Source organism: Emydura macquarii, unplaced genomic scaffold (genome assembly GCF_026122565.2).
Source record: "Emydura macquarii macquarii isolate MOO-44397 ecotype Brisbane River unplaced genomic scaffold, CSIRO-AGI_Emac_v2 contig_3122, whole genome shotgun sequence".
NCBI lineage: Eukaryota > Metazoa > Chordata > Testudines > Chelidae > Emydura > Emydura macquarii.
This window is the reverse complement of record NW_027133259.1, coordinates 675,505-819,683: the sequence shown is the minus strand read 5'-3', so window position 1 is coordinate 819,683 and position 144,179 is coordinate 675,505. Positions and strand designations below refer to the sequence as shown.

Genomic DNA, 144,179 nt, shown 5'->3' with positions numbered 1-144,179 from the left:
AGGTGCAGCAATATTTACATACATGCAGATGGACAAGTTGGGTGAGGTACTCTCTCTGATTGGACCAACTTGTCTCTCTAATATCCTGGGACCAACACAGCTACATCAACACTGCATTCATATATGCAGTTACACATGCATCATGTTGCAGTTATGGTTGATAAGCCCCTGTTAAGGCTTTCCATAGTTTTCTCCAAAATGGCTCTTTGGGCTGAAGTTACTTATCGCCAAGTTGTGGGGTTTTTTGTTTGAAGTTTGGCAAACCTTCTTTTAGCTTGGCACTTCTTGCCTTGGGTGATAATTCCCCCTCTTTGCCCATTAAAAAAAAATTAATGCAAAACACTTGTTAGCTCAACAGTGTGGTTGAAATTATCAACGTTCCAACATAAGGAAACTGAAAGTTATGGCTCCAAAAATAACAGTAACAGACACACTGCAAATATTTATTAAGACACGGAAATCAACATCGTACAGAAACAAGACAAGACACAAAGATGACGGGTTACAGTTGTTATGGGAAAACTAACTTTGAATTTCCTGACGTTTGTATATTTAAAATCTCAAACCATGTGCCCCAGGAGTTAGGGTTTTGCACTACATAGGCACAAACATGAACAACACAGCTTCTCAAGTAAAATACCTCCAAATATTTTACTCTGATTTTCTTTTGGTCTTTGTATCATACTTCAATATTGCTCTGTTTAGAGAGCCCTAAGTGACCCTTCAGCTTAAATACAGTCAGCCAAACTTTTATCCCAGACACTTAAGATGGAAAATGCAGTAATGTCACGCAAACGTGATCCAGTGACTTAATTAGATCCAAGTTAGCAAAGACAGAGGCAGTAAATCGTTTGAGCTTCCTTTATTGTGCTGCGGGATGAAACTTTGTTAACTTGCATCAGAGTCAGCAATCCATGTGTGGTAACTCATAAGTCTTTCAAAGAAAGAACGCTGTGGATCAGCTGGTTTTTTTAAGGGAAAGGTTAAAGAAAAGTGTAAAAATCTTCCAGTGCAGGAACCCAAAGAGTTAACCTTCAGCTACATAGGTAAGCAATTCAGTAACCAGCCTGTGAAGGAGCCTAGCGCCCTCTCGTGGTGAAGAGCCTACAGTGGAAATTTCCTTTAGAAACTAGCTTTGTTTAAAAGTACACACACCTATTAGAAGGACTGTCTATGTATCATTACCATGAGAATTAATTTTGCAGAACAAATCCGGGTTCACCACCCTTTGCTTAAGCTTGTCGGGTATACTACACATATGTATAATTCTGTCGGGTGATCAGTGCACCAGCTGGAAAAGGTAGAGTTATGGATAGGTGGGGACTTTTAAAATTGTTTCTGTGATTTTTAAACTCCTGTCGTCAATTTCAGGTCATCTAATTCATAGGGAAATACGATCTGGGGAAATATACAGTCTCAAAAACTTGGCAATAAAAGAAAACATTGGAGACTGCTAGAAATATCACCCACACAATGTGACACAAAGCTCTTAAATGCGTGTGTGTCCATTTTCTGCGTCTGTAGAAAGTACCAGCTAAGAGATTAAGGCAGAAAATATTTTCTCTAAATTGTTTAAATATTAAAGTGACATTGTAAAAACACTGAGGTAGAAAGTATTAAATCTCAAACCCTTTCTCTCCGTTACAATTTAAGAATTCCATATAACAATTTTAGGTTAACAGTCCTTATTTTAAAAAAACAACAAGAGTCCTGTAGCACCTTAAAGACTAACAAATTTCTGCGGGCATAAATTTTCATGGGCTGCAACCCACTTCGTCAGTCCTTTTTTAAATTTCCTTAGCACTGGAAAGTTCGATCTGTTCAGAAAGGGAAAAAACCTCATGTTTTTAAAGTTTTAAAATGGAAAGAGCACTGGTTAAAAATTGACAGTTATTTTTTAGCAATCATTTTATAAATGTAAGTAACTACAATGAACGGGGGAGAGAAAATTGGATAGCAAAACATAGGACCACTCACTTAGTTAATCTATCCAGGAAATCCTTAGTGTCGACTTAATAAAATTAAAAAAAAAAAATCAGAATAAAATTGCAGGAATGCACTTTCTCAGCTCGTAACCTGTTTACAGGTCACTTCTAGTGCTGAATAAGGCGGCCAAATTTCCAGTCAATACATCCTGCGAACCCAAGCTTATTTATGAGACCTTTTAATGGAATTACATAAAATCGCTTTACACTGTGTGATAATGGACAGACGTGGAAATCCACATTGTGCACGCATCTTTCTGTGCACCTGTATTCGGAGTAAATACATGAGAAAATGCTTTTCATAGAGAATCCATCTAGTGCATATTTTTAGGACGGAAAAATTCTTCATTAACACATTTTTAGTAAGCAAGGTGCTAATAAGAGTTTTAGCCCTCATTTATGGACATGTCTGTTTCTCTCATTCTCCTATTCACAGATGTCAGGTGATTAGCTTTCTTTTCCATTTAAAATCCTTTTAAGGCAATTTGTTTTCAATATACGCTTTTTCCTCTCCTCCCAATAATATATTAGAAAGTTTGGGAAAATAAACATTAAATCCCTTATGACTTTTCTGCTTCTGGACACTCACCAAAACACTGTGAGATTTCTTCAAGCAATGCATTTCCAGCATAAATACGATGTCTATTAAAAAACCAATAGCTCTCTGCTTTCCAATCGTGGAACACACTACATATGTAATTATGTTAACATACACATGCGGCCCTTCATCAGAAATACGAATCTAACCATTTTAGAAGGGAATTTTGTTTCCATTAAAGGTCCCAATCCACAGCTAGTAATAAATCAGTGCTAACTGTCACCGACTATACAGATAAAAATGGTCCTGCACAAGCAGATTTGGTTTATTAATAGAAGGCAAGAAGAAAAACGAGATGAGACCATCCAAGAGCCCTGAAGACAACATGGGATGTTACTTAGGGAGTGAATTAACGAGGAACATTTGAAATGCAGTAAGCTAGAAAGTTCTTTAGGATGCACGCAAGTAAGTTTTGTGCTATTTCTCACAAAGCAAAAATTTAGAATCATCATCTTGTGTTAGCTTGCTGTGCATTGTTTTACTAATGATTCCATTTTATTAAATAAAATAAACAAAGAAGTCAATCCAAAGGGTAGCTGTATACTCAGGGCTAATCAACATTGATCGTAAACTTTCAGATGCTGCGTGATTCTTTGCAGCAATTAGTTTGAAATTGCAAGAGCACACAGGATCTAATTAAAGAACAACTTTTTTTTTTAATTTAAATGAAGATTATAAAGTATTAAGAAATGGCTCCAAAACTTAAAAGAAAACCCTCCAAAACCAATGCCTTTTAGTGAGCCCTATTAATGCCCTAAGGATTACCAATCCCTCATGGATTAGAAAGAAAAAGGCAAATGTCGAAAGTTCTGACTTCCTACTTTGGAATTACACATGCCATATATTACTTTAAAAAAAAGTGACCATATTATACTTGTTATTTTTACTGAAATGATAAAATGGGAACGCAAAAGGAAGACATTCAAGATTCACTAGGAGTACATTACTATAGATGTAAATGGTGTCTAGCAATGTAAAATTCATAATAAAGGAATATAATGTTTTATATTTTTATACTTAAACCAAGCTAATTTCTCACTGTCCTTAGAAAGAAGAATTGGTTTATTTTTAAATTTATTCCAATAGTTTATGCAGATAGGTCAATATTTCTACACAAGACCTTTAACTCAACACAACCATTCTGTATTTTTGCTTTATCGGTTTAAAAAAAAAAAAAAACCCAAAAACTTAGGCTTCTCCTTGGTTTTTATTTATTTCCAGTATATTTGTATTCCTATTTTTTCTGAAAGGAAAGTTTATACAGCGTTCAGAGGATGCACTGAGGGCCTGATCCTATTCTTTTACTAAGTCAATGGCAATTGCCCCCCCCCCACTTGATTTCAATAGGAGCAGGATAAGGCCCTGAGAGAATTGTTACTGGAGTTCCCTTATTAACCTGCCCCCCTCCCAGCTTTTATCAGGTTCCCTTTCCTCAGTTCAGTCTTTAGATCAGTGGTTCTCAACCTGTGGCCTGTGGGGGCTTTCAAAGTGGCCCGCCACTCCTCTCCCACTGGATGCAGAAGAGAGCCGCTGCCTAAGGATGCAGACGGACTGCGTTGCTGCAGGGCTAAAAGATTGGGGCAGGCTCCTTGCTGCAGCCAAGCGGACAGGAGATCAGCGCTTTCCTCCCCCTGGCTGTAGCAGGAAGCACGGCAAAGCGCTCCACCTGGGTCCCTAGGCACTGGGGTCCCCATTGGAGCCAGAGGGAGGGGAGGACTGATTTCCCATCCCCCTGGCTACAGAAGGGAGCCACTGCCTAGGGATCCAGGTGGAGCACGGTTTCCCTGCTGCAGCCAAGGAGACAGGAGATCAGTGAAGAGGGAGGCAGCCTCCTCGCTGAACTCCTTCTGTGCGGCTGCAGGGGGGGGGACGCAGGGAGGGCTGCCGGCAGAGACTGGTGGCCCTTCAGGATTGTAACAATGATATCTGTGGCCCTCAAGCCAAAAAGGTTGGGAACCACTGCTTTAGATAACAGGCGAGTAACAATCCAAATACACACTAATTATCATGGTTTTGTTTGGGTTTTTTTAGGATTGACCCATCATACCTTCCTAGGCAAAATTTCTCTTTAACTGGAAATGAGTTTAACTGAGGAACTGCTCAATGTATTGCAGAAGAATGATCTTCATAACCTTTTTCTGCCGTCTCTGCAAACATGTATGGCTTGTACAGCGCTGAGAGCATTCCAGGAAAACTTCAGTCAGCAGAGAAAGGAGGTATACATTGCAGTTGCATCCTGTAAGGGTTTGTCATCTCGGTTTGCCTGGGGCAAAGTTCAGCCCTTCAAATCAAGTCTGACTGAGATCTGTATTAGCATATGCAGGCTCACACTTGGAATGCACACTATTGTTTTTAAGCAAGACGTTCACATAGATAACCAAATCAATGCACATGGTTTTTTTATTTTTACCAGCTCAGAAAAAAACAAAATTTGCAACTTTAAGCAGATACTCTAAGTAGACTACATGTGTTATTCACCCAGGTTTTAAATGAATTATTACCATAAGGACCTACACTATTAACTCCCCTCTAACCCACTGAAGGGATTATTTACCTAAACACATTTTGCCAGCTTCATTCATTTCCAACCTTAATGGGGTTTTGTCCGAATAAGGAGTGCAGGATGGTGCTGTGTTAGAACAGGCAAACATTTTAAAATGTAAATACTGAAAGTTAGGCTCCTAAATCCATATTTAGGCACCCAAATAAAGTTATTTTCATAACTGCCGAGCACCCACCTGGCCTGTTGAGTTCAGTGGGAGTTGCTAGATACGCAGGAACTTTGAAAAAGTCAGGCCTCTTATTTAAAGGCCTAGCTATGGATTTTAAAAGCCTAACTTTCAAGACCTACTTTGAAAATTTTGGCCAGAAGATTTTCATTACAATTCTGAATTCAAGCTCAAGAGACGAGACAAACTAATACTGGGCTACAGAAGCTGTGTGCAAAAGCTACAGCATGGGACACTGGTAGGATGTAACATATCAGCGATTTCAGTGGGAGTTTGCCTTATATGATTTGCGCTCTATGATCCTAATCCTGCAAATTTACATATGCTGAACTTTATGCATGGTGAGGGTTCCTACTGTAGATAATGGAACTACTCACAATGTATAAAATTATATATATGTTGAAGACTGCAGGATAAGGATTTACAACAGTATTACAGTATTACAACAGTTTACCTCAGCACCAGGGCCTAAGGAACCACGGATCTAGATCAGAATTTTACAAACAGTGCCGATGTTTCTATAAAAGGCGAAACCAAAAGCTATGTGATCCCAATACCCCTGAATCTGAGATGTCTGAAACCAAATTCTGGGTCTGAAAAATTCTGAAAAATTAAGATCCATCTCCAGTAAAATCAGTTCCCTTAAAATCCTCATGTGAGAAGTGATGAAGCCACAGACCTCATACAATTCCAGGGAAAGGATCATTTTTAAACAATCAGACCATTGGGCTCACCCTGCTTCCACTAAAGCCAGCTGGAGTTTGGGTGTGCAAAGGAGGCAGGATCAGGCCCATGCGAGCTTTTCTTTGTTTGCAAACCTAATGCAACTAATAGATAAATGAATGAAACTATAAACAAAGCGAAAATACAATATTGTCCATATATTCTTAGTAAAGAAAAGATTAAGGACTCAGTTCAGTAAAACACTTCAGTACATGGTTAAGTACTCTGCTGAATCTTTGTTTATTTTGTTCCCATGGCCTCCATCTTAGAGTGAATCGTGTTTTTCATAATTTCTCTTATTTCCTACTCCAGGAACACCTACATATAAGTGTGTTAGGCTTCTTAGAAATTTCTTAAATAGACAACTTCATGTTTAAATAAGAGTTTGATCTAGGATTTAGAGCTGTACAGGAAATAGATATTTTTATGTTGTCATTTCTCTAATTAATCAAATATTAAATACAATGGTACAAATTCACCACAGACATTATTCAAAGCTAATGAAGTTACTGTAATGCTTAGAGTGCAAGCTCTTCAGGGAAGAAGCTGTTTGTTACATGTATGTATAGTGCCTAGCAATATAGGTTAGCACATTGATCCTTGGTTGGGACCTCTAGGAACCAATGCAATATAAATTAGCATCTTCTCATTCTGAAAATGTCCTCATTATAGTACATTTCTGATACAGCCCTTTGCCTAACTAACGATTGTCACGTCAAACTGCTACATCACTGTGAGGCTGTGATGGAGAAAGAACCTTATTCAGTCTTACTTCTTCAAAAATAGTCCAAGGAATGCATGAAACACAATCCTGTTTATTTCTTTATGTATCAGTGTTCTGACCTAATTTTGGCTATGAAATATTTTTCAAGTGCCTCAAAATACTGTGTTTCATTACCCAGATGATAAAGGATGAAGAGGAAGCCTCTGAATTTTCACACATTGATTACTGAAGTTAGAATTTAATAAATTGTGCAAGTTATAAAGAAAAATAGAGAAAGACCCACATCAGCAATGTAAGGAGGTCTTTGCAGTTTGGGAGTAGGACCTATGTAGGCCCTGATTCTACATTTCTTGCACACCCAAAGAATAACGTAGGATAGGATAGTCTCACCAGAAGGCATTTGCAGGAAAAGATATGGTTTTGCTTTTTTTTTTTTTTTAATTGTGACATTGTAGTAGTTTTGTGGCTTCTTCAGAGTCACTGTGATTAAAAAAAAAATTAAGGAGAAGCCCAAAGACACAAAATTCAGATCTAGATCTGGCTTTTAAACACTTTACAAATTGAGGGTATTTGCATCTCAAATTTAGATTCAGTGCTCTGTAGAGGTGGGGATGTTCATTAAACTTGGTTTGAGCTCTGGATTCAGAAACTGACTGCACCTTTCTGGGCAAAGGTGTTCACATCTCGGGTTTGTAACTTGCAGGACTGTGCTGATACCCACAATTACAGCTTATGATTTATGAATTATTTTCATTTCTGCATAGCATATTTTCCTACACATATATCCTCCCAAATATTCTTACATTCAAAGGCTATTACTTGCACTTATTTAAACATAGCTAGTGCTTTTGAAAGCTGACGATAAAAATTACAAGAGTTTAAGGGTCTAAAAGAGGGGGAAAGAAGAACCCTCTTTCACACAACAGAGGCTCTGCAAAATCTGAACCTGCTGCTGCCCGAGTCCCACACTATGGGTACATATATTCAGCATAAATGCCCAAGTTTCAAAGAAGATCCTAAAAGATTTCAAGTCAGGAGGAAATCAGACCATTCAGATATTTATTTCCATATAGGAGCCTTCAAGGGGAATGTCATGCTGTATAACGAGGATGGTTTGAAGGCCGGAGAGACTAGAAATAAAGTTGACTGCTCTGCCCCTGGACTGTCCCCTCCAAGTCCTTCTCCTCCCCTCCAGTGGGAAACCATGTCCCTGTCTCTGTACTGAGCTCTCTGTCCCCTGCCGTAACTTCCCGCCCAGCGCTGCCAACTCCCCTGGTTTTGTGAGGAGTCTCAGGACAACGATCGCTTCCCCTAAAGCCCCAGCTCCCGGAGTCCAGTGGGCACGGGATGATTTCAGCCTTCCTGCCTAAGACAGAAGGTGAGTTTCCAGCCCCGCTGGCTGCTGAGGAAGGTCAAGATGTGACCGGGGCACCGGGCAAACGAAGAGCAGCGGGTCCGCGGTTGGACATCGTCGCCAGGCGCAGGGCTTTCGGGGGCCCGGGCACGCTGGGGGCTGGCACCGCCGCCTTTCCCGCCCAGCCGCGGGGAGTCGCCGCGCCTGGCGCTAGGCTGGAGCCGCGTCTACCGGCCCGTCAATGCCGCCCCAGGCCCAAGCCCAGGCCCAGGCCCACTCCGGCGGCGGCCGGCTGAGGGCGCGTGGCCGACGAGAGAAGGGGCCGGGCCGGGCCGGGCCGGGCCGGGCCGGGCCGGGGGTGCAAAGCCAGACCCGCCCCCTCAGCACAGGCGAGGGGCGGCTGCGGAGATGGGGGGGCATCGTCCCTCGCTTCCCCGCTGGCCGCCGAGCGCGGGGCCGCCGCCATGCCGCAGGGCCAGGGGCGGGGCCGACGGCAGCTGCGGCCGGCGCGGAGGCCCGAGGGTGGCGGCAGAGGAGAGCGGGGGCGGGATGGCGGGAAGTCACGAGGCGGGGCAGGCGCGGCAACAAAGCGGAGCGGAACCATCCCCGCCTGCGCCGGGCGGGGGCTGCCCAGAACCCGCCTGCCCTGCCCCGCCCCGCCCCGCCCGGCCCGGCCCGCCGCGGGCTCGGGGCTGCCTTAGCCGTGTCAGCGCCGCGGGCCCCTCAGGGCGGAGCGGGCCGGGCCGGGCCCTCGGTGTCGGGCCCCCCCGTCAGCGGTGCGTGTGCGGTAGACTGACGGCCTGTCTCCTCCGTGCAGCCGCCGCCCAGTGGCCTTCGCACGGCCCCTCCCTGGGGCAGCCACCCGCGCCGCGTTGCAGGGCAGCTGCAGCGGCTGGGCCGAGCAGTCACACAGCACCGTGCAGAACAGTCCGTCGGCCCGGCCCGGCCCGGCCCCTGCGTCTAACCCGTGTCAAACCACGGGCTCCCTCCGCTGCCGACCTGCAGCCGCAGGCCGGGGCTCGCACGGCACTGACCAGGGCGGGCCCGGGGCAGCGGCGCCTGCTGCGCTCCGCGCTGTGGGTGCACGGAGGCCGGGCCCGCTGTTACAGGACAGGCCTGCTGCGTGGGGCCGTTCCTTACAGAGGTGCAGATCATCATCCCTCTGCCCCACTGCCACTCCCACTCCCAGCCCGGTGCTCTCCCCCCCTGCTGTCTGCTCCCCCTAGCCAGACCGGCGCCATGGGGCAGTCCCTGTAGGGGCCTGGGCTGCCGCTGGGTGCTGGGCGGGCAGCCAGGAGCAGGGAAGGCGGGAATCCCTCGCACAAGCAGTTTTTCTGTCCAGGTTTTCCCCACACTATCAGATTGTGTACACATCAGGGATGGAGGCCTTCCTGAGTCAGTACCTGCCGTGGAATCAGTTAAAGGTCAAGGGCAGACTGCTGGCACTGGGTAGTAGACATGTCGTGCAGGCATCAGGCCTCTTTCAGAAAGTGGCACCAGGACAGGGAGCAGAGGAAAGAGGTTACTGTCAAAAGTGACATAATGGAGGTTGGTGTCCTGGGGGAGGGAAGGAATTTCTTTAAAAATGGATGCAATTATGACTACTGCCTGTCAGTTTCCTTTTTGCATTTGCACTATGCTTTCTGTAGAATTTATCTCAGCAGATGGAAACTGATTTGCATTACCCTGTTTTCTTTTAGAATCTGACTAGTTTACAGACAGGAAAAGTGAATGGAGTAAAACCAGAGTGAGTTTATCACTTCTATGCTAATGCTCCACAAATCAGGAGAAGGGAAAACAATCAGCATGGAAGTGTTTTAATTATTTTTAAAAAATATTTTGTGGGAAATCCTCTTAGTACTTCATGGTTCGGTGAAGTTCAGTGGAAGAATCTCATTACAACCATCCACTCTGCAATTTAAAGTGCTCCTGATGTCCCACAATGATAGATTTTAGGATATTTTCTGTGAATCAAGGAATACTAAGAGGGATTTTCAAGAGGAAAACATATCGTCACCACTTGCCTAGCGTCACAGGACTTGAAAAGGATTGTTGTGCTTAGTTACTTGGCAACACTGAAAACCTGCACATGAGTGGACTACAGTGAGAAAGGCCTCTTGCCCCTGGTAGATTTAACCATGCCAAATTGGTCTGTGGGGGAGGAGCCAGACAAAAACAGACACTCTGGTCCTCCAGGTTGGGGGGTAGGCACAGGGTTAATAACCCCATCCTAAATAGCATGGGCAGGTAGGGCTCTGAGCCATGGATTGGCAACCTATCTAGGAAAAGGGCACTCAGAAATAAAACCTGCATCCATCCACACTGCTAAGCTCCTGGCAGTTCTTTTACCAGTTAGGATATGGTGTCCCTGGATGAGAGTGGGATTGGGACTGAAAAAACCTTTCTCACTATAATGTGAAAGTAACTTTAATTAAATCCCCTTCCTCTGCAACCACCTGTGCAGATACATCTATCTTGCAAAATGCCCTGAGTTCAAGAGACAAGGACTGTTTTCACCAGGGAGAGTTGGTTCATGATACTGAGGAGAGTGGTTTTAATTCCAAAAGTGTTTTAAACCAGTCTGGTTCCTATCCAGGATGCCAGTGAGATCTGGGGACACCTGAATACCAATCTCCTTCAAAAAGGGAATGCATTGGTTAGCCACTGGGTGACAAACAGCAGCAACTCCAGCATAAGGTGTGTGTGCACATGCACATCTCCCCCGCCCCAGTGCATAAGTGAAGAATTGACAATGCTTGTCAGTAATACCACCATGGTCACAGCACTGACTTTAAAGGCTTACTTACACTAGAAAGTTTGTCAGCTTTAACTATTCTGGTATATTTAAAGTGGCAACCCCCTTCCCTAGAACAGACACACTTATGCTTGTATAAAAGTGCTATAGCTTGTTCCAGTTTAGGAAACAAAATAAGTGGCACCAGTATAACTGTATCCACATTAAGGCTTATGATGGTATAACTATATCATTTAAAAAAAATCACACCCCTGACATACTTATACCAGTGTAAACCTGACCTTTCAGGAACCAGAATCAATAAGGGTTGGAATGTGAGTAGCCATGGGCCTCAGGGAAGATAGAAAACCAAAAACAGCTTCTATAACACATTCTGTAAGTTTCGAAATCTTTGTTTCAGATAAACTGCAGTGCCATCTTGTGCTGAGCATGGGAAAAAGCTACTACACTTACCATTCTTGAACTGACTAATGCTGTCAATCACTAGTGTTTTTGGCTGAAGATATGTTATCAGACCAGATACACTAAATTAACATACTGTGAATACGGCTTAATCATCAGTTCCTTTAATGAGTTAAGGAAATAAACCTCAAATTAGACTCTGTAAGCACTACTGTCTGCAGCAGGAAAAGAGAATTGCTTGATTCCACTGTCAGCAGGACTGAACCTGAAGAGCAAGGAGTGGTGTTACTTTAACAAGTGATCTGAGGGGAAGAAGTTTAAGTGCTGAAGGCAAATTTTAAAATAATAAGACAAAGTGCTAGAGGTCTGTGAAATGTGGTAGTTTGGATTCCTAGGCAGTTTAGTGAATTCTTCATTTTGATTCATGCCTCTGAGTCCAACAGTCAAAGACACCCTCAAGGCAATAGGGAGTGGTCCAAGCCATTAAAGAACTATTTTATTTCATTTCAGACTAGCAAAAATGCACCATAACACGTCTCTCAGTGCACAAATAACAGCTAACCACAACTTTTAGCCCTCTCTTACCAGATTTTTTTTTAAAAGGCCACTCCTTAAAAATGAAAAATAATCCACATCCACCCCTGCAAATGCCTGAGAAGAGATGGGCCGCACACCCTAAAGGCCAACACTCTTTACACTCTGACAGTAGAAGAAGCAAAAGAAAGCATGAGCGAAATTGGTGCATCAAGAAAACCCCAAAATATTTTATGCACATATGATTAACTGAATTTGCCTAAGCAGTAAATGATATAAAAACTTGCCATAGCAAACTTTTCCTTGTTTGGGTCCAGGGCAGCCATTATCCTCGAAGGAGAGAAAAGAAATAGTAATATTAGCTTCTGGTTATTACTTTTCAGAAGATTGAGCTGATTTTTCCCTGGGAAAACATCCCCATTACAAAGATACCCCACCGTCAACAGGGGGTATAAGGCCAAACATCCTTGGTTCTAAATGTGACTTTTACAATTTAGCAACAAGCAGCTCAGATAATGAATGTGATTAAGAGAAGCCATCTCTGGAGAACCCGCACACTCACATCTCATCGTGACCATCATTCAAAACAATAGGAGGGAAGAGGGAAAACATCACATCTCCCTTTCCTGACCCCTTCTTCCCCCAGATCCTGATCAGACAATTATCCTGTGATGACATGATTTTAAAAAAGCAAAACATCAAAAATTCCAATCAAATCTCTGTAATGGCACTTCTACCAATACTGATGATGTGGTATATTAAATCCACTTCAATAAGACAGTGAGATAAAGAAATGAAGACAATAGAATATAAAATAGCTTAGAGAATGTAAACAAGGGCCGAGTTTGCCAACTGGGGTTATTTGCACCAGTGTAGCTACATTGACAGATCTCCAGCAATGCAAATCCCTAGCATAGATGCATTGAACTAGTATATAGCATGAATTGCATTGGTGTGGCTTATTCTAGTCAAGCTCCAGTGACGGAAGAAGGGAATAAAGGGGTCTTCTCCCACCCATCTCCTCTCCCCTTGCCTGCACAGCTCCTGGAAGTGTTGCTTCTCCTGTCCCAGAGCCAAGCCTTGTGTAGGCTGGAAGAGGATAGACCAAAGGGCTGCTCTTGGACTGGGTGGAGGGAGCAGCAACAACAGCAGGAGGGGAAGTAGGGACCTAGGGATTTCGCAGCTCTCAGCTGGTAGGGGTGCCACCCACCAGCACCTCCTTGTGACCTCTATTTGGGCTGTGCCTGAGTGGTTGAAAACTGATGGCTTAGGATAAAATGGAGTAAGGGGAAACAATAAAAGAGGAGTGAAAAAAAATCCATGCAAAAGATAATGGCACAAGTAGTTGAAGTTGTAAACTAAAGGGCTAAATTTTGCTCTCATTTTCACTGGTGCAACTCCACTGAAAAATGGCCTTAAAAGTACAGAAAGGATTGGATATAAGGATTTGGAACTGTATAGAAGGAAAAATGAGAGGCAGAAAAACATGACGTTTAGTCTTGTGGTTTGGTGGGGATCCAAGTAAAGGATATGTTTGGTTTGTATGGTCAGTAGCATCTTGTAAACCCAGAGGAAGAAATCCAGAGAGAGAGTGGTAAAAGCAGTAACAGTTGTTGAAAGAGAAGTGGAAAGCAATAGGGCTAACAAAAAAGATACAACTGAGACCCATTAAATAAGGTTTGCATAGAGGCAAAAAAGTATTCTGTTAAAGTCATTAAAATTCTGTGCATGGAAGGTTGTTTGCCATTGCTTTCATAATGCCTAATATGGCTCAAGAAGCAGAGAAATGAAGGTCGAGTTTGAGCCAATGACTGCTTTGACATTCTGTGAGCACCTTCATCCTATTTCCTCTCAATAGATGGTAGAGCAGTGGCTTGGAGATGGACCTCAGTAACAGAACAGGAAGAGTTCCTCATATATCTTATGCTATGAAGAGCTTTACAACACACGTAGGATTTGGATGGATGGTATTTCTTGCCAGAGCACAGTGGTTTTTGACTGAGGTGTGACATTTATTTCTATGTTAATTGAAGATACTCTCATCACCTGAGCCATTTCCCTCCATATGTTTTTATTTACCTGTCAGCATCATTATTTTAACTGGGTTGAAGTTCACTTCTCAACCTTTCTAAGTCATTGGGGAAGCAGAGAATCTTTTGTATCAGCAGTTTACACATTAAAGAGGAAGGGTGACAAAATGGTACCCAACAGAACTCCACCTGTGTGCCTTCAGGCAGGATGAGTAAGTTCCCATTATCACCCTTCGGTAGGGTGACCATGCATCCCATTTTTAATGGGACAGTCCTGTATTTAAGCCCTCCTGCAGGTGTCCTGACTTTTTCTTAAAAATTGGCAAATAGTCCCATATTTTCTGCCTCTTGACCAGTATGAGGTTTTGGCACCATGGTAAACATGGGGCCCACACTCAGAAGGGTTCCCATAAGGGGATGTCCACGGCGCTATGGCAGGTCCTTGCTGGCCGGATCCCTGCCAACCAGCAGTGGTGGGGGATGTGTCCAGGGGCCAATGTGGGTGGGTGTGCAAGGCTGGTGGCACAGCCTCACCCATCCACCATGTGCTGGCTCCAGGTCCTGCCACCAGTCCTCTCTCCAGCTGGTGCTGGCTGCACGCTGTGAGCTACGGTGGCCGGTGAGTGTGGGCAGGCGGCAGCCCCAGACCAAGTAGGGAGGCTGGGAAGACATGGTTCCAGGAGAATCAGGCCTCGCCCCAGGGCCCAGCCAGACATGGAGGGTCAGTCACTCCATCTGTAACCCCCCCATATGTGTGGGGAATAAGGAAGTGTGTGTCTCCCCTGCCATGTGCATGTCTCCCAGCCAGTTCTGCATGCTCCACATACACAGAGCCCATGGACAGCTCTGCGCACACACCACCACCACCCCCCACCCCCCCGACACATACACACGAGTAATTTTACCAGGTGTCCCATATTCAGAATAGGAAATTATGGTCAGTCTATCCTTCAGTATTTGAGGACAAAAAATTGACCCAGTGAAAACCCTTCTTTTCCATACCCACAAGGGTCCCTGAATAAGTCATCAACGCTTTACAGCCAATGGTATCAAAAGCTACTGATATAGCTAACCAGGTTAGCAAGAACACATTAACAGTTGCTGACATCCTCCTTCTGGAGGTAGACACAGGTAAACTTTTCACCGATATTGTACCCATATCCATAATAAGACTGATAAGGGCCAAAGACACGTATCACTTTAATATGTAACAACAGCACAATCATTTCTCCTAAAAAAGGTAGGGTAGGATCTGGCAAAAATTGGCGAAGGTATTCATTTCAAGAGATGGATTTTTGAGGAGTGGTCTTGTTACCGTAAAACAGAATTAAAAAGGGGTCTCTATACTGAAGGACTTTATCCTGCCGGATCTATCACCGGTGGAGCTGATTATAAAGGACTACAACGCTCAGGGTTTTGCAAAACACGGGGTGACAATTAATTAAGTGAGTACAAATCAAAACCACTAACGTCAAGAAGGATAAACAGATGGGGGTGAACCCCAGGTCCCAACAACCAATAAGTCTCTTATGGCTCACTATTGTTCTTCACTCAGACCGCTGAGTGTTGCTTACGGTCTGGTCACCGTCTGCTTCAGTCCCAGGTCCTGCTGTCGGCGGCTTCTCTTCCTGGTCCGCAGGCTGTCATCTGTCTCTCCACACGCCAGTCCTCAACTCTCAGGGCAGCCTCCCCACACTGCCACTCAGTTGGGCAGCAGGCCTCTAAGAGCTGAGTGTCCTTTGATTTCTGGCGGTTCCTTCAGTCCTGAACCAATGAGAGCCTGGGGATTTTCCCGCCTCACTGTTGTGCACACAGCACTAATCTTGTGCACCCGGCACCAAACCTTTTGCACACCACCCTCTCAGGTGGTGCACCCGGCACCAAGGTTACGGGCCTTCCCGCCTTTTCCGGCTGTTGCTGGGCAAACCTGCCCTGTTGGCACCTCACCAATCATCTTTGGTGTCTGTGTCTTTGTTAGATCCCATCTTAACCAAGATGGAGTTGGGCCTAGTCTTGCCAGCGGGGGGACTATGTGAACTATTTACATAGATAAAAGCACATCACAACATTCCCCAACAGTCTCAGCACTATTTATTCAAGGGTGGCTGCTGATCTGCCTTTATCAAGGAAAGCATCAACAATTCTTGTCCATAAGGGGCTCAAAACATCCACACTGGTCTTCACCAGCCAAGAAGAGCAAAGGTTTTGCTCATGGGAAGATGGCCATAGCTTCAGCACATCACATTTAGCAAAACTGGAAGAAGAAACAATCTTAAGAAGATGGTGCATTTATAACATCTTGCTCTGACATTGCTACCCTGGTATCGGCGAAGCCTTCTGGACTCATAACTTTTAGCACAGTGAGGAACTCACCCAGGATGTGGGAGACCCAGTTCACTCCTTCCCTTTGCCTGATGAGGAGATGGAATTTGAGCAGGGGTTTCCCGCCTCTCAAGTGAGTGCCCTAGACACTGGACATTCTCACACTCACTCTCTGACCCAATGCATATTTAATTATTTATACAAAGTGGAACAGCTTCAACAGGAGAGACAGAGACTCACACCACAAAATCCCATATCTTAGATGCCTCCAGTATTAGGCAGCAGCTGGGCAGGGATTTTGAGGATCTCAGTGGCACCCAAATTTTGTATTTAGGTTCCTAAAGTGGGAGTTAAACACCTTTGTGGAGCTGGGCCTTGGTCTCTACAGAAATCTTGTAGTGTGGTGAATCAGAAATTGAAGCATATAGTTTTTAAATGTTTCATAAATTGCTTATAACTGCACAAAATACCACTGGGTATGTACTAGCAGCCCCACATGTAACTGAGTTGAAGCCAGATAAAAATATCCTGCATCTTTTGCTGATAATTCTGATAAAAGAGAGGATATTATCATACAAAGAAGATGTAGGGATGATTTCTTACATAAGTGATCATTATAGTTCAGTGATTCTAAATTGGATGCATGTGAGGGGACAAATCACTATTTGCTGAATTGTTTAAAGTGATTTAAAAGAGCAGGGGTAGTAAATTTTTCTGGAGAGTATTTTCAAACTGAGGGCAATTATTGGATGTGATATGGTCATATAATAGAACTCTGCCAAAACTACAACAAAAATGGAATAGTCAGATTAGAAGCCAATGTGATGAGGCATACAGAATAATATTGAAGGAAACTAAAGTTTTATAAAATAGTCACAAGGGACAGTACTAATAGAAAAAAGACAAGAAAAAGGGAGCAGTGTCAGACAATTAGTTTTGCACACAGCTTCATAAGGGAGTAATCATTGGGCATTTTTTTTTCACCCAGAAGCCTATTTTTTGGGTTGTTTTAGATAAACCATACTTTAAAAGTTTAAGTACTTTTTAGAGTAGAAGCTCAGGGTGTGTGTATTTGTTTTATAAATTACTTTAACTTTCAACAAAACTTGCCATTTTCTAGTTGATAGTAAGAAATAGCTTTGGGATGATGGCTGGATAGAGTAGATAGGTTGCTGGGCAGACCATGTCCCAGTGTTTAATGTTATGGCAGCATCAATATTGCCAAAGCAAGTATTCAAAAATAATAATTCAAAAATTGGGCCTCACAGAATCATGAGATTGGTTTAAAAATCATGACTTTTAAAAGCCAACATCTTCTGGGTTCTTATTTGCCTTATGGTGTCATTGTGTTTTGGGTGGTGAGAGGGATCCCATACATTTTCAAGCATTTCACTACAACTATGAGGACTAAAAACTTGCTTTACAAGGGGGAAAAAAAAAGTAGAGATTCTCACCTAGCCATGTGACTACAGCAGCTGGGGCTTTAAGAAAAGGAGCCAACATCACAAGATTTGGCTATACGGCAGTATCTGGAGTAAATAAACGCACAGCAGGGGAGCATTTGTTTAAAAAAAATCAACTTAAGCAAAGTTGAAATACCATATATTTTTAAAATAGGAAGGTACTAAAACAAGCAGTTTGAATTAAAACCAGTTTAATTATAATAGTGCAAATGTGTGCATAAACAAGCCTTAAAAAGGCTTTTATTTTTATGGAATGCTGATTAAAGCATTATTTAAGAAGTTATTTCTAGAAGTAAATGTTTAAAATTCCAGTTACAAAATACATACTATTCCCTAAACCATGTAATCATTATTAAAAGGTACCTTTATTGTGTTGCTGATGTTGATTAAATATGCAATTGTTGTGGAGCAGCTGTTCCCCTATTCTTTACTTTGAACATCCTTTTTATAACAGGCACTTTCTCTGATAGAGAGCAGGCTGGAGTTTTTATATAGGAAAAGCGGGGAGGGGGGGGGCGGGAAGGGTGAACTTTTACCTTAGATCTGTGCTCTTCTGGGAAATTTCGCTTAGGAGACAGGTGACCAATTTTGTTTCTGGTATGTCTGTCTGTAATGAGTTAAATTAAGGATTTTTGTGTACTGAAATGAGGTGATGAGGTACCTGGTCAATTTGCATTCCTGGGGAGTATTTTTTTCTAGATGAGAAAAAAGCTTTTAACTCTTTCAAGTGTGAGAGTGGGGTAAGATCTTTCTATACAACGAACTGAACTGTGCTGAGCATGTGGGGAATTAAGCTCTTGTACTGATGGAGGGAATAGGTGAGAACCTAGATGTGACCTTTGAGCTACAAGACCCAGACCCTCAAAGGTATTTAGGATCTGAGCCCAAATGTTTATGTTTGTGATGCAGTTGTGGAGACCTCCTTACACTGGGTTATGGTTGTATTTTATTAACTATTATTTTGCTAAATTTCTCCTCTCGCCCCCTTTTTTAAAAGTGATGTTCTTACCCATAGCTTTGCTGATCCTCAGTGAGATAGCTCAGACTCTCAAAGTGAAAATTCCCCACCTCCTCCCATCGGGTGTTATCTTGAAAAGAGGCGTGTGGAGGGCCTGTAGCAGTGCCAGCACCTAAAACTCATGACCTAGCAGGTGACAGTAAGGGTAAAGCTGCCCTGCTTGAGTTCTGGGGCAACTGAAGTGACAAGAAGTATTTGACTGCTGGCTGATTGCCATTTCTCAAAAGCTATGCAAGGTAGGGAAGACACTTTATGCCTTGAGTGGCCTTGGTACTTCTGCCAAGAGCTGGCAGTGGTAGAAACCTGATGTACTCTCTCTTCTATCCCATCTCATGGCTCTGGGAAGTAGTGCTGACTTGGCCACCAAGGCCTTGTCTACACTGCGCACCTGCCTCAGTTACAATCATTGGTGCCCATCCTTTGGTGTAGCTGCACCAATACAAACCTCTAGTGTAGACAGATAAGGCTGCTATTTGCACTGGTGGAGCTGAGTCCGTTTGCTCCAATCGTGTAAAACAGCAACTTTCCTTATCAACACTAGGAGTTTACAATGGTGCAGCTACGGTGGGGGGAAAGAGGGGGGAAGGGAGAACAGGGCAAATCACAAGTGACTTGCCTCAGTCTTCACAGGCACTTACATGTGTTAAACTCACAGCAAAGTCAATAGGAGTTTTACATGAGGTTAAGTAAGGCTACACAACAGAGAGAAAGCACTGGGGAAACAGATGTTTTTATTTAGATTGCTGAATTATTTATAGATCCCCTTCTATCTATTAAAAAGAGTTCCAGCAAAACATACTCAGGAGAAATGGTACTGAACAAATAATTTTAGTCATCATATAACTACACTTTCAGGGACTGAGGACAGTGTAATTTAAAGATAATACAGCTTGTTTGTGCCCAGGATCTAAAGGCATACGTAGCTGAAACAGCCCCTCATCCACTGGAAACAAAGACACCGGAAAGTCTCCAAGATACGAATTAGAATCAAATAAATTGAATGCTTCATTCTTATCAGAATAAACGTTTTAATTTTTAATTTGTTGGTAAAAATGTTGCTTCAGTGTCATTGTTGATTCTGAGAACCATAGTATTTCCTAAAAAAATAAAAAAGAGGATAGACTTTAAATAAAGTGAAAACCATTAGTACAAAATTATGCCTATCCCATCTTAAAATATTGGACACATTTTATTTTATCTTTATTCTGGTGTAAACTCCATTAAACTCAGTATAATGCACTGAATTCAGCAGTTACCCCACTGTATCAGACAGCAGAATTTGGCCCAGTATATTTATCTCATTGTAATATATTTATTGAATTTGGAATGAAAGTTATCCATGCAGTATCACAAAACTAGGTGACCCCTCTGGGCTGTCTTTGGATCTCTGATTAACTAGAAGTTGTATAAAAGCTCCTGTTACAAGATGACTCCAAATTTCTTCTAAGTTAGGAGGGACAGGAGTGTCAGCTATTACAGTAGTAACAACACCTTGGTCTTATATAGTGCTTATCAGTAGATCTCAAAGTGCTTCACAATTATTGATGTATTTAATACCTCTGTGAGATGAGGAAAGATCATTATCCCCATTTTATAGATGGGAAATGGAGGCACAGAGAGGCTAAGATCCAAAGCCACAAAGATACTTAGGCGCTTAATTGATTTCAATAGTGATCAGGAGCCTAAATACCTTTGTGGATCTGGACCTCAGTGACTTGCTCAAGGTCACACAGGAAATTTGTGGCAGAGTGGGAACTTGAACAGAGGTCTCTAAGTTTAAGGCTGGTGCCCTAATCACTAGATCATCCTTCTTCTCAGTAGGGAGTAATTCACTTCAAGAAATTAACTCCAGAGACATCTGTTTCAAATGTACCATGTGAAACCCAAGTAACTTGTGGAGAGGCTAAATTCTCCTGTTAGTCAAGCTCCATCCCATTTTGGAACTCCTTCGCCAAGAAGACATACTTTTGTATCCTGCCATGCTTTATGAAGAAAAGAAGAATACTACCAGGACCACAGCTGAGAGCAGACTCATCTGTTAGCCCCTCAAATATATACATGTTATATATATATATAGCTTTAAAGAATCAAGCATCATTCAATGCACTTTACCACATGTGCGGGACCATCAGCTATTGGATAATATGTGGAGTGAAGGAAGGTGCAGGGATGGCATACGCATTCAGACACAGAGAAAAACATGGCCTGCTTATTGTCTTTATTAGACACGCAATGCCAAGCAAAACTAGAGAAGAGAGGACATAGAAGTAAGTCAAGGCTCCAATCCATGTAAGCATGCATTTAACCTGAAGGACAGGAAGAGTTGTCTTAACTCCAGTGGGACTTTTCAAGCACATGACCCCTCACCCATGTACATTTATGTGGCCTGAATGACACAGCTTTTATTTATTTATTTTTAAATACGTTTTTAGCACTTACGTTTGTGAAGAAAACCTTCCAAATGGGAACCAAGGGTAAACCAATTCAGTGCTGCCTTTCTGAGTCTACAGAGAACCTGAAGTAAAAACTAGGAGAGTCGTGAACTCCTCTGTTAATCTCATTGGCCTCTCAGCTAAAATGATGACACTTTTATGTCAACATTGACTATTTCACTGCTGATTATTTTAGCTGATGGAATGGGGATGGGGTAAGGAAGGGGGAAGATGGGAACAGAATGCATAGGGAAGAAAGCAGAAGAGTTGTAAAGGAAAAAGGAATAGAGAAAGAAATAGAAAGGAAGGTAGGGAAGGAAGAGAAACAGAGAGCAGATACAGAGGTGGCCAAAGAGGGGACATATTTTCCTATTGAGTGATACTGAGTGTGACGATAAAATACATAGTGACTAAAGGTTTAGGTACTATATAAAAACCAGATTCCACCCTTGATCTCTGTGCAAGCCTTCCATTGACATCAGTGGGCATCCTGCTGTGTACTGTGGGGAGAGTATCATCCTAAATTTTTACCTCAGCCTGTGGCCCATTTTTGTCAGTTTCCTTCTTTTAACCCATAGCTGCTGTCTTTTTTTCTTAAATTTTCATCTATAGATTTTTCTTCAAGAAACATTTTTGTGTGTTTTTGTTTTCTTAGAGCTAAATAATAATTTGTCATCTAATATTGCATGGAACAGCAGTGCCAGGCAGTGGCTAGATAGGATAAATGCAGATGGGTATTCCTGTGGCTATCCCAGGCCTGTGACAAGGTGTAAGGATGCTCCAGGATATAAACGGTTACCATGTTCCTGCTTCTTGTATGGCTAAATCTGAGCAGAATTATAAAAGGAAAGAGGAAGCTGATGCAAACAAAGTTCCCATAGGAGAGGGGTGTGTTCTCTCATCTCCTAGCCAGCTGAAGCTTGGATTGTTATTATACAGTAGCTTGAATTTGTTTGGATTGTGTGTCTTATTCTTGGAAATAAAGTAAGCCCTGAGAAAAGGGATGTGAAGTGATCTCTAGCTGGCATTGTAAAATTTCTTTCCTCATCTAGTGAATCTACACATCGGCTTATGGAACCACATGCGTCTCCCCCTTCCACAAGCGGAAATCCATAGGTGTGCACTAGGGAAAGTGCCAGCAGTGCCAGTCAGTCCTTTCCAAAACCTGTGGACTCCAGATCCATGGAGCAGGCCAGCAATATTCTATTATATTCTCCCTTAATCAAATTCTCAGGGCACTTCAGAGCCACTTCCAGACTGAGTCTGTGGTAACTGGTGAAGGTTCCTTCTCCTGGTTGTGGGGAAAACCCCTCTGATCCAGAGTGTGTGTGTGTGTGTGTGTGGTGACTCTGGGCTCTAGTGTTTGGGGAACTCTTTGCACTATGATTCCCACAGTAGCCACGCTGTCAAAAGGCCAGAGGGGCCAGGCAGCAGTGTAACATGAATGGCTCATCCCTCTGTGGGATGAATTTCAGACCTCTTCCACAGAGGTACAACTCCTCTATCCTGCCCAGGATGGGGAAATGAGTAGCAAACTGCTAATTGAAGTTCACCTAATGGGAGTAACCTCCATTTTGGGAGGGGATCAGGCCATCATTCTGTGTAAATGCAGTAAACTAAATGGAGTCTAAGTATTATAACAAAGCCTTTACCACCAATGTTCAGTGTCTCTTTATCAGCTCTGCTGAATTTACATGCTGTACCACACACAGGAATTTTTCCATTGTTAATAAGCTGGCTTTTGTTTGAAATAGTTCCCACAAGCTTTCAGTGTTTTTTTTCTTAAACAGTTGAAATCAGTATATGAACTTGTGAGTTTCTTAGGCTTAAGCCTCAAGAATGTACCTAAACTAGTTTAGATATAAACAGAAAACTTCTATTTTGGAAGTAAAAATGATTTTAGCCTCAGTCGCCCATCATCTCCAGTAAATGAATTTGAAGAACATTCTGCATGAAGGTGATTACATATGAGATGGGGTGGGAATGGGCAATAGATTGTAGCTGACCACTTTATTGTCCAAGCTAAGATATGAATATGTAAACAAACACCATAAACCTTAACACCTGTCTTATAAGAGCTTTCTATTGCCTTTTCAGCTTGAAAATAAGACAACTATTTTATGCCACTTGACAACTCACAACTGAAGAACGGAGAGACAAGGTGGGTGAGGGAATATCTTTTATTAGGCCAACTTCTGTTGGTGAGAGAGAGAAGCTTTCCAGCCACACAGACCTTCTTCAGGTCTGGGACAGATACTCCAAGCCATATGCACACTGCTTAACCATTCTAGAAGTGCACTTTTAGCTAAATAAGCCCAGTCTATTCATCACAAACACTAAACAGTCTGAAGACTAATAACCTCTGCAAGCAGAGAAGCGCTGATCAATAAGAATTTGCACGTTCATGGCATTTTTATCGCTAGCTATCAAATCACTCTACAAAGATGGGTGTCAGGGTTGAGCAGACTGAGGCACACAGAGCTCAGTCTGCGGGTCAGTGGCAAAGCACCGCTCCCAGTCCTGTCCCAGTCCTGTTCCCCGGGACTATTCACAGATCTACCCTACCATATCGCAGAAGTTATCAGCCAGGCTCCCACCCAAGAATATTGAAAAACCCACCTTTAAAAGTATGTGCTATGCAGTGAATTTGTCTACCCAAGGTTAGTGGTGCAAGAGTGGGGGTGCAAAGTGATCAGCTGGAATGGAGGGAGAGGAACAGCTGTTCCCATCATGTAGATCTGGTTGTTTAAACTGCATAATTAGCCCTCTTGCTCCATGCAGAGCTTCAGCAGAAATCCCAGACAGAAGGGGTCAAGAGTGTCCGTGGGGCTAAGCAGGAGAGAAAGTTAGAAGCTTAATCCTCCAGCCTCCCTCTTGTCCCTGCTCTTCCTGCCCGTCTCTCAAGGCAGGCCCTGCCAGACAGAGCGTGTCAGCGCCCGGCCGTTCCGCGGCCTTCCTTCCCCTAGGTGGCAGTGTTATCCCACGGCTCGCACGCGCTGCCCTGGCAAAGCGGAACCGTTGCCGTGTTTCCAGCAGGGGGCGACGTACATCCAGCCCGGCTTCTGCCCCGAGGATGCTAAAGGCATTTCCACGGGTTAGGAAACCAAATTCTTGCGCCGCTCTCTGCTTTCACCATCTCTGCTCCGGCCACAGCCCGCTAAACAGCTGTGACCCTTTTAATTCACCCGGGTTGTTCCAGAAAACCTGTTCCCCTCTGCTGTCCAGGCCAGAAAGGACAGGACTGTTGTGTCTCCTGTGTGGACCACGCATCTGGGAGCCCCACCTACTACAACCACGTTAAAAACATGTCCCGCAGGAAGGCGAGGTATAAAACGAGGGGGAGGTGGAGGGGGAAGAGGGCCCTAGCTACAATTCTGTTCTGAAAAGGTCTGAGGATTGCAAAAACGGGGGAATGCAGATTGCAGGAAGCTTTCCTAGCAATTCTTGGTGGGAGATTTCAGAATATGGGAGAGAAGCAATGTTGATCAGAACAGGAAAATGTTTTGACCCTCTGTATTTTCAAAGAGGGGCGAGGGTCTCGTTGGTGAGAACAGGAATGTAAAACACTTATAGCGAACATGTCAGAAAATCAATAAGGAAAAGATTGTCCAAGTTATTAACCAACAGCATTATAAAGAGCGGGGTGACTGCTGATCGTGTACAAGGAAATACATACAAGAAGTGCTCTGTGGGAGGAGGGCTGGTTGCCTGTAACGCTGATTATTAAAGAATACAACCTGAGGAATGCATGGGGGAAAGACAGAGTGAAACTGATCAGCAGCGACAGATAATTGAGCTTAATCCTGGAAAAAAATTAGCAGGCTCACCCACTGTCTGTCACACGATGGAGTTCTGGTTCCTCCCTCACTCAACAGGCATTACAGAGATACAGAAAATCAATACCGCTGCCTGGTTTTCCTTTTCGTGTTTCACTTTGCTTCCTTTCTCTGATCACTTTTGTAGCACCTTGCTGTGTTCATCCCTCCTCCAAAACAGATGTTCTTTTCAGTAGCCCTCCGATGGTTTTAACGAGCGGGTGTGCGAATGGGGTTACCATTGATTGTCCTCAAGGTGCGAAAATCCAGACATTACCTGGTCAGTGTTTTGGGTCCTCTCGAAAACGACATACAGGTTTGCAGCACATAAAAGCACCGCAGGTTGATGCGTTTAAAAATGTTGTTTTCTCAGTCAAAGGAAAATGGTTTGCAGTCGGTTTTGTGTTCACCATCTGCTTTTGTTTGTCATGCCTGCTGTTGTTTACATTTGTATTGGTGTTTTATTCCTCTGTTTCTCCTGTAAGATGCATATAGATTTTTATGCTTCTTGTTACTAAAATTATATGCGTATTTGTGTATATGTGTAGGTGTGTATATATGTGTGTGTGTGTGAATGTATAACTTACACCAACACACAGATGAGTATGTATGTGAATTATTTAGATAGGCATATGCGTACAGATATGAGCATAGACACAAATACACGTATAACTCCAGTACATCAGAACAGACATTCCCACAGCTCGTTGGAGTAAATGGAATAGATCTAAAACCAGTGCGATTTAAAAACGGACATCTAAACAATGACTGAACATAAATTGAGGAGTATTAACCTCTATGCACCCTGAGGCAAACCGAACTGGATAACTTAAACCTCGCTACGAAACTGGGTATTTCTTAAAGTAGGAAGAATGCTTTCTTGTTCTGCAAGACTGTACCTCGCCATTCAGTGATAGGCGTGTCTACAGGTATACATGCATTCGGGTGTCTAGCCAGAGACAGCGATAGATACAATATTATATAACATATAGCGACATAGACACAGATATGGCAGAGCTGGCTTTCTTCGTTTTTTGTTTTTTGTTTTTAAATACGTTTTAAGCATCTATTTTGCAAAATAAACAAGCCAGCTCCACGACAGACAAATGCTTTCTTTAGTGACTGCTTTGTTGCATTACATCTATATGTGTAAAGAGATGAGATGTGTTTGATTCCGACACACACAGGAAAGGGTGGGGGAGGAGAGAGAGAGAGAGAGTGAAAGTGTGAGAGTGAGAGAGATCCTCCTACCTGGAGCCACAGATTGCAAGATACGTGGTGTCACCTGGGGAAGTCTGAACAAGTAAAAACACATTGAACGTCAGGGCTCAAGGAGGTAGTTGATCAAGATCAGGGCTTGCTCATTTTCTCTCTCAGACTGTCTGTCTTGGGTTTTTTGTTTTGCTTTTTGAGAAACTCTTTCTGTTGCAACCCCTCGCCCCCTCCCCCACCGCACCCTAATATCAGAGTCTGTTTTGGTCACCATGGAAAACTTCTTGTCTGAACGTGGTTGAGTTTTTTTACAGTTCGACCGGCTTTGCTTTTGGGTAGCCTCAGCAATGCTCTTGACTGGGATTTAATCGGCAGAGATCACTTCTACTTCTTGTGCATTTTTTATGGCTCAGTCCATTCTCTAGATCATGCACAGAAACTTTCGAAAGTGGATTTTCTACGTGTTTCTATGCTTTGGAGTCATCTATGTCAAATTAGGGTAAGTGATTGTCCACAATAATATTCTGTGTTTGGGATCAAACCTGTGAACAAATATATTGCCAAAAATGTGGTTCCCCCCTCCCCCCATGTATTTGAAGAAGTGTTTCAGCTTCACAGTCATCAGCAAAAGAACAGGGGAAAAGTGTGTTTCTTTTAACTGTCTTATTGTGAATCTGATCAGAATGCCATTGCTTTAAACTGCACCGGAGAATAGAAGTTACAGTAACTCTCAGTCTGCAGGGACCAGCTTGGTCGTGATGAGAGATTCTTTTATTGTGTACTATTTCATCGAATCTAAACATTATCTTTGGCATACAGTACCTCAAAAACTGACGGCGTTAGCTCAGCTACTACTGATGAAACAATAGAGCAGAGTTGAAGTAGTCAAAGAAAAGGGGGAGGGTGAATCCCTGGTCTCAACCTGCTCTCAGGGATTTTTTTTTTATGCAGGCCTAGACACAATTTGCGTTTCTATCCATCACACAGACGTGTTGAAATTAACTTGACAACTGGTCCGTCTACCTCTGATAAAACAACCGTGAACCACACCAGGAATCGAGGGCTGTCGCTGCAGTGTTCTGCTGAAACGCTCTGCAATCATTCAAGACCAAATTTCAGCAGGGCTATTGGGAAATCAAATGTTTGCTTGTTGTTTGACCACAATGATCTAGATCACGGTGTTAGTTTAGTTGCCAAGTTTGTTTCTCTCTCACACACACTCACCTGTACGTCCTTATTAATATTGCTTCTCGCAGTAGGCTGACTTGAGTTGTATTTCCACATTCCTGAGCCCCAGCCGAGTTCTTACCTGTCGAGCTGCAAACTCTTAAAAGATCTTGCCTTAGCATAGCTGGTGGATTTTTTTTAAATGATCAAGAATGCATAAAGTGAGCTGTAATCTGAAAATTCTTGCTTCCCAGTTTGAAATCCATGCAGGTGGACGGGGAGCGGGGGCAGCTGCGATAACATTAAAACGAGGATAATTACACGGAGTACAATCAGAAAGACCTAGTCACAAAGTTACTGCACCACACTCCAGCATAATGTATGGGCTCTCCTGGTAAAAGAGCAAGGTTGAGCTCTTCTCCCTCGTCCACCTCCCTCCAGTCCATACTGTGATATACAACCTACATCAACTGTCCCCTGCACTCCTGTCCCTTCGATATTGCCTTACACGCCTGCCTTTGTAAATAGTGCACCACCACCTACCATGATCTGTTGTATGGCTCCCTGCAAGGGGAGAAGCTGCAGAAAGTAGTGCAGTGCGCTGCAGTGCAATGCAGGGGGGGGGGATATGATAGACTGGGGCGTATGGCAGAGGAAAGAATCTGTAACCAGGTGAACAGAAGAGCAGAGGATTAAGATTATACAAGGAAAAAATCAACTCAAAAGGCCAGTTTGCTGATGGGGAAACAATGACAGTTCTAAAGCGCAGTTACGCTGTGCCATCACCCGCTATCCACCCCTGCTCGAAGGAAGCAGACGGCTGTAGGGAACTGACATGAGGACGATGCCCTTATTTACAGTGAAGCCCAGAGATGTGACCAGTGGACTGGCTTTCCGGAGTGTTTCGGGCAGGCTGCTCAGTGGGCAGAAGCTAGTTTTCGCCAAGGTGCCCATTATAACCAGCTCTGCTATCGGCGGGTGTCCATTTAGCAGATGCACACGGTTTGTTGTCTACTAACATGCATACGGGTCCAGCACTCCAGTAACTCTGTATGGCCGGACCCAGAAAACCCAGCTGTGCGTGCCTGTTGGTGGTAGTGCAGCAGGGTGACCAAGGGGTGGGGTAACGTCTTGCATTGGCCCCACTGCTGTCGGTGAAAGGTGCAAGCTGTGGCGCTGCACTGTGCTCTTCTTCGGCTCTGGGGCAGGAAGCAGGCGTGCGTTCCAGGAGTAAGAGAAGCATCACCTGCCATGAGAAAACGTTTACAATCATAATAACGAGACGTGTAAAGAGTTACAAATAACCACGCAGACGCCGCAGGAACCGGGCCAGATAGACCGAATTTGTGGGAGTGGCTCTCTTTCGTGTACGTGTTGCTAAGGGTCTTGTCTGGGCAGAACGGCTCCTTTTCTTTAACAGAACTTTTCTGCACTGGCCGATGTGTATATACTCTAGGGGGAAAGTGAGTCGGCACTAATATTTCCCAGCGGTAGCTACTGGATGTATATTAGATTTTCCCTGAAAGCCTACTTTGTTTACTGTCTTTGTTGCTTTTTATTATAGCGAACCAAATTTTGTCATCATATAATACAGTGCTAACGTCTGTCATCTTTTAAAGTTTAGATTTACACCATTGTAAATGAGGAACCAGTTTGGCCCATCTGTGCATTCAGATATTCGATACCACAACCATGAGAACACTATGCATGCCTAGATAGCTAAAGAAAGAGATCTCTGTCAGCGAAACAGACAAGACAAAATAGTTTGCAGTGCTGAGCAAGGACTTTGTTATTCTAGGTTCACTTGCATAGTAGCTTTATATTTAAAGTGAACCGAAGATTTGGAACACGGTAAAGTCTAGAGAAGGGCGGGTCTCTTTGTTGTTAGAAATTAAACATGCAACTTTAAAAAGAGAATTCAGAACCAAAACAAAAGAACATTGATGAATTGTCCCTATAACTAAAAACCAGTGTGTAGGAAGAACTGTAAAAGCTCGTATAGAAACTCCATCAGATCTTTCACCATTCCTTTAAGGGGATGATGATACTTCACTTTCCCTGAACAATAGCAGAGAAATGTGCTCCGAGATCCTGGGCTGCTTGGAGGCTAGACATGTGGGATGCAATTATTTCCTCTTTCATCAAGCACTGGAACTACCATTTTGTTGAAACTGTATCCTTTGGCTGTAATTATACCTTTTTGGAATCAGGTTTTTGCATAGAAAGGACGGGATGATATGATAGAGTAGCAGGCTGCCTTCCAGTGCTTTTGGTTTAATTTGCAGTATGAATAAGAGTGCTGTTTTATCAGCATAGCACAGAGGTTATAGTTGGCAGTTATTTTATTTGCTATGGAAAAAACACTAAAACCTTAATAAAGTGTTGCAAAAGCTCACTTAAACAAGGATAGGACACTGGCAAACTTCAGTCCCAGAAAGGAAGCATTAAATACACATTTGCCAACCCCCGGATAAATGTGGAAATCGGGTGTCAGCTAACCAGGGTAGCGATTTTAATTTAACGAAGAAAGTGGCATTTGTAATTAGAAGAGGATGTGATCGTTCGATCAGGCAGTTTTCACTCAGGCAACATCCCCCTGGACTGCATTTCCATTCTGGGACGTGACTGTGAGTTTGCCGGAGTGGAGGCACGAGGTAAAACCTTTCTTAATATGAAGAGCCAATAATGAGTCCCGTCCTTAACTATTTCTCGTATTATTTAACACAGGAGATCAGAGGAGTGAGCGCAGGGAGATTTCTGGAGTTTTCACATTTTAAACAACATTGCATTGCTCTGGTAAACACTTCACATGCAACCCTGGAGATAAGAACCGGGAAGAACCAACTTTTTGTCTTCGTTTGAGATGCTAGTAAATACAAAATATCCCCTTTAGCCCTGGCAGGTTAAAATGTCTCACTACAAACGTATTTCTATGTAAGCACGTATTCGCCTTAGTTTCCAACCAGGATTACAATATTAATGCCAGCTATAGCAAATACCTATTGCCTGCAAACGTTGCACAAGGACAGACACTGCTAGAAAAATTCAATGCAGAGCTACACAACTGATTCGAATAAAGCCGGATGGTCTGAGAATAAGTGATACCAACTCTGTAAAGGCGGGGTCCACTGATGGATCTCCGCGCTAAATTGAAACCGGCACTTTCCATGTGATGTGTCCTTTCGTTTATTCTCGCACACAGAAAAGTAAGGATATTTACGTATCCGGATGTGTGCGGATGTAAGCAGCAGCATTGGCACAAAGCAGAACGGGGTGTGGAGCAGTAACGTTCAGACTAGCACGGGGAGCGGGGCGTCAGGGCGAGAAAGGAGCTCGAAGTCCCGTTAACGACTTGATCGCCGTGAGCTGTTTCATCCATGCTGGTGAATTGCGGGAAGACCATTCCCACTGCCGCAGTGGCTGTCCTGGTCCCCAGGACATCGCCTGACACTCTGGTGTGCGGTGTGTGCATGCACCCTCCCACCGCCATGTAGACACACCGCCCGGCGTGTCCTGGTGAGAATCCAGCGTTGCACCCTTGTCTTCTCAGCGTCCGCCAGGCTAGTCATCTCCGACAGTGTGTGAAGAGGCTGGAGGAGATGGTTTTTTCTCCTCCTCGGAGCGAGTGATCGCTAGGGTGGAAAAGGACTCGATGAGCGGAAATCGAATCGCGGTGATGTCCCGACCTGTGTTGTGCGACCGTGGCAGTAGACAGAAAATGACAACGAAATCGCGCCTTCTTTGTAGCTGCTCGTCTCCCTTTCATTACTCCTGGACACACACAGACGCGGTGGGCCAGGTCCTGCAGTCAGTGGGCGCTTTGTGTGAGAAAGCGGCCCCGGATCAGGAGACACGAACGTGCTGAGGGAGCTTTCCCTGGCTGCATTAATCCACAGGACATCAACTCTTGGACCCAGTGCACCCTAGCTGTACACGGGAATGAAGTGCCGCTCTGCTCGGGAAATGCTGTGACAGGGTGGATGGGAACCGGGTTCCGCCAGCGCGCAGGACGCTGTTGATGTTTCATGTGTTGTTAAAGAGAAAACAAGATCACGACGTTTATTTTAAAGTGTACAGGGAACACTCGGATTAAAACCATTAAGATAGAGGGCGTTTAAATAATCTCTGGGCTAGGCGAAACAACAATCCAAGAGGGGGCCAAATACCGAATAGATCCTAAACTTTAGCCATATTTTAACTACTCTAGTCAGAGGCTGGAAATTTCAAAACAGCCGAAGGGATTTAGACACGTAAATCAATGGGTTTAAATCCCATGGACTCTTGAAATTGTCACTCCGAATCATTACAGAGGCTGAATGAAACGTTGCCGTCTTACTCCGCTGCCAGTCCTGGCCATCAGGGAAAAACTGCTTTTTCTTGACACCCGTGACGGTCTCTGCCTTCTCCGGTGTCTTGCCGACCAGATACCTGCTAATTCCAGGCAACTCATTTGATCTGCACCGTCCTCTAATTTCTGCCAGCCCTAAGAAATGGACAATATTTCCGGGAAGAAATCAACTCCTTGCGTTACAGACATGCTTTGAAAGGTCCTGGGGTGGATTTATTCCTGACATTGTGCGCTCAATTTTGTCAGAAGACAGAAACGAGCTCAGAGCAAACCAATAGACGAGAGGGGATAGTTTATTCACCGCCTGCTCTGTATTAGGCTTTCATCCTCTGCCTGCCTTCTACATGGTGGTGTTAGTCAGCAGGTCATTGCTGGTCCGGTTTTACGCGTAGAACACACACGTGTGTGGGAGAACAACTGGTGCATATTCAAAATGTCCTAGTCGGGGTTATTGATCATACAACCGTACAAACTGCAACACCGTTTGATTACAGGGAGGGTGTTCGCTTTGCAAACAGTGAGAGCAAATGCATCACACACACACACACACACCACTCTGACGTTTATGGAATCGAATCCCACGTATTTATCCGTTGTTACCATTTCACAGTAAAACCTCACTCCAAAAGAACACAGTGCGGGACTTCGGTTTGTTTACTGGAGCGTCGATCTATTCGTGTACCGCAGGTTAAAGCTCCCGGTTATACCCGTCCTAATTCTTCAGTCCTAGATGGGCAAAGCACGCTCGTTTCAGCTATGCTAGGTGAACTATTACCAGCTCACGCAGAGGTTTTACACCGCCAAATGGGGAAGGGTTTACCGTTTAAACATGGATCTGACACTTCTTCCTAGGCACAAAAGAGGAAACATTTAAACCGTATCTGTAAAAGAACACTAGAAATGAACAAACGTTTGTTATGAAGTCTGCTGATTACATTTATTAGCGCTACACGTATTGAAACGAGTAATCGCACACCTCTGATATGCACAGGAGAGGCTGAGGAGCGGAGTACATCTGTATGCGCTGCAGAGAAATATCACAGTTCAGAGGAACCGATTTAAACGTTAAAGAACTTACAGCGTTCCCGGGGATAGTTCCCAAGATAACGTTAATTATACTGACGGATGATCCTGACCTTGTAGAGGAGAGATTTAAATAGAACAAAAAATAACCAGGATTCTGATAATATAGGTTAGAGGAAATGTAAACGTTTTAGGCTCATTCCCTAACGAACTTCAATTTGGAGGATTCCCTTATTGTATAGCCAACACCTCAGTATATTTAGCTACATTTTAAGAGATGCTGGAACACCCAACATTGTATAGCCAACACCTCAGTATATTTAGCTACATTTTAAGAGATGCTGGAACACCCAACTTGAAATCGCATGCAATTATTCGGGAATTGACATGGGGAAACACACACTTCACATACGTCTAAGAGTCAGCGAGCTGGTGTATTTCAGCTGCACTTATGCTACATTATCTGGTGTCCATATTTCTCTCTCGGGCTCCTTTTCAAATTCCAACTCGTGGAAGCTAAAGTGTCTTTCTTCCCAGCCATTCTCCTCCTGAACAAGTGGAGCCCCGTGATTCTTCCACATAAGAGACTCACCCGACAGTGAGAGTGAATGCGCATCACGAACTCCCACCGACACATCGCTCACCGGCGGACTCCGAAATACTTTAAGACACCCCTGAATGTGCATGGTGCCGGGTTATAAGGTAACCCTGTGAGAACAGAGCACGGGGCTGAACTGCGGGAACACGGAGACGGTACACAGCTGCCTCCCAGCGCGCCCGGGAAGAGGCACTGACCTGACCTGCAGGTGACACTGCTTCCAACTTGCACCTCTGGCCAGGACGTGACAGGTGTGCGTGTGTGAAGATGTGTCCTGGCCGATGCAGCCTACCGTGCATTTTGGCAAAGGACTGTACCCCCCAAACACGCTCCTTCGTTTCCCCCGGCGCCTCCCCCCCCAACTCCAACCCAGTGAGGAGCTAGGGTGCAAAGGACGGTCTGTTTCTTGGTTTTGACTCAGGCGAGTGCAGAAACGTTTGCCTGGTCGGAAGGACCCTTTGAGATATGTTTAATGTTCAGCTCGCGGGGCTGTAACGACAGACCCTTGTCAGACCTGGAGGGACCCCCGCTTCCCTCGCAGCCGCCCCATAGAGCAGTGTACTCGGACTGCGCCTGGGGTGTGTGGCTGCCCCTGCGGGAGCCTCCACAGAGGCGCGGAGCCGGTGCCGTCTACACCGACCGGTCGCTAGCAGCCCCCGGGCGGCGGACGCCTTTAGAACTGCGCGTCGAGCCGCCCAGGGTTGTTTTCCAAGCGGACGCACATGCAGGGCTCCGGCTGGCTGGACCGTGTCATGCCATTGTCATCCTCCCCTTTAACAAAAAGGGGGAGGCGGATTGCAGGGACTGGCCGCCCAATGGCAGCTGGGAGCCTCAGGGGACTTGGAGAGAGCGAGGCACTTTCTGCAGCCACCCCGGTTCCGAGGAGAGAAGCGGCGCCCAGCAGCTCCCGCCCCGGGACGGGACAGGACGGGACGGGACAGGACGGGACAGGCAGGATGCCGCAGCCGCCAGCAGCAGCCACCGCCGCGAGTGAGCTGCCCGGGGAGCAGCGGCGTTAGCGCAGGGAAGGAAGGCACCACACCGCAACAACACACACACACACACACACACACACAGGCAGGCAGGCCCCCGCCCCGGGGAGCGGGCTGCAGCTCCGAGCCACCGTGACACCAACACGGGTGGGGAGTGGCGCTCGGCGCGGGCCGGCACGGACTGAGCCAGGACGCCAAGCGCAGGGCGCACGCGGGACTCAGCCATGCTCCTGCTCCCGTCGCGCAGGGTCTTACTCTCCGTGTACTACCCGCAGATCTTCCTCATCCTGACCAGCGGCAGTTACCTGTGAGTGACAATCCGGATTGTTTCTGTGTCATGCCGTTTACACGGACCCCGCCGGCAGCCCGGGCAGGCGGGGTGCGGGCGTGGGGGCGATTCTGTGCAGTGTGTGATGCTGGGGTGTGTGTGTGTGTGTGTGTGTGTGTGGGTGGGTGACTCGGCCGGGGCGGGGGGCTGCGGCCAGGCGCCGGGAAGCGGGGTCCATTGCTGACCTCTGCTCCCGGGCTCCGTTTACACGAGCCCCAGCGCAGTGCAGCCCCGGCGCCGCCGGCGCGCTGTCCGCTCGGGCCGAGGGGCGCACACCTGGACGGACAGGAGGGGCGGACGCAGCGTCCCGCCTGTCCCCTGCAGGGTGCAATCTCTGCACTGAGCGCCCGGCCGGCGAACAGCACGAGGTTGTGTGCCCGGGGCAGCTGTGCAGACCCTGCAGCCGGCATCGTCCCGGCCGGGCGCGGCGCGGCGCGGCGCAGCGCAGCGCAGCGCAGCACCGCGGGTCTGGGCGCAGGGACCCAGCGCGGGCAGCGACCCGGATCCCGTCCCGGCGGACTGGTCCCCGACCCGCCCCGGAGAAGTGGGAGGAAGGGCGGAGAGGGGGAAGCTGCCTGCGGCTGACCACAGGTTCGGCCTTGAGATAAAAGCACCTGTAACCAGGTACGTGCCTTCCTCGCTGCCTGCTCCCGCTGCGGGGGGAGCCTGCGCTGGTCTGCCGAGAGCGCTCCCTCGCTTGTCTGGCTGTCTGGCTGTCTGTCTGTCTGGCCCTGCATTTAGACCGTCAGGTGTTTCTGAGGGAAAATCCAACCGCAGGACCTGGTTGGCTTCCCTGTCCGCAGGTGCTCACCCAGGGCCGGCCGGCCAATGCGGCGCGGATGGGTGCGGAACACGTCAAGGGCCTGGGATCGCCCGTCCCCGCCTTAGCGCCGGCCACGCCGAGTGTGAGAGCAGGGCAGGGAGCACGTTGTAGGGCCCGATCCTGCCCACAGTCCTCGAGCACCCCGCACTCCTCCGCCTCAGTGACTGAAACCTCCAGAACAGAGTGTGGGACCGGGCCCGGCGCGGGGCACGTCTCGGTAGGCAGCTGCCGGGTTACCTGTGTCTGTGATTCGGGGGGGGGCAGGGTTACCTGTGTCTGTGATTCGGGGGGGGCAGGGTTACCTGTGTCTGTGATTCAGGGAGGGGCCAGGGTTACCTGTGTCTGTGATTCAGGGGGGGGGCAGGGTTACCTGTGTCTGTGATTCTGTGTCTGTGATTCAGGGGGGAGCAGGGTTACCTGTGTCTGTGATTCAGGGAGGGAGGGGGGTCCAGGGTTACCTGTGTCTGTGATTCAGGGAGGGGCCAGGGTTACCTGTGTCTGTGATTCAGGGGGGAGCAGGGTTACCTGTGTCTGTGATTCAGGGGGGGGCCAGGGGTACCTGTGTCTGTGATTCGGGGGGGCCAGGGGTACCTGTGTCTGTGATTCAGGGGGGGCCAGGGGTACCTGTGTCTGTGATTCAGGGAGGGGGGCCAGGTTACCTGTGTCTGTGATTCAGGGGGGGCAGGGTTACCTGTGTCTGTGATTCAGGGGGGGCAGGGTTACCTGTGTCTGTGATTCAGGGAGGGGGGGCCAGGTTACCTGTGTCTGTGATTCAGGGGGGGGGCAGGGTTACCTGTGTCTGTGATTCAGGGGGGGGCAGGGTTACCTGTGTCTGTGATTCAGGGAGGGGGGGGCCAGGACTGCCAAAGACGTTACAAGTCGGTTCAAGAGATCTTCAACCTGCACCTTCAGCCTGATAAGGAAACCCTGTTTCAGGATAACTGCTTCACCTCCGCCGCATATTTACAATGTCCTTCCCAATGCCTACTTGTTTACGATGCTGCGGGAATAGATTTTAATTGTTGCCCTCTGATTTTGTGTGCATGGCTAATTTTAACAGATTTGCCCACTTTCTGTACAGACCCTCCCCCTCCCCCACCCACACAGTATATCTCTGCCTTCTTGTAGCCTATGGAAAAAAACATAACCCTCCCCTGTGCAAGAAAAGAAAGAATAAACACACCCATCAAAAGAAACGAACCAAACATGTCTATTTCTGCATTCTTAATTCTTAATGAAATGCACATGCCTTGGTTACTGATTCTTAAAGAAGCTTGATTTATGGAACATGTTAGGTTTAATTTAGTTGGATGCTATTGATTAAACCAAATAACTAAAGCTCTCTGTTTTTCACATGCGGGTCATGTCTACGCGTAAGTAACCATTTGCTTATAAAATACAACATTGGCTTCTTTTCTAGAAGGTCAAAAGTTATAATGAATAAAAGAGCCCTTTTAATATAAACGTAGCCATATTTTCTCAAAACCGTAGGAAATTACTATCCTACAAAGTTTTCCTTCTATAAATAGTTCAAATCTTGAAACAAAAGTTTTCAACCACACACCAGATGCTGAGATGCTGGCGGTTTCCCTTGCTGTGTGACATAATTATAAGGTCCGAATGCAAAAGCTATAGAAGTATAATAATAATACTAAGGCAACTGCGGAGGGGGGATACAAGGAAAGCAATGCATGCTTTATTTAGAGCTAACTCCTTGGAGCTCTGAGCGCTGGGCTGTCACCAGGCGAATTTGCTGCGGATAAATAATGCCCTTTCCCTTTCCCGGTGCCATCCCCCGTTCATCCTGCCAGTCAGGTCACTTGTTCCGCTGCCTGAAATGGACTTGAGGCGTTAGAGGAGACCTGAGCTTTGCTTCCCATTGCAATGAAGTAGAGCAGAAAGGAAAGGGATCAGGAGGTGAAACATCACAAAGCGAAGCCGAACTCAACAAGCGCGCCACTTGATTAATAAATCCGTAGGAACCCAGCCTGGTCTCCCGGAGAAGAAAGGTGCTCAGCCGGCATAGGAATGTCATTGCAGTTCACACGTCCGTGTGAGAGCAAGACTTCGCTCCTTTCCTCCACCCCAGCAGGAATGTTATTTGAACGCCTGAACTCCATCTCTTTCCATCACACGCATGCCAGTAACGTTAGCCCGACCCTTTGCACAGGGGCCGGCTCAAATGGGTTTCGTACAGCCAACCTTCCCTTCCGAAAAGGGGGGGACAGGACGGACAGCCCGCCGCCTTGGGGTCTCTGGCCTTCGTCCCTTCGACAAATAAAACAGAGGGACGGTAGCTGAGTGCCTGCTGCACTGGTGTCTGTTTAGCTGGTGGGGAATGTGTTTGTCTCTGTCTTACGAATGGTAGCCTTTGCAGATGGAGGCATGGCAGAGCCTGTTTGTGTGTCAGCTTTTCAGGGCTCTTTCCACTTGCATTTGTGTAGCGAGGCTGCGTCTCACGTTGCCAGTGAGTGAACTCTAACGGGCTGTCAGTGGTTATCTTCCTGTCCTCAGGATCTGTCTTGTCTAGTCTGCTATGCACGGTGTAACTGCTGGTGTTTATATTGACAAAGACTAAATGAGAGCTGTAGGCTTTGTATTGAAGGATGCAAAACTGGCTTCAAGAAGACCTGGGGGTATGCCTGTTTCTACGGGGGCATCAACTTTCTGTTTCCAAGGCATAAAAGAAAAACCACATCGGAATCAATAGTGTTTTCAACACCTTTCTGAGTATTTGCCTGCCCTGCAGGCTCAGTGATATGCTTTCATGAGTTGGTTGAGCAGAAAGTCGGTTACAATTAATTATACCCACAACTGGTTAGAAAAGGGACAGTCTGTGTATTGTGAATATACTATCTGGCAAAGTTATCATCATCATTACTTTGGTGTGCATGCATGGTAATAATTGGGATGTCTGCACTACTGTAAACATTTGTGAGCAGGAACGATTCATTTGTGATTTTTAAAAAAGGAAACACGACTAAAATAAAAATGAGATGATAATAGGTCGATTGATGCATTTTCATGCTGTAGACAGATTTTGGAAATCCCATGATAAATTAAAAATGTAAAATAAAATAAATTCTTAATAATATCAATCCAATTAATGTAAATGTTCAAGAGACAAGATCAGGCATAATACAAGGCGGCACCTTTTTCCTACAAGGGGGATATACATAGTTTCTTGGTAGCGTCTTCTAAAATCAAGTGGCTGTACTCTAACATTTGGAGATTATATCTGTAATTTTTTTTCACTAATCACCTTCTGTATGGTAAGATGAATACATTGGCTTTACAGCTTCTGGAACCTCTGGCTATGTACTGGTATATGAGGATGGTTTGTCCAGTCAGATTCATTTGACGGGAATGGGAATTACCCTTTTGAACATACCGAGTAACAGCACAAGTCTTCATGCTCATTGTACATGATAAACAGCAGAAGAGAGAACTGTCTACATTAGCGAGCAGCAAACGGTGCTGGCTGGTTTCATAATGCAGGGAGAGAAAACTGCCTCTTTATGAGCTTGTTAATGTTCCTGATGGTGCCACTTCTGATCCCTAAAAGCAGTTACTTCCACATCCTCTGCTACTGGGGCTACCACATACTCTCGGGGGATGGGTTAAAAAGGATTTCTTCGTTTTTCATGTACGGAGAGGAGAAGAATAATTCTGAATCCTCAAAGATTAGGGCTATTGGTCACTAAAGATATTCATTTGCTCTATGTAGCTTCCTAGGGAGATGCAGAACCAGCATTGTACATTAGCTAGGGTGCTGCACTGGGACTCTAGTCTTGGCTCAGTCACTGAGATGCAGAACCAGCATTGTACATTAGCTAGGGTGCTGGATTGGGACTCTATTCTTGGCTCAGTCACTGAGATGCTGTGTGATCTTGAGCAAGTTACTTCATCTCTTTGTTGTCCCTTCTCATACTTTGTCTAGTTAGATTATAAGCGCTTTGAGGCAGGGACGGTCTTTTACTAGGTGTTTGCACGGTGCCTAGCACAGTCAGGTTCTGATCTCTGTCGAGACCTCGAGGCACTACTATAACACAAATGATACATGACAATAAGATTCCACACTGCATGGCTGTTGTGAGAAGTCTTGTCTTAGACATAGGGAAACTCACACATCAGAGGAGCCTTGCCTGTTCCTAGCACAAGCTATATATAATAAATACTTTCTTCTGAGAGAGAGAGCTGAAGAAGAATTGCATATCCCTCAGGGTATTAAAGTCAATGTGAGGTTGGTTTATTTGTTTGAATGGACTATCTCCATAAATTAAAGCTGTCACATAAAGGACAGTAAACCTAATGTCAGAAAAGCTGAGTATCCAACAGCTCCAGCTGAAACCAGTGGAAGTTGTAAATTCTCTGTCCTTCTGAAAATGATGCCTATTTCTTTTGGAGATAGAACCAAACTAAAACCCTATATCTAAACATCTTGTCGCTGTGATGAGGTTTGGATCCAGACTGTAAATCTGTGACTGGCCCCTCTCTTTTTCCTAATCCAGGCCAAAAGCCCTGATTCTGAACTTCAGGGAAATTCAGGTATAGAACCAGACTTTTGACTTTTAATATACACCTACCAAAACACAAACAGTAGATAATTGACAGAGTCAAGTGTTAAATAATTAAGAAAAGGGACTGGCTATGTTCATTGTTCATAATCTAGGATGGCACCCTGAAATTATTACACAGATTGCTTTGGTGACATATTAAAATAAATAGAATATTTTAATTATTCAGATGAACAGGGGAAATGGTCTAATGCAAAGATGCTATATAATAAAGAAGGAAAATCCTCCAAAAGAAAATACTTTGGAGGAAAAGTCAGGAAGCCAAACAAAGAAGGGTTAGGTTTACATCTAGACTGAACAAATAGAGGTTTTTATATGGTAAAAACAAAAACCATTATATTTGTTCAGTAGTATGGTATTCCAAAGATAGCATGTCACAGATTATTTTCTCTTCTTGAGCACACATGGCTGGATAATTTGGATTAACCTACTGTCAGAACAGATTCCTGACTCCAGAAATATAACAACGCTTTAGTTCTCCCAAGTCATTGTAAAGGAACATTGGGAACAGCTGTTAGATCAAAGGGTTGCCACACTGAAGCTGTTCTGGAACCTGTCTGTACAGAGCTGGTTATCTTGGCTAATTTTGAAGTCCCATTTCTTCACCATCCTACCCTTTTGTATGTAGCTATGTCCTCAGTGGATGGCCAACACTCAGAGGAAGCCCCTCCCCACAGGCTGGCAGGTACACCTGCACCTGCTACCTCCTTGCCAGATGGCTTGGTCCATCTGTCTGCTTGATTCTCCTGGCTGCTTGGCTGCCTCTGCTCCCTTCCCTGCCTATATAGCTCCACTCCACACTACCTCTAAATCCATATTTCAGCACATACATTTTATAACCTTGGCTATAGCATCCAACCGGGGAGAGCTATTCAAATAAACAAAGATTGCCCAGTATAACCTTAGAATAAGATTTAGAGTAAGCCTAGACCCCTACCATCGGAACCGTGGATTCCAAGATTTCCTTGTTCTTGCAAAAATTTCCATGTTCTTTCAGCTATTTGGATTTTGCCATATTAGCGAATAGCTGGCATGAATGAATATACCAGCAAACAGTCAAACAACCTTGTAATTGAAAGCTGCAGAGTTAAGCCCTGTGCTGCATGGGAGGCTAATAGAGATCAGGAGCTCAGGCAAAACAATGCAATGAAACAAAAGACAAGACCAGTGAATTCTCAGTGAGTGTTTTAATTCCCCCAGGGGTCATGCAGTTCTCTCTCCCCCTCCCCACTCCTTTCTTCCCCAAAGGTAAAATAATAGATTTTTCACCTCCAAATGTGGAGGGGCAGGTTGTGTTTGCAAAGGGCATGGTTTATATTAAGCAATATTCACTCTTGACAAAGAACATGCACTATAATTTTTATTTCTGCTAATGGAAACATAGGGAAAAGCCCTACATCCTGGATATAAAACAATGCCGCAGATGTAATTAAAAAAATTTCCATGTCTTCTGTCCTTGTTATTATGTCCATCCCCTGCCTAAAAATTGGTAGGATAAAACCAAAGTCCTCGATATAAAGCACTGAATAATCTTTTTCACATTTCCCTCTCAGGTTATGCCTCCACTGCCCCAAAAGGTTGTTTTCTTTACAGCCTGATAGCTATTTTGCTGTAAAATCTTAATGAAGATTTGTTTGGCACGGTTTGTTTTTACCATGATGCAGTTAGGCAAGGTCAACATTATAGCCCACCATTGGTTGCCTCACTTAGCTACTTCATGTGTAAGAACTCCAGAGCGTTGTCTACACTAAGATTTACAATGAATTAGCTAAAATGAATGTGTTATCTCACTGTAAAGACACACCTAGTTTTGGCAGTGAAGACATGGCCTAAATTGGAGAGCTAATGTATCTTATCCAGGGAACAGTCTTAACTAGTAGAGCAAACAATTTGTATCCAGCTATCAACTGCACTTTTGATATTCATTTTCTTTTCAAACAATGACCGTAGAACAGATTTAATTGGTAGCTGGGGCCTCACAAAGGGTAAAATTTACAAATTTACGAAGGTCCAGCAGAAAGCCTACACAGCAAATAAATCCCACTTAAGCATTATGGCTGATGCTTAGGTCTCGTACTGGCCCTTTGCACAGGCGTGAACAGAAGTTCCTAAGAACTAGAGCTTCAAAGGAGTTGGGCACCTAACTCCCATTTACAGCAATGAGAGTTGGGTGCTTAAATACCTTTGAGGATCTGAGCCTTAGTAACCCGAAAAAGGACATCATATGGGATTTCAAGTGTCGCTGAGGGCAGAAGTTAGCCTCATAAATTCTAAATGTGGCATAAGAACTGACCCTGGTGAAGGGGCAACATGTCCAGTGATGACTGCTACTGTGCCTCTAAAATTTTCAAACTGTTGCAAGAGATGTTTAGCCACACAGCTGCCATTAAAGTCAATGGGGGAATACTTCATTTTCAGAGAGTTGTGTGGAATTCAGCCACAAAATTGCCAGTGTCTTTAATGGGAGTTCTGTGGTTTAATCCCATGCAAAAGGTCTGGGAAATGCTGGCACCTAATTCCCTCCTGCTGATCAATTCCTGGACTGAATAACAAAACTATTCTGGAAACATCTGGTTCTTGGGAGGTCATTTATCACATCATAATAGACTTGTGCAGAACTATGGAATATACTTACGTTGTGTCCTCTTAACATCAAGGGCCTAATCCTGATCCCACCTACAGCCTGATCCAAATCCCAGTGAAATGAATCAAGAATAAATGTTAAAACAACGGGAGTCCTGTAGCACCTTAAAGACTAACAAATCTGTTAGCTTTCGTGGGCTGCAACCCACTTTGTCAGATGCAAGTCCTGATTTCTGATGCTGTCTCAGCCACTGAATAACCTTGGCCGGGGACAAGTCATTTAACTTATTTCACTCTTAGTTTCACTCATCGTTAACATGCAGATAACACTAGGGTGTGTTTAGAATTAATGTTTGCATAGTGCTTTGACAATGTAAAGTGCAATATAAGTGCTAAGTCATTACTTTTACTAAAATATCCAAGGAATCATTAATGACCGTAAGTGATTGGGCCTGTACTTCCATCTCTCATCTGAAGCATGGCAAGTCTATGCTGGTGCATATACTAACACAGGGAGAAGCATGGCCACATGCTGAAATCAGCACCCTTATATCCTATTGCACATAGATGTCCTATGGAAATCTCCCATCCAAGTATTGACATAGTCAGGTCATGCTTAGCTCACAGGAGATGGCAGAATCACAGTGCCAGATGGATAGCATAAAACTGGATAACAGACATGATATGGTTAAGAGAATTTTGAGAGAAATGGCTCGATCTCCCATGACTCCACTGGCAGGATGCCAATGAGCCATGTGACTATTTGGTTAAAAGAATCCTCTCAACCATGAGATCATTTTTTGTTGCATCTCTTTCTTGTCTAAACTTAAAGAAAAGAAAACAAAGTTACCACAAAAGTTTCTGCACTAAAGTTACATTGAAGTTGGATGACATAGGGAGAGAAATTCAGGGGGCTTCAGAGAAGGGGAACAGTGTTCTTAAACAAACCTGCTGGGAAGGGAGTCCCACAGCAGCATATGACTTGATGTACTGTATGATGATCAGTACTACTGTACAACAAAGCAAGCTAAGGATGAGTTTGTGCTGCAGTTGCCTTAAACCAGACCTGTTGTGAGGTGTAATTTTAATATAATAAACCTTAACATCAAAGTAATGGCTACATATGTGCATCACTAGAATGGGCTAGATCTGGCCTATGCTAAATCTCCTTCATTCCTAAAGGGGATATTATTAGCTTTAGAGTTTTGGTTTGTTTTCTTTTATTGGTGCCCATCACCAAAATTATCTGAATACCTCCCATGTTAAGTAGATTGACAAAGCAAAGTCCCTAGCAGATTACAGAGAGTCTTTTGCTCTTCTCTGTTCTCTGATTATGGGAAGCTCTGCTTGGGGAGGGTGGGGTCAGGTTATTGTCTTTAATGTCATCCTAGTTATGTTGGAAAAGATTTATCAAAGGGGAAGTTCTTGCACTATGACCTAAAGGTCACCAGACTCTGGATTAGCCTAATCTCCTCTGGAAATTTGTTCTGCAGCTAGATCCTCTCACTCAAGAATTCCTTACCTCTGGCTCTTACCAGAATCTTGTCTTGTGCTTTACAATCTGCATTGTTCTGAGCTTGGCGTAGAAGTGCTATGGTCTCTAATGCAGCTGTGACCTGATCCATTAATTGCTTTAAAGATTAGGACTTCCACCATGAACTTGCAGTGGAAGTGGACTGGGAAACCATAGAGGAACTGGAGTGTGGAGGTGATATGCGTATAGTAACCTAACTAACGGAAGAGGGCAGGCAGCTGCATTCTGCACGAATTGGAGCCTTTTTCATATGCCGCTTCAGCTGCAATGAGTTACAGCGTTCCTGTCTGCCAGTGATAAATACAAGCAGCACGGTGGAAAAATTCTCATCTGTGAGGAAGGGTCAAAGTTTCTAAATGGCCAACAGAGGATTTCCCCAGGTGTTCAGGGTTTGTTAGGGGCTGTGCCAAGGGTGGTGGGAGCCATGGTTGGAGTGTGCTGAGCTCAGGCAATCAATGCCTGGAGTAATGACCCCTAGGAAGTGATTGAAATCCTTTGTAGTATAGCGACGTTCTGAGATTGCTCTAAACCACCAGGACACGTCTGGGGTAGACCTAGCCTTACATTGGGGAATCACACATGGCTATTTTGCAGTTCCCCCAAACCGCTGCACTTACTGACCACAACTGAGGATTCAGCTCAGTGTCTACACCCCAGTATTAAAGAACATGCTTCCAGTGACCTGTGCGTGTGTGCGCATGTAAACGCGCGCACACACACATACACACACGATTTCACTGAGGCCAGACTACTCAGATGAATAATTAAGCAACAAGACTTGGCAGGTGACATCTGACGAGATAATCACACCCCTGGGGCATTGGAGGCAGGAGGTGCAGCCAGGTGCCTCTAATCTTTCCATGGGTATGATTTTCTTATGGTAACCACAACCTCAAGTATTGTTTTATTGCTATTATGAAATTCATTCAGCCTAGGACCGAAGTGACGGTACTCGTCACATCTTTCCTTTGTTGGTATTGCAGCAGGACCTGGGCAGTGACCCACTGGGTAGGCACGGTACACAGAGATAGTGAAAAGGACATCTTCTTCTCACTATTTTTCTTTTTTACTTTGTTCAACCAACAGCAAGGTGAAGCAAGGGCCTGCAATAAACACTGGACCTTCCTCCCACTTACACCGCTTCGAACACTGGTTCAGGTATAAACCAAGGAGTCAAATAAAATCAGTGTGACCTGCCACTTCATTTAAGAAATGTCACTGACTTGGAACATTTTAAGCATCTGCCACCTTGTGAGTTCTGCTCTTTTCATTGTACAGTGGGTGCCATTAACAAACATGAAAACGTTGCACTGCACTATTTTGACTCTCAATCTCACTCACCTATATGCTCGCACAGAAGCTGTGTGTGCAACAGCAGATATAGGACAGCTATTACACGGGGAAAAATTCATAGAAATCCCACCTCTGCAGTTCTTATGAAGGGCCCTATGCTGTACAGTGCAGAGGAGTTCCTGCAAGATAATGAGCCCCTTTCAACTCTTGCTGAAGTGAACAGGAATCAGGGCCCTCCATAGCTTGCAGAATTGAACCCCACGTCCTTCTCGGTAAAACTGTCACTAACTTCAGTGGGAGTTTTAAGTGTATAAGGACAGAGTCAGGGCCCCCACATGGGAGGAAAAAGGATACGCTACTTTACTGGGGCCCAGAGGCCCTGGGGTGCCCGGCCCAGGCTGCAACCCCCATTACCGTGAGGAAAAAGTTTTTCATGACTCATGAGATTGTATGTATGGGATGAGGGATTGTGGTGTGTGTGTGTGTGGGAGGGGGCCCGTGTTACACGTTTGTACTGGCCCCAAAAAATTATGCTTGGGCCCGGGACAAAATAGTGAAGAGACAGCATGGTTTAGTGGACGGGCTAAGTTCTATTTCCAGTTCTGCCACGGGCCTACTCTGTGACCAATCACTTCATCTTCTCTGCACCAGTTTGTTTTCTCTGTGTAGACTGTAAGCTTTTTGGAGCAGGGTAGATCTCTTATTATGCCTGTGTTGGTGTTACCGCAACACAAATAATAAGCGTAAGCTGTTATCCCATGGAAGTTTTGGCTAAGTAACTTCTCAGGATTTGTCCCACAGAGTTTTGTTCTTCATTAAGACACTAAATGTAAATAAATACCAATGTGTAAAATCACTGAGGAAAATGTCGTATGTGGGTAATGATGAATCATGCTCCTGGGTTAGATACTGTTCAATATATTTTACCTTTGTGGAAATAAAAATTCTTTTAGGGATACCTTAAATCAGGGGTTCTCAAACTGGGGGTTGGGACCCCTCAAAGTGTCACGAGGTTATTGGGGGGGGGTGGCGAGCTGTCAGCACTCACATATGCTGTGACTGCAGCTGTCCGCCCCGGGCATGGCTGAGAGCCAGAGCTCTTCAGAGCTGGGTGGCCAGAGAGCAGCGGCTGCTGGCTGGTGCTCTGAAGGAAGTGCCGCACCTAGCAACAGCACAGCAGTAAGGGTGGCATGGCATGGGGGGGAGGGGGTGTCATCACAGCCTGAAATATTTTCAAAGGGGGTCCCAGCAAAAAAAGTTTGAGAACCCCTGGCTTAAATCCTTATTTTGCCTTTCTGAGTATCACATAAATATGCATTATCTTTGCCTACATGATAGCCCTGACAGGAGCTGGCACAGGTTATGTCCACTGTAAGACATCTCAGGAGATATTTTAAAGTGATGATGGACAAAACTTAATGCAGTGAAAAGAACTTCTCTCACTGTGTAGCCACTACTAAAGGTTGCTTGTGGACATTTTGTCAAATCCATCCCTAGTGTAACTTTTTGGACTTCAGTAAATTGCACCTGGAATGATATTGGCCCCTTATTTTTAAGTAACGACCCTGAACATTTTTTTTTTAAGATTAATTTCTGTGTATGTATGTAAGTGAATGTAATGCTCATGCAGGGTACCAGATTCATAGCCTTGGTCTGAGCTCCTCTCCTTACCCACAAAACCAGCACAGCACAGGCAGAGGGTGTGTGAGCTCCCCCACTCCACCTCATCCTTGTGTCTCATCCAGGACCTAGAGGGGCAACCTCTAGGCATGAGGGGTAGCTCAGGCTCTGTGCTTATTTAATCCCTGGCCAACCTGCGAAGACTGACAATAAGGGTGCCAATTGTGGTGGTGGTTTCTGTGATGTGGATAGCTGTCCACTGGGAACTGGATTAAGCCCATCAACTCATTTCAAATCCTCTAGGCCACAAAACATCTGCCAAATGGTAACAATTCTTTTGGTCACTACTTACTTGGCGCATGTTTGCATCAGTGATGAAAGGCTCCATATCCCAACACCAGTCCCCTGAGCCATGCATTTTCCTGGAATCATTTAAAAAACAACATTATATTGTCTAAATTTTCTGTGATGTGCTGTTTTTAAGTGCATGAATTGGTCATCTAGGTGTACAGCTCTCATTATGTAAATATTTAGGATTCAAGCACAGGAATAGATTTTAGAAGATGGTAGATGACACACAGAGACCATTGGTCCAAACTGAGCACTGACGTATGAGGGACAGTCTCCCTTGGACATCAGTAGGAGTTGTGCCTGCTTGTACCTGGGTGTAAATTTTATCTCATATAGATGAGTTCACAGCTGGACCCTCAGCAGGGAAATTATCATTAAATCAAAGAAGATTCCATTTCGGTACTTGTTTGATCTTGTTTTTCTCTCAGATAGCTAGATACCAATACCTTTGACTGCAAATGTATGAACTGCTGATTTACAACATATATACTGTACCTACAGCCCCCATTTCCACAGTATCTGAGCACAAGCTTTACTGTATTTATCCTCATAACACCCCTGTGAAGTAGGGAAGTACTAATAGCTTCCTTTTACAGACAGAGAACTGAATAACAGGAAAGACTTGCCAGACCTCCAGCTAAAACCCCAATCCCTGGACCATCCTTCCCTTATGCATAGCTGAAAGGAGATCTGGCGCCTGGTAGAGTTATAAGTTTAATAGAAAGTGAGCTTTACACGTCTTCTGGCCATGTAGTGATGTTAAACAACAGACTTGGGCTCCGAAAATACCTTGGGACCTTTGGGTTAGGATGCGGAGAGAAGCACATAGACAGCATTGCAGCTGAAGTAGGTTCATGCTGACCTTTCCTGGCTAATATGATGTGGTACAGTGCTGTAGCCAGCTCCTTCGAGCTGAAAGAGACCATAAGAGGTGATTGGGGTTTTTTCCCAGTGGGTAATTTCAGTTTGTTTATGCTGGCACTAAAACATTACTTTGTCTGTGGAAGTTACTCTGGGCAAAGAGTTTTCTGCGTGGTTCTTCCTTATTAGATGTGAAAGAGAGGCATGCTGTGACACCAAGGGGGCATTTATTAAGGTAGAGTCTCCTGGGTAGGATCCATCATAGGTATGTATGGTCAATTACCAAAGTTTAGGAAAGTAGCAATGAGCCACAAAAGGGTGTGCATGAGTTGCTTACATGCTCTGAGTGTGCTTTGCGGCTTAGTGCTTTCTACCACCCAAGAAGCGTACCAGTCGGCTAAAAACGCATACCCCAGTGTGGCTTATTATTCATTCATTTTACATTTCTTTTTATTTTCTTCTTTTTTAGAAAAAAATTAAACAATTATAGGGGGTTTATGCAATGTATCCTTCTACTATGAAAACTAGTTCCTGTTAAAAGGAGAAAGGGAAAGCGCTAGTAGGGGAAAGCCTTTCTTTTACTTCTTTGAATATATTCATCGTTTTTAAAATTAACCCGTTCCCTCTCTCCCTTGTCAAGGTTATCTGGCCTATTTGGCATCCATGTCTCCTCACCTCCTATTCGCAGACGCTCAAATGCCCTTTCAGCAGCTGTTCGCAGCCTCGCAGCCAGTGTCACCTCTCTTCCTTCTGTAAGCACTAAGGCACCGATTCAGGAGGGCATGTAGTAGCGTATTTGTTCAGGACAGCATTCAAGCAATCCTTAAAGCTAAGCACCCACTTAAATGGTGCCCTGAATAAAGGTGGACATAAGCACATGATTAACTGCTGTCCAAACTGGGGCTAAATTTGGGCGACAGCTCCCAATGTAGCTTTTACCCTAGAAGGTGAGTTAGAAGAGGGCTGAAAGGGCTGTATTGCTACTGACAAGTTGGCAGCCTGGCCCCTGCAGGGAACAGGGACGTTAGCACACATCAGTTTTGATCCTTCAGCCTCTTACTCTTTACTCCCGATAACTGTCTCTTTCTGCCATCGTCCCCTCGCCCTTTGTTATTTATCAAATACCACAAAATGTGTTTGAATTTGTTCGTAAAACAAACGGCCTTACCCAAAGAGCTTATAATCCAAACCACTTTAAGGCAGCGGCAGTAGTGAAGGTGGCGCACGGGTGGTGCTGTGTGGTGCAGGTAGGAAGACAGCAGTCGATGGGAGTGGGAAGACGGCCTGGCCATTCAGCACAGGGAGGGCGGGGTGGATGGAAGATAACAAGAATGGGAAGAGAGGCAGCATTCAAGAGGGAGGGGATGGAAGTGGGATGGGACACGAAAGGGGAAGGGAGCAGGAGGAAGGGAGGCCAAAGGGAAGGGGCCGTGAGATCCAGAAAGAAAGGAACTGTACAGTGAAAGAGGCTTCCAAATGGCAGCAGGGGACGTGTGGGCAGCTCTTGGCATGTTCAGCTTCCAGGCTGCTCATTGTTTTGCTTGAAAAAGAAAGGATGTCTTTTTGGTCAGAAGTCTTGCTGTCTGAGATGCTCCTTCCTGTGACTCGGATGGCCAACTCAATTGGGTACAGGACCATATCCACGGAAGGCAGCAAGAACTTCCCTCTGTGTGTGTGTGTGTGTGTGTGTGTGTGTGTGTGTGGGGGGGAGGGGGTGGAAGGGAGGAATGCAGGGAGCACAAAAATCACAGATGAATGAATCAAAATTGGCAAAATTTGCACCAAACCCAGCATTCTGCCTTTGGGCAGAGGATTTTTGCACAGCTGCCTTAGAAAACAAATTCTGGGTCTGACTGTGCAGCTGCGGGATTTACAGGGCTCTGATTAAAAAGAGAAGAAAAGGATAGACTCTGCATGAAGAGGTAATAGAAATGTTAGGATTCTCTAATATAAGCTTTTTAGGACACATACTTTCTTGTACTATATGTCTGAAGAGCTTCTAACACAATAGACCTCTGGATAGGTGCCCCTTTTTATTATTGTAGAAATCCAAACACAAATTGAGTTAAATACATCATCATCCTCATCATCATCAGGAATGCCGTAAGGCCCTGTTTGAAAGAATAATTGCTGAGGGTTGGGTCACTAGAGATAAGCCATGATTTTTTGCCTGGGTAAAAGTGAATACATACCATTATAAGAGTAATGGCAAGACGTCTGTGGTAACAGTGTTGTAAAATGGGGTGGTGCTTCTGCTATATAGTAAGTCTTTCAGGAAGTGTGAAGTTTCCACACTTCCTGTACACTGTTTATGCAATCTTTGGTTTCATGTACACACTTCCGGCTGAAGACAGAAACAAAGAAGCCCAGGACAGGCCAGTCACACATTACAGCTATGTAGAGCAGTAGAAAGTTTGTTACCTCATTTATGTACATAGCTCTGTTCAGAATAAAGGGTTTATCTTGACACTGGTCGGCTTGTCAGTAAGATGCTACATGGTAGCAGGAGTGGAAGGCACAGCGTGCTTGAAGAGCCAGTGACATTGAAATATCTCCTATGGAGCCTGTGCAACTGTATGTAACTCCTCCCACCAGCCCTGACAATCAGGGGAAATGCCGAGTATGCCTGGAAACTGTACAGACAACGTTTCAACTGTGTATGAAAGCCACTAAGGCAAATAAACCGTATGATCAGCAAAAGATCGCTCTGTTCTTAACAGCAGTCGGCACAGGAGTCCTAGACGTCTACGATGCATTCTGTACAGGTGTTGGGTGAGGAGGGAAGAGAAAGAGGAAAGCTTTGCTGAGATAATGAAAATGTTTGAGGATTGTTGTATCCCTAGAAAAAAATGTTACTTATGAGAGAGAGAGACGTTCAATATGAGAACACAGAACGAAGGGGGAAACAATAGAGGAGTCTGTCAGTTCTGTGAATATGGAATATTAAAAGAGTTTCTCATTTAAGACCAGATTGTCCTGGGGTGAAACCATGAAAAGGAAGATGGATGTGCCACTAGAAAGAGCAATATGTATATGCCAAAGTAGCAGAAAAAACAGAAACACAAATAAAAAGCCTGGAGAAAGGCACAAAGCATATGACTGTGGGTACGATAGCTAAACAAACATAGGAAAAGTTCACAGAAATTAAATTGGCCAAGGAGAGAAACACAGAAAGCAAGAAACAATGACAGTGATGTGGCAACAAGCATGAGTGTGAGAAATGCCCAGCATTTGGATAAATTCTTAGAAACTGTAATAAACCCATCCATTAAGCTAAAATGTGCAAAGAAAGCAGGAAGGCGCATGTATTAAGTGCAGAAAGGTATTCCTCACTTGAAGAGGAAGAGCTGTTCTTAAGCACAGTAATGGAGGTCCCTGAAAACTCAAAACGACCAGTTAAAATGTGCGCAAATAGTACATGCATGACATACAAGATAGATACTGGGGCATATGTAAATGTGATGATAGGAACTGACATAGAGAGGGGTAAGGAGAACACAAAAGTGGAAAAATCAAAAGCATCTGTGAAAGACCATCAAGGAGGAACAATTCTGATGGGAGTGTGAAAACAATAAAAAAAGTTTGTGGTGGTACGCAGAGGCAAGAGAGACAAAAAGATTACACAGAACCAGATATGAAAGAATTTACAGCATCATGTGAAGATGTATTCACAGTAAATGGGTGCCTCCCATTCACATACATGAGATGGTTAAGAGAAGATGCAAATCTGTGGAATGTTTTGTGTAGCATGTACCACAAGCCTTAAGAAAGAGGTTAGAAGAGCTGTAAAACATGACAGCAAATGGTATCATTCAGAGAACAGGAAAAAAAACAACAGATTTGGTTCACGCCGTAGTAATTGTAGAGAAAAAAGAAGAGGGACTACAGCTGAATATTGGTCCTAAGCAACTGAATAGAAACATAAAAAGAGAGCACTTCCACATGCCCACAAGAAGTGAACTATTTGTCTGAGATGGTAGGAGCCAAATTCTTCAGCAAAGAAGATGCATCAGCACGATTTGGGCAGATCCCTTTGGACACTGAGAGCTCCAAAATCTGTGCTTTCAACACATGTTTTGGCATATACTGCTTCCTAATACTGGCTTTCAGAATATATCCAGTTCCAGAAGTATTTCACTGTACAATAAGCCAGATGAGAGAGGAACTAGCAGGCATGTAAGTACACACTGATGACATAATAATTTGGGAGAGCACTGCCATTGGACATCAGGAAAGACTGAGGAGAGTCCTGGAAATTGTGAGAGCTAATAATCTTAAACTGAATAAGATCAAACAACAGAAATATCAAACTTGGAAGAGAGACTGACCTCTACAGAAATCTTGCCTGATGAATCAAGGATTCAAGCAACACCGAACATGCCGAGACCTGAAGATAAAAAGGGAATTCAAAGGCTGCTAGGCATGTTGAATTATGTCAGCAAGTTAATTCCTAACTATACAGCTTCCACAACTCACCAAAGACATCTCCTCCAGAAGGTCATTGAATAGGCTCAAGCAAACAATACGCTCTTTAACAGGGCTACATATAAATATATTCATCTAGGAACAAAGAACGCAGGCCATACTTACAGGATGCGGGACTCTATCCTGGGAAGCAGTGACTCTGAAAAAGATGTGGGAGTCCTGGTGGATAATCGGCTGAACGTGAGCTCCTAATGGGATGCTGTGGCCAGAAAAGCTAATGCAACCCTTGGATGCATAAACAGAGGAGTCTCAAGAAAGAAGAGAGAGGTTATTTTTACCTCAGCATTTGACACTGATGTGCTGCTGGAATCCTATGTCCAGTTCTGATGCCCACAATTTAAGAAAGATGTTGATGAATTGGAGAGGATTCAGAGAAAAACCATTAGAATGATAAAAGGATTAGAAAACATGCCTTATAGTGATTGACTAAAAGAGCTCAATCTGTTTATTTTAACAAAGAGAAGGTTTGTAGTAATTTGTTGGTTTGATTACAATGTATAAGTATCTACAAGGGGAATAAATATTTAATAATAGGCTCTTCAATCTAGTGGTATAATATGATCCAATGGCGGGAAGTTGAAGCTAGACAAATTCAGACTGGAAATAAAGCATTCATTTTTGAGAATGAGGATTATTAACCACTGGAACAATTTACCAAGGGTCATGATGGATCCTCCATCACTGACAATTTTTAAATCAGGACGGGATATCTTTCTCTAAGATCTGCTCTGGGAATTAATTTGGGGAAGTTCTATGACCTGCGTAATACACGAGGTCGGACTAGAATCACTAGATGATCACAACGGTTCCTTTTGGACTTGGAATCTATGAATCTCTGCAAGGTCACCAAATGGGCATGGATGCCAAAGCAGGAGAGAGAGTACAAGGATTTAAAGTACATTCTGACATCAGCTCCAGTGCGGCAATCTTTTGACCCACTGAACGACATTCAACTCTCCATACATAGGGGTGTCTCGACAGGAGGGCTGGGAGCAGTACTAATCCAGTGTCATGGAACTGACTGGTTGCCAGTCTCGTATGTATCTAGGGCTACAACAGCTGCAGAGAAGATGTAGGCACAATTTGAAAAAGAAAACACTAGGTCTGGCATATGGATGGACAAAATTTCGTGACTTTCTCTATGTCGTAGCTTCAAAGCAGAAACTGATCACAAGCCACTGACTGCAGTACCCAAAGAGAGGCTTGGAAAAGCACTGCAAGGATATAGTGACTACTTTGGAAAACACAGGAGCATGATGATTCCAAGCTGGGTGCCGCTTAGTAATGGCAGGCAGACTCTCAAGAGTATATGCCCCCTCTGTCAGTACACAGCCTGATTGTTCAGAATAAGTAGGAGCCATGCATATGATCATGATAAAAATGTCACAGGTTGCAGCATATGGGATGAACTGGAGACAGAAACAGCCAAAGCTGAGATGCTGTAAGCAAAGATACAAGCAATAAGTAAAGGAGTGAAGCATCACCACTTCCCAGCTATTTATTTCCACTCTAAAGATGAGCTTCCAGTGATCTCAGGAGTGCTCTTGCAGGGGGACAAACTGAGATTCTCACGAAGATGAGAAGGAAAATACAGGAACGAGTAAAGAAAGGGCAACTGGGAATGATTTATCAAAGAGGAGAGCTAGGGAAGTTTGCATCCTCGCCACAGTTGAATAGTGACACCATAGAAATGACGAGCAAGTGTGGAACATGCCAGATGTATAGAGATTCCCAGCAGAAAGAAATGAAGGTGACTTACCTGTGTTGGGAGCTCTTTGGGAGGGCCCTGCATAGTCACACTTATGGGTACTGTGCCACCTGGTGGTGCCTTGAGCAGAACTCGCTTTTGGCAGTGTCAGCTAAAGCCCTCTCATGCCCCAGCCCCGCAGCATCCTGATGTACTGAGGGCAAGCCTATAGAGGGGTGCATCACCCTTGCTGCCTCAGTTCTTTCCACTGCAAAGCCAGAGACACAACAGGAGGAGTCAGAGAGAGGGGAAGGCAGTGGGAAGTGTAAATACACAGAGCCATCTCAAAGAACTCCAGTTACAGGTACATAACCTTCATTTCTTCTTCGAGTGGCTCTACATATGCACTGCTGAGACTAACAGAGTCCTAGTTGGATAAAGACTGAAGCACCGCCTTGCCAAACCCAGCGTCCCTCTAGAAGCCAAATCCAGAGCATAGTGCTTGGTGAAGGTGTGTACCGAAGGCCAGGTTGCGGCTTTACAGATCACAGCAGCTGGCACCTGCCTCAGAAAAGCAAAGGAAGTCACCACAACTCTAATGGAATGTAGCCACTTTGAAGCAAGTACAGGAACTTTTGCTAGTGTGTAACACTCAGCAATAAATTGCCTAATCCACCAGGAAATAGTCTGAGAAGAATCCGTATGCCCTGTCTTGTTCTTGGCATGCAAAACAAACAGTCTAGACGTTTTACAAAAGCTTTTAGTTCTGTGCAAATAATAGGCAAGAGTCCTTCTGGCATCCAGTTTATGGAGAACAGATTCTCCTTTATTAGAATGTGGCTTACGGGGAAAAATGATAAATTAATAGACTGATTAATGTGGAAGTCAGACACCACTTTTGGAAAGAACCAATGATCTGGTTTAAGGACTACCTTGTCCTTGTGAAAAGAAGTAAAAGGTGGATCAGCCTTGAGAGCATTCAGCTCGCTCACTCTCCCACCTGATGTAACGGCAATAACTGAAGGCCATTTTCATAGATAAATGATTAAACAAACACTCAGAGACTGGTTCACATGGAGATTTCACCAACGTGGTCAATACTAGATTGAGGTCCCAGGTAGGTACAGGGTCTCTAACAGGAGGATACACATCTGATAAACCTTTCATAGACTTTGTAAATGAAGCATGAACAAACAGCTATTTACCATCAACTGAAGTATGGTGTGTGGAGATGGGTGCCATCCTTTACCAGTGAATTAGATAAGCCTTGATTTTCTTAAATACATCAAGTATTCTAGAGCAGAACGAATGGAAGCTGATAATGGAGGATCAGGTTTGCTCTGCATCCAGGCCTGAAATCTGGCTCACGTGTGTCAGTGACAGTTTCTAGTGGACTGTTGTCTAGAGTTAGCTAGCGTACCTTGCACAGGTGAAGAATATGACAGCTCAGGTGCAGACAGTCAAAGTCTGGTCATCCAAACTATCAGATGAAGGGACTGATCAAAGGCGTCAAAGATCCTGCCCCCATTCTGGGACAAAAGATCTGGAGACAGAGGCAGGTGCATACGAACTCCTCTGGGCAGCTGAAGGAGATCTGTGAACCACTACTGATGTGGCCAAGCTGGGGCAATGAGTATAATCCTTGCTCTGTACTGATGTATCGGCCTTGTTACCTTTTGTATCAAGGGAAAAGGAGGAAAGGTGTACATCAGACCCTTCCCTAGCACAGCTGGAAAGCATGCGACAGATAGGCATGCTGCCTGCCCTGGAACAGAAACAGTGATACTTTCTGTTAAACCTCATCATGGACAGATCCATGATTGGTCAACCCCATCTGGAAAAAATGGGCTGAATCAAATGATCCTTCAGAGACTAGTTGTGCACTTGGGAGCTTTCCCTGCGAGGCAATCTGCAAATACATTGTTTTCCCCTGCCAGATGTATTACTACAGGATACATGTTGTGGCAGACATACCAGTCTCACAGATTTATTGCCTCTGCATACAAGGGGGTGGAGTGGGCACTCTCCTGCTTGTTGATATAATACATGGTAGATGAATTGTCTGTTACCAGCTACATCGCCTTCCCCTGGAGATGTGGGAGGACAGATCTCAGTTCCAGCACGCCGATGTGAAATGTTTTTTCCCCAAGAAAACCAGTGCTCCATACTGTTGAGTGACTCCGATGTCCCCTCCACCCCCACCATTGTTTGACAGAGCCAAAGTCACTGTCCAGGACACAGAGAATTGAACTGCGCATCCTTAAGCACATTCATCCTGCTTGAGCACCAGTCTGGAGAGGCGATGATATTCTGCAGCATGGTGATCTGTTGCCTCTGACCTGAGGAGCTGAAGACTGCCCTGACTTGGACTGTAAACGTGGGACATCCAGTGTTGCGTAGGTCTCATTCTCAAATGGGCAAATGGAGTCATGTGTGGCAGCAACAAACCCCATGACATCCAGGAAAAACCTTACCCTCTGTGTGGGGCCTCTTTAAATCTTTACTAGGCATTGCTTCATTCTGAGAAACCTGTCTTTTGGCAGAAAAAAAGCTCTCCCTACTTCTGAGGCCAATATGGCACCTATAAAAGGGATTTTTTGTTGAGGACAGGAAATTGACTTTGAAAGGTGAGGAAAAACCTTGAGTCTGAAAAAAAGATTGATTATGGTAACTGTGTGGCTCAACAGGTCCTCGCACTTAGTGGCCTCGGGGAGCCAATCATCCACGTAAGGGTAAACAAGAATACCCTGCTTCCTCAGTTATGCTGCTACTCTGGAGAGGTACTCATAAACCTTGGGTGCCGTGGAAAGGCCAAATGGGAGCACCGTATACTGGAAATGATGCCCAGCCACCATGAGTCAAAGGCACTAACCGTTATATGACTAATTGCTATATAGAAATAAGCATCCTTTAGGTCCAGAGTTGCAAACCAGTCCAGAACTGACAGTGAAGGGATTCTGGAGGCCAGGGTCAGCATTCGAAACCAAAACTTCCACATGTATTTGTTTAATTCTCTCAATCTAATATCAGGCAAAACCCCACATCTTTCTTTTGCACTAGAAAATATCAGGAGTAAAAAATTTCCCCCTTGGGAAAGTGGGAACCTCCTTGACTGTTCCTATCAGAAGCAACTTCTCCATTTCTGCCAGAAGAATTGCCTCATGAGAGGGGTCCCTAAAGAGGAACAAGTAGGGGGAACTGAGAGGAGGCAATCTTTTGAATTTTATGGCATAGCCCTTTTCCACAATCTCTAAGACCCATTGATGTAAACTGCCCCCATGTGTTGATGAAGTAGGCTAGCATGTTTCCAAAGGAAGGGGTAGAAAGGTGCTGGTTGTCTGGATCCAGACTCACGATTGTCTTGTCAAAACTGGGGCTTAGTGTTTCAGAACAAGGGCAAGCAGACGGTTTGACTTTGGAAATCTCTTTGAAGGGCCTCCTTCTGTAATGACTCTGAGGTAGCAGGTTGTTGATATTGTTGATGTCTTTGATTGGAAGAGAAACGGGACACTGAAGGCTGGAAGTAGTGCTTCTTCCGACACGTGGAAGAGGGAGTGGAGTGCCTCCTTCGAGTAAAAGGGATCAACCCCAGAGATGGGGCTGTTGATCTCATGTTCTTGAGTTTTTCTAATAACTCATCAGTTTTTTAACTAAAAAGATCCCCCCCTTCAAAGGGGAGAACTTCCAGCTTGCTCCTAGTGTCCACAGCTACTGAGGAGAATTGCAGCCATGCACGCCTCCTGATGGTCACCAGTGTTGTGGCAGCCTGGTCTGAAGCATCTGAAGGAGGCCCTGAAGAAATGTTTAGGCACATTCTGACCCTCCAGTAGACGATGTTTGCCAGCTTTCTCCTGTCAGCAGGCAAATCTTGGTGAAAGGACAACATTTTCTCCTATAGATGGAATTGATAATAGGCCATAACTGCCCAATAATTTGCTACCATGATAGTGGGGGATGAGGAGGAGAACACCTTTCTCCCAAAGAAGTCCAAATTTTCCCCTTCTTTATCACCTGGGATGAAGTGTGATTGTCTGGATCTTGCCCTGTTGCTGGCAGCAGACAGCACCAGCGAGTTGGGCACGGGTGGGGTGGGGGTCGGATACGGCAGTAGGAGAACCTTTCAGAAGATATCTGATATAGTTTGTTTGCTTTCTCAGAGATGGGTTGACAAGAGGCAGGGCTGGACCATACCTCTTTGGCAGGATGGGGAGTGATAGCCTATTCTTGGCAGCAGCACCTAATATATCAGATAACAGGAGGGAAGACTTTTCCACTGATGTTGCAGGGAAATTCAAGGAGGATATCATTGCTCCACCAGATCCTGGAACTCCATTGTGTCTTTGGAAGAGGAGGAGGCTGATGCCCCCTCACATGTTTGTCTGGTGACAGGGTCAGGCTCGAGGTCAGTTTCTAAGTGCCCCTGCTCAGAAAGAGGGGCTATCTCATCATCTTCTTCCTCGGACAGTGCTATAATGTATATAATTAACCAGCCAATGGGGAGAGGCAGACAGTTAAACAAGGAAATGTATGGCTGTTCCAGGCTTGTGTGGTGAGTCGTTGGCAACTGTGGAAAGTGAGGATCTGGAACTATTGCCAAGTTATATGCACGTTCCCTGAATAAAAAGATTATTAATACTCTAAGACGTTGGAGTACGTCTGGTTTACGCTACAACGTAAGGTGACAAGGTGCAGCTGAACTCACAAGAAATAAAAAGAGAAAAAATAGGTCTGGGAAGTCATCTGTAAGTCAGACCTACAAACCTTTACAAACAGGGGAAAGGGCTGCAATATTTGGGACTATATCACCATTTAATCCACAACAGCAAAATTGGGAAGAATATTTTTTTCACTGCTAATGATATTATTGATGAAGGTTGGCAGAAAGCTAACACACACAGCAATGAGGGCCAATACTTACAGTTTAATGAGAAACCTGTTAACCCCTGAAAAATCTGGAGATAAGTCTTTTAATGAGATAGTAAATCTGTTTAAAAAAAAAACCCAACATGTCAACCCAACACCCAGTGAAATAGAATGATTTAGGTTTAACTCTCAGTCAAGGAAATCTGGGGAGACAGTAGGAGGATTTGTGGCAGAAATGAGGAAGTTCTCTCAAGATCGTAATTATGGTGTGACTCTGACACAAATGCTAAGAGACAGATTAATTTGTGGCACTAGCAATGACAAAATGCAAAGGAAATTACTATCTGAACCACAGTTAACATTCGAAACAGCTCTGAAATTGGCCCAGGCTATGGTATCTGCAAAGAAAAATGTGCATGATTTACAAACAGATGCCCTAGGAGCCTGGGGAGATGGAAATAGCATGCAGGAAACACAAGGTACCATGCACAAAATTGCAAGGCAACCTGGGAAACAGATCCAATCAACTAGCAGAGAGTGTTATTGCTGTGGGTGCAATTACACCCCAATGGTCTGCAAATTTAAAAATGAAAAATGTCACTTTTTCAGATTGCCTGGGCACATTTGAAGAGTGTGTCAAAACAAAATCAAGAAAGCAGACACATAAAACCATGATGCAAAGCAGACCCATAGCCATGTTACTTTACATGTACTTGAGGAGGACAAGAGTGAAAAAAGAAGAGGAGGATGTAGCTTATGCTATCTATAGTACAGCTGAAACAAATATTCCTAAAGTAGACCCTATTCATATTGGATTGACTGTAAATGAAAAAATGTACAATTTGAGCTCAACATAGGGTACAGCATGACTATTATGAGCCATGAAGCATACAAGACCTTGTAGAAAGATAGTAAACCACTTCCATTGCAGAAAGGTAAGATTAACATTAAAAATGTACACCAGAGAACCTGTAAAGATACTGGGAGCTCTTAATGGGAAGGTTTGGCACCAGAGCCAAGGAAGGCATCTACCACTGCTCATGGTTGCAGGCACTTACTCGGTAGAGGGTGGTTGGCTGACCTGTCACTGGTTTGGGAAGGAAACGTGCATCACCGGAAACTGGAAGGTGATCTAGTTCTGGAAACTATTTTAAATACAGACAAAAAAAGTAAGAAAAGATGAACTGGGCACCTTAAAAGGCTTTATTGCGGAAATCTACATAAACCCCAATGTCATGCCTAGTTATTTCAAACTCAGATCTGTACTCTTTGCCATGAAACAAAAAGTTGAAATTAAATTTAAAAATTTACAGCAATTGGTATTATTGAACCTGTAAAATTTTCTGAATGGGACACACCAGTAAAGCCGGACAGCTTCATACACATATGTGGTGAATATAAGTTGACTGTAAATAGGGTCTCACAGTTAGAAGAGAACCCAATTCCAAAAACTGAGGCTCTGTTTGCAGTTTTTCACAAAGTTAGAGAGTTTGTACTAAGGGGATGGCCCCAGACCAAAGTTGATCAGGAGCTCATATCTGATTATCCGCAACACAATGAATTTAGTGTGAAAGATGGGTGTGTATTATGGGGAGCATGGATCATCATTCCAAAAGAAGGATGTGAAGTAATAATAGATGAACTCCATCAGACACACCCAGGTACTACTAAAATGAAGGGATTAGCCTGGAGTTACATGTGGTGGCCAAATATGGATATTAATATCGAGAATAATGTACAATTCTGTTCTGTCTGTCAAGAGAGTCACAAAAGTGCTACTGTGACTCCTGTTCCTCCTTGGGAGTGGCCAGATAAGCTTTGGAGAGTACAGACTGATTTTCCTGGACCATTCCTGGGAAAAATGTGTTTAGTATTATTGGAGACACTTTCCAAATGGGTAGACATCTATCCAATGAATATATTCAGTAGTGAAGCCACTATAGAAAAATTAAGTACCAGTTTCCATGGTCTACCTAAAAATCTTGGATCAGATAATAAAAGTTCTTTTACTAGCATGGAGTACAAAGATTTATGAAGTATAACAGCTTCAACATGTTACATTGGCACTTTATCATGGAAGTAGAAATTACTACATCAGAGGTGGAAGTCAAACTCAAGCAGCTTAATGGAACTAAATCGGAGGGCCAAGATAATCTCCATCCAAGAGTACTAAAGGAACTGGCACATGAAATAACAAGGATTCTTAATGAATCTGTAAACTCAGGGGTCATACCCTATGACTGGAGAATTGCTAATATAGTTTCAATTTTTAAGGAAAGGGAAAAAAAGTGACCTGGGAAACTACAGGCTTGTTAGTTTGACCCCAGTTAATTGCAAGTTCTTGGAACAAATTTTGAAAGAATATGTAATTAAGGACATAGCAATACATGGAAATTGGGATAACACAATGTGGTTTTACAAAAGGTAGATTGTGACAGACCAACCAGATCACCTTCTTAGAAAAGACAACTGATTTTTTTAGACAAAGGAAATGCAATAGATCTAATCTATATGTATTTCAGTAAGGCATTTGATACAGTTCCACATGAAGAATTATTTTGGAAAAGATGGGGATTGATATGGAAATTGAAAGGTGGATAAGGAACTGGTTAAAGGGGAGATTACCACAGATCATACTGAAAGGTGAACTGTCAGGCTAGAGAGAGATTATAGTGGAGTTCCTCAGGGAGCGGTCTTGGGACCAAACTTATTTAACCTTTTTTTTTTAAATGACCTTGGCACAAATAGTGGGACTGTGCTAATAAAATTTGTGGATGACACAAAGTTGGGAGCTATTGCCCATACGGAGGACTGGAATATTATACAAGAAGATCTGGATGACCTTGAAAACTAGAGTAATAGAAATGGGACAAAATTTAATAGCGCACACTTAGGGACTAACAACAAGAATTTTTGCTGTAAGCTGGGGACTTAATCAGTTGGAAGTGACAGAGGAGGAGAAAGACCTGGGTATACTAGTTGATCACAGGATGACTGTGAGCTGCCGATGTGATGCAGCCGTGTAAAAGGCTAATGCAGACCTAGGATGCATCAGGCAAGGTATTTCCAGTAGTGATACAGAAGTGTTAGTACCATTGTACAAAGCACTGGTGAGACCTCATATGGAATACTGTGTGCAATTCTGGTCTCCCATGTTTAAGATTAATTCAAACTGGAACAGGTGCAGAGACGGGCTAGTAGGATGATCTGAGAAATGAAAAACCTACTTTATGACAGAAGACTCAAAGAGCTTGGCTTGTTTAGCCTAACCAAAAGAAGGCTAAGGGGAGATATGATTGCTCTTTATAAATACATCAGAGGATTAAATAATAGGCAGGGAGAGGAGTTATTGAAGTTAAGTGCCAATGTGGACAAAGAACAAATGGATGTAAACTGGCCATTAACAAGTTTTGGCTTGAAATCAGATGAAAGTTTCTAACCATCAGAGGAGTGAAGTTCTGGAACAGCCTTCCAAGGGGAGCAGTGAGAGGCAAAAAACCTAACTGGCTTCAAGACTGAGCTTGATAAATGTGTGGAGGGGATGGTCTGATGGGCCTGCCTACAAAGGCATGTAGCCAACCTGCAACTGCTAGCAGCAAATATCTCCAATGGCTGGTGATGGGACACTAGATGGGAAGGTCTCTGAGTTACTACAGAGAATTCTTTCCCAGGTTTCTCGCTGGTGGATCTTGCCCACATGCTCAGGGTCTAACTGATTGTCATAGTTGGGGTTGGGAAGGAATTTTCCTCTGGGTCAGATAGGCAGAGACCCTGGGGTTTTTCACTTTCCTCTGCAGCCTGGAGCATGGATCACTTGCCGGTTAAAAGTAGTGTAAATGGTAGATTATCTGTGATTAGAAGTCTTTAAATCATGATTTGAGGACTTCAGTAACTCCACCAGAGTTTATGGGTTTATTACAGGAGTGGGTGGGTGAAGTTCTGTGGCCTGTAATGTGCAGAAAGTCACACTAGATGATCATGATGGTACCTTCTGGCCTTAAAGAGTATGTCTATCATCAAATGTGTTAGCTAAATGACTAATTCCGTCATTTAAAGAGAGTATTAAAAGAATACCTGGAGGTACTACAGATATGAACGTGTCTTTTTACCTGTTTAATTGTCAGATAACACCACAATCATCCCTGGTCCTGTCCCCAGAAAAGATGTTAATGGGAAGGAAACTAAGATAAAGGTTATACCTTATGCATCCATACTTAATGGCAAAAATACAGGGGGGGGGGGGAACAGGCGCAAAAGAATCAACATGACAAACATGCTAAATAATGTAGTTTTATTGTTGAAGAAAATGTTTACACTAAAAATTTGGGTCTGGTCCCAATTGGATGCCAGCGACCACTCAAGATATTACAGAACCAGTCTCCCACACAGAAATTCTGAAGGATGGCACGGTTGTGCTCTGCCATGTGAATAAGCTGAGAAAAAAGGATTGTGTTTAACTCTGGAAACATTAGTATGGCAGCAATGGACTTGTCCCCTAAGAATGCCTAATTAGGTTCATCATCAATTTCTGGAAGTCTGGAGAGGCAGGCGCCAGACACAATATCAATTGTTACAGACAGACCTCATGGACAGAATGTTCAAGTTACTACCTTGCAGCATAACAAATTTGAACCAAAAGTTGATCCTGAAAATGCAACATTGATGGCAGAAGTCCTTGTTTCAGACATTGAATTGAGGCATTCTATATGGGAGAAATGCCCACCGACCTATTTAAAAGATTATACAGTGTATCAGTGACAGATGCCTATTTATTTATTATTATTATTTGCAATTTGAAATGAATTGTTGTTGGTTTTGGTAAGTTGTGTGTTAAATATATAAAAGAGGGAAATGTTATAATGTGTATAATAAGCCAGCCACTAAGAGGAAAGGCAGATAGTTAAACAAGGAAATGTGTGGCTGTTCCAGGGTGGTGTGGTGGATTATTGGCAACTGTGGAAAGTGGCAATCTGGGGTGCTATAGCCAAGTTATATGCTTGTTGCCTGAATAAGAAGACCATTAATACTCTAAGAAGTTGGAGTATGTCTTGTTTACACTACAAAAGACAGAATATCTGGTGCCGCTGTCAGTAGTGTCACTGGATCCAAAGGGATTGGATCAAAGTATCTTTGGGCTCTTGTATTCTTTGCAGATGAAATAATACCTCTCCAACCATATGCGGTTTACCTGAAGAAGTCCTAAGATGGCTCCAAAAGTGCCACGGGACGCAGGCTGCCAATCTTCCCAGCAAACAGGAATTAGGAAGGTACCAGAACGGGGAGGCCCAAAGGGTGGACCGAACCTTGCTCCATGTCTTTGCATTCTTCCTCTATCCTCCTCCTGAAAAAGATCCAGATCTGAAGAAAGAGCATATCAGAGATAGCAACAAATCTGGAGGTGGGAATGGGAATCCCACTTTTTTGTGGAGACCCTGACGGAGTCCTAGGAGAAGGCAGCAGGAAGTCTTCTGGGAAAGAGCCAGAAATGGGATCTGGTCTCTTCTTCCTAGCAGGAGACAATGAAGGAGACCCTGGAACTGAAGACACCTGCCTCCTTTTATGTGCCATGTGCTTCATTCCTGGATCTGAGAGATGCCCCAGAGCCAAAATCTGGGCTTGGGTTGCCATAATGATGGAACTCTCTGGAATCAAAATAGAGGTTGGATCAATAAAAGATAGCAGGTCCAAAGGTTTGAACATCATTGGATCTGAAGATACACATGGATGTGTCTCCTTCATTACTGAAACTGTAGATGGAACAGGTCTCGGCTTAGGAGCAGTAAAGGTCCTATCTGAATTGGATGGGACAAAACTAAAAGATGACTAAGAAGTCTGTGATAGTGAGGAAAAGACTGGGAAAAGAAAATCAGATGAAATATTGCAATAAACGTGCAAGATCTTTCCACAGATAAAAAACAAAGACTTGGTGAGAATTTGGCAAGGTGTGCACTGGCTGCTCGAGGCTTTAGTGATCAAAGAAGAGTCACCTCAGTCATGGTCAGCGATCACAGATGAAGGCAAAATCTTACATAGGAACTCGTAAGCATCTACTGAGGATCCCTGACAACTTGGCCAAGATAAGTGAAGTAGGAGCAGACATAAGAGCTGAAAACAATTCACAAACTGACCTTGGTTTTGATTGTAAGACTGAATAGTCTCTTACAAAGAAGGACGTGCCCAAGGAGGGTTTGCGGTATAGCTGATTGGAAAGACCGCTGACACGTCCTAAGAGACTGGTCAAGACATGTTAGGGTTGTGTCATAGCAACTGACGGGCTTTTCAGTCAGTTATTGTATTTGTTATCGTTCATTCCTGTTTTAGTTCAGTAAGGAAATTTAGAGAGCAATCTAATGAAAGGGAAGATATGCTATAGAGTAAGTCCTCCAGAGATGCCACACTTCCTGTACATGCTATGCAGTCTTTGATTTCCTATGGCGCACTTCTTGCTGGGGGCAGAAACAAAGAACCCCAGGACAGGGCAGTCACAAGCTACAGATGCACAGAGTTACAAAGTTTGTTACTTCATTTCTGTACATAGTTTCTATTCATCTTAACACTGGTCTGCTCACTGAGGGATCTCTCGGCTTTCCCCCCTCTCCACAAGACTTGAGTTCATATACAAAACTAATACCGCAGTATAGCATAGCATTATCGGTGTATAGCTACAGTATTAGGGATTTTCTCTTTGAAGTTAAACTGAGATTCTTTCTGCCCATCTCTAAAACTCTCTTGGTGGAAGTCAGACATCCTGTTGTACTGTATTAAAAGCATAGCGAATAATCTCCTATGTTTTGACTAACATTCCCTCGCTCAGTTAACTAGGTTCCAGTTGCTAAACATGTATCTGAGCTGTTGCTCACCCCTGTGTTTTCGTACAGCATCCAAGCACCGTCAGTATCTAACAGACTGCTTTGTAAAGTACTTTGAGATCCATCTTGAGTATGACAGGCACTGTATAAACCCAAGTCCAGTACTATGCACGCTCATTTTCCTCATTAATACACTTACATAGGGAATTCAGAGACTAAAGAAAGATTCATGAAATTTTCCCATGTGACTAAGTGAATTTTGTACTCCACTTTTTTAGTCTGGTTTCAGACTTTGTTGCAAAAGTATCATACGGCTCTGTTAGAAATGCAGGCTTTGTACATAGCTGTATGTGTTTACAACATACACATGATGGGCCTGATTTACAAAAGTGCTCTGTACTCCGTCTCTCCCATTGAGAACAAATATATATATAGATAGATATGCACAAACAAATGTTTTGATACCTTAGCTACAAGATACTTTGTAGCTATCCTAGATACAAGAAGCATCCTGTACTTCTAAAGAGTTTGCATGAAACTCCTTAAAATATATGCAGCCAGATTCTCAGCTGATGTGAGTGGAATTATGCCAGTTTACCCAAGCTGAGGCTCTGAGCGAGTACAGTGTCCAATTTTTTTTCTCTCTCTCTCTCTTCCAATAAATGAAAACCGAGAGAGTAATAACTCATTTCCCCCCAGATTAGTCAAACGAGGGTCAGAAACTACCTTCCCATCCCTGTCAGAGGGTTCTCTCCTCTGACTAAACCTGCTGCTTTTCACTTTCACTGAGATGTGATGTGATATATGCACAGACAAGCAGGCGAACAGATTTCACATAAGCGTGGCAACAGGCATATTGTAGATACCTAGATAGACACAGTCACATGCCCAGCAACACATGCTTGCACACACGTGCTCTCAGCCAGGCAGAAGAGTAGATGCTAATTACAGTGCTTCCAAGTTGAGAACACATAACTGGGCATATGGAGGGAGTAGAGGTTGTTATAAGTCTGGACAGAAACCACAAAGGCATTCAAAGAATCACCACCACAACATTTTACAGAATATTATTACAACTGTCACCAGCAACTCTGTCAGAAATCTGAAAATTGCAAAGGACAAAATTTAACTACTGGGAGGCAAGGGAATGTTCAAATTGCATGACAGCTAGCAGACAAATCTCATAGCAACTAGCAGAAAAACCAACCTTTGCCCAACACCTTACAGAATACAAGGGAAAAAGCAAATATTGGAATGTTATTAGTACATAGCTCTCTCTTTATTAGTTCCACATCTACAGTCATTATGCTTTTGGTATCTATTCTCTGTCTCCCGACACATATACCACCATATATCCTGTATATGGACCCTCTGAAACTCAGGTCCTACCTTTGCATCCAAGGAGTAACCCTAATATTGGTCTGAACCAAAACCCTCGATCCAAACAGTCCTATTACTCTGGGAAAGTCTGAATCAACTCTGAGCCTTGTGGCTCAGGCCCATCTCTACTATTAGGAAGGGAAGAAATATATGAATGTGTGGTATGAAGATGTATTTGGAATGAGCTTGTTACCAATGAACAAGATCCCAGGTGCAGTTAAACTATGTGGGAGGGGGCCTGGATATATGTGGCAGGGACCCCTATCCCTCTCACTGTCCCTGCCCCGTCCAGTCCAATTAATAGATTATTCCAAGTGTTTATTTTGATATTAAATTCAATATCTATTGTGCTGCTCTAAATTTTCAATGTGACATAGTGAAAACAAGCCCTCATATTGCAGAAGTTTTCTGGGGACTGGTGGGTAAGGTACAATTGTGGCTTTTGATACCAGGGAAAATGTGGATGGTGTTTTGGGTATCCAGGGGAGGAAGATGGAACTTTTGGTACTGGGAATGGGATGCATCTCCTTTTTCCTTCACCATTCTGCACAGGAAGCAGAGATGGCTTTACATTTGAGGGGGCAGGGCTTGAATTCCTTGTTTCCCATCTCTGCAGCTATTGACAGCAGCTATTGGCCCCTCTCCATTTGCCTCACTATCTGCCAATTCATCCAGCAATGATAAAGGAGCACATGGCCTGGAGATTTCTGCTAAAATTAACATCACTGACAATTTCATCACATTTCAGAATGAGCAGCTGACTGATCTAAATAGGGCAGCCCACACTTTGCCCAGGAGTATTAGTTCAGGCTGCCTGCAGGTTCAGGCACATGTCACCATATCTGGTATGTTGTGCTGATATTTTGAAAGGCTAGAGGCTTAATTTAAAAAAACTCAAAAAACTTAGATTCTAGCGCACAATTATGCAGCAATTTACAAATAATTGGCAATGATGTGGCCACATAACCATATTATACATGGGTCCTGTTCACGAGTGGCAAAGCCACAGGAGACTTATGCAGACTGGTGCCAATAAAACTACCATATCACCATGTTCTCTGCACCTGGGGCACCATTTATAGAAAGAGTAAGCCAGAAATGCTGGAGTTAGTTTTTAAAAGTTTGATTCTTACTATTGCGCATACTCTTCTCCCTGTAAAACCAGGGGGTTTTAGTACCACGAGTTCAGGGGCTGGTCTTGTGTGTGAGTGTGATTGTTAGCAATTGAATTAGCTGTCACCATGCTGATGGCTTAGCAATCAGTGCAGACCAGGAAAATCTAGTTCAGTGTCATGCTAGCTAACCTGGGTCCCAGCTACATAATGCTGAATGGGAGTTATCCTGGACTACAATTACCTAACTCATTTGTTTACCATCATGTTCAAACACAATTACATTTTTTTAAAAGGTAAACCAGCCCCAGCTGTACAGGCCACAGAGGGAGGGAAAATATGCAACTCTAATAAGAACTTCTAAAATGATCTAAAGCAGCCTGCCTGTAATTGATAATGCCACAGTTTTAAAGTGCAAAATTTCACGGTTTACCAAGGCTAGAAATAAAGGGTGTATCTCTTTGAAATGGGTGGGAGGCAGTTCCCAGCAATCCAACCTTATAAAGCAGCCATTTCCAGCCACGATGGTTTATGAGATATGAGACCTTAAACCTGTTACTGGTCCAGAATATTACCCCTTGACCTGGGAAATTCCACATTTTAGGGAAGCATGTTTGTTTGTTCGTGTGTTGGTGGTTCTAGAAGAGGTGCTCGAGGGTCTGGATTGTTAGAAGTTGTCCATGCAGACATGGATAAATGGAAGGTGCATGGTAACTACAGCTGAAGTCAGCATGACTGCTCAGGAGTTTAAAGTTAAAAACTTGCTTATGTGCTTTATTGGATTTGGGTCATACTGCTCAGCACCCTGTAGAATCGAACCTACACCTAGGGTGCTTTATGTGTCAAGAAGCAGAAAGTTGAGGGTCGTCAACAACCATCTGCACCATTATAATTGCACTTCCGGGAGTGTGTTATTGCCTCTACAGATTATTTCTGTTACACTTTTCTGACCGAATCCTGACTCGTGCAGTTACATTAGAACCCTACACTCTCTCAGAACCTTAGACAATTAGGGCCAAATATTCAAGAGGTTAGCACTTTGGGTTCTGAGCCCTTTAGGAAATCTGGTCCATAGACTCCTTCTTTCACAGTCTGTCTCAGCTGACCATCCATGCGACTAACAGAAGCCTAGTAGAAGTAATCAGCTTCAGTGGAAGCCTTGAGGGTATCTCACACACATGCATGAACCTATTTAATTAAATGGAATAACACCCATTCCCACTGGCTCTGATTACAGAGGGGATATCCTTTTCCTCCCCATCCCAGCTGGCTCTGCTCACAAGAGATATATACCCCAACACCCACACTGGTTGTGCCTACAGATGGCATGGCCCATCATTCTCCACCCACAATTAGCTCTGCTCATGGGAGGAACTCCTGTCAAGCAATTTTGCTAATGGGAGGAAGGGGAACATCCTTCCTCTAACAGTTCTGATTAGCGGGTGCTGTTCCTTTTTAAAAAAAATTTCTACAAATAGGGTCTGCACTTTCTACTTGCCAATAGAAAGTAACCTCTTGTGGTGTCACCTCCAGCACCAAAGGCGTTTGCTATCTCGGTCCCATGAACTAACCTAATAGGGAGAGGAAAGGGAAGGCTCAGGCTGCAAGAGAACATATGCAGGCTGCCCCCTGAGTGGGACAGGAGCGCTATCCCTAACCACCATGTACCAGCACCGAGAGCTTGTATCACCACTGGTTTCTTAGACACGTGAATAAGTAACATGTTACTATCCTGGAGTGCTACTATCACATGCTACCGTGAGCCCAGTTGTTTCCTATGGAGGTGATCCAAAGCCCAGAAGACTCTCATTGACATCAACAGGCTTTGGATCAGTGCCTATCTGTTTTATGGGATTGTTTTAGTGAGGGAACTATGTTCTTCCAGATCCTTCACTATTTGAGACCTGTCTGATTGACTGGGGGTCGGGGGGGGGGAGAAAGTTTCCTCTGAAAGAAAATAAATGCTGCCACTTTTGCAAACTGCATAAAAGTCAAAAAGCTAAGCCATAAAAGTCAGTACATCTCTAAGATTAAACTTCAACCTGTTATTAAAATGCAGAATGCTGTCTGAGGCAGATAGAGAGGAGTTTAGCTATAGAAAAAGGCCCTTATCTTCACTGCTCATGTGTTATGGCAAGCCACCCTCTGCCTAACAAATGAAAATTAGTGCACAAAAAGCAGCCTTAAAACTAGTGATTCAAAACTTGAATAGTGGACCAAAGTGCTCTGGACCTTATAGTAGCTGGGATTCACACAAGAATCCAATCTGAAATCCTTGGCTCAGGCCCATCTCTTAATGGAAACTGTGCAATCTGGTTTTTGATCCAACAGTGACGATATGCAAAATACTTTACTGATATGGGTCCTGGTCCTAAGACCATTGCATTCAATGGAAGGACTCCCTGATGTCAATAGACTTTGGATCAGGCACATAAGCGGCTGATCATGCATCCAGAACATCAAAATACACTCTTGAAGGGGAAGATACGGCACCTCATACTCATGCCGAGTAGTCCCTTACTCCACCAGAAGACTGAGTGATTTCAGTGAGGCTCCTCACAGAGTAAGGGACAACTCACAGTGTGAGTAAAGGTGGCAGAACCTGGGCTGTATAATGTGTGGATTCTGTGTTGTTTTAGAAATGAATTGCACACACGTTTGTATGTGGCTTTTTCCTTTAAAACGTTTAAAAATAATCAATTATATGAATTATTTCACTCTAAAGGGACAAAGCGGAGCAGAGCAACTGTGTAGTGCAGTCCATTTGAATGTTTATTTATAGCAGCTCCCAGTGTCTACAGAGGACAGGCCTGATGCTGCAGGCTGCTTAGCACTTTTGCAGGGAGCTGAGTTCCCTCAGCTCCTATTGAAACCGATGAGAGGTAAACTGAGCACTTAGCAGGTTCAAGCCCAGAGATTGAGAGGGGCTTGAAGTTGTAAGATGAAGATACAGACCCAGATCCACAAAGGTATCTAAGCTTGCAAGATGGGACAACATGGGACCATTTACATCAGCCCATCACTGCTCCTGTACCAAGGGAAGTTCTCCTTGGCCTCTTTTGTCTCATTAACAGCTCCTGGAGTGGATGGAGCGGGGTGCAGAATAAGCCACAATGTTATGTGAGATTTATATGGGTGATTGATTCAACGGTTTTGTGGGGAGTGGGGATAGAATTCCTCATGGTTGTAGCAGCCCAACTGTGCTGGTGAGATCCTTCCTGTGGATGTGAGTCACAGGGAGGGGAGAGAAACAGAGAGCCAAAACTGGAGAGATAGAGAGAGTGGGTGTGTAGGAGCTGAGTATCATGGAGTAGCAAAATGTTACTGTATGAGCCATCCGGGTTGTACAGATACTTACATTTACTACAAATGCCAAAAAGGTTTTAGAAACCACAAGCTGCTGTAGAGTTGTAAGTCAAAGCATTTCTCATGGGCGGTAGAAGAAGCAGTGAGAGAGCAAAGGGTAACAGGAGTGTACACAAGTGAAAGGTTGTAGTAGGGGGTGACATAGTGGAATATGGATTAGTAGCATCCTTGGAAGGGGCAATAAAATCAAGTGTCTAGTTCCTCCAGCAGCATTGTGTGATGGAATTGTTCTGTAGCCCCTTCAGAAAAGAAAATCCACCCATCACTGGATCTTACAATAAAAGAATAACATTGCTCTGTTTACTCTGGTGGTTGGTCTTTCATAAGTCACTCAGCTTTGCACATAATGTAGCTTCATAGGATACTTTTTTTTTGGTACATGCTGCTGAATTTGTTTTTTTAACATTATGTTGCTTTCTTTGGTTTCTACAGGGCTCATTTTAAGAGGTTTACATTTTATGGTGATAAGTTCTAACACTTTATGTATCATTCTGGAAACTCTGGCAATGTGAAAGTCAGTTTTTACTGTTTTCTACTTCCCTGAAATCTATCCCCCTTCACAAAGGACTGCTGCTTATACTATGCTCTAGATGGTTGTTGTAGGAATTTATTTCTGATTTTTCCTGCACAAATATACTATGGTGATGTAGAAAAGAGTGAACATAATAACACATTTCATAAATACCCCCTCCGATCTAAGCTTTCTGAATGCTACGCACACATTAAAATAGATAATCATAATAAAGTCATCAATATGAAAAAAATTAATAATAGAAATAAATATTTGAAAGCAAGAAAGAGTAATACAATGTAGAGCATAACACAAGGGGCTTCCCTTCACAGGGCTTAAGGGAGGCTTCAGTGGTACATAGGCCTAGGGTAGGTCCTTCACACAGGGGGTGAATTTCACTCAGACCCCGTCCCCACCAGTCAAGGCTCTCTGAACGCTACCCTGTACTGCAATGAAGTTGAAAGTATAACAATAGAGGGCCAGGTTCTGATAATCCTACTCAAACAGTTCTACATAGATAAAATGGATTATGACTCAATAGGGGTAGGGGTATTAGAATCTGGCCCATAATAGTTATCTGTGTGTATTGTATATATTCACATATACAGAGATAGATACATTCTTAATATAGGCAGAATTGGTAGCACCACCTGTTGTTAAGGTTGCCTGATACTTCCCATCCTAAGACCCTGTGTTCACTTGCTTATAACTTAGCCAGACTTGAAGTGTTTGGCCTCAAAGTTTCCTTGCTAAGTGCTTTGATTTTATTTTTTAAATTTCAGCCATTTCTGAGAATGAGGCTTGGGAAAATATGTCTGCCAGTGTTAAAAATTCTGGTGACATTTATTTGAAAAGATCTAGGACTAGTTTCACAAAATGACTTAGGTGCCTAACCATCACTTTAGTACCTAAATCACAGAATCAGGCCTCACTGTGATTCACAGAATTCCCTCTCAGCTTCCCCCAAGCTCTGCGCGTTCCCTTACTGCTTGGCACCTACATTTTGCAGTCAATGTTCCCTAGGCACCTATGTTTCCACCAACAAGGACGCACACTGCGGCCTCACACTAGGCATCCAGATGCCTAAACTCCAGAGTGATGCATGAAGCAGGGAAAGATAGGAGTGCCTCCACCTAACTCGCCTGAGGGGCCTGATCCAAAAAGTGCGCTCAGAGCACGTCTAACGGATCGGCCACTATAAGCAAGCTTACACAAAAGAATAAGGAAGAGGCCCTCCTTCATAACGTTTAGCTCTGTGGTTAGGGTACTCACCCGGGTTATGGAAGACCCCCAGTTCAAGTCTCCCCTCCATGTGAAGGGGAGAAGGGTTCTGAACTGGGATCTACCACATCTCAGGTAAGTGTCCTGACAACTGGACTAGAAGTTATAAAGGAGGTCCAAACTGAAGGCACCTAACTCCAGGAGGGGGTTTGCAGATAAGAATCCCAAGCTGAAGGAGTTGCTCCCTGCAACCCAGATCCTATCCCTGAGAGTGGGGTGGGGCTTATCACATACCCCTTGGCTTGGCATCTGGTGACTGGAACTGGGATGAGAAACCTGAGGAATGGCAAGTGGGACTGGCAGATGGGGAGACTGGGACTGGGATGGAGAGCTAGAGGTGAGAAACAGAGAGGAGTGAGACAGGGACAGGATGGAGGATCCAGGGCAAAAGGGAACAGACAGAAGGGTCTGTGACCACTAGACACACTCCCTTACAGAGCTTGGTATGAAAACCGAGATTCCTGAGTCTCACTGTCAGCATCTGCTGTCAGCAAATATCTGTGGAACCCAATGGCAAAGTGTCCCATACCCCTCTAGTGCTGGGCCACATACAGGACAACCAATGACTGCTATCAGTCACTCAGGTAGCAGATGTCTGTGTGGTGGATATAAAGGTTTCAACCCTGTGGATGAACCATGCCATATGACGGAATTTCTGTTTGCTTTTTTAAAACTCTAGGAAACTAAACACACACAAAAAGTGAAAAGAATATACTGTGAAAAAATAGCATGTGATCCTGCAGCTAAAAAATGAATCATCATGCATAGGCACAGGTGGAATGAATTAACGTTTCAACAGCAACTTTAATTCTGGCATTTTCTAGCTTTTGAGTGCTTAAATTTGCAACCTTAAAAATGTTCCTTTAACAAAGTTTTCTGTGTGTAAATGATAAATATATTAACTGTTAATTTAATATTAACACATTAATTTATTCCTATGAAAGCCAAATAATTAAGAGCCCCTGATCTAGAGTATTGGCCAAACTTCCCTGATATTACTCTAATGACTTCATACATTGGTTTATTTTATCTCATTTGCCTTTTGAAGCTTAATCCTGTTAGCCTTACTCACATGAAGAGATACATAGGTTTGGCCTGTCACATTGGACTCCTTCATATCAATAATCCTGTAAATGAAGTGGCACCTTTGGATGCCTATGCAGGGTGAAAAAAGAACTATGTTGTATTTCATTGTGGAAATGGAAGTTTTCACTGGACAAATTAGAGCTTTTCCACATAGCTGATGGAAAACCACTAACTGATGATTTCACACTGCAGTTTAGTGAAGACCGCATCCTGCTTATAAATTCTCAGTTAGCCCTTAAAACCATAAACCCTTATTATAAGAAGATATATTTTAGATAGCTGTTAGAGCATGTTTTAATTTCTATAGTCAGTTATGCCACCAAGAAAGAGTAGGCCAAAGCCTGCCCTTCAGTGGAAGGACTACAGGTGTAACTAAAGAGAGAGTTTGTTTAAATGGTTCTTCGGGGAGGGAGAGAGTACAATAACAATTTCTGGCTATAAAATTTCTGGCTATAAAATATGCAGCCTGTAAGACAGCTTGAATGAATTAGGCTAGGGGGAAATGAAAAGAGTGATAGCAGATACAGAATATTTAGGAATACACTGCCAATGAGACTGATGAGACTAGCTGGGCCAGAGATGAGGATATAGAAGCTTCCCCCTTAAGGCCATCCATTGGAGTTCAGCCCAGGTCATTATCTGGTGGCCTGGCTGCCGATACTGGGCAGGTATCTACATCATAGAACCACCCCCACAACTGGCATTAATTGACACCCTCGTTCGCAGCTTCAGCACAAGGGCCAAGGAATAGGTCACTCTAGGGGACTGAATAATCACCTAGGGATGACAGAGGTTGTAGCTGAGGCCGGTAGGGTTGGCAGTGTAGTGGAAACGTACATCGTTATGACCAGTGCAGTACTTGTCTTGTAGACAGAGGATATCAGTCTCCAGGGCTGCCACTCCTTCACAAATATGCAGAGAAGGTGGGTCACAGGGTGCTGGGCACCATCTAATCCCTGCTGCATGAAGTGGCCTGGCAAAGCTACTCTGAGGAAAGGCAGTAAGACGGGCGGCTGGCGAGAGAGCGGGGAGAATGCAGTAGGACCCCACACCCAGGGGCATAGAGCTGGGCTGAACCTCACGCTGGGAGGTTTTGGTTTGCTTTCTGATCCCGTTAACTGCGCTTACTTTCTTGTTACAAACAGGAATGACTGAAGACAAGACCTTGCTCCGTGCGTTTTTTTTCTCCTGCTGGGTCATTCCACCAGTTTATAATGTTTGCTTATTCTGAACTGAGGCTGTAAGATGGGGAGGCAGGAGGTATCACTAACGAGTGAACTCTAATAATTACTAAACTTCCATTATATTGATAGGGCAGGTTGTAGAATAAGAACCTCTCAGATATTAGTTGCTGTAAGTCTGCTGTCGTTAGTAGTGGAGCCAGGCTAATGTCCAAGTCAAACAGATTCTTGTACTGGGATGTGGGCTAAGAGTTATCTTAGCATTGACTTTAATCTGAATGTAGTCCTCAAAATCTGGCCACTTGGAGATCTTTAAACTTCTGGTACCCAGGCCGGTTCATCCGAATTACCTTAACGAAGTCTGTCACTGGGAACCCTGACATGACATCAGCGAGGCTGAAGAAGGTAGTTTGCGTCAGACTTCTCTTATGAGTGAGTAGCGAGTTTAGGATCTGATCTTTGAGCTCAGCCAAGGGAAAGCACAAGCACAGTTAGCAAAAACAAAACAGACAGACAGACAGACCCAAGACCTTTTTTCTTGAAAAAGGAAAAGAAAAAAAAAAAAAGCACCTGAATTTTTACAATCGTAATTAATGCAATCTAAGGTAAAAGTAGCGATATCTACCTCATTCTTTAGTACTGCCTGACTATTGATTGTCGGTGATATACATCTGCTGACAGCTTGGTATTAGCCTCCTAATTATTATTTGAACTACAGCAGGGTCTAGAAACTCCAGCCGAGATTGAGGCCCCATTGTGACAGGCAACACAGGAACACATTGCGAGAGAGAGTTGCTATCCTGAAGAGAGACAGACAAAATAGAGATTGGGAGAGGAAACAAAGGCCCAGAGAAGGGATGTGGCACCACGTCAGCTGCAAAGTCAGAAACTGAACCCAGCTGTCCAGATTCCCCATTCAGCATCCTATCCACTAGACCACATTGCCTCCCTAATGACGATTATATAATGTATATAATGTATATAATGCTCTTGCTGTTTGGCAATGTCCTGCCTACATGTTAACTGCCTGGCCACTCCTCTTTCACTTCTTTTTGGTATTTCCTTCTGGGCTGGCTGTTTAAAGTGTATGTTCATGATGAAGCAAACAGTTTCCTTTTCCACAGTTGTTTTAAAAAAAAAATTCCCAAGGGAAATTCCTCTGGGTGTCCATTAAAAATGTTGGATGGTCTGGCCTATTGTCTGCCAGATTTGACAGTCTGGTGATATGACATCTCATTCAGAAAGATAAGACAAGTGTAAATGTGGTGTAGTACATGCATCTCCCTTCCATGCTGTGTCTATGATCAGATAAATCTTCCAGCCCTGTTTAGAAATGGGATGTATTTAAGGAAATTTAGAGATGGTTTGAGCTGAGCGTATAGGATCCAAATAATTTAGTCTAAATGTGTAGTATCTGCTCATTTGTTTGCTTGTGCCCACAGCTGTGCATCAGTTGATGTCACACCGTGGTGCAGGGAGAGTGACCTAGTGGTCAGAGCACAATCAGCAGGCAGAACAGGAGACAAGGCAAGGTCTGGAGCCATGAATCAGGACCTGATCAAAAAGTAGCACTGGAGTAATGGTCAGGAGATAAGGCAGTGCTCAGATTTCAGAGTTCAGAAGCAGGCAAGGAGTGGATAGAAAGCAGGTCTGCCATAGCTACAGACATAGAACACATGGAGCAACCACCAGGCTGCTGTTGCTACAGGTCTTAAATGGTGATCTGGTGGCTCTTCTGGGGAGCACAGACAGTCACGTAGCTGGGCTTATTGGGCCCACCTGAGCTCACTGGGTTGCCAGGCAACCTGCCCTGATGCAGCTGACTTCTTGCCAGTTGGCAATTGCAGCTAACACTTTTCATCTTTACCATTAAGTTTCACTGTAAGATTCAGGTTCATTCAGCCTAAAGCAGACAGGGCAAAACTCAGCACTGGACCAGTTTCACTAAGCACAATGCCTCTCAAATGGGACTGGGTAAGTCTTTGTTTGACAGAGGCATGGTGTGTGACCACATTTCACTAAGTTAAAAAACTACCAAGCTGTGTTTAAAATATTTTCTACTTCTCCAGAGACAGAAACGGTTTTGTATTAAGATTCAGGGGAAGCTTTAAGAAGTCAAAAAAAGTTTTGCATGAATCACAATATCTGAATCCCAAACTAGCTGGTTTTTACATGGTTCTGTGTTTGATCCCGAAACATTTGCAAGCTTCTAGCCATGCCACCTTTTCAGCTTGTGTTTTCTGCTGGGGAGGAGTTGTTTTTTTAATTTGGGATTTTAAAATCGAGACACCCCTTCATTACACCTGGCTGGCCTGTGTTTTGTTTTATACAGATAAGGGGATGAACGAGGATGTATGCATGGATCCCACTGATTCAGTCATGCTGGTTTAGTGTAGTTTAGTAGAAATTAGTGTAAAACAAATGGGATTGTTTCCAGCAGCGGTGTGTTTACTGTTGGTGATACCGGCTTGGTGGGGGGTGGGTTCTTTGGTAAAGCCTCTGTCTACATATCATGAGGTTCTAAGTTTGGATCTTGGCTGAGACAGCCTGCAAGACATGTACAAAGGGTTTAATTTTTCACTACTTTCTGTAGTCACTTCTACTATTGTAAAGTTCTTATATGGCAGCCCATCATATACTCTTCCTACTCACTTTGCACAGGTACAAGATATAAGACAGTAGAGAATCAAGCCAAATGATTTCAGCCATTGAGAAGGCAATCCTGACCACAGGACAAAAATAAACTAAAGTCTGGCGCACTAATTTGTAGACAGTTATTATTAAAAATCTGGATGTTTAATTCAGGCCACAACAACTTGCAAGAAGAAATGGATTGAAAATATTAGCTTAATACTACAGCTGGCCAAAAATAAAAGCTATGCAGTGCAGCTAACTCGGGTGGAACCTGTTCTTTTACCGAACAACACTAAGACCATAAAAAGATACGACCAGGAATCACTGAACTAGAAACAGGCTGAGATAAATGGGGATGGCAGGACAAACACACACGCATCCCTTGGAAGTATCCAGGGAGAGACTCTTACTTAACTGGGACGACTCATCAGGTAACAGCTTATAAGGTACTTGTGGAATGGGCACCTTTTTGGCATAGGAAGAGACTGCTGGAAACCAGCACTTAAACTGAATTCAGTTTTCAGATCTTGGGAATATTTTTTCTTACACTGACTAGAATAAGATTTTATTTTGGTCTCAGATCACAAGTGAAAATGATAGGCTTGTACAGTGCCATGTTTCGGCTCTGTAGGACATCACTTTAATATCTGATATCCTTCCACAGGTAGCTATATCCTATTCTTGCTGGGGTTTGGGCTTGATGTAGAAGGTATCTTCCATCTCTCTGGGAGTCTTCTACAGTCTCTCTCTCTCTCTCTCTCTCTCAAGGATGCTATTAGCATTTCTAATCAGGGATGTGGCAGACATCACTCAGTAGAAGCAGTGGCTGCAGTGGCCTGAGCTATGTTAGGCTCCTGTAACATTAACATCCCATGTAGATATAGTTTTCATTCGAAGAGACCCTCCCTCAGAGTTTATTTCAAGGGAAGTATTTATTCTTACTGTTATTTTCCAGTGTGATCATTTATACTGTAGTAGTGTGTAGAAGCCTCAATTTCGATTGAGGATTGATTGTGCTGAGCCCTCTACAAAATAGAGGATGGCCTCTGCACTAAACAGCTTGCAATCTGTATTTATTATTTCCACTTAAATGGAGGAAGGATGCTTATGTGGCTAAAGAACAGGACTGACAATCATGATATTTGTGGTAAAAATGGGATTATAACCACTGACTTCCTGTTGCAACTTGGAGGAAATCACCCACTTGGTGCGCCTCAGTATCCACGGTCAATAAAATGGGTATAATTATACCAATCTCCAAGGGGTATTGGTGTTGTGTGGATTCATTCATTAACATTTGTCAAGAGCTTTGGGATCCTCAGAAGGAGAGTGCAGTGTAACTGCAAAGTATCATTGTTATTTTTTTTAACTCTACCCACGTTTATGTTTATGAAACTATTGATTAAGGACATGTTAAATATTTGTTTGTTTCCCATTATAACAACTTGCAAAGACCAAAGACAGAGAGGAAAAGGAGATATTTCTTTCTTCTACAGACATAGGTTTGCTTTTTGCAGAAGGTTTTAGTTCCAACCACTCCCCAGATCAGGGTTGAGAGGTTACAGTGTGGTTGAGCACAGTTTGACTGAGGTTTTCTGGGATGCAGAGGATGGGACTTCATTCCATATATTTTGGGTTTATTCTCTCCTGCGTTTAAGCCCCAAGAGACATCGGAGAGTTGGTTATGGAGCCATGATTCTGTGTTGGCATTGATGTGTGTTACAGCAACCACCAGAAGATGATTGGCCTGGCACAGCTCTGCCACCCCTGATCCCTACTCCCAAAACTCCCCTATGCTGGCATGTAGAGCAGATGGCTCAGGAGCCAGCTCCACTAGCTTTATGCCACTGACAAATTCCCTTCCACCAGGGGAATTGTCTGATGGTGAGTTATGGCCAGAATCCAGCCATTTGTCATTTTACTTCAACAATCAGACATTTAAAAATATATATATATATATATTCAAATTTTACTTTCGGGGTGGTTTATATATGTATAATGTATCTTGTATAGGATATACCCTGTAACAACTTACGTTTTATGCAATATGGTGTCTTTCATTCCAAAGCCCTTTACAAACATAGGTCATGGTTCTGCAAAGACTTATACTTAACAGCAAAGACTGCGTTTAACTTTACATACTGTGAGTGTTCACCACGCAGCCATAAAGTTATATACAAAACTGTATGCAGGGCTCATACCAATTCCCAGCTCAAAGCATCCAGTTCTGGAGCAATGAATGTCAGCTGGTTAGCAGGGCGCAGCAATAACACACCACCGTTCAGTAGGAAATGAAGAATACAATATACAGTTAAAGCCTAAGGGAGATTTGTGGATACAAAAGTCATGACTTGATTTTGCAACAGCACTATTATAAAAAGTGCCAGGACAACTTGAACACCACGAGAGACCAGGGCCTCTGTTTCTCTTCTCGTCCAAACAGCAACATCTTCAAAAATTACTATTTGTAAAATCATCCATCACCTATATTCTAGCATGAAGTATGTCATAAAGACATTCCATACCTCCAGAAAACCTGAATTTTGGTTTAGGGTGCGATGGTATTGTGCTGTTCTACAACAAAGACATTGATTCCTGTCTGGAGTTTGGGAGTTAGTTTGTGATGGTTGGACTGTATTATCAGGGTAATGCATCGTATGGATTAGTTATCAGATCCTGCCAGAGGCTGTAGTTTTCCAAACACCCAACAATAAAACAAAACAAAGTGGTTTTCTTACCTTAGCACTTATGTAATACAGAAAGAATGCTGTGGAATTTTTTTCCTAGGGTGGGGGTAGTTTTGAAGCATGAAAAACACAAGAGGCCTGTTTAAGAGAGATCTAAAGTATACCTTAAGACATGGCATTAAGGTATTATTTTATAATAGCTTTTAGAGAAAGCATTCAGAACATTCACTTTTATTTGCTAAAGTTACTTACTGAACAAATAAACATGATGTACACCCACTGCATCTATTTTTTCCTTTATAACACAGATCATTAAAACATTCTTTAAATATTTTTCTTTAGGATGCCTGAGAAGTAAGAATAAAAGCTTCTTGAGTGGTGTGAATCAACTTGGAAACATTAGCTACTACAGGAGGAGGCTGGGGGAGGATATATTTTGAATGGTGATTTTGCAGTTTATGGGTGCTTATGGGGTGGGCCTCTGCCCACTGACAGCTTCAGTCTCACGGTCAAATTTCCAAAAAAAAGTGGGAGTTCTGTTGACCCTCTGAATGGGTGGCCAGCTCATCACAAAGATTTGTCTGTCAGCTCAGTAGATTTGTGACAGGGGTGAATGGGCCAGGTTAGGGACTGAACCCATGACCTCCTAATCCTGTCGCATGGGTGGTGCCTCCTAGCCTGTTCAATGGTTATTTGACCTCAGTGAACAATTTGAAGGAAAATTTGACCCAGTCTAGGGATTAAGGGCTCAAGGAAATCAAAACCCAGTGTTCAAACTTACATTTAACTTCAGCTCTTAGGAAGCACCATATCTCAGTGCGACACTTTCCAATGTACCATTTGTATTCTGCCATTACAGTCCTCTCAAGCCTAGATGCCATAGGCTAAGCTTGTAAAACTACAGCATACATCTTAAGCCTTTCATGTTTGGGCTGGTGAAACCTGACTTTAATGGTGCACTTCACTCCTATGGAATAATGTAAGACATTAGTATCCACACAGTTTAGTCAGTTTAATCATCCGTGGCAATAAAATGCATTGATATTGACTAGAAAAATGTAAACATTGGTTTAAATTGATAAGTATTTATTTAAATGGTGTTGGATAACAAGGGGCAGAGCATGTTGAATAGATATCCTGGAACAACATCCTGCCCCCTACCACGGCAGGGTTAGAACCAGTGATGAAGAATCTCACAAGTGCTAATAATTTAGATGTTTAATCCAAACTATCTGAATGTCTTGAGTCTAAAACAACTAGAAATCTCACAGGAGATGCTCTCTTGTGAGATCGCTGACACTTTTGGTCATGGTCAGAGCTGAAAACTGAAATAAACTCTCTCATCCAAACAGGTCAGGATTCTAGAAAAGGTTCTTTTTCACTTTGTTTTGAGAGCCAAAAGAAGGTTCAATGAGGCTGGAGGTAAAAGGTTCTTAATTTCTCAGAATCATTCACATATATCCCTTGTTAGCGAAGCCTCTTCATCACTACTTTGATTGATCTGAAATATTATGAGATCAAAACACCTACAAACTGATTCTGCTGTAGCTCAATGGCAAACATTTTATTTTAAGTAATTCTTGTGACTCAATACCCCACCAACATTTGGGCTAGATTTGCCCAGACACTGTTTACTGTTAGACACTAAGTATGTAATCATTAAAAGATTCTTCAGATAGATTTGTTAAACATAATATTTAAATTACAAAACTCTTAAGTAACGATCTCTTGTCCACCTGCCAGGTTTTACCCTGTAGCAGACATCAGAAGCTTTTATGTGGATTTCAGGCATAACTATGCAATCCACATTTCCATGCACTTTGTCTCTCTCTCTCTCTCTCTCTCTCTCCTTCCTCCCTAACCCTGCATATCAGATCAGATGCTGCAGTCCCAGAGTAGCTGCAAATAATTACACAATTATTGCAAAACTGGAACAATTCACCCGCTACTTAGTGGAACATTAAAGTTCAAAAGAGTTGGGGTGGAGCAAAGGACTCTGCCCCAGAGAGCGGAAATACATCAGCAGGGCCCATTTCACACAGCTATTGGTAGCATTAACACTGGTGTGGAAAAGGCTCATCACAATATAACGAACAAATAGTAACTCTTCTTCTGCCCTCTCTTCTGTTTCTTTTTCTTTCCTCTCATCTATTTTCAGTTTCAACCCTTTCTTTTTCCTATTACGTCTATAGAGAAGATATAGCAGTGCTGGGACAGTGGTGGTCATGAGTTACAGTAGATATACATGTTTTCATTATCGAAGTCAGATTAATGATGTTTAAAGATCAGCTAAACCCACTCGGGTCCATCTTTCATCTATAGTGCAGTGGTTAACTCAATACAAGCAGCAATTGGCTACATTCCTCTTCACTGGGCTGGATTGTCTGCTCCTTAAAGCTGCCAGAGATAGCACAGTAGGTAATTCCCTCAGTGTAGACAAACTCTTCACTAGCAGAAACCTGGTGGCAGCAGCTCTGCTGCCTCCCACCCCTTGTGCAAGGGGAATCAAGGGGAAGCAAAGCCCTGTTAGGTGTGTTCTGGAGTGTGGCATGAATGGGACAAGGAGGGAAGGGGTATGGTAGCTGAGAGCTAAACCGCACTCAATACTCCTCTGGTGTAAGGTCCCAGGCAGAAGATACGGCTGCGAAGAGGCAGCTCTGACTTACACTGGGGCCAAGCAGCCCCGAATCAGTGACCTCCAACCAGCTCCCTGCTGTGGCTCCTCCCCATTAGGTCTGAGCACACTTGGACGGAGTGGAAAATAAGAGTCGATTGTTCCATTCCTGTCAGTCTCAGTTTTAGAACTGGTATCTGTGTCTGCAGCCAGAGTAATGAACTACGTTTCCGGGCTGCAATCACAGGATGCTAAACAGGTATCTCCGCATGTTCAGTTGCAGTAAATCAGGACGTTGCCCTAGTATTATCATCCTGGGTATTTGGGGATATGTGTTTCAGACAACCCTTGGGTTGATTTTCTTCCATTGCGCTATTTAATGTGAGACAATCCCAGAAGGTTTGGGGCCAGATCCTCAGCACTGTCTAAGCAGCAGGGAGCTGCACAGGTGTCATACAGAGACCTTTGCCCTATCCTACCCTCTGGGCGTGTGCTGAACATAACTCAGCTGTACCAGAGGATCCAGCCTATGAAGAAGATTCCCTATACTATGGCATCCCCTCTGGCATTTTGCTGTGAATTTTGTGTTTGTTTGGTTTTGAAAGACTGTGTGCAAACAGCCAACAGCTTCCACTGCTGTCCTCTCCCTGAGTGGTGATTTGTACCGCTCAGAATGGCTGGCATTATATCCTTCCCACCCTTTACAGCAGGGGTTCTCAAACTGAGCGTTGGGACCCCTCAAGGGATCGCCAGGTTATTGCAGGGGGGTGGCGAGCTGTCAGCCCCTGCACGTGCCAGGACTGCGGCTGTCAGCCCCTTGCATGGCTGACAGACAGAGCCCTTCAGAGCTGAAGGCGGCTAGAGAGCAGTGGCTGCTGGCCGGGTGCTCTGAAATCAGTGCCTCCCCCAGCAGCAGCACAGAAGTAAGGGTGGCATGGCATGGGGGCGGGGTCATCACAGCCTTAAATATTTTCAAAGGGGGTCACGGAAGAAAAAGTTTGAGCCCCTCTGCTTTAAGTCTCTTATTGTCAATAATGCCTAGTAGTTTGGTGAGAAAAGGAAACACGATGTACTTTCTCCCTAAAAGATCTGATTACCATGTAATATTTTTACATAGCTCTTTCTTTTTGGGAGAGGTCTACTTTAAACTGTCTACAGCTTTTATCATATCTTAACTGGGTCCATGTTTTTCCCTCCAAGGGCGATTTAATTTTAAAAAATGTGTTTCTGTCTAAGGGATGGATGCTGTTATTTGTTTAGCACCAAACATAAAGACAGACGTACTTTGAAGCGTTTGCACAGAGAAAGACAGACACGAGTCTCAATCCTGAAAGGTGCTGAGCACTTTTGCACTTGACCAGCCAAGCACTGAAGCGCGTATTTCATTTTCAGACCCACTGATTTCAGTGATACTACTCTTAGGCGTAAAGTTAAGCGCATGCTCTGCTGTGCTAAGGGTGTGCACAGGAATTTAAATTCCAGTGCTTTTGGAGGGGCATATCCTCAGGGACCACAGGGCTGGAGGAGCTCTGTGTCCCCCTCCCTGATGGGGTCCTGGGGGCAGGAGGAGCTTTGAGCCCTCGCCAACCCCCCCCCCCACCCACCCGCTGGGATATTGGGGCCAGGAGGAGCTCTGTGCCCTCCTGCTGATTATTTGGGGGGGGCAGTGCCCCCTGCTTGCCCCCCTTTTCACATGCCCCTGTAGGGTTGAAATGCTCAACACCTTGCCGAGAGGCAGTGACTTGCCCAAGATTGCAGATCAGCGTCAGAGCTGGGAACAGAATCCAGGTCTCCTGACTTCCATTCCAACATCCTTTTCTAGTAGACCGTGCTTCCTCCTAGGAACCTTTATCACATTCACTGGGGAATATTTGAGATTTTTTTTACTGGAAAAATCCTACAGAGTTTAATAGGAATGAAACCAACAGGATTCTATAGAAATCCACTACTGTCCTACACAATGTAATAGGAGATTATATCCTTTCTATAGGTTTTCCCCCCTATAGGATGGTTAAAAACAATCCAGATAGAAAGGTTATAAGTCTATGGGACTTTTCTTTTCGGTGAAGTAGTAAAAGTAATGAGCTCTGAATAAAGGTCTTGGGGCTGGAGGTGAGAAAGGGCACAGAATATGTGTTTCATTGAAAAGAATTTAAGACAAACAGAGCATCAGTAGGTGAATACCTGGGCTAGTTCCAGTTCTACCCTTACTGTGATCACAGCCTTTCCAGTTCTCCTCCAGCATCCATTCAGAATGACTGACTCTGACCTGCACGGTTACGGTCAGATGCCACACGTCACATCATCTGAGTACATACTGAGAGGTGAGGTGGGCAGCTCACATATGCCACACAGCCACTTTCATTAGTGCAGGCCAACGTTTTCCCTGGCTGAGCTGTGAATTCCAGACTGAAATAATCACCACTATTCCTCTGTCAATAACACTCACCCTAATACTAGGACTACAAAGGGAATAAAGCAAAAAAGACATGCAGATGCCATCCTTAAAAGAAGCAGACTACATAGAAGAGTACACAGTAAAAGAGCATCCCCATTAGAAAAACACAAATAAAATGGCTGGAATCCAGATTCACCATAGCAAACAAATGCATATAACTATAGTGGTGGGGAATCTCAAAAGGATTGATGGACCTCAACCTCCTGTTGCTTCAGTGAGCATCATAGAGCTATTCCCTGAGGCTTTGACCAGCTCACAGTGATTTGCAAAAGACTCAGACCCCAGAGACACCCAACTCAGACACAGCCACCTCAGGAAGAATAACAGAGAAGCAAAATGTTTATGCATGGGCCAGAGGGCACATACAAAATCTGCTCTGGAAAAACAAGCCAAAATGGCTTCTGCTAACCCTCCTGAGCACCTGGGGTAAACTCAACCAATGAGGAATGAGAAGAAATATTGTGTCATTTTTACCATGGGTCTTACAGCACTTCAATCTTAAAATAATTTTACTGGCACTAAAGTACTAAACGCTGCTTCTTTGCAGAAAATCCATGAACTCAAACAAAAAAAGGAACATTCAGAGTATTTTGAATTTTGTATAGGATATTTTGCACTGCTCCATTTGCTACCCTGAATGCTCTTTCAGCTGGTAGCAATGTCACAACAGTGCTCAGTGTCTGAGCTCAGGTAACAAATCTGAAGTTTTGGGGAATGCGTGTTGGTATACGGAGTAACAATTAAAACACGGTCGATAAATGTAATCCTCCACTGCATTATTCATGCCAGCAAAGTTAAGTGGATCCTTAAATTGTTGCAGGATCAGGACCCCATTCTGAATGATTATCAAATGATTTCAGTGGAGTTTTACTGAATGCAGAGATTGCAGACATAGGGCATAAAAGTAGTGAGCAGTTCTACTTACAACAGGTTCTGATGTTGCAGGTTTAGAAGCTGCAGTCTCCAAGGTTACTGAGCAGATCCTGAAAACAAAGAGACAGATGAGTGATTCGCAAATAGCTAAAAAATTGGTTTAAAAAAAATTATAGTGTGGATACATACTTTCTCATAAAAAAAAACTGTGTAGCAATAACAACAAATCCATGTTACTGTTAGCCAGTTGGATAAATAGTTATTGGAACTGTAAAAAGCATGACAGAGTGTGTCTCCAATCTGTTGGATGTTACCTGCTGTGGCGCAGGGCCCCAGCTCATTAGATCTGTGCACTGGATTTGATGGTTATTATTATTTGTTTATATAGCGCCAGATTCTGACACCCTTACTTAGGGTGCGTAGCAGTTTACTTCACCAGTTGTTGCACTAAAGTAAATGGGACTGTTCATGGAGTAAGGTACTACTCAGTTTTAGTAAGGGTGGCCAGATCTGGCTCGTTAGCTATAGCGATAGAACACCCGCGTTGCTATAATAATAATAATAATAATAATAATAATAATAATTAATAATTAGTTATCATTTGTATTATCGTAGTGCGTAGGAGCCCCAGCCATGGAGCAAACCTCATTGTGCAAGATATGGTACAAATACAGAATAAAAAGACACTCCACAGAGCTCACTATCGTAGTCACTATGAAAAGAGTTTTGGTTCCATAACAGTAATTACGGGAGGCCTTGATTATAAGAAAAAGGGGGCAGATCACTCTTCGCTCTGTGCTTGCTCAGCTCTGCTGGCTGGTACATTGGAAAGGGGGAGGAGGGAAGGTGCAAATCCTTGGCTCCATCATTCCTCACCATATCCCATCTACTCCTGATCCACCCATGTGGGTGGAGTGGCAGCAACCCTGTGAAGGCTGCTATCCCCGTTAGACTCTACTGTGGGTATCCTGCACAAGGGATTAAAGGTGTGCCTTCTACCTCCTCACTTCCCTGCCCAGCCGTTTAGGGCAGGAGACGATCTTATTGTCGGCATTAACAGAGACACTTTTACAAATCCATCGTGTAGGATTTGATTGCAAATTGTGTTCTATCAGATGGTCCAAAAAGGCCTTTTTTATTAGACGTATGCCTCAGGCGAGAGTATTTGTGCTGTGAGAGGGTTGCTGTGCTGGCTGGGTGAGTGGGTGTTCCTTGACCACTGGAGCATTTCTGAGAGGCCGTGCAGGAGAGCGGGTGTGTGTGTGTGCAGTCTGCAAAGGGGGAAGACTGAAACCGTTTGCATCTGCATGTGATGGGGTGGCACCCCCTGGTCACGTGTGTGCATGCCTGCGGTTTTTTCTCTGCTTCCCATCAGCCTCTGTGCTTGTCACGTGGGTCTTCAGAGACGCAGCCTTGCAGCCAGGTCCAGGAGCACCTCTGGCTCCCCCAGTCCCTGCCAGCAGCCTGAACTCACTCTGCCCCTGCAGCTCCTTTTATACGAGCCTGCGGGGCCCAGGTTAGCTAAATCCCGTGTCTCCTCTCTAGGCAGCTTGGAGGAGCCATCCCACTGCCCTTTTCTGGGGCAGGGCATGGCAGGACTGTAAGGCCTCCAGCATGGGGCCTCAGGGCCTAGTCCACCCATTCCACCACTCACACTGCATCACCAGCAGCAGGAGGGAAGCTGTCTCTGCACCCAGTGAACAGATGTGAGTCTGTTGTTTAAATGAGCTCATGCCTGTGTCATCATTCCAGAGACTGCCTGGCTATGCTAACCTGCCAGCAAGTAGAGCGTAATGTTGTGTAATGGTATTAGCTGTGTAATGTTGTCTTTCTACGTGTTACTAAAACCTTGGAAAGGCTAGAAGAACAAGCCAGCCAGCACTGCGTTTGAACCAAATGCTAGCGTGTTTAGAAGGGAGCCGATCTGAGGCCTAGATTGTGATCTGACAGTTTGCCCTGCGGAAGGATAGTGCATAGCTGTGCTGACTCTGGAAGAGACCGAAGAGGCGACGTCTGACTCTGGGAGTCAAAGTTCATTTCTTGATTCCTCCTTGCTCCAAGAAATAATCTATGCCTGCAGACCTAACCTGGTCTGGTCTATATTTGTGTAGTAATGGCTACGGTATTTTGGAGAGTGGAATCAAGGCTCCCTCCACTTCTTCCCCCTGCTTACCCACTCCCATGGGAGAGGGCTCAGTGGAGGCTGCTTTTCTCCCAATGTGACGTAAGCTGCTCAGGGAAACGAGGGGAGGACTTTACACCCCCTGCTCCTGCGCGTCGGCACATAAGGCAAGCAACAACCTTGCTTGGAATGTGAACCTACAGCAGAGGATACTGAGCACAACAGACAGTGCTTCTGTTTGGAACATTACAGCCACTACTGCATTAGGAATGTGCCGATAAGCAAAGACAAACAGCATTAATGGTTTTTGGTTCATGTTGCTATTTTGAGATCTAATGTCTCCCACAAAACTTCCCCACAACCAACAAATGAAAAATTGAATAAATCTAGGCATTGTCTTCCTGGGCAAGTCACAGAATCAAGAAGCTAGTGGCACTGACAAACTGAATGTAATTTTTTCTCTTTTTTTACTATACATTCAAACCATCTGTCTCGAAGAGTCTTCATGCTGTCAAGCAATCAGCACAGAAACAGCAACCTCCAGCAGTCATTTAGTCCAAATTACATATTGCATGTGAGGTTCACAAGACCTCTTCACATTTCTTGCTTAAAAGAAGCCGTCAGAATATAGCTGGGATGGTAACTGAAATTTCTCAGCTGTAGTTTAAAGTCGCATTCAAACTGTCATCTTAACATTGTACTAAGCACTGAAGATGTATCCTTAAATGTATCATAGAAATGTTAAGATTTCCAAATTAATGGCTCAGATCCTTAGCTGGTGTAAATCAACTTAGCTTCATTTACTTCAAATTCACAGACTTTCACCCACAGCTGGGGATCTCGCCTAACAAGTAAAGAGCATTTACCTGACTCATCAGATAGGAAAGGAAAGAGTATTTCAGTTTTGAAAGCAGAAATCTTCTCTCACGGCTGATCCAGACTCATACATCCAGCTCTATTCACATGCCTAAAACTCCCATGAGTGTTAATGTCAGTTCTGTGCACACAAGAAGAGCAAATATAAGCATTAAGATATGTTGTGTGCAAGTGAGAGAAGAATTTAGGCCTAATATTTATGTATTAAAAGTAATATTGCAAAAGAAATGGATCTTTGCTGTAAAATAGCCTCCACCCAGAGTCCACCTTGAATGCTTCAAGAGAACACATGGTCCTGCTTTTGAAAGAGTAAAACTAAATAATGTTTCACAGTGAATTATCTAAAACGAGACTTATTTTTATCCACATCTGTCCTTCAGTTCCCTGTTATAACACCTCAGAATGTGGTCTCATTCGTTCTCACAACTTCGGGGGGGGGTAATGTCTGGCCAATTCTTGGATGGCAAGATTTCCTCCCCTTTATCGTCCTCTTGCAGCTTTTTCTGCAGGAGGGAGCAATCTGGTCCAGACGAAGGACAAACGCTCAAGGATGCCCTCCCATTAAGTTGAATGAGGATTTTGGGGTTGATATCAAGATATATGAAGTATATTTTCTGGCACGTTGAACTGTCTTCTGTCTAGCTGCATAAGAAGCATGGCTCTTCTCTTCAATGCTGCCACATTGCACTAAGCCTCAGTTATTTCCCAGCAAGATAATTTGCTTTCTTCCTTTCTAATGTCTTCCACTGCAGAAAAACACTATCCAACAAAGAGCTGTCCAGTACACTTGGTGTAACTTCCTTTTGAAATAAGAGTGATCGTCTTTACAGATGAGGGAAAGCACAAATGAGGTAGAAAGCAAATAATAGCAGGAGCCTTCAATGCCAACTGCAAGTGGGGAGTTGGTGCACTGGTATTCAGGAACTAGCACTGACACTACTGAGAGCTGAGGTTGCTCAGAACTTTGCAGGCATGGCCCCTGGACCTATTACATGTAATTTGGACCTATGGGCTTTTCTAATAGTTTAAATGGTGGATTCTGTAAAAAGTTATTATATGAAATATGCATAAGAATAAATTATATGAAACGAAGAGATTCAAATTTGATTTTCTTTTGATTCCTAGCATCAGGTACTGTCGTTGGTTTTAAAAGAGGGCTAAATAATTTTATCTCCAATTATGTATTGTGTGTATGACCCATGTATTTTTAATTACACTTGCTAAGAGAAGTGCTATTAAAGCTCATGCTTCAGCACCTTGATCACTGAAAAGGTCAGGAGGTAACTTTTTACCCATTCATAATACATTGCATAATTGTCCCAGTGCATTATGCAGAAGTTACTGCTTTCTCTACAGCATCAGGGATAGACCACCTATGACAGATACCAAAGGGCAGGATACAAGACTTGATAGACCATTGGCTGACTCTGGTATGACAAATAAAATGTTCTTATGAACCCAAAATTGCTTAGTAATCAGAGTTTCCAGACTATGATTATTTTTAATGTAGTATTAGAATTTTATGGATTTTGATGTGTGAATATTTTCAGTCAAATAATTGGAATGTCAGTTAAAAAAAAGTGAATATAATAAAAAAAAATGTAGTTGTATGGGGGAGAAGAGTCTGGGATTCCTGCTGTGAGAGAACATTTTAGGGTCTGATCCTGAAGTCTGTGAAAAACACCATTGACTTCCATGAACCTACCCAGAGGTGCAAATGTTTGCTCACACAGATCAACGTGGAGGATTAGGTCCTAAATTAGCAAATGATAACTAAGATTTACTGAGTTATTATCATGTCATATCTCTTCTTGAGAAATGAACTCTGTCTCCCAAAGCGAGAGTCCTGATTTTGGATTAGCTTTTAGCTTGCTCTGTTCTGGACAAAACTGAAAATGAGAAGGAAACCCACTGCTTTAGATTCTGGAGAAAACAATAAACATTTCCTATTTGAAATTCAGTGCGTCAGACCTCTGGATCGCTTCGAAAATTGACCCAGTTGCTAGGCGCCTTGAAAAACGATCCTAAATTGGAGCAGAACATACTCCACTCTTTCATTTTTAACATGGAACTGAAGGACAACTGGATCCATCCTCTTAACAGTGCAGAATTATTTTGTATGGTATCCAGTGCTTTGTCCAGCCCCAGGGTATAAATACCTCAGGGCTAGATTCTGAAACTCTTTCTTACTTGAGTGCTGTCTTACTGCATGAATAATGCAATTGATTGCAATAGGCTAGGATATAACTTTAGGCACAGACCCAAGCACCACCCAAGGTGACACTGTGACTCAGACGCCTCTCAGTCACAGCTCCTCCCCACTTCTGCCTTGCTCTACTGGGATCAATTTATGGCTGGTTTAGATCAGGAACAAATTGCAAAGTCCCTGTGCCAGATCAAATGTGGTTAAGAGGGGGGAGCCCAGTCTCTTCCCACTCCCTGCACAGCTTCTAGGGGTGGTAATTGGGAGTGGAATACCACCTTACTCTTATGCACCCACATCTGAGTTCTGGGTAGTTTGCACAAAGTTGCAAAAGCAGTTATTTCTCCTCCTTGCTTCCTTGCATAGACATATAGTCCAACCATGACCTAGCCCAATGAGACTATTTATGGAATAAAATACACCACTTAACATGAGCAATGGTGGCAGAATCTGGTCTCTAGTGATAGTACTTTGACATCTCTTCTTAGTCTAATAAAACTCAGCCTTTGGAATGTTTCTCCTGATATTCAAAATATGGGGGTTTTTGCAATGCATTTGCTAGTGCATTCAAACATGGAGTTTATATTCTGCAAGGTGTAATCATCCAGAAGTCTGTGCAGCAAGGGACCTGAATCCACCTCTTGTTTGAACTACTGCTAATTGTGAGAGCATAGATTGTGATTTGAGGTGCAGCCTCAGCAAGCGGGAATGCATACATTGCTCCGCCACAGGCATTGTCCTGGGAGGCATTGTGACTCAGAGGTACGCCTCTGAGACACAATTTCTCCTCTATTTCCTCCTGGCTCCTGGAGAGTAATAATTTACTGCTGGTCTAATTGCAACAGCTCCTGCCAACTGAGTTTTGCTGGCTGATGTGTAAGGGGAGTGAATCCAATGTTCTGCCTGCCCTTTGCCCCTCTCAACCAACCTGCTGCAGGTAACCTAGGCAGGACTGTAAGGAGAGTTTTCACTCCCACTTTCCCCTTGCACAGGCATGTCGTCCACATCTGCCCCCTATGTGACTCATCCCTCAAGTCTACCTACCCTACTAGTTCCATTTTGGACTGGCAGGTGAATCATATGAGATGGTATTTATGTGGCCCGTATCACTTGCACGCATTTAAAAATCTCTCCTTCATGTGTATTGTAAGCAATAATATTGTGATGGCATGAATTTCGAGAATCAGGCTGGAGCTCCAGCAGGGATCAGTGCACCACAGGGCAGAACTGAGCAGGCTTATTTGATTTTCATTTCAATATCACATGCACTGAACAATGATTTCTTGAAGCCTGCTGTGGAAAACAAAATTGAAAGCATAAACATATGCAGATGGAATTCAGAGCTGGGAAAGCGTCTGCCAATTTCTGCAACTTATGCATGCTCAAAATATTTACTTAGGAATTCTTAATTAAATAAACCATTCAGTAGGGGTGTACTATTTCAGATGTGTCACAATGTCACCACAAAATATGTCAGTGGTTCTTTTTAACAAAGATTCCATTATAGAGTTTTTTATCAGACACTGTGGGGTAAGTTTTCAGTACAATGCACAGGGATTTAAGCCATGCAGCTCCTCTTCTAATGGGATCGGTGTGGCTAAATCTCTTCATTCCATGCTGAAAATGAATCACTACCCAACAGCAACTTAAGGTTAATATTCAGCAGCGCAGTTTGGGGTGACGTCACAGACACCAGAAGCACATCTAATCAAAGAACATACAGGCAGGCTGGCCTAGTGGGAAGTCTTGAGCACTGTACTGCTAGGCAGCAAGGAATCTAAGTTAGCTTGTGGCTTTAGATGCACTTGGAGTTGAATTCAATTGCCCCAGGACCATCACAAAGGAAGCTACTGTGCCCTGGTATCACCCCTTGATTGAGACTTGGGGTCAAATGCCCTTTGTTCCAGTGGCATATAGTCTCCGAACGAGAGTGGTAAAAAGTAAGAATTTTTGTAAACACAAGTGTATCGGGTAAGCCTGGACTAGGCAAGCAGATGTAGTATATCTGTGTTAAATGCTTGGAGGGTTTACGACCTGTGTTCCACATCTACTTCGGTTAGATCAGTGGTTCCCAACCTTTTTGGCTCCAGGGCCACAGATATAATTTTTATAATCCTGAAGGGCCACCAGACTCTGCCAGCAGGCCCCACCCCGACTGCAGCCAGATGGAAGGAGTTCAGCATGGAGGCTGCCTCCCTCCTCGCTGATCTCCCGTCTCCCTGGCTCCAGCAGGGAAACTGCATGTGTCCTGTAGCCCTGTGTGCCCACCCGGGTCCCTAGGCAGTGGCTCCCTTCTGCAACCAGGGGGGTGGAAGATCAGTGCTTCGCTCCGGCTTCAGCAGGGACCCCGGTGTCTGTGCATCTAGGTGGAGCGCTTTGCCATACTCCCTGCTACAGCCAGGGTGAGAGGAGCGCTGATCTCTCATCCCCTTGGCCGCAGCAAGGAGCCTGCCCCAGTCTTTTAGCCCCATGGAAACGTGCTCTGCCTGGGTCTTCAGGCAGCGGCTGCTTTCTGCAGCCAACAGGAGGGGAGCCGCAAGCCACTCTGAAAGCCCCCAAGGGGGCACATTTGGCCCCCGGGCCACAGGTTGGGAACCACTGGGTTAGATATTTGTCAGAGCCAACCTCCCCAGGACTTTGGGGAAATTCACTGTGGATCTAGGCTTGGGAACACTTCTAAGGTTTGCATATTTTTATTTGTATTTTATCATACAGTAAAAATTCAGGTTCTACTAACAACAGTAAAGACATTTTCTCTCTGACAAGGTGTGTGTTTATATTGTTTTCATTCTCTTTGCTGTGAGGATGGATGGATGGATAGGATTTCTACATTTGTCAGAATAGTTCTGACTAATGCCCTGATCCAGCAAACACTCATTCATGTGATTAACTCTATGTATATCAGCTGTCCCACTGAAGTCAATCAGACTGCTCACGGATATAAGTGTTTGCTGGTTTGGGGACTGAGAAAGCAACCTACAAAACAGCAGTAAATCTTTCTTATGGTAGGTAGCAAATGCTTAAAGTAGAGAGAGAGAAATTTGTTCAGAAACATTTGCACAATTTTTCATGAAATTTTACAGCTTTCCATTTGACATCCTTTTTCAGCTCTCAAATTTTCATTTTCTATGAAATTTCAAGGGGCCCTCCTTTTTTGTATGACTGACTTGTAAAATTCACTTACTCAAGATGTTATGATTTTGCAGTTTTGTATAAAACTTTGTGAGAAATTACTATGAAAGCAGTGTGGTGGAGCGATAGGTAGGTAACAACTGTTTTGGCATTATTAGTAATATTGCTTTACATGCTTGAAAAACAGGCAATTTAAAACAAACCAACCTTCCTTTTAAGAATATTTTGCTTATATTTAGCCGAGGGGGCACAGTTATGACTGCAGCTTGATTAAAAAAACATGAGTGCTGAACTTGAGGTTTCCAAATCATAATGTGAATCCAAACCTTCCCAAATGTCAGGGTAGTCACATGCACATGGCCTGTTGTAGGTCTGAACTTTAAACTCATCGCCAAACCCAGATTCAGATCCTTGGTTTTGGTTCAGACCTCTCTCTACTTATAACAATAAAAACCTCACTGCAAGCTATTCTCTCTGGATTAATGACTATGGTGAAGGTTCTTCACCTCCTCTCAGACAACTGTTATTATTCATCTCTAAGACATGCCACATGGTTCCATGGATATTGCTTAAATGGGTATTTCACACTGATTAACAAAAGTAGAACATGCAACTGTGCACACACAATCACAGTATGTTCTGGTTACACCAGAAACCTTAACATAACACTGCACTCGGGATTTACTTGTGGTAAGAATACTGCTCCTTGGAGAAAGATTAGATGGCAGAAGATGGCTAAATGCGGCATGTGGATTTTGTTTTTTTAACATTTGTTATAATGCAAAATATTCTCACTCCAGTTCAAGATGTCGCATTCAACCTGTCAGAGCCCAAATGCGCAACACGGCCCTTTAGAACGTCTGACAAGACACCAGCTGAGGGATACAGCAAGAAATAGCAGGAGGGGAAGCTTGAAATGCTGTTGGTGCATTTCTTCAATATAAATAAAGTTTTCCAAAATCTTGGTTTCTGTTGGCAATCAAATAAAGTAATAATGTAACGGATGTGAACAACAGATCTGAGCTATCTGCTGGTAAATGTAGGTCAAAGAGAGGGAAGTCCCTTGAATACTACCAATAAAAACCCCAGTAATTATAGTTTGCATTTATATAGTGCCTTTCATCAACAGCCTCTCACATCACGTTACAAACATTCATTAATTAAGCCTTACAACGGCGTTGTGCGGCAGACAGCATTCCACTTGCTTTACAGCTGGGGAAGCTGACAGCCGTGAAAAAACACGTTTTTACTACTAGCCTTGCAGAAACAACACAGCTGATCTAGATTCTTTTTAGACTCTCCTATCATCAGCAGAACTGTTGACTAAATTACACAGGTGGCTCACAACTGGATCTCGATTGTCTTCATATTATGCCTGCATTTACAGCCGGGTAATTTGCCTAAATGCAATAGGGTTGCACCTATATAATTTAAAGGTAATGAGGTTGCAAAGATGTAACTGAAAGCAGAACGTGACCTGTGGGATTTTTATTTCAGGTGATGATGCACAAGCTTAGCTTGACTTTAAGATCCCAGGGCTTGTAGTCCTGTTTCATACAGGACTGCATTAATGTGCGCTAGGTACCTTTTAGAGAACACCTGCAGGTTTACATGGGACAGTTAGCGCACAACATGTTAGAATGCTTCACAATTCATACTCTACGAGTTCATACTCTGATGCTGTGTAGACAAGCCCCCAGACTGAGTTTGCAGGGCTGGCAGTTAAATACTTGTAAACTAAGCAAATTTGTTCTGGAGCCATTAGGATGAATAAACATGGAATTCAGTCAATGCTATTATTGATAAGAAGTCATTTTCAGCGTAGAAAGCTGCCCTCCTTGCACTGCCTTACATTAAAGCACATTCCTTGTGTGAGTCCCCCTGCCATTGACCGTGGTTTTATTAGTGATCCATAACGTAAATTATTGATTTAGGTAGTTGAAAATTCATACAGTAACATTTTGTTAGTCACTGGAAGAGGCATCCCAATAATGCCCTTTATATTAAAAAGTGTTCCAGAGGGGTAGTTGTGTTTTTAACAACACAGCGAGCGTTCTGTGGCACCTTGAAGACTAACACAGTTATTTCGGCATTAACTTTTGTGGGCAGAAACCCACTTCGTCGGATGCATGAAGTGGAAACTTCAGTTTGGTAGGTGTATACACACATGCCAGGATGGGTGCGTTACATCACAGTGAGGAGGGCGAGTGTTAACGAGGTAACTTCAATCAGGGAGGATGAGGCCGTTCACAACAGTTGATGAGAAGGTGTGAATGTCAAAAGAGGATTATTTTTTGTAGAGGGCTAGCCACTCCAAGTCTCTATTCAGACATAGTCTGATAGTTTCCACTTCATGCATCTGACAAAGTGGGTTTCTGCCCACGAAAGCTTATGCCGAAATAAATTTGTTAGTCTTTAAGGAGCCACAGGACGCTCACTGTTTTATTAAAAACTGTAATGCTCTGAAATTTCATGTGATGACCATACTCAGTGCACATAAAATGCCTTTTCACTATCATCACTTGAATGGTATAGAAGGACAAGACCTGGGAATTAACACAGTTCAGAAAGGGATCCCGGCCTTTTAAAGTGATCATAACAAACAACCAAAGTGAAAATGTTTCTAGACTATAATCTACCAGTTATTCATGGAATACTTTTTTCTCCTTTTTAGCCTTTTTGTACTGCAACTATATACACTGTAGCTACTAGTGCCACCTTTCACAATAATCAGAGGGAGAAAAGCCCTATAAACTATGAAAGAAAATAGATTAGTTGTTCTGTAGTGTTAAGAATTGCCTGAATCCTAACCCAAATATTCAGGTTTGTTCTCTATGATCCAAATTCTTCTCTATGATTTTCACAGATTCATAGATTTTAAGGCCAGAAGGGACCATAATGATCATCTAGTTGGACCTCCTGCATGACACAGGTTGGAAAACCTCACCCAGGAATTTCTGCACCAAGCCCATATCATGTTTGAGCTACAGCATGTCTTTTAGAAAGACATCGAAGTCTTGATTTAAGGACTTCAACATTTAAAGATTGTATATGTTAATTAAGTAGAGAGTGGCCAGAACCAAAATCTTGGTTCAGAATATGCCTGGATCTGGGGGATTTTGGTCCCAATCTAAACTTTCTGTCTGGCCCCCAGCACCACTGAACCAAAACTCCAGACCTGAACCTTTATGTCTCAAACTCTGGGAGGGGTCAGATTTGGATCCAAATTTTGTACTTCTGGCCCATCTCTGTTTAAAATGAATTACTGCACACTATGCACATTAACTCTTCTCTAGTTTCCTAAAATTCAAATGATTCAACCATATATAAAGTCTGTGGATAAATGTAACGGAATGCCAATTTAGGAATCTCTGCTGAATTGAAGATTAAGGGTAGAAGTGACTGAAATGCTAAATCTCTATTCTGTGAGAAATTCAGATATTTTGTTTTGGTGAGTGCTTCATTTCTGCTTTATCTTTTTGACTATGTTCTGTATTATATTACAAAAGTCAAAATGATACATTGAAACAACATACTTTATAGAAGCAAAATGTTTCAATAATTTGTCATTGAAAATTTTGACCAAATTGATACGTTACTGCTAAATGTTTTGATTTTGTTGAATTGGCATTTTCCTAGGGAAAACAAACTTCTGTCAGAAAATTTTCGACTAGTTCTAATTAAGGGCTACATTGTTGCAGCCTTGAATGCAAGGTGGAAGGGACAAGTTTACCCTCTTATGTACCCACATAGGAGGTAACTTCTATTCTTGTGGTCCTCTTGACACATCAAAGTGCCTCAGTCCTGTCTGGAGGTGGAACACCTACTTTGCTGAGCTGGTCAACACTGGTGTCTGTTGTGAAGGTGGTAGATACTTGTCTTCTAGGAAATGTACTGAGACCACCAAACATTTTTCAATGTATATTAAGCTGTTGGATGAGCTAGCGTGGCAGATGGCACAGGGAACCCCTTCCCTGCGGAATGAACCCAGAGAAGAAGCAGCCATGATTTGTCCCCCCAGCACTCCAATTTGCATGCATAGGGATAGGGGCCCTGGGCCTGGCTTGCACGCTGGCAGCTGTTACTGGGTTAGAGGAAGTCTGCCTAGGTGGGGTGGAGCATGGAGAAGGCATAACACCCCCAGGCACCACGTATCCTCATCATTCTCCTTATTGTGGTTCTGAATTTAAGAAGCATAATCTAGAATTTTTTCATGGCAACTAGTCTGGACATTCCGGGCCATCACTTCTAGCCCACAGGTAAAGGCACTTTACTAAGTGACTTGGGAGCTTAAGTCCCATTTTCAAAAGTGATTTGGTAGCCTACATCTTAATGAAAGTCTTCGGCTCCTCAATCACTGAGGCAATATTAAAAATGTTATCCCATGTCTGATTATTAAAAAATACCATCGCCTTACATGCATCAGATAAAGATGTTGAAAAATGAATTGGAAAATGACAAATGTGTGGTCTAACCTGGAAATCTTGTAACAATTTTCTTAAACAGTTAGTTGGCTTACGTTGGTCAGATGCAGAACATATACAGTCTTCATAATGCATTGTAACTCAAGAGATGTTGTTCTGAAAATATATTGCAAAATAAGAATTACTAATGTTTTGGTTACAGATATTGCATATTGGAGAGCACTCGTATATGGTCCAAAGCATTTGCCAGGACTGAAAATATGATTTCGTGCTGTATCTTGATGAATGCTAATAAACTTCCCTTAGTTACTCAGTAGTTCAAGTTAATAGTAATGGGCAACAATGTTGGTAGCATAAAGTCATTCTCTAAATTTTATTCCATGGTTTAAAATTAGAGATGGGTGAACTAGCTCTGGTAAATTAAATATCGAGGCTGAACCGAAGCACAATACTCAAAATGAACCTGAACCTTTGAGACTGCACAAAGTTCAATGACCTGTTGACTTATGTTTTTAAATATTACTTTTCACATCTCCTTACTTCCTGGTTTTATCTGGAACCAGATGCAGAATTGCCAAAATTCCATGAGAGATGTTCATGTGGGTTTTCTGGCCCAAATGAAACCAGGAATTACTGGAAATCTTGCAAGATTTCCAACCCCAATTGCCAGACCAAAGAGGTTGGGGTAAATTTGCATAATTATAGAAACCAAACTTCCAAACCTTTTACTGTTTGTTCATTGTCTTGTCAGCCACACTGCAATATGGAGCAAATGGAGTTAATGGTCTCAATTAGATTCTAATGCCTCTTTCTGCTTTTCTTCAGTGCTTTGTCATCTGTGGTGGCTTTAGGAGCAAATATAATCTGCAACAAAATCCCAGGCTTGGCCCCTCGGCAACGAGCGATCTGCCAGAGCCGCCCTGATGCCATCATAGTGATCGGAGAAGGGGCACAGATGGGAATCAACGAATGCCAGTATCAGTTCCGCTACGGCAGGTGGAACTGCTCAGCGCTGGGAGAGAAAACAGTCTTTGGACAAGAGCTTCGAGTAGGTAAGGGAGTCTTTAAAATAGTGTTAATAATAATAAATTGGGATGGCTTGCCCTTTGGCTCTCCCCTTGCAGTGCTTTAGAGATGTAAAGCTATAAGGCATTTACATCCCACACAAAATAAACCCACGCACACTCCAGAACAACAGTGGCACTTTTTCTGATCTTTTCTAACCCTATTTTGTAGTAGTTGAAAAATGACAAGAGATTTCTAGGTTGAGTCTTTCATTATCCATGCCAATCCATATGTGATAATGACTGGAATAATCTGGATGGGCAGCAGTGACCTGGGTCAATTTCATCCCATAATTTTAATAACAAATTGGTAGGCATTTGGGATCTCGTGATTGTCTCTGTGCTGCACACTATGACCAGTCAGAATTCCAGAGCAATGGCGGGAATGAAACTAAAATCAGCTCCAAAAACACAGGTCCCTTCAGCTAGAGCAATAAGAAAATCTCAATTAGCTGTTAGCAATATATTGCCTATGATACACAGCTGACCGTCCAGTAGAGAGCAGTGATGCATAAACATTCTACTCAGATTGTTACAATGTAAAGATAACTCTACAAATTACCCGAAGTGAAAAACGTTTCCCAAGAAAATAACTTGGCATATAGGACCTTGGCCTGACAAACCCTTACAGGGCAGTCAGCATCTTGTGTTACCACTTTCCACCAATTCTATGTGTGATATTATTTCATGGGGGAGGGCGGGATCCTACAAAGTACCTGCCTATCTCTCTGACATTGACATTGTCACTGTCATCTTCAGTTCAGCTCAGGATTCTAGTCAGATGTCTTTCCCTTTCTCTATCCCTCAAGAGCTGCCCTGGCGCCATCAATTGCACAGTTTGTTGTTTAAATGCAAGTTTACTGGTTCGTTGTGTCTGGTTATCACAATGTTGCATTGAATCAATATGCTACAAGAAAGTGTATAGTCCCACACTTCCCTGAAAATACTATAATCACCTTCCTTTTGTGGAGCTGTAACTTATCTACCCTGGGTCAAATTCTGCTTGATTTCATTGATGGTGGTCAGTCACATGGGGGAACCAAGAGTCAAGTTTGGCCTGTAGTGTGGAATCAGTGATTTTTAACACTGTGAAAGAATGACATAACTTTATGAACTGCCCTTATGGGGAGTGAAGGTTTCATATGGTGCTTGGCTTGTCTACGGGGAGTAAGACCTTCCCTCTAACACTAGTGAGGAGTGAATGTCAAAAAGCTGAGGTTTGGTTCAAACAAGTTCTGATTGGAATGTTTATCCAACAATTTGCAAATCCTTTGAGTTTGACACTGGGTTGAAAATCTCATGGGCACAATGGATTATTTCCTAAACTGCTGTAAACCAGCATAACTTCACTGTCTTTCCTGGTACTGATTTATATCAGCTGAAGATCTGACTCAATGTGTTTTGGCATTTCCCCTTCACACAAAAACACAGAAGTGCAGAAAAGTGCAAAAATGAAAACAAATGGGAGGAAAGATTATCTGAACTTTTCTGACCCTCGGGAAAGATTTGGTTGGATTTGAGTTTGGCTAAGGGAAAGCTGGGGTGAAGAGGTGTTGTTATATCTGAACTGGTTCACTCATCCTTTCCAAGTATTTAGCCATTTCATGAAATCTCACTTGTCAGTGTTTCTTTCTACACTTGTACTAAGATATTTCTAAGTTCATCTGAAGGAAGAAGTTTTTCTCTTTTAGTCCCCTTTATGCCTGTAGCAACTTTCTGGTAATGTAAAATGGGGAAAATACAGTTGTAATTTTGTTGGATACTAGCATACCTTTTCAGTTCTCTTGCTGGCATACAAAAAGAAGGGGTCCAGAAAGGGAAAAAGGTTGACAATCCTCACACTAGCAAATCTCCAAGTAATGGGGGTAATTTGAGTTTTTATCCTTAACATTAATTGAAACAGCATGTCATCAAGTCATCTAGTTACCCAGACACTTCCTTCTGCTGCCTACTGGGAAGAAAGAAATGCCCAAACCTCTTCAGGTGCTAGTGGTTTGGGGGTTTTAATGTTTAAGGGGAAGCTTTTATGCTTACCTCACTGACATCTGTTGTCCAATGGTGAAATCACGATGCACTGTTGATAATGATACCGCATGTGACTCCACACCTGTAGAATTTCTTCAGCATTGATTCTATTCTATTTATTAGATTCAGTGCATCCCAACAGGGCTAGCAAGAGACTTGGCAAGGTCTAAATAGGTAAGCAGACCTGAAACACTGAGTGCTGACTATATGAACTCATATTATTACAATCTGAAACTAGGATAGCACTGAATAAGCAAAGTAGACAACTGGGCAAACTTCTCAGCCTTTTTTCCCCCCTGCTCACATAGTCATATTTTGGTCACCCTTTGCCGAGTTAGAGACAGCAGGAGTCAGACTATCCAGTGCCAACATGTGTTTACCTAATTCCTTTCTTCTGGCTGAAGCAGGAAGATCTGGTTGTTGAGCCCTAGCAATCTATTTACTTGTGCTTTGGAACTTAAGCTGGGGTATGAACATCTGATGGTTTTGCAACAAGGGGCTTGAACTAAGAAATTAATGGTAATTAGTGCACATAGGGGCAGCTGCAGAATTCACAAGCCCAACCGATAAAGCCCTGAGTGTACCCAATTTGTTATCAACCCTCCCCACCCTCTGTCATGGCAAGTAGTCAGATGCTGCTTAGTATAGATTTTCTGGAAACATGTACATGCCATGTACAATATACAGCGCGGCACTGAAAGAGATCTGTGTTCATGCTCTCAGGCCTTGATTCGCCAAAGCATTTTAAGTATGTGCTTAACTTTAAGCATGTGAGTAGCCTTGAAGATGTTGGGGAGATGTCATATTCACATGCTCAAATGCTGTGGCTGGACTGGAGCGTCAGCATTTAGTCTTTGATGAAAGTGCTTCTCACCCTATGTAACCTTGCTCCTATTAGCTGAAAACTGAAAAAAGTATGCACCTTAAATCTCAGGTTTTGAACAGCTTTTGGTTTGCCTTTTTGCTTTGTTCTTTGCTAATCACTTTATAAGTTTCTGTTAAGTGCGGCTGAGAACTGCACTTTTTAAATAGCTACTTCCTTTCAAGGGTATCATTAATGATTTTAGGATAATGTGATATGATATGGAGAGATGTGGATGGCTTCTGTAAAGAAAATACATGCCTCTCTAGGCTGCTAGAATTTTTTGTCTTTGTCAACAAAACAGTGGATAAAGAACCACTAGCTGTCATAATTTAAAGTCCTGTATGAAACCTTGTGGCCATGGTTAGAGGGAACCTGGATCAGAAATGGCTGTGACACACAAGAGAGACAGTAGGAATGTATGGTCAATTTTCAACACGTCAGAAAGTTAAAGTTGCATACTAAGACCAATGGTTTTTTACTTAATTATTAATGATCTGGAGAAAGGGGTGAGTGGTGAGGTGGCAACATTTTCAGATGACATTATTTAACCAGGATAAATCTAAATGGACAATATAGTTGGCAAATGCTAACCAGGCCTCCCTGCCCTCATGTGAACAAACAGATGCTTTAAGCCCAGTGCTCACTACTGGGATGGGCTGGGCCAGGGCTCTTTTCCTCCCACCAAGCTGGACAACCAGCCCTGCTCCATCCTGCTCACACTAAGAGTATGTCTGCCTTGCAATCCAAGGAGTGATTGGAGCACATGTAGACACACCTAAACTAGTTTTAATCTGGCTAGCTCAGGTACCAATAGCAGTGAAGCTGCGACAGCATGTATGGCGGCCTGGATTGTACAAGACCACCCTGGACCTGAATAGGTACTCAGGCACATAGCCTGTGCGGAACTGCATTCTGCCACAATTTCATTGCTGTTGGTACCAGAGCTAGCTAGGTTAAAATTAGCTGGGGTTATCTACACATTCTGCAATCACATCTCTGATTGCAGTGTGGACATACCCTGGGGTGAAGGCCTTCAACCCTCTTTTCCTGCCAGTTGGCTCATACTGCAGCTGCTCCTCGTCCATATGTGCACTTTCCAGCTCAGTTGCAGACCAACACAGGTTGGGGTAGAGAAAAGTTTTCCCCCTTGATGGGGGTAGGGTGGGGAGGTAGGTCAGTGGGAAGAAGAAAAGTCACCCCCTCTCTCTACTTGGGGTGAAGGAAAGAGGTAATCAAAGGTGCACCACACTTCAGTTGGGGAAATGGTAGAATAGTAAGTTATCTCCCTTGATTTGAGGTTGGGAATCATGGACATTTATCCCCTGGCAGAACAATGAATGAGAAAGGAAGAGGCACACAAGGATGTACAGCAAAAGAAAGAAGAAAAAATCTGAAAATGGCTTTAAAAGGCTTCAGAGGTGATTTAGGAAATTATAAACTGGTAAGCCTTACATCTGAAGTTGACAAATTAATTGAAATAAAAATTACATACAGAATCACAAAACACCTGGAAATTCATGATAACAGTGTCTAACTTGCAGACTTGCAGACTTTTGTAAAAGGAATATAATCAGAGGTGCAAACAACATCCAAAGCCATGAATTCAAGATTGTAGCTCAAATTCTGGGCAGTCACTAAAGATTTGGTGAAGATGGCTATTTCTTCCCAGATTTTACTGCCAACCACAAGTGGGAGAAAAAGAGTGAACATCTTCTGGAACCTTGCCGGTGCCACCTTTTTAGTGACAGGCAAGAATCCTCTTCTTTATTTCCATTAATGGTTTAGATATCCCTTTTCATATTCATTGTTTGAGAACTTGCAGATGAGTATGACCAAATGCCAGTGAAGATTTACTATGAACAGGGGAGCTATACAAACCTTTTCATTTTAATTATGAATTATATAGCCATTTTCATTGGAAAATTTTTAGACACAAGAGAAAAAATAGCTTAATATCAAAATTATTCTGTTTAAGGATGAACACAGATGCCACATTAGACTTTAGTTAGAGCTATGTAAAACCCAGGAACAAAATGGCCTGATTTTTGGGTCAAAACTTGGGCCATATATGCCAAAATGTACATCAGTTATGTGAATTTTCACCGATCCTGCATGGTTTCAAGCAATTCTTGACTGACTGATATGGAATTTGGTGGTGGTGGGATGATTATGGTTTAACACAAACTCAGACTAAATTTGGCAGTTTTGCTTTGAGATTGCAGGTTCATTTGAAACCAAAACACAAGGTTAAATGGGAGAGGTCTGAAACCACATGACTTATACCTGATGAAAAAGGTCAATACAACCCCTGAAAATTAAACCAGATGAGTTTCACCAAGGTGTGTAAAGGATTCCATGTTGTGCATGTATTTATTTATTTCTATTACTAGAAGCCCCAGCGTGCCAGGTGTTACAAAAAATTATGGCTTGGTACAGAAATTTGTACGCATACTAATTCACATAGGTAATATAACTTTAAATGAGAAACACAGAAATATTGGGCTGGCTCTTTGGGTCGATTTCGCTCACTTCGGGTTGCAGAATTAGGGCTGTTCTAATTTGTGCCCAGCTGCAGAGGCACCCAACAGGTTTTTCCAGCGGTTGAGGATCACTGGCATGCTAGTGCTCTCCAGACATGCCTCTCCTTTGTTCATGCGCCAGCATGATGTGTTCACCAGGGAAGGTCAGAAGCAGTGGCACAGAGCCATCCGTGGAGCCTTAAGATACCTGCGGATTCTACAGTGCAGCTGGCTAGGCTGTTGCTCGTGCAATGCTCTTTTGCACTGATGCATTTCACTGATTTGGAGCCGTATCAGGGCCAGGATCTGGTCCACTGCATTAAGAACATTGTGAAAGGTTTGTACAAAGGAGAAAATGATGAACACGTAACTATCATGTCGAATGATACAAGTGAGGCATTCACATTTGAATGGACCTGTTACTGCAGTTAGGGAGAGATGACAGAGACTCAGTTTGGTAGCAGGAGCAATGGATTTAGCCAGGCAGATACGCTGGAATCAATTAGCAAAGTATAATTGCGTAATTTTTGTATACTTATAGTGGTGAGTTTCTCCAAAGCTATGATCCTCCAAGCGAATATCTCATTCACTTGCACGCCCACTTTAGTTGACCGACCTCCCACTTTGCTCAATATTCTCCCATTGGATCCACATACAAACCTAGCTTTGCTGAATTCTGATTCCCCTTTCCTCCGCCCGCCATGGTCCCAGCAGGGGCTGCATCTGACATCCCTTTGGGCTGCTACCATCCCACCCACTGCTTGAAGAACAATGTTACTATTCACCCCCTACCTCCTGCTATAGATCACCAGCTGGTGGCCAATGAGATTCCTTTTTGTACCAGTCGATTCAGGAATGATTCCGTTAGTTATTTTTACGCAGTAAATTATGCATTGATTGGTATTATTCAGAACTAAGAATGCCTCCTTATTTAAGACACATCCTCAAAAGAAAACCTCCCACAAACCTATCTCAACGGACAGCCTCTTGCCCCATAGGTTAACAAACTCTGGCTCCCTCAGAGCGTTGGTGGCAGGGAGCTCCAGACTTGAAGGCTCATTTCCCACAAGAGTGCATGCAGATAGAGGCAATTTCTCATGTAGCTAGGATCTAAACCATATCAGACTGTAGAGATCATGAACACCACCTGGAAGCAAATCACCACCTGGAAGCAATGTCTGAAGCCAGAGTGAATTGCAAAACTGAGATTTACTATTGTTCTTTGAAAAAAGATGATTCAAGTTAATGCTTTGTGTATTGACCATTCCCTCTGAAACTCTATCTATTGCAGGGTTCATAAATTACTTCTCTTATCAGGGCTAAATCCAGGGCAAAAATGAAGGCTGGAAGATGAAAGTGTCTGTGGAGGGTGAAGCTGACAAGATGTCAGACTTGATCTCCAGATGACCTCTGTGCCAGACCTGGAAAATGATTGGCTTCAGAATTGTTCATCTGACTGTATTTCACATCTCTGAATATCTTTCAAGGAAAAAGCTTTGAGATTTGGGGTGGGAGAAACTAACTCGAATTATTGAGACAGCCACCTGACTGTTTTAAAGAATCAGCAAATTACAGGGCAAGAAACAGGGGAATTTTGTAGGCTTTTTACATCTATTAACTTTTGTGTGGATTTGTGAATTTCTGACATCTTGAAAGGATGCCTGTGAGGTGACGTTAAGCTTTTCTGCAGTGAGTGATTTAAGAAAATAATAATGTCTGCAGAGTTTAGAATCCCCCTCAGCACACACACACTCATCCTCTGCCCTACCTTTAAAAAAGGGAAAGGAAATGCTCTAGCATTTTAAGGACCACAGTAATAAGGGCATGGATTTTATTGCACCAAAATTGACAGGTGAACCGGATCTTGTAAGCTACACGGAAAAAAATGGGCAGAAAGTAATGCAGAATATTGCATATATACAGTAGGCAATTCAGATGACCACCATTATGATGGGAAGGGAGAAAGGGGAAGAAGCTGTGGACTGAAGAGACCAGTAAGGAAAATGGGTACTGTGTGGATTCAATGTGCTTAAATCCACACTGATCTCAGAATAAGTTTAGGTAAAAACTGTTTTGGGTACACTGAGAATGTACCAAAGAGAATGTGGAAAGTGGGTTCAAGATGTGTCAACAAGTGTTGATAGTGTGGAGACATGAATGGCAAGTTATCACACTTGTTGTAGAAGTGCCAAAGCCAGTGAATTATTTTTGGATGCAGGGCATAGATAAGCTTGATAGAATTCTGGATTCAAACCTGCAGATGGGTATGGTGGGAGTTTAACTGACATGTATGTCAAATGTTCATGAAAACTCCTACCATGAGTGTTGCAAGTAGTATTTTCCAAAACCAGAAATCCACTGCCTATCCACACCTATGCATCCTGTACAATGGTCTCAATGCGCTGACCACAATGGAAATCACGTCTTTTCATAAAATTGGAAGATTTCCAATATAAGAAGACAGTCAGCATTTCTAGAAATATATGACAATCACACTTACATTACAGTGCTATCAGTAAATCAATAAAGTAGAGAACCATAAATGAATCCAGACAGTTTGGCTTAATATGATCAAACTTCTACCTTTTTGTTTTCCCTTCCTGGTGTTATTTTTTTCCTCCCTGTTTCCTTTTCCTTTCATGTTCTCATTTTTACTTTCTGATTTACATGGTTTTTTATATATTTAATAAATGTTCATATATCTGATTGTAGGTTTATTATAAGAAAATCTATATGTATTTGTGTTTAAGCTAATAAAAACAATATGGGGAGAAAAAAGGAATGAGACAGCTGGAAACAAATTGGAGGGGAAAAATTAGCAGTAATTAGGTTATTTTTAATGTACTGTAATACGGAGTAGGACAGACAATCAAAAGAAAGAGAAGAATCATCTTTAACATAGAAGTAGGTGCTATCGTGATTTAGGCATCGTCAGTCATTTTGGGACTGGATTGAATCATGAGCTGCAATATTTATCTGGATCTTTTCTTATCTTCAGATGAGTGGGAGTCCAGCCTATTAAAATCCAAGCAAACCATCAGTAAGACACTTGGTCTCAACAATCTGACCTTGACATCTGAATTGGTAACATCAAGTGGCTCCCATACTTCACCCAAGAGGAGAATTCTTAAGCAGTGACATAAATTCTTGATTATACGATATTTGCAAAACTATGATGTTTGAAATAAAAGCATGCAGCGCATATTCATATTTCCACTAGGACTGAATTCACAGCTTGCAGAAAACAACATGGTGCCAGCTTTAATTAAAACTTCAACTTGAGTTAACAGCAGAGAGATACCAGGGGCCATTGTACAAAAAGTGATGTTTACCATGGTGCAATGATTCGTTTAGTTCAATAGAAAATAGCGTAAGTACTATGGCAAATTTAACAGCTGTTGGTGAAAAAAGTCTAGTTTTTAATAGACTCTAGTCTGTATACTACAAGATGCATAATTCTACAACTCTGGCATGATCTTAGTGAGAATGTTTACAGTCTTAATTAGACAGAGTCAAAAAACATTTATAACAGAGACAAAAATAGGCAAATTGGGTTGATTTAACTAGAAGCAGAAATGAAAGCTGGGGTGACGCTCAGTGTCATCATTTTGCAGGAAAAACATAACAGTGTCCTTTGTACCCACTGCAATGTCTTCTACTGATGGCTCCAAAATGCACTTCTTTCCCTAATCAACATTTCTGCTCCAGGAGGAGACACAAAGACAGATGATGAATAAGGATATCAATTGTGTTTGCAATATGTTACTGGGACATATGATTTGAACCGTGTAAAAGCAGGCATCTTCCATAGGACTGTACCTTAGGATCCCTAAAAATAGTAGAAAGCATGTCAGAACAAAGAAGGACTTTCCCACCCGAAAGAGCTGTGAACCCATTGCTTTGTTTTAATTGCTCAAGAAGTAGGACGTAAGTGCAAAGCAGGCCAGCTGCAAACTTCCAGCTCTCTTGTAAGCATAAAGGCTATCCTTACAGTGTAATTTAAGACCACTAAGGGAAGCTAAAGAGTGTGTTGAAGTGAGATTAGTCTGGTTCTTAGGCAATAAGATAAAGGAGAAGGCTATTACTCTTTCTGATATATATTGTCTTTGGGGGGAGCAGACACAAACAATCCATCCTTTTGGGTACAAAAGATTGGGTGTTCTTTCAAGCAAGCAGCCAAACTAGAAGGTACGTAAACTTTAGTAATAAGATACACCACATGGAACTAGTTGTCATTTGAAAGGTTCTAGGACTGAGTAAGGAAAAGCATCCCCTATCTTATGCCACTGAGAAGAGGTATTCTGTCATCATGAGAGTGATAGACTCAGGACTCTCAAATTTTAGATTTTCTTTTTTTTAACGCTAGAAAACAGATGGTTATTTTTAAGCATTTAGTCACACAAATATTATCACAAGAAATTAAAGGTAATTTTCCACGAAGAGACTAAGTGTTCCATATAGGATTTTAAAACCATAAAGGCATCTGTCCAGGTGGAGTATCCAACGGCAGGTGATACTGCCTAGCAGACAGAGGTGAAGATTACTAGATTCTGTTCCTAACTTCGCCACCTAGTCACTCTGTGGCTTTGGGCAAATCACATTCCAAATTTCTGAAGCGTGTCCACTAGTTGTGGGTGATTCAGATTTTAGGTGTTCAACTTGAGACTCATAGCCCCACATTTTCTCACATGCTGAGTACTCACATCTCCAAATGAAGTCTAATGGGAGCTGTGGTGCTCAGCACTTCTGAATATCAGGCCCCCTGACTCTGACGTTGGGTACCCCAAAACTGAGGATTCACAACTTAGTGAACATTTTTGAAAATGTGAGTATAAATCTCTTTGTACTTCAGTTTACCAATCTGTAAGATGACAACCTCAAGGTGTATAGTGAGGCTTGATTAATATTTGTAAAATACTTTGAGATCCATGTGTGAAAACATACTATGGAAATTCACAGTATTATTTTTAAACAATGATTCACTATTAGTAAAGCTTTGGTTGACTTTACTAGAAACTATGCTTATCTGGGCTTCATTCATATCATCTTCTTTTTCTCCATCCTATAATAGAATTTCTCTATAGACCAATCATCTTCTGACCCTTAAAATAAACTTTTATTTTACCTTCCCCGTGCCTTCCTCTGCAATGTCTTTTGGTAAGATACCAATAGCTGTTTAAACTGAAATTCAATAGATTTTGTTTTCAAGGGCCGTGAGTTTGAAGAAAAGTACAAATTGTCTTTAAAGAAAATTGCACTGATGTTCATTAAAACAGTGCGCATTTAGCTCTTTGGCAGAAGCGTTGCTTTAAAAGCAGAGTTCCTGGTTCCAAACACAGTAGTAACTTGTTCATATAATTACTTAATAAACATTGTATGAATTGCAGGTAGCTGGAAAATGGTGAAAGGCAGAGCTGAGCCTTTGGAATATCCATCCCATGGGAAAGTCAAAAATTTAAATATTTGTTTTGCCATCAAACTGAAAAGTTGACATTTTTTGCAGAATGGAAATTCTGAATAATTTTGATTAGAAGATACTGAAACATTTTGTTTTGATATTTTTGATCAAAGCAAAATATTTTGACATTCCTGACATTGAAACGTTTCATTTTGGTCCCTGACTGACCCAAAATATTTTGTATCCAGTCAGTTCAACATTAAATTGCATTTTCCCATTGTTAAGCATTTTCTCATGGAAGTTGTAATTTGGGAGTCTCCCTAGTCAGACTACATCTCAGATGCTGCACACAGAGTCATGTGACTTCCATTATGCTTCACACAGCTCAGTCCGAGGTGATGTAGTGCTCCAGGGAGCCCAGTGCATAGGAGAGATGTCAAAAGGAAATGTGTTATAATAGGGCAATACAGTTTAATGTTTGGTTTGGTGAGAACAATGAGGAAGTCCTAGCACTTAATCATCCTAAGAGAACCACATTTTGCACTTGGCAAAATGAATCCTCTAACCAGAAAAAATGAGAGACTTATCATCGGCTTCAAGCTGTGATTCAAAGGAGGCTGCGTGACATGAAGAATCAGTGGTGACAAGCAAAGGCCATGGAGATCCAGAGCGTCACTGATCAGCATGACACAAGAAGCTTTTTTCAAGCAATGAAAACGATCTACAGGCCAAGCTCAAGCGGCACAACCCTTCTGTGATCTCAGGACAGCGCCACCTTTCCTAAGGACAATGAAGCCCTTAAGTAATGTTGGAAGGAGCATATCGAGACTGTATTGAACTGCGAATCTGAAGTCTCAGCTGTCACCATTGAGTCCATTCCTCAGCATCTGGTAATAAAACCTATCTTTTGAGGAAACTTCTGAGGAAGTTTGGCGTGCCATCATTCAGACTAGAAATAACAAGGCACCAAATCCAGATGGCATCCCCATGGAGGTCCTCAAAGCTGGTGGAAATAGCACTTGTGCAAAAACTTCATCAACTTCTTGTTGGAATTTGGGTTCATGAGGAAATTGCACGAGACCCAAACAGTGCCAATATTGTGACAATTTTTAAGAAAGGGGACAAATCAATGTATGGGAATTACTGAGGCATTGCTCTCCTCTCCATTTCCGGGAAGATCCTTGCTGACACCCTTTTGAACCGTCTCCTCCCTCCCTTTTGCTGAAGACATCCTTCTGAAATCCCAATGTGCTCTCAGACCGTCTCAAGGTACCACAACAAGATATTTGTTGCATGACAGATCCAAGAGAAGTGTAGAGAACACCAGTCATTGTTTACGGCATTTATTGACCTAACTAAGCCTTTGATTCCATCAATCATGAAGCATTACGGAAGGTGCTGTCTAGGTTCGGTTGTCCATTGAAGTTCATTTGCATTCTCAGGCTACTTCATAATGAGATGACTGCCACCATCCTCTATAATGGATTGGAGAAGGACCCATTCACCATCTGTACTGGTGTCAAGCAGGGCTGTGCTATTGCCCCAACCCCCTTTTCCATCTGTCATGCCGTGATCTTGATTTTTATTCATGACTGTCTTTCTACTGGAATTGAGATTGTGTATTGCATGGATGGCCAGCTCTTCAACTTGTGGCATTTTCATTCGAAAACTAAGATCATTAGTGACCTTCAGTATGCTGATGACTTATTCTCACACACACTGAGGCTGACTTGCAATCCACCCTAGATCTTTTCTCAGGTGCCTATCATAGCCCGGGACTTTCCCTCAACCTTGGGAAGACTAAGGTGCTCCACCAGCCTGCCCCAGCACAAGTTACTCTGCTTCTCCCACAAATTGTCATTGGTGGTGAATTCCTGGAAAACGTAGGATCTGTTGTGCTAGCGCATCCTTTGGAAAGTTGCTTCATTGTATCTTTATTGAAAGAGATCTGCAAATGGAAACTAAGATCCTGCTCTACAATGCAGTAGTCATCCCAACTCTTCTTTAGAGGTGTGAGACATGGTGACATGGAATGTTTAGTGTCTGGAATGGTACCAACAGTGGTGTCTTAGGAAGATTCTCCATATCAGATGGGAGGATCATCACGCCAATGCCAGTGTTCTCTCTGCAGCTAATATCACCAGTGTTGAGGTACAGATTATGAAACATCAACTTCGCTGGGCTGGCCATTGTGTGCGGATGGCTGATACTCGCCTTCTGAAGCAAGTTGTCTTTTCTCAACTTAGTCATGGTAAGTGGACTCATGAGGGACAGAGGAAATGCTATAAGGACACCCTGAAAGTATAGCTTAAGAAAGGAGGCATTGACCCCACAAACTGTGAAGAGTTGGCTGGCAATAGATTGTAATGGTGTCACATCATGCATCAAGCCTCAGCCCGTTTCGAATAGAACCGCCTTGCTCAAGAGGCTGAGAAACTACAGAGGAGAAAGGAAAGTGTACAGCATCCTGGCCAGCAGTTGTGCTTTCTCCAAGCAACCACCTGTCACATATGTGGAATAACTTGTAGACCATGGATTGGACTCCTCGGCCATCATAAGTTTCATCAGTGACTTTTCCCCCTGGCAGACATCATCCTCATATTATGGGGTAGCCAACAATAACGACAACAACAGTTTAATGTTGATTTGAAACAAAAATTTTGATTTCCCAGTTATTTCATTTTTTAGACTAGCTTTAGTGGGAGGTCTCTGGAAACAGATCAGTGTCCCATATAGAGTGGCATTAAAGGCAGAGTTGGCAGCATGGTCTATAGTTAAGTTTGCCTGTCACTTCCAGTGTAAGACCCTTTCTTCAATTGGATAAAACTTTGCCAACTTTAACCCTTCAGGATAAAACTTTCCATGCTAAGGTTCTGCCTCAATCTGAATGAGGTAGGGGTCCTGTGGAAAAATAGTATGCAATCATGTAATTAATGCATACACAAAGGGGCTGAATTAAGGTTATGCAAGCAACATTAATTGTGACATTTCCTCACTTTTCAGTGCTTAACTTTGCAACTTTAGTGTAGATTTTGTATGTAATTATACAATATGGTTGAAGGACACAAGTCCTGACTGTCTGACTTACTTCTGATATCATCGTCCTATCAGCCAATGAATTATTTACACCATAACATGAATTTAAATTATTAGTGTAAACAATTTTATATCTATCTATCTATAAATAAAATCATAGACGTACAGAGCTGGAAGGGACCAAATAGTTATCAAGTCCAGCCTCTTGTGCTGAGGCAGGACCAAACAAACCTAGACAGGTGTTTGTCCAATCTGTTCTCCAAAACCTCTAATGATGGAGATTCCACAATCTCCCTTGGAAGCCATTCCAGAACTTAATTACCCTTATAGTTAGAACTTTTTTTCCTAATATCTAACCTAAATCTCCCTTGCTGCAGATTAAACCCATTGCTTCATGTCCTACTTTCAGTGGACATATAGAACAATTTAGCACTGTCCTCTTTATAAAAACCCTTAACATATTTGAAGACTGTTATGTAGTCCCCATCAGTCTTCTTTTCACAAGACTAAATATATCCAGCTTTTTTAACCTTTCTGCATAGGTCACAGTTTCTAAACCTTTTATCATTTTTTTTGCTGTCCACTGGACTCTCTCTAATTTGTCCACATCTTTCCTTAAATGTGGTGCCCAGAATTGGACATAGCATTCCAGAGTTCAGTAGGGTGGGACTGTTACCTCCCATGTCTTACATATAACACTTCTGTTAATACACCCCAAAACATTATTAGCCTTTTTTCCCAACTGAATCATATTGTTGACTCATAGTCAATTTGTGATCCACTATAACCCCCAAATCCTTTCTAGGAGTACTACCATCTAGCCAGTTATTCCCCATGTTGTAGTTTTGCATTTGATTTTTCCTTCCTAAGTGAAGTGCTTCGCTGTTGTCTTTATTATATCTCATCCTGCTGAATTCAGACAAATTCTCCAGTTTTTCAAGGTTGTTTTAAATTCTTATTCTGTCCTCCAAAGTGCTTGCCATCCCTCCCATCTTGGTATCATCTGAAAATTTTATAAGTGTACTCTTCACTCTGTTATCCAAGTCATTAATGAAAATTTTGAATAGTACCAGACCTAGGACTGACCCCTGCAGGACCTCACTAAATACGCTCTCCCAGCTTGACAGCAAACCGTTGATAACTACTCTTAGAATACTCTCTTTCAACCAGTTGTGCACTATCCTTATAGTAATTTCAGCTCAACCACATTTCCCTAGTTCACTTAAGAAAATGTCATGTGGCACTGTGTTAAAAGCCTTACCAAAATCAAGATATATCACATCTACTGCTTCCACCCCATCTACTAGATCAGTTACCCTGTCAAGGAAAGAAATTAGGTTGGTTTGGCATGATTTGTTCTTGACAAATCCATAGTGGCTGTTCCTTAGAATTCTATTATCTTTAGGTGCTTACAAATGGATTGTTTAATAATTTGATCCGGTTTCTTTCCAGGTATCAAAGATAGTCTGACTGGTCTATAATTCCCTGGGTCCTCTTTGTTCACCTTTTTAAAGATAGGTTCTATGTTTGCTCTTCTCCAGTCCTATGTGACCTCGCCTATCCTTGAGGAGCTCCCAAAGATAATTGCTAACAGTTCCAACATTACTTGAGCTAGTTCCTTAAGTACTCCAGTTTGAATTTTATCAGGCCCTGCTGAAATGAATACATCTAACTTATCTAAATATTCTTTAACTTGTTCTTCCCCATTTTGGCTTGCATCTTTCCCCTTGTTCCTAATATAAAATGTTTTGAATATCTGGTCACCAGTAAGCATTTTATTGAGGAATGAAGTAAAATAAACATTAAACACCACAGCCTTCTTGGTGTCATCAATTATTAGCTCTCTTTGCTGCTAAGTAGAGGACTTACACTTTCCTTTGTCTTTCTCTTGATCGTCATGTAATTAAAGAGACTCTTCTTATTGCCTTTTATGTTCTTTGCTAGGTGTAACTCATTTTGTGCCTTAGCCTTTCTGATTTTGTCGCTACATACTTATGCTATTCTTTTGTACTCCTCCTTGGCAATTTGTCCATGTTTACACTTTTTGTAGGATTCCTTTTTGAGTTTCACAACATTAAAGAGCTCCTGGTGGAGCCATATTGGCCTCTTTCCATTCTTCCTATCTTTCCTTTGTATTGGCATTCTTTGTAGATGTACCTCTATCATCATCTCCTTGAGAAACTGCCAGCTGCAAGGTAGGTAAAGATACTATGGAATGAACAACTGAACATCTGTATGCTCACACCATCCCTTGCAGAACAACCATGTCAGCCATCATCATCATATTCACCATCACCTTCCTCCTCATCACCACTGGCCATCAATCTACACCTCCCAAGGGCTACATGTCTCTCTCCCACTGCCCATAAGCTGAGATGCACTTTTTATAATACGTTCCGCTGACACCACTATGTCTGATGCATATTCAGTAGGGGTTTCTCCCCTCTTCTTTATTTGTATTTCCTCACCTTACTAATGTTGGAGTGTCCTTCTCCTATAGGTTAGTATATGAGTGATCTGAACTTATCATCAGATACATCAATTCGTTGCCATGGCCCTCTTGCAGTTAGGTATCTGCAGATGTAACTCATGTACCTATTATTGTTATTATGTAAATCAATTTGTTGGTATGACACTCTTGTGGTTGGATCCATGTTCCTATGGTCAGAAATTCCCCTTAAATACTCTATTTTCAACTCCCCAATACTTGGGGTTTTCTATTGGGCCATTTATCTGTGCCACAGCTCATAAGCCTCAAGCTTTATGCTAACTGTGCTAACTGCTGAAACTAATGTCTTACAAGACACATGCCTGTAGGTTCCTTGCATTACTGTTGATATAATAAAGGCAGAATATAATGAAGGCAAGGCAGCAAATACAATAAAGGCAAGCTAGTCCTATGGGCTACATCTTGAACTCCTATTTTTTTTTATGGAACCTTAACAGTTTGTCAGAGTCTGCTTTTTTGAAGTCCAGTTTGTCTCACGCCTTCCTTTCCTTAGAATCATGAAATCATCATTTCATGATCACTTTCACCCAAATTGCCTTCCACCTTCAGATTCGCTACCAATTCTTCCTTGTTGGTAAGAATCAAGTCTAAAATGGCTGTGCCTCTTGTTACTTCCTCTACTTTGTGAAAGAAAAAGTCCCCAGTACATTTCAAGAACATATTGGAAACTTAGTGTTTTTCTGTATTACTTTTCCAACAGATGTCTGAGTGAAGTCTCCCATTACCAGGTCTTGTGTTTTGGATATTTCTGTTATTTGTTCTACAAATGCCTCATCCATCTTCTTTTCCTGATCTGGTGGTCTATAGTAGACCCCCCTCCCATGACATCTCTTTTTTTGCCCCTTTTATCTTTACCCAGAGATTCTGAACTGGTCTCCTTCTGGACCTCAGAACAAGTGTGTATATTCTTGATATATAATGCAAGACCTTTTCCCTTTTTACCCTGTATAGGTATATCTTCTCTATACCAATATTCCAGTCCTGAGACTTATCCCACCAGGTCTCTATACTTATAGGGATGGGCCTCAACCAAAACCCTAGGGGTGAAATACTGGTCCCAGTGAAGTCAATGAGAGTTGTGAACACCCCTGACTCTTGAGTGGGTTCAGAAAAAAAATGCGGATCTGAATTTCAGTCTGATTACTAGCTCTAAACTTTGGGAGGTGGAATGGCTGAAACATGGATTTAGTTTAATATTTTGCAGTATGTGCACAACTCAAAATAAAAAAATCTCCAACAATATTAAATTTCAGAAATACATATTCACAGAGTCTCATGATAACTGATGTTATTGTAAGAAAAAACATTTATGGTAAAATAAAAAGTAATGCAGGTAAATAATTAATATGTTAATAAATTAAAATCCATGCATATTTAGGGGTACTACTGATATTACATATTGGTTAAGCTTTACTTTTGTGGTTTCTAGGTTTGCAAAATCTCTTCTCTTCTGGGAAATAACTTTTAGTCACTCACAAATGCAGGGCCATCTTGAGGATTTGGGGATGGGTAAGTAAGAGAATTCCTAGGGACAGAACCCCAAAGAAATTTTAGGTAAAAGCTGTGTTTGAATGGGCAGGTTCCCTTTAGAAAACTATTTGCACCCCAGAAAATCAACAGGTACACACAGAGAAAGGAGGAGGAATCTTGTATTCATACAAGAAATGCAGACTGGCTCTGAAATCAATTAATAATTCAAAAGAAAGTGCCCTCAGGTTTAAAAGCTTTGTGCAATATGAATACAAACTCAGGAACAAATTTTACCCATGTGCAATATTTCATTGCTACTCCTCTGCCTTGCTATTACAGCAGAAACCCTACCTTCATCCGTCTGAACCTCCATCCCATTCAGGGGAGTTTTCCATGCCAGGTTGTGTTTGACAGGGTCAGCATTATCTTGTGGGTTCTGAGGGGAATGATGTCACAGAGAATGGCAATCCTGCTTCGACCGCAAAATTAAGGGGTTTCAAACCACTGAGGGAGAAAAAGTGGTGAGTTCTAAAACTCTCCCCCACCTTCTGTTTTTAATGTCCATTTTTACTTCAACCCATGAGGTTTTGCCACCTCTCCATGTGCTGTTCAAGGGGATGATTTCGCTCTCAAATAAGGTTGTGCATACACACTCCTTATGCTAAACATAGAAGTTTTCCCTCAATTAATGTTCTTGTCACCTGTAGTAGGCATGCACCGTTAGAGACCCCAAAATCTCAAGTAACGAAATCTTAAACTAGAAGGCTTTGTGACAAAGCATTAAATGCCACAACTGTGTAGTTAACTCCAGATTAAAAATAGCAAAACAACCCACCACTGATACCCGAGCATTTAAAAGCAATTGGGAGTTCAAAATTAGTACCAGACTGAGCTCCTCTTTGGCAAGGGGCTGACATACACACTAACTGAAAGGTTAGCCACAGAACCCACCAATCCATAAAGTTGCATCCCCCTGCTACTCAGTCTGAGTTGCAATCTAAATTAAATGTATTCGAAACATGAATTTGTCCATCACTCTACACCGTTACATTGGATGTTGAGAATGTTTTCCATCTTTACAATGGAAGCCTTTACGCTGTTAAAACTTTGGGTGACTTGGTTTTGTGTGCGAGACAGTGAGCAAGAGGAGATTTCAGTAGTGGTGAATGGCTGTGGGACATTCAACAAATGGCAGTGTTCAATACAGGGCATTTGTGGAGGGGTATTTTGTAAGGGATTTGGTTCAGGGCGCTAACAGATGGGTAACTGGCAGGGAGTATTTAAGATCAGCACATTTGTAGGGGATAGCATCGATAGGGAAGTCAGTATTATGGAAGGTTACCAACACCAATAACCCAAGCAGAAATGTATGGAACCTTGTGATAAGCGACTAATAAAAATCATGTTGTTTACCTGAAATGTGGCTTGTTTTTCTCCTCTCGCTATATAAGCATTTGTGGGAAATGAAGCTCTCCCACCACTGTTCTGCTAAAGGTTATATCCCCGATAAACACGTTTTTAGGTTTTCTGTAACTAGGCTTGCATTCCACATGGATTTGATCTAAATTTCAGAGTAAGCTAACCAGCATAACAACATGAACAAGACTTGGGCATGTACTAATTTTCCATCTTCCTTTTCCCCTAGTTTCTCAAAGCACTTTTAAAAAGAAGTATGTAGGTCATTAGCAATCTCTACCCATAAACTATAAAAGATTGGGGAAGAAGAAAACATTGTGGTGACTGGACTGTCTCCATTTCTTTGCCAAGACTTGCTATGTTGCTTTGTTTTTGATTGGTAAGCTTTATAGAATTCCATCAAGAAAAGAACCTGAAATAGTATTAGGGAAGTTATTTTTTAAACCATGATCTGACCAGTAGAAAGAGTTTGAAGTAAAAGTTTCTTTTGAGTAAAGATTAACAGCATCATCAGTATTGATTAAGGGTTGATTAAACTTGCTCTGAATAAATAAAATAATTCTCCTCCCTCTCTCTCTCAATCTTCATCCAAAAACCAAACTGAACTGATGTGGAAATTTAAAAAAATTCAATAAATTTCCCTACCTTTTCATTTTCACATGCTCCTGAACTTTCTGATTCAATCTGAGGAAAGATCATCTTATGGTTGAACCAGAGACTGGGAAAGCTGGGTTCAATTCCCAGCTCTGCCACAGACTTCCTGAATGACCTTGGGCAAATCATTTCCCCTCTCTGAGGCATGGTTTCCCTGTCTGTAACTTCGGGTGATGATGATAAACTCAGTGGGGAGCAGTGAGGCTTAATTTATGTTTGTAAAATGCTTTGACATCCTCAGATGAAAGGTCTTCTATAAATATAATGTCTTCTTATCTGAACAGTTAGCAGGAGGGCAGAAATACCATGACAGGGATTGTTCTCATGGCCTTTGTGCTTCGCCTGAAAGCAGGACTACTATAAAATCTCATGAGAAAGCCTTGTCTGATGAGATTTCCAGCCCAGTTTGTGTAGGCAAGAAATTTGGATACTCTGGATCAGTATCCATAAATAAAGATACCCAACTTCACAAAGTTTGCCTATTACTGGTATTTATAAGGCACCTACAAAAAATAGAGGGACAGAACAAAGGTCACAGGGAAAGAAACTAGTGATTACTGAATACTCACTGTTCTATCTCTGCTCTGTCACTCTCTGAGTAACTCTTACTGTCCAAGAAACTCTTTTTCTAGCTACTGGTGCACAGTGACATTTTGACATTAGCAGTGAGGCTTGAACATTTTCTCTTTTTTTCCTTTCTCTGATTTACTTTTACTTCAGCAGTTCAGTAATGCTGAAACCATGTTCCCTTCTCTTTTGTTTGCTTTTCGCTTGTCCATTGATCAACTGTGTTGCTTTATTACAGACACTGTAATATTAACTACAATATAAACAGAAGCTCTTAGCAGGAGAGTTTGCTGGGATTTCCCTGACCTATTACACAACAGGATTTTCCACAGCAACACTTTTTGATTGTTTGTTTGTTTTCAGGGATTAGTGGCAATATTCCACATACTACTGACATAATGAGGCATAAGGTTCATACAAAAAAGGCCAGAAACTGATGTTAAAAGATCCAAGTCATACTGCATTACTGGGGATATACACTGAAATATTGAAAGGTGATGGACTGTGCCTGAAGTTGAGAGCCAAGTAAGGCTATTAGCAGGTCTTTACACAGCATGGGTTATTTCCATGTATGCAGTACCTTGTACAAAGTTAAATTCAAAGTGGTTGACTTGAATATTTTTATAGCAGCATGGGCATGTTGTCATTTTATGGTACACAGAGTAACATTACATCATGTGAGAGAATAAAACACAACTTGGTACAATGTAGCTTCATCCAGACTTTTCACGTGAAACATTTGTTTTGTTTTGGTTTTAAGACATTTGCCTTTCAAACTGGTTTGTTTTAATTAGAGATCAACCTGAACCACAAAAGATGGATTTGAACTTTCCCAGAGTTCAGTGGTGTTCAGATCTGGCTTTTGGTTTGGCCCATCATCGAGAGAGGGGGTCAGCTGCAAAGTTCAGATCTAGAAACAAATGTCGCCAAACAGCATGGGGCTGTTGAGATTGTCTGGAGTTTTGAATCAGATCCATCTCTAAATGTAATGGTTATTTTGAATAGAGACAGTTGCTAAAACTTTTAAAAATCATTATTTATTCAGTGACTGGAAGTTTGGTGTTAATATAAAGCCAATTATTTAATTGTTAGTATGTCACTGAAATGGACTGGCTGTACTATTTCTGGTGAGAGGTGGGGTCAAGCCACAAAAACTGGATCCAGGCCTCAAGTCTGAACATCCTGAAGTTCTAGGGTGTTTGCATCTGAGGTTTGGTTAAAGCAACCCTCATCTCCACTTCTGAGATATTCCTCCTGAAAAACAACTGGTAGTTCTATGCAGATCAGAGTGTTATTTCTTCATGCTTCTAATGGTTTAATTCTAGAATAAAGGATTCTGAAGACTGTTAATTCATAATTTCTGTATCTATTTGTCTCTTGTCTTTTATTGAAATTGTAGAAGATGTGGGGCAGGGACCATCTGTTTGTTCTGTGTTTGCAGAACACTTTCGAAAGATGAGCCTTGGAGTTTAAATTCGTAACTTTGTTAAACACTAAAATCATGGACTGAATAGAGACACTGGATTTATGGCTTATTACAACAATTTACCACACACTAACAGCCCCCCACCAGCTGCCTTTTACCCGCCTTTCTGCCCCTCAATGACTGGAGGTGTGTTAACAGGCCACTTCACCTTGAATGATCCCTTGATATGTGTGTTAACTACTTATGCTAAAGAATCTGTTTCACTTTGTATTTTGCTGTGACACTCTCAGTACGTTTCCCAGACCTGAATTGATTGAAAGCATCTCTCTCCCCCAACCGAGGTTGGTGCAATAAAAGATAGTACCGCATCCACCTTGTCTCTCTTTAAAGTATTTTAGGGCCTACATCTTCTAACTCTATTAAAACGAGATGTCTCAAGCGGGGCACCAAAAAAGTACGGCATCTCAAATCACTAGTCGTTTTAAAAAATGTAGCTGTAGAAATATTAAGCCTCACAGTGAGTCATTAGTAGAGCCAGGAATAGAAGCCACGCAGGAGTCTTACCTTGTTCTAGCGACGACTTCACAAATTATGCTTCAACAGTATTAGCAGCATTGTAAAAACACAGCAGACTGTGACTGGGACACTCTGCACAGACTGTTCTCAATAGTACAATGTATCTGGAATCTTTCCTTTTATACGTTAGGCACTGTATATTATTTGAGCCGTGGACCCTTTCATTCTTTAAAATAGTGCTTAGCACCATGTTTTGATAAACCTTTGAAAAAGAAAAGCAATGCCTTTTGGATCAAAACTTTGCATTGCAAATTACCTGTATTATAGGAATGAGAGTCTTTTAAGCTCTGAGTTAACAAGAACAGTTTGCAAAAGCAAGTGAAAGATGTAATGTCCATATTGTAAGGGTGAGATTTTTAAAAGCACCCTGCTTCCGCAGGCATTTTAAAAATTCCACCCTGAATTCATAGCTAATTCACCTAGCTCACATGAGCTGTCATGCAAAATCCATCCAATTACATAACCTCCTAATGCACGGACTAAAACACAACAGAATCATGCACAGGTTAAAAAAGAAATGCTGACAATAGCTTTTGGTTGTGAGCAGTGTACTGAATGTAGTTAGGAGCCAAATTCATTGTGGTAGAAACAGACCATAAATTGTTGGAAGTCATGTCAAAGAAGCTTCTGTGCAAAGCACCCCCAAGATTAGAAAATGATCATGAATCTGGAAGAGTACTCAATAAATGGGGAAAACGTAGGCATAATAAACAGGTTCTTATAGTGGACATACTTTGAAGAGTATCTCTAAATAGGGAAAGCAAGGGCCTGCAGGGAGAGAAACGTGAAGTAAATATGGCTCACAATCACCCATTTTTAAAAGAAAGTCTGACAAACCCAAACAAGCAACACAAAATTACCAAATTTTACAAGAACTAGAGAGAATAATTCTAGATGGATGGCCAACAGAGGAACCCAGCACCTGCAGGCATAACCATTTATTGGGACTCGAAATGAAAATGCTGGACAGAATGCAATTCTGTACATAGGACATCATGTCATAATACTACACAACCTCAGGTTTGAAATGCTAAGCATCATTCACAGTGCCCAGCCATGAAATCGGCAATAAATACAAGGAACAGAATGCAAAAGACCTACTGAAACCACATGAAAGTCCTGACTGCCATTTGTCCAAAGTCAGCGCAGATTTATTTGAGCTAAACAGGAAACAGTCTCTAAGGACTACTCCTGACTTTTCTTTTTAAACTTGAGCTGTTGCATATCAAGTAGCAAAGTTTGCATGTCACAGGATTAGAGATGAGTTACTCACAGATGTTGAACCACATTTTTCAAATGGCTCATTTTAGCAAATCTTTTTGATATATCAGTTCAAGCACACCACACTTCAAGCCCTTACCACGCACAGTCAAATAAGTTAACAGAGAAAGTAGTGCAATGTAACAAACATCTTGACTAAGAAAGAAAAGTGCCCGATACATTCAAGAGATCCATATTTAGCATGCCTAAAATGTCACTACACATCTCAGAATGCCTTATTAAGCTCATCAGCTCAAAAGTTCTTGGGCAAAAGATCCAATTCTTCATATCATCATCTAAAAGATGTTTGAGACACATTATGTCTACACTGGAGTTGGAGGTGTAATTTCCAGTTTAGGTACACACACCCATGCTAGTCTGATGAGAGCTAGGGTGCTACAAAGAACAGTGTAGCTATGGCTGCATGGGAGGAAGGATGGGCTAGTCATCTCGAGTACCCATCTGAATGATCCCATCTGCAACCTGTGATACATACTTGAGGTGGCTAACCCTTCCCACTGCTCACAGTGCCCTGGCTACATGGCTAATGTACGCTTTCGAGTGTGTTGACATACCTGCAGACAGGTTAGAAAAAGACTATATGCCAGGAAACTGGGGAAAAAATGCTATCACAAAATTGCCAATTACTTCATATTGCAACTGGGACCAAATATTAGATTTCAAACAGAAAGTGCCTGGCAACCTGTCAAGGTAACATCTATACAGACCACGCTGGGTTAATCTGATGTATTAAAGGTAAGTCCTACAGGAGGAACAGAAGACAGCTAAACAAGACCCAGGATGACACTGGCTCTCTGTTTTTTGAGGACATGGTGCAATGGCAGGAGTAACACACGCTCACCCAAGTCACTGGCAAACACCAAGAACACAAACAGGCTCCAGATGGCAGGTCTGTCTCAGCAGCTGAACAGGCATCAGCAGAAAAATTGTTCTGAGAACAAATTTGCATATGAAATTCATGGTGGTTCAGAGTAGTTATTGACAGATGTCTAATAAGAAGCAAAATAATCCTCTCATCTGTCAGGAAGCTTTGGGTCACCTACCTTGACCTCCACTTTAAAGATCTCCCTCTATGTGTTTGGTTGTATTAATTTGTAGTTTTTTTTTTTTCAGTTCAAATTCTATTTTATTTGATGTGATTGGTTTGGGTTTTTGTTTTTTTGAAAGGGAAGGTGTAACATCAATCATGGGATTCAGTGGATACTGACTTGTGACAGGGGTATAAACTTTGTAAACTTGACCCTGGTCATATGATCCTTATCACAAACTGGCATAGGGACTGTTAAGGTGTGTGGCTTTGATCTTCCTCTTAGAGATCCAACGTGTACCCTTTATACAACCGTTCTTCACTTGATCACAGGTCAGGCATTCTGAAGTTCACACTTAAATAGGTTGGTCTTACACAAGTCTGTATAGACTAGAGCACTATCTGGCTTTTGAACAGAATAAGGAATATGTATATATTCTGTTTATTCAAATGGCTTTCAATTGTATATAGTTCTTGCAATGTTGAATTATTTGGCAAAGGATAGGTTTTGCAATAAGCTCTACTTTCTATAAAGCCCTAGTACTGCATATAATTGACTTTTACAGGAACTTATCACAGTATCAAGAGTCCATTGATGCTTTGTAAATTAAACACGTATATTTTGAAATTAATTTCATTTAGTAAGATTGCCCTGATTAGAGGTGTGTAATATGTATACATTGACCTGGAAGGATTTGATTTTTATCAATGAATGTCGATAAACATCAATTTCATCATGCACACACAAACCGGCAAAAAATATTTCCATTGACAATATTTGTAATTTACATTTATGTAAAGCAAGAAAAATGCTTGAGAATTTATTGGGTTTGATTTAAGAACATTTGTATATTTTGACATGCAATGTTCACAGCTTACATTTTAAAGGTTATAAAGCTTTAATTTTTTGAATCTCAACATATACTATCATAAAATAATTTGTCTGACACACACACCCCAGTGCCTGTGTCCCATAACTTCCCACAAATGTAAAAATTTAAACTAATAAAAAAGCTTAAAACCCATAATTTTGCACAAGTGTGAAAATTTAAATTGAGAGACATCTAAAAATTGCTTAAAAATAAACATAGCTATTAACAATCAAAATGATAAAAAAAATAAAAATTGAATTCCACCAACCCTGTGTATGCCTGTTCTACATTGACCTGGCTAATCCAACATTAACAAAATTGCTGGCTACAAAGTGTCCATCATATAGTCTAATACTTCAAGTTAAGTTATAGATAGAATAGCTTACTTTCAGTAACATCCTTTCTGTATTTAGCTCCTGAAGAACAAATCTTTGAATGATGTATGAAATAAAAATATTTAGGAAAAAAGTAGTAAAAGTAGTCTGTAATCTGAAACAATTAAACTCAAAACCCAGCACCCATAGCTGAATGATCAAGATACCTAGTTAGTATATATGAGCCTTTGCTGAGTGTGGTTTTACTGTGAAAATATGCTGCAATGCATATGGACACTAAAATGCAGTAAACTATAACCATTATGGAACTTGTAATAATTTCTACAATGGACCATACTAAGCTTACTGCTACACTAGCAGTTTAAAAGTTAGTCAGAGCTAACGTAAGTTAAGTGTTGGCTATAGGCAGGTCCAAAATTCCAACACAGAATAAATAGACTGCTCTGAAATCTGCCAGAAATATTGATCCTATAACCATCCCTGTCTGACCGGGATTTACTTATGGTAATGGGGAACTGAGGTCCTTATCAGACTTTGTTTCCTAAACATCATGTGCAAGTAAGAAGATAGCGTAGATGCACACATCCCAATGATAGTGAGCCAGTATGGATGGCACATAGTAAATCCCACATGCCCTGGTAAATTACAAGATGTCACCACCTCCTATTGCCTTTTTCTAAAAAGATTAAATTCCTTTTAGATTGTGTTGATGGACATGTTCTAGCTGAGTATCAGATAACACCATTTCTATTTGCATTCTGTGTTTTCAAAAGTCAATTAGGAATTGGATTTTCTTCCTTGACACCAGACAAAGCACTTTTTAACCTTTTTTTAAGTTGAAACGGATGACATTCAAGAGTAACAACCATTATTTAAAGGTGCATTAGTGGGCATATAATAATAACTTGATTAAAGGGTTTTGGGAGGGGCGAGTGGTTGGGACAGTCTAACCAAAGTATAAATGAAATGACTTTATTGGTTTTTTCTGACCTATATTTTATGATAAAAGGTTATTGATGGTCACAAGAGCTGAGAAGGTTGCTAACATGCTGGCTTAGACTAATGCTCAAGATGAGGTTCAAAACAACGTCTTCCATTTAAAAAACTCTCGTTCTATGCAGGTTCAGTGGGTATAATGCATTAACACGATAAACAAGTCCACTTCACAAGCCCATCCTATTCTAGAGCTGCACTGAGGTGGAACAATTGGAACTGAGGTGGTCCTTCCATTCAGTCAGTGGGGTTCCCAGTTGTACTATACCATGATTACAGTTAATTATCATTGTCATGGCTCTTAAGCGGGTGAAAGAAAGAAACTTCCTTCTGCTTTAAAAGATAATCAGGGGTATAGTGGAGGGAACACAGAATATCCTTGAGTTTACCACAATTGACTTGAGGACTTGTGAAAACTCCCAGACAGATCAGTGAAAACGTGGCTTCTCTAAAATGGCATATCTTCTGTTCTGGATATGTATTAAAGCTGAGCTTAAAATATATATATATTTTTAAAAGTCTGCTCTCAGTTCATCTCCTGGTGAATATAATAGTTGGCAGATGTGGTGTTGCTTACACTATCTGACAGGAATTTATTTATTTATTGACTTTTCTATGGCACTATTCCCATAGTGTCTGAGCACCTCACAGTCATTAATAGGGCAGATTCTCCAGTCTGGCAAGTTCTCTGTGCCCTGGTTCCTTCTCCCCTCTATATTGCCCTTTCTTTTCCTGCTCCTACATTCCCATTAATTCATCTCCTCCCACTTCTGTCTGCTTACACCATCTCCCACTATATATAGTTTTAAAAACCAAACACACACCCAAGGAAAAACAAATAAAGAAAATAAAAACAACAAAATCCCAAAAAACTGACATGATATTTGCCACCCATCTGCTTCCTGCCCCTTGTCTGGCTTGTCTATTTAGAGTGTAAGCTTTCTGGGGCAGGGACTATCTTTTACTATATTTTTGTAGAGTGGCTAACACAATGGGGCCTTGATTTGAGGTCTCTAGATGCTACCGCGATATAATTAATAAATAATGATAAAAGCAAGCACTAAAATGTCACCCAAGTAGAACTCAAATCCACCCCCCTTGGTTTTATAAGCCTGGGACATTGCTAAACATCATCTCTAAATAACCCACAGTTTCATTCTCGCTTATTCTGATCTTCAAAATAGGGAAAATCTAAACTTGTCTAACATCCTATTAAAAAAATAGCACATTTTCTGTCTTTTTCCATTGCAAAAATTAAAAATAGATTTTTTTAAAATATGCAAAAATGAAATTCTGTGAGCCAACACATTATCTTCTCTGACATCTTGTACGACTCAGCTCTGATCTCAGCCATGGGGCGTGAATATCAATAGACATTTTGTAAAATAAGGGACACCAGACACTTCTGTGTCTTAGCAAAATCAATCCTTCAGTTGCATGATATCAAATCATGATAATACTTAACACTTGTACAGGGGCTTTTAGGCTTCACAGCAGAGTGCTTCACACCCCTGCGTAGAGCTGGGCAAATAATGGATTTTTTTGGTTCACTGGCAATTTTGAGACGTTGAAGAAAATCATTTCAGACTGAAAAGGAAAATGTTTGAAAGTTTTGGTGAAATGTAAAAAAATGGTTTTGGGTTGAGCAAAACATTTAATTCAATCCTAAACAAAAGGTTTCAGTTCAATTCTGAGATTTTTTTTATGTTATTGAATTTGTTAAAATAAAACTAAAGGGAATTTTGAAACAAAAAGAAATTTCAAATAAAGAAATCCAAACAATTTGTTTAAAAAAATGTCTAAACAAAATGTTTACATTTCTTTGGATTGTTTTTCTTCCAGAAGAGAAAAATTTGGCAAACTCAACATGAACTAGTGAAACATTTTGGTGTAACTAACCCTGCATTTTTTGCTGAAAAAACGTTTTGGTTGAAAACTGTTGCCCAGCTCTGCCCCTGTGGGATATGTATTACCTTCTTCTGGTTACAGGTGGGAAAACTGAGGTAGAGAGATGAATTGACTTGCCTTGAGCCACAAAGATGGGTTTGCAATTTTGGATATCCTAGCTTGTCTCCCCAGGCCTCTCTCTAATACTTATATATTTTGAGATTAGAAATGGATGGTGGGAAGGTTTTCGCTCTACTTTATGTTGTATCAGACATCTGGCAATCAAAAAAAAGAAACATAAATAAACTAAAGCAACCCAAAACACCTAAACCCGCCACAATTAAACATTTAATTTTCTTTTGATAATACGTTAATCACATTGGAAAAACTATTAAAAGGGGCAAAAACAAATGTAGGGCCTATCATATACACTGATATGAGCCCTTAAATTTAGGGCCCATCATATATACTGGTATGAGTCAACAGGGGTTGTAGGTGCTTTCAGGAAGCTGCCTATGAATAACTGAAATGAATGAATAAACAATTTAGAACAAAATATGCACAATGCATGTGCTATTTCAGAACCACTAGGACAGTTGTAAATCCTAAAATAAACATTAAACAGTTTCTGAGATAATTTCTATTTTTTGCCCTCTTGAAGATTTGTTTTGCTTTCTATCTGTTAGGCCAGTAATAGTCAAGCTTTGTGTGTGGACATTAAATCACTTCAGTAATGTGCCGTGAATTCTTTACAAATATTCCTCTGCAGTAGCAGTATCGGGGGTCTGTTAGTCACCAAAGAAGGAGGGACATAGTGGACAGAGATAATTCAGTGGAAGAAAGTTATAAACACTAACAGGGCAGTACAAAGTGTTCCAATCCAATTCCAAATGAGTCAAAGGAGTGTCTTTTGGTGGACTTAATGGGAGTTGGATCAGGCCCTATTAGGGAAGTAAACAGCTGTGAAAAAGCCCAACCCAACTTCCCAGTCAGGCTGTACACCATCCTGAAACCCCCTCTCAACCAGCCCGCATGCCCCGAGCAGCTCACCCTCCTTGCCGCTCCAGCATGCATACCTTCCACTATCACACAGGCCTGCATAGTTCCTCTCAGCGTCATTCCCTTCCATTTTGGAGTTCCTACCATATTCCATCCACTGTCCTCATTACATTCATTCTGCACACCCACTGAATACTAGAGTGGTGTCAGTCACAGTACTTTGACACATATTTTCTGTCCATCATACACAAGATTTTTAACTTGGCCCAATGGGATATGTGCATGGGTCAGTTTACCTGGTCTGGTTATAGGGCCTTCTATCTTGACTTCCCCTACTCAGATCCCCCCAAAATGTACAGAGACTCAGATGGTTCAAGTGTATCCACCTATTGGAATCTGGTTTATTTCACAAAACAGAACAACTCAGCTCAACTCAAGCCTTCAAGCCCTCTTTCCCAGGCTTAGCTGCTGCTTCTCCAACTCGACTTCACAGTCCTTAAGTCCTCTCAAAACCAAGCCTCCTTCCTAGCCTCACCCAAAACATTTCCCAGACAAGTCTTCTGCTCGTGCTCCCCGCAGGTATCTCCCGCCAGATGTTCTACCTGGCCAGTACAGAGCCCCTTTCCTGACCTCAAGTTTCCCTTCTCCATCTGGGCCAGGTCCCTCTTAAAGGAAGCCTCATCTCCAGAATACTGTCACATGATGCTTGGTGGCCTGACATACCTGCTAGTCAAGGTCTTGAAATGCACTGCAGGGATATGTGCATGCACACCAAGACTGTTACAAGATGTGTTTGGGCACTATAAAAATGGCTCTCCGTTTTCTCGAAGTATTGGAATTTTAATGAATTCTAAATCATGGATGTCTTTGCTTTCCTAGATAGGTCTTGCAATTTTCATGGTATTTTAGTTTAACTCTTGTCATCTGTATATTTTTGTTTTTCAGTGTCCACTGAAGTGATGAGGCATTTTTTTCATATATTCAGTTTCAAGAGATATAATATAATCACCTAATTAGGACAAGTAGTGATACCATAAAAACCTTGCTAAACTTTGTGAGGATTAGGACAGTATTTGCACTACAGTATATCAACTTTTTCAAAGTAGTATTTTACAAAGTTCCTATTGAAATCAATCTACCACATATATAGTTTCATATTCAACACATTTTTAAGAAGGAAAAGTTTGGGTTATTGACAATGCTACCCTCCTGCTTCTGAATTCATGCATTACTGTACATAATGTATGTACTTTGTAGTAAGCACTGCCTTTTTCCAAACCCATCAGCTGTTGGTTTCTCTCCACAGGAAGCAGGGAAGCAGCATTCACCTATGCCATTACCGCTGCTGGGGTTGCACATGCTGTCACTGCCGCCTGCAGCCAGGGCAACCTCAGCAACTGTGGCTGTGACCGAGAGAAACAGGGCTACTACAACCAGGAGGAGGGCTGGAAATGGGGAGGCTGCTCTGCGGATATCAGATACGGCATCGAATTCTCCAGGAGGTTTGTTGATGCCCGAGAAATCAAAAAGAATGCACGGAGGCTGATGAACTTGCACAACAATGAGGCTGGAAGAAAGGTATTCTAGTCTAGGAGGGAATGGGATAACATGCTCTCTGGAGGGTGGGGTGTCTTTTTAATTTGCAACTGAACTTAAGTGGGGCTGGTTATAGCAAGGAATCCCCCAGTCTTCACCCTCCTTCGAGACTGTCATTCTGCACCCTTCTCAAAGTTACCTGAGGGTGTTTAATGTCTATATTTGTTTTATAGATTCAGAAATGAGTTTATGTTAAAGCTCCATTAGCTTTACCCACAGTTTACCTGCCGCTAACCATTTCTGCTTCCTTAGTCCCCCTTACAAACTCTCTTGAAATTCAGCATGATCTGGCCGGAAGTGACATGGGTAGGGCTAAATCTTTGCATTTTCTCTCCTTTGAACAACGCTAGCGAGAGGTAAAGGGGGTTGTGGTGGGACATGGAAAGATTTCTATGTTGCTGAACTTCCACAGCTCCAATAGTTACTCATTCCACCCAAAGGCAAAATGCTGCTTCAACTATGCCTCTAATCAAATACATACTTTGTAACAAATGTATAACTGTCAATTTCACATTGGTGGAATGCAAACAACATATGATCACTAGACAAGTGTCACTTAATTTTTCAAAGACGACACACTCTTAAATGTCTACAGTCATGATTTAGCAGCTTGCCAATGAAACAATAAACTTAATGGAACTATGCCAATTTACACCAGTTGAGGATCTAGCTCGACAGCTCCAAACATTTGCCTTTTAAAAATTAAAATAAAGTCTCTCTTCATAATACACCACCATACCCAAAAGAGACTTTTGTTAAACTTTAAAAAAATGTTTTCATCCTAAGAAATACTGATACTCATTTTCCAAGATGAAGCTTCTATATGAATTATATTGTATTATGTATTATGCAGTACAGAAAGAGAATTTCAGTCTAGCACAGACCAGAAAAAAAAATCAGATATTATTTCTTGCAAATTTCCTTCCCTAAACCATTGTGGGTTGTTGCTGTGTGCTGTGCCCTAGCTGTTGTATTTCACCCCAGAGATGGCTCAGTATTGATGGAGACTGAAGCAATTCCTGTACAGACTGTATTTTGAAAGACATATCATAGCACTCAATCCATGCACAAAACTCTCAGGGATTGCAAATGCAAAAACTGAGGGTAGAATATGGCCAGTAGTTTGCGAAATGCATTGAAATCAAAGATGTTATGTAAATGCAAGAGAGAAAATGGTGTGAATGATCCAGAGTGCAGAAATGGGATCCAGGAATTCTTGAACAGGGGAGCACTGGACATTTTCATGCCATACGTGGAATGTGGAAGGCAAATCACCTGGAGTGCATGATGAAAGGCAACCTTAAAGGGGGTTGATCTCTATACCTGGAAGTTGTCCTGGCTGGCAGGGAGGGGAAGAGCAGAGGGCAGCCAGGATATGGCTCCAGGCCCAATTGATGTTGCTGGTCTGGGGCTGGTTGCCTCTTCTTTGCTTCAGCCCTTAATGTATCTCAGAAGACATTGATTGGGTTGTACACACAGAATAATAAAGCTAGTCACTGAATTTCTGAAGTGAAGCACTTATTATTTGTATTATAGTAGCATCTAGAGTCTCCAGCTGAGATTGGGATCCCATTGTGCTAGGTGCTTTACACACTCATAGTAGGAGACAGTCCCTGCTCTGCCGGCTTACAATTTAAATAGACAAGACAGATAAAAGGTGCGAGTTCAGAGAGAGAGCTGAAATGATTTACCCACAATCACACAGCAGGTCAGTGCCAGAAGTGGGAATAGAATCCAGCTCTCCTGACTCCCAGTCTAGTGCCCTATTCACAAAACCACACTGCCTGTTGTAATTAAAAAAATAAAATAAATAATAATAATATAAGGTGAAACTTCATAAACAAGAGGAAAGAAACCAAAGAACTTTCAAGATGCTTCCCGCATGCATACTTCTGGAAGGAATTTTCAGGAAAATTCATTTGCATTAATATTTGTGAGGATTTCGCTTTCTGCAAACATTCTTGCAAACCCAAAAGGTATAGTTTGTATGAATGGGTGTGGACAATGAATAAAAAGGGTTATGAATATTGTCAAAGTGGTTTTGTTCAAATGAATGTTCACAAATACTGTTTTAAGATTCACTCACCCTTTTTCTGGAGAGTCTTCAATAACAATTAGCACCTATGCTTTTCCATTTTAATAGTTAATATAGCATCTTATTTTAAAAGAACTAGAGATAAACTGAAGAGGTGTGGATCCTTTAAATTAATTAATTAATTAAAACCATTTTTTAATTTGAATCACTGAACTTGAAGGAAGAGGATCAGAGAAAAAGTTCTGGGTTTTGGCCCAGCTCTATAAATAACATCAGAGTTATGACAATGAGCTGAATGTTCGAGGTTGAACTGTACAAAGGTTGGTGATTTTGGTTCATGTAAGCTTGAGAGCTCATTTGGTGTTTATGCCCTGGACATTGTGATTTTGGGATTTTCATTAGTTCTTCTTCTTAAACCCATATGACTACCTACCACAAAATCCTTGTGAGGGAAAGGACGTAAGAATCCCCTTCCCCACCTACAACCCGATCCAATCCCCACCCAAGTCAGTGAAAACACTCTCACTGTCTACACTAGGCTTCGGTTCAGGAGCTAGGAATCCATCATCTGGATGGCTCCATTCCTGGGGAGGCTGGTTAGCATTGAGGCCCCAGAGAATGCAGTCTGCACATGAGTGGAGTCAGTGCCCCGATGGAGTGACCCACGCCTTTCATACATACCTAAATGGCTCTGGCTCTTATCATCATAGCAGAGCCTATCATATTTTGCTAGCAGGATACCCCTGGAAAGAGGCAGATCTTTGGGCTTTTCAGGATTTTTTTTTTTAAGCTGGACTTCCCTAATTGCTCTGCATTGCATTTCCGAGTAGTGTTCAAACTAATATCAAGTTTGTGAATTTTCATATACATGACAAAGTTGACATCAGCACATTTGGAAGAAATCAATATCTAGGACAGTTAATGATAAGTTTGCTCCTGATGGAAGAACTGAGTTCTGTTATAACACAGCACTGAGGTGTGTAAATACTGAAGTGCCTAACTCCAATATAACGTTTAAAATGACTGCTATGGCTCAGAATAGATAGAACGATCTGAACCCCTCCTCCCCCCCAAGAATACTTGGAAGTCTAATGCAAGTGTTACTGTGAACAGCTCAAAGTCATTAAAAGGCTTGGTGCAAATCTGAGTGGTTATAAAGTTATCTGTGGACAAAAGTTTGATACAGCAACTAAAAATAAAATGTTAATAAAATCCAGTAAACTTTTGATGCCATTTTATGAGCGAGACAGCTTTCTACTCTGTGTTTTAGGAAGTATCTGTATTATGGATAAATAAATTCAGAAAGAGTAACCTCTAGAAACATATGCCATTAATCTGAACTTTTCGTTGAAAGGTCAAAACAATGCCCAATTCTCATGCTACATCTCAGTTAGAAAATAGGTTTCTTGTTTGTTTATTAGGGGCAGGAAAGGAAGATAAATTGGTAACAGATCACTGCTTTTACCAGACAGATGAAAATTAAGATTTCCAACAGTTTATTAATCAATTAGGTTCTTACTGGATAGTTATTGTGGTTATGTGGAGAAAATATTGGGCTATTTTTTTTCTTCCAGAAACACACACTTAGCATTGAATGCCAGAAGCTGCATCCTAACATTTAGGCCTGGTCTACACTTACCGGCAAATTCGGCAGCAATCAACAGGAGATACGCAAGCTACGTAGAGTAGCTTGCATATCTTACATCGACTTCCTAAAGTCTGCTCTGCGCGCTGACTCCACCACACTGCACCGATGGGAAATGTGTTCCCGTCGACACAGCATTACTCTTTTTCCGGGGGTGGATTAATTAAGCCCATTTCCAGATCGATTGAGCGGGTCTTCACTTCCGCTCAATCAATCCGGATAAATCTATCTGATGGTGGTGTATTTGCCTCTGTCAACATACACATACCCTTAGTCTTTTATAATGTCGATGGGTTTTTTCCCTGAATGCCTGGAAGATGACAACATCTTATTTTATAGTTGAAACAATGGGTGTGGGGGAAAAAAACATTTTCAATGTCTCTTTAAAACAGATTATTCAATTACTTGGGACATTTTCGTATAAACCACAACTATTTCTCACAGCTACTGGTGCCACAGAACTGTGGTACTGAGAGGGGTTTTGGCTGACATGATTTGGCTGTGGAACAACTAATGAGTTTATTTGTTGGTCATCATTTATAATCTATAGTATATCAAGAAACAATTTTAATATGAAGTTGTTACCTCAGGACTTAGTTGGGGTTGGCTCTCCTTTGAGCAGGGGGTTGGACTAGATGACCTCCTGAGGTGCCTTCCAGCCCTAACAGTCTATGATTCTATGACAACAACACTTTATGTTAACTGTAATATTTATGTCTCAGGCTTACTCCTGCAAGATGCTGATATTTTCTGAGATATGCAGAGTACTCTCAGCTCCCAGTGTCTTCAATGAGAGCAGAGGGTGCCACCCAGTTCCCAGAAAAGCATTCAAGGTAACATTTTTAATAGTGCATAAGTGACTTAGGAGCCTAAATCTATTTAAAAAAATGATTTAAGGCACTTAAGAGAAGTTCCTAACTCACTTCTGAAAATGGGACTTAGCTCCTAATTACTTAGGTTCTTTTGAAAATTTTACCTTCCATGCCTTGTAGAATTGGGTCCAAATGTTGAAACATTTTTTTCCCCTATAGGAGACAAACTACTTCACTGGTCATCCATTTTGAATAGACTTGTGAAGGAAAAAGCTTTGGTAATTCTTTTTGGTGGCATACTTCCCCACACATATTCATCAGCAGAAAGATATAAATCCAATTTTGAAAAGTTCAGAGTTACAACTTGGATTGGTCAGATGAATAACTAAAGCTTATCCATATTTCTGGAGTCTGAAAACCTTGGCTCAGAATCTCTTGAAGAGAGTTCTTCTTCAATTTGGTGGAAATATAGTTTCTTGCCCAGTGAAAATAGCTCCTTGCCCAGTGTTTTGGCTATTTTGCTTGGAACCAAAAGAGGAAAAACAGAGGGGAAAAACAAATATTTCAGAACATACAAAAACATTTAATTCTAGAAATTGATAAATGTTTTGGGGATTCAATTTGATAATTTATACCCGTACCTCCTATACAGTGTATGTAGTGTACACACATCATGCACACAGTACAATTGTCATTATTTCCTGGGTTTGTGGTTTTATAGTGGTGGGGATGGACTCCCAAACAATATTTTAAAAAATTGTTTTCATTTATTTTTATTTTTAAATGTTGTCAAAAATTAAAAATAATCAACCAGCATATAGATGGTTGAAAAATTACACACAGAAAATTAAATGAAAATTTCAAACAAACAGATTTTTGTAAGTTTGTGTGTGTAAGGGGGGGTCCCCCTAAAATTTGAAATTTCTACAAATGGCATTGAAAAATTGAATTTCAGAAAATTTTGTTTAGTTTAATAGCTTATTGCTCAAAGCTGAGATATTTTTCCCTCAGAAGCAATTTTCTTTTTATCTGTGCATTTCCACCAAGGACAACACAAACCAGGAAAGCCATGCCAAAACAAACACACAAACAAAATATTACTATATTATAATAATATCTGATATACTTTTGGGCCTACATTTGACATTTACAAAATGGGTTTGATTTTATTTTTGCATTTTATTTTAGTTTTTATTCATTCAGAAGGAAGGGAGGGAGGAACCCACAACAATTCTTTACCTGCAAGACTGGTTATTTAACTTGTAGAGGGCAACACTCAAAATTGCATTTTTAGTATATAATTTATATTGGTGCAAAAAACTGTAGAATAAAAAGTGTTACCATTGTATTTAACAATTCATGTTATAAAGCAGACAAGAATTGTGAAATTTTACTTGGCAAGACCTTATTGGGGCTAGAATGGGACTGCCCATGGAAAGTGGATCTAAAAAATGTTCTAATATTAGTAGTCTCAGGCAGCAAGTCAGGCAATGGGAATTTGGTTTGGGAAGTAGATCTTGCTGTAAATAAACTATTCAAGGTTAGATATGAGGCCCTGACATATGACAAATGGAATTCTTGAAGGAGACAATCACCCAAGCTAATGATTTTTAATCTTTAATCAGGTATCCAACTTGGCAGTGTGTGTTAAATCTCAGTAAATAAGTACCTTTTAGGTTCAGGGTCAGAGCTACAGTGGGAGTTTTGCTGAGACAAATCAAGTCAGAGGGAAAAACAGAAAAAGAAAGGTCAGTTGCTCTTAAGTCACAACAGTGAGTATTTAGGGCCAGAATCTGCCCCTCTTGCTCATGTTTGGTAGTACCTTCCTATGCAAGTAGGAAGCAAGCAGGGATACTCAACCAGTAAGTTACTACTCAGCCTGTGCAAGGGTGAGAATCAGGCTCTGAATGAATATGAATATTGAACCCAAGCCACCTAGGAAGGGAAGAAATATTATTTTGGGTCTGCTTATTTTGGGCTTTAGACTCCCTGGACGCCAATTTTGTGGACACAGTTTTTTAACCACAAATAACTGTGGGCAAAAATTATAACATTTAGCAATCTAACTACCTGAGGATTGGGCCTGAATACAATGTGAAATCCCAAGCATTCAAAAAGCCAGCCCCTCCCCCCCAAATCACAAGATTAGTTTAAAAATCATGAATTAATACATTTGGGGTTCTTCTAGACTTTCAAGCCTTTAGGGTTACATTTTCAAGTGTTCTCCACAATCATAAGGACCAGAAACTATTTGATAACTGAAAGCTGAAATTCTTGTCTAATAACATGACTCCAGACGTAAAACACCAAATATTGCCAGACCTATGAAAAAGTGCAGGAGTTAGCACCACTGTGCATACCAGGCAGCTAGCTGTGTAATGATGGGGTCTGGTACCAACATGTCAGAAACATTACCTAGCGCTCTGGAGTGAGGACTGGGGGTTGACAGCATCCCTCTTCAGGCGCAATGGAACTTTCTACCATAACGCTAAAACGCGCCTGAGAGAGAAGAAGAATTTTTGTTGAGGGCTGGTCTGAGACTATGACACAAACTCTCATAGCAACTACGAATAATGACACATCTCACCACCTTCTGCTCCAAGTACAAAGTGCCCTTTGCCTTCTCTACTATAACCACATAGCTGCATGTATATTTAAAAGCCAAAACAAAACCCTACCAAAACAAAGGCCTGTACTGAACACATAATTGTCCCCTGGGGAAAGCATAAGAGAGAGAACAAGTCGTGATGCCAGACGTGAGTCACTTAAGCCATGACTGGAAGCGCTTAGCCACGGCAGAAACCGAAGGTAGAGTAACCGACGGTAACCTACAGTACAGCATTTAGATACGACAGTAACCGAAGGTGAGGGTGGTATAAAATCTTTATAGCATAGAATAGACTAGAGTACCATGTCAGTATGATTTTTGCTGCTGGGCTATTGCTGACGACAGTGGATGTGTTGATTAATGGTTGAAGGTGGATTTCTGGAGTGGTCCGTTTTCTGGTTTCATATTTAAGAATTGTTGAGCAGTGACTAGGTGCTCCTTTTTTACTGGATGTGTGTATATGTCTAAACAATACTAGATCACATGTGCATACAAAATGTACATAATGAAATTGGAGTCAGGATTGAGGGTCTTTGGAAAAAAATCAGGCCCATTATATTTATACAGTGCTATTATGCTGGAAGGATCCCAAACAACTTCACAAAACATGCATATCCAGCCCTAATGAAATGCTGCTGCCTCTGTCATAGCGGGCCCAAGAGTCAAGGGAGAAAGAGAAATGTTGGCCATGGTCACCAGCAAAATCCCTACCCTTACAAAGAATGCAATGTCCCCACAAAACAGACTAGAGCCAGAGTCTGTTTGTTTTAAAAGAATCTCTGACCTAACTGTACCATGGGTCTCTGGTGCCCAGGGGCCAATACTGGCATTTGCACACACACACACACACACCGTCGGCAGCAGCAGGGGGAGGGATGTGTCTGCGTTCTCCCACATTTCTCCTCCCGCCCGCCCCCCCTCGCTGTGATGAGGCAGGTGCAGCAGGGAGCAGGAGTGACAGGGGCAGATGCCCCAGGGTTGCCCGGCAGCGGGAGTGGGGCATGACGGGCGCTGCCCCAGGACCCCACCGTTAGGGTGGCTGCCAGGGTCCCCATGGTTCCCCGGGGCAGTTGCGCCCAGCGTGGAGGTGGAGGGACTGGGAGGATGCTTGCTGCTCTGCAGTGGGAGCCCTCAGCTGCTGGCAGGTCTGAGCTGGGGTTGGCGTGGCCACCGGGGATGTCAAAGCCCAGCAGCTCTGGCCACCTGCGACAGCGGGGACCTCCTCCGAAGGCCCAGCCGGCTCCCCCCCACAAAACGACGCCTGGGGGCATGGCCCCCCTCACACCCACTGCCCGCTCATTGGCCACTGCTCTGGCCTAAATCAGTAAACTGCTTGGAAATCAGCTTCATCTACCTCTGAAGAATGAAGGGCTAACTTGACTGGGACTCAAATCTTAGCCTGGTTCCTAAGGCTGGTTCCAAGGAGCCTAAGGTATTTTTGAACCAGATACTTAGCCCGCTTGTACTTGCTACTGTATGTTGGCAGAAGAGAAACAAAGCCAGATATGCTCTTTCATAAAAAAACCCCAGAAAACTGGAAAAAGAAAACATACAATTTAAGTGAAACAAACAACTCAGGAGGGTGCCCTCTATTTGCAGGGCTAACCAAAGTTCTACTGCTTTTATTTTAAGGACTTTATTCTTAAGCAGTAAGCACATTTTGGTTCTCTTCTGCTTCATTATGCCATTGTACTCAGATTTCTGCCCTTTTATCCTTTGCCCATGTCAATCATGGTCTGGGATCTGCTGTGAAACCACTGAAGGAGATGAGCTACACTAGTGCTTCAGTGGAGTTTGGTAGCTCATATTTCTTGACTACCCTCTTGTTGCATACATACAAAGGGGAAAGATCTGTTTATTCTATTATTCGGTCCGGATTTTCATAACTTGAAAAGTTGATGCCGACTGTGGGCTAGATTGTGGCTAGTTAGCACTGGGGATTTAAGGAGCATATGTGGGTAGAAATGCAGGGACCAGAGCAACCTCTATTGCGCTGCTACGTCATTCTCTCCCTCCCCCCAACCCTGCATGAGGCATAGGGAGCAGCTCCATATCTGCTCTCTCCACTCAGTGCTGAGCAGTGTAGCTCTGCTGGTGCACTGAGGGAAGTATCCTATGCCACATACATGCCAGGCACAGGCTACTTGGACTGCAGAGCAGGCTGAACCTAGGAGGCAAATTGTGACTGACCATCACAATCTGCTGTTGGATCTGCGCCAGGGGCAGCACGAGAACAAGCTGTCTTTTTGCTTGGGGCTTGTGGGAAAGCCAAAATTGAGCCCTGGATAGGTTTGCACAGTGTCCAGCATGATGGGGCCACAATCTGCGACTGGAGCCTTTAGGCACTAATGTCACTTGAATATTAAACAATAATAATACAAATAAAGTTCCTGTTTATCCTTATGTTTGACTCCTCGCTTCACAGGACCCTTTGTGGTTCTCATTTTGTCTGGTATCCTCCAGACTCAGTTTGCTGCCCTGCAAGACATGAGCCTGGATCCTCAGGCTGGACCATCTTTATGGCCAGCTATTGCTTTGATTCAGGCTAGATCAACTGAGGGTGATGCCTTTGAGGGTGGTGTTCTAGAGATTTGGCTGGTCAATAGATGGATATCTAACAGAGGTTGATGTTTTAAGTATGCAATGAGCAGAGATGCTATGGCAAGTACATATAAATTATTCAATTAATATTAGAGCTGACAAAAATATATTTTTGGTGTGTATAGCCACATGATGGGTTCCCCTTCCTCACTCCCCCTCCCAAAAAGCCAACATTGATTTCAAAATTTAAGAAATCACTTTCAAAACTTTATTTGAAAGCAGAAAAAGAAAGATTTTTTTCTGATAAAATTTCTTATAAAGAATGTCACAAACTTTTGAAAAACAATTTTTGGGGAACATAAAAGAACATTTTTTAAAAATGCATTTGAAAAATGTCAAGCAGCTTTAATAAATATTAATTATAGACAGAGTTTTAGGCAAATTTTAATATCATTTTTCGCCAATAATAGCATGTATATCTATATACATACAGGTTCTTGAAGAGAGAATGAAATTGGAATGCAAGTGTCATGGTGTTTCAGGTTCCTGTACAACGAAGACCTGCTGGACCACGCTTCCTAAATTCAGAGAAATTGGATATATTTTGAAAGAAAAGTATAATGCTGCAGTACAAGTGGAGGTGGTACGGGCCAGTCGGCTACGACAGCCAACCTTCTTGAAGATCAAGCAGATCAGGAGTTATCAGAAACCAATGGAAACCGATCTGGTATATATTGAAAAGTCACCCAACTACTGTGAGGAAGATGCTTCCACTGGGAGCGTTGGTACCCAGGGACGACTCTGTAACCGTACATCTCCTAATGCAGATGGATGTGACATGATGTGCTGTGGAAGGGGTTACAACACACACCAGTATACGAAAGTGTGGCAGTGTAATTGCAAATTCCACTGGTGCTGCTTTGTGAAGTGCAACACGTGTAGTGAGCGAACAGAGGTGTTCACCTGCAAATAGTGGCGTATGTTTAAATAAACAGAACAAATCACCACGAGTGAAGAAAGTGGAGTATGACAGACAACTACAGCATCATTTTGCACATCTGTTTTTCTTTGGGAAAATAAATCTCTCCCCACCACTTTCACTTCTAAGGATGATGCATTTTGGCTGACTGGCCGTTGTGACTGCAATGGAAATAAGGGCAACAGGATTAAGGTGATAATGACAAACACATGCAATTTGTTCTTTTGGTTGTTTTTTTACTGCAATCTGGGTGTTGTAGAGTTTTCCTATTAGATTTTTAAGTTATACATATCAGAGAAGCTGACTGAATTACAGATTCCAGGAGGTTTAAGGAAAAGACACTTTTTTTCATATTTTACAAAAAAACCTGTGCAAATAAGACTTTTTTTTATTAAGACAATGAAACTTTTATTGTAAAAAAAACAACAATATTGCTGCAAAAAATGTTAATTCTAAAAAGCAGGTATAGTGAAAACTAAGACAGATAGTGAGGCAAAAATATTAAAATGGAAAAATTCCACTATCGGTTTAAAAAATAAAATTCACACGGTTATGTCAGCTGCCAGTGACACTGGAACTCTATGAATGAACATTAAAAAAATTATTATTTATGTTTTTAATAGTATCAACAAATTCTAAGCACTAACGGGTAGCTATGTCTTAATTTTGTACTAAATGTAAACTTATTGGAATTCTGAATTTATGATTTTTGTATTTGGGTCTCCCTAAGTTCTTCAATGCTACTGATCTATTGTCACTCCACTACTAGAGAGTTCAATGAGTGTAGACCTTAAGCAATGATCGGAATTGAGCTAAGAGATCATGCAAAACTGTGGTTACAAATGCTTGACACAGTGGTTTCCTGCCCACCCTCAAATAAGAACTAACTTTAAGATTCAGAGGTGAGGCGAGCACCTATTTTCATCTTGGCATGGGTAGTTTTAAGGTATAAAGACATGCTTCAACAGGTATTCAAGGTTTTGCTTTGAAGAAAAATGCAATAGCAGGATCTTTCAAGCAATTAAACTTTCTTTATAAGAATTACAACATCCTAATAATTCCCAGG

General features: G+C 42.4%; 1 protein-coding gene across 3 annotated transcripts; it reads left to right on the top strand.

Annotated features, from left to right (window-relative positions):
* The first annotated feature begins 26,459 nt into the window (after nt 1-26,459).
* WNT7B (Wnt family member 7B) lies at nt 26,460-143,406 on the top strand. 3 transcript variants are annotated; one of them, XM_067531100.1, is made up of 4 exons: nt 26,460-26,595; nt 100,804-101,030; nt 132,204-132,475; nt 142,628-143,406. In XM_067531100.1, the coding sequence occupies exons 1-4, from the start codon at nt 26,525-26,527 to the stop codon at nt 143,105-143,107; spliced, it is 1,050 nt and encodes a 349-aa protein (XP_067387201.1). In that variant the 5' UTR covers nt 26,460-26,524; the 3' UTR covers nt 143,108-143,406. The 3 variants fall into 3 exon arrangements, with proteins under 3 accessions (XP_067387201.1, XP_067387202.1, XP_067387203.1); XM_067531101.1 differs by lacking the exon at nt 26,460-26,595 and adding an exon at nt 34,449-34,531; XM_067531102.1 differs by lacking the exon at nt 26,460-26,595 and adding an exon at nt 95,359-95,427.
* The last annotated feature ends 773 nt before the right edge of the window (nt 143,407-144,179 follow it).

Bases quoted from the DNA above. Each gene is read 5' to 3' on its own strand.
- WNT7B (XM_067531101.1), top strand. From the start codon at position 34,449: ATGCTCCTGCTCCCGTCGCGCAGGGTCTTACTCTCCGTGTACTACCCG. The intron at 34,532-100,803 runs GTGAGTGACAAT...GCTTTTCTTCAG, and splicing joins CTGACCAGCGGCAGTTACCT to TGCTTTGTCATCTGTGGTGG. The intron at 132,476-142,627 runs GTATTCTAGTCT...ATATACATACAG, and splicing joins ACAATGAGGCTGGAAGAAAG to GTTCTTGAAGAGAGAATGAA.